At 31.6% G+C, this 144179-nt stretch overlaps 3 protein-coding genes across 6 annotated transcripts; all 3 read left to right on the top strand.

The window, feature by feature from the left end:
- Positions 1-54007: 54007 nt before the first annotated feature.
- Positions 54008-55931, top strand: LOC129237255 (uncharacterized). Of its 4 annotated transcripts, none has more exons than XM_054871853.1 (2): positions 54008-55204; positions 55316-55931. In XM_054871853.1, exons 1-2 carry the CDS (start codon positions 54110-54112, stop codon positions 55376-55378), a joined length of 1158 nt encoding a protein of 385 aa, XP_054727828.1. In that variant the 5' UTR covers positions 54008-54109; the 3' UTR covers positions 55379-55931. The 4 variants fall into 4 exon arrangements, with proteins under 4 accessions (XP_054727828.1, XP_054727827.1, XP_054727825.1 ...); XM_054871852.1 differs by having other exon boundaries at positions 54008-55247; XM_054871850.1 differs by having other exon boundaries at positions 54008-55262.
- Positions 55932-55947: 16 nt separating this feature from the next.
- On the top strand, positions 55948-109491 carry LOC129237254 (hormone receptor 4). Its single transcript, XM_054871848.1, is given in 6 exon segments — positions 55948-56136; positions 99474-102264; positions 102328-102476; positions 103392-105068; positions 105169-105290; positions 107011-109491. Coding segments are annotated over 6 exon segments (6846 nt in total). The 5' UTR covers positions 55948-56114; the 3' UTR covers positions 109096-109491.
- Positions 109492-139331: 29840 nt separating this feature from the next.
- LOC129239325 (uncharacterized) lies at positions 139332-144001 on the top strand. The gene is made up of 3 exons (XM_054874760.1): positions 139332-139526; positions 143260-143383; positions 143519-144001. Exons 1-3 carry the CDS (start codon positions 139424-139426, stop codon positions 143628-143630), a joined length of 339 nt encoding a protein of 112 aa, XP_054730735.1. The 5' UTR covers positions 139332-139423; the 3' UTR covers positions 143631-144001.
- Positions 144002-144179: the final 178 nt, after the last annotated feature.

Here is a 144179-nt window from a genome sequence, read left to right as displayed (position 1 = left end):
TATCAACACTCTGTCGGTTTTCACACGAACTTTCTTAACTCTCAAGGGCATCAGTTCTATTCGGTAGCTATCGCCAGTTATATTTTCACCTAATTTCAGCAGCTCATAATAGTTGGCACCTCCTTGATACCACTAAAGGCAGACCTCAAAGGCCTTCAAATTGTGGGTATTTGGCTTCAGCTTTTATGTAGACGCTGTTGGCGCCGCTTGCTCCGGGTTAGAGTAGTCTCAAAATCCAGTGAAAAAACTCGTTCCTTTCTTGTCGTAAACGCAGAAACCCGCAAACGTTTTGCAACATCTACTCGATTTTATTTCGATTGATTTCGAATGGTTCCCAGTGATCTCCACTGTTCGCAAACTTGGCTTGCAGCATAACTGCCAATGAATTGGCAAGTTCTTTTCGCTCTTGACTTACATTTTTATCAAGTAAGGCCTCCAGCTTCGCATCTTCGAAATTGTACTTTCCTTCTATCTCACACCGAACTCATCAATCGCAGCAGATTTACCACCTTGTACCAATGAGCAGAAGCTGTGGGGATCTTTCACAGAAGGAGACTGTTAAGCAATTTCTCTGTGAGTGTCCAGGTTTAGCAGCTGGACGATTAAGGTCACTGGCTGCTGTTTTCTTCAACAGCATGGGGCTGTGCACCAACCGAAATCCTATCAATCTTCTCCACTACATCAACAGCTCTAGCTGACTGTTGATATCTGCATGTTGGAGGCCTCCTAATGGCATCAAAACGTCGCTTTAGTGTTACTTGGGGAGTGCCAGAGTGGTACTTCAAACATTTCAACTACCACACCTACTCAGTCCAACGCTTTATTGTACGCATTACAAAAAGTAGTCTAAAGTCTAAAGAGTCCTGATCACATAACCTAAGTTGGTTGCCTGATATAAAATTGGCCCCATAAGTTCGTCTCAATACCTATAACAGATGGTTTCGAGGGTTGTACGGCATTTTTACTAGCACCATTTAGTTTGGTGTTGAGAAAGAAAACCTAAAGGTCGCTTCTCTGTTACTTGTTGCCCTCACTATTGACGGTGGCATTGGCTTCATCTTCAGTTTTGAAAATCATAGGTCAGTGATGCCTCTGCCATGCAAATCACGACCAACAGCCGCTCTGGATTGTAATGCGGGCTTTGGAAACCCGTGAAGTTTGTTTGCACTCACATTCCCAGAAAGAGCCTCACCAGCGAAGATGCTTGTTAAACAGTTTTAGAAGAGCCTCTCAGAACAGAAGTACTGAGTCGAGGCACTGAGTGCTGTTTCGCCAGTAGCTCGCAGTTTTGGTAGCATATACCGATTCCAACGGATAAGGTCTTGTGGTCAGAAGTCTTCATCGTTTGGCTCCCACTTAAATAGTGCCAAACTCAATTCAGTTAAACAGTTCACAGGCGCTGGCCAATCTGCTGCCAGTTATTGTCTCTGTATGTATATTTACGTATATGTAAACTCATCTCATTGCATAAGAATATTAGCGTACAGAATGTGAAGAAAAAATCACAGGAACTCAATTTATTAGATTTCGCTATGTGGGAGGAGTCTGATACTTAGGGTGTAACACTGTCAGACCAAATAAATAGAATAAATACAAATACCTCTCCAGATTGCGAGTCACTGTCTGCTATTGCGGTTGCGAAAGCGGAAGCATTGGTTTTTACTAAATAGTTGTTGTTTGGGTTTTATGAACGCCACACACATTCAACGGCGACCGAAGAAATTTGCATTTTTAGCAGTGGGGAAAAAAGGTGATTGAAAATGCGAAACATAAAATGTCGAGTTTTATAATCGCGCCGAGTAAGAAATATAGCAATAAAAAATGCAGCTTAAAACGTGCATACATACATATACAACTTCATACATACACATACATATACATATATACACACACATATGCGAATGAGTAGATTTAATCTGAAATGAAGAAAATTGCTTGGACGGCAAGTCGCATGTAAACAAAGAATAACAACCGATACGCCTGTCTCTGTGTGTGTGTGTGTGTGTGTGAAATGAATAGCCAATAACGGGGTAATAAAACATTGTCGTTTAGTATTAATTAATATTGCGTTTTGCTTTTTTTTTGCTGAAATTGGTTTCAATCAATTGCATGGGCTTAGGTAGCGTAGCTGACACAAACATCTGTACACACACTTTTATGCATGCAGTTACATAACTACAGCATGTCCGCGAGTGTGGATTACTTACGGTTTAACAATAGTCACAAAAAGTCGTGATTGGCACGGCTCAATTTGTAATGACAGGTATAAAAAAAATACTTCAATTAACAAACAATAATTACAAGAACAAAACCAACAACTGCGGCTGAGAAATTTTAGTAGTAAAGTGTATATGTATGTGTACATGTACGGTAAAGCTAACATAAGTTTAAACATAAAATAAGATAGAAAAAATAGAATAAGGGAATTAAAACAAATTAAACAAATAATAATGAAAAAGCTTAAATAAAATAAAAATAAAATAAATAAATAAAAATAAAACTTAAATAAAATAAAATACAGAAGAATAAAAAAATCTTAGAAAAATAAATAAAAAGCAAAAGATAGAATAGTGAAATTAAATGCAACCAAATAAAATAAAGCACAAAAAATAAAATAAGATAGAATAGAATAAGAATCAAAAGTAAAAGTAAAAATAAAAATAAAAAACAATGAAGTAACGTAAAGTAAAATAAAATTATGAAATATATAATAAAAAAAAGTTAAAATAAGATAGAACAGAATAGAATAAAAGAATAAAAAATACATAAGTTAAAACCAAATAAAAAAATATAAAAATAAAGTAAAATAAAATTAAATAATGAAAAAGATAAAGTAAAAAATTAATATAAAACAATGAAAAAACGAAAATAAATAAAAATTAATAAATTAATTCAAATAAAAAACAAAAGAATAAAACACAGAAAAACTAAAGAAAAATAATGAACGCGAAAAAATAAATTAAAATAAAATAAAGTGAAATGAAATAAAATAAAATAAGAAATGAAATATTTAACAAAATAAAACACAAAAAAATTTAAACAAGATTGAGTAAAATATCTTTTATTTTTAAGAGAAATAAAATGAAATAATGAAAAACATGAAATAAAAATGGAAAAACCAAAAAAAAAAAAATAAATAAAGTGAAACAAATCAAAACTAAAATAAGTAGAATAGAAAGAATTAAAAAAAAAGATCATAAAAAGTTAAATAAAATTAAAGGAGTTAAATATAATAATGAAAAAAGAGAAAATAAAAAATGGAAAAAATAAATACAATTAAAATGAAATAAAGTGCATTAAAAAGAAATTTTATAAAATAAAATAAAACAAAACAAAAATATAAAAATGAAACCAAAAAAAAAACATAAGGTAAAGCAGAATAAAATAAAATTACGAAAAATATATCTATACTATAAAGGTGAATGTCTGTACGTTGTCCGCGCATCACTACGAAACGACAACACCAAATGACGTAACAAATTTTTATACATTAATATTTTCACCCAATGAAGGTTATAGGCATGTTTTTGTAATGGAACCCCCACAGCCCCCAGGCCGCGCCACCATCTCATTCGTCACTAATAATCGAATATTTGCTTAAATTTAATCTAAAAAATCTTAGTTTTTCCTATTTCCCACTACTTATAGCACACTCTAGACTTCATAATCCACATAAGCTGTTCAACTATGACCCAAATGCAAAGTTTAAAAACGGTTTGAGATAGAAAATTAATAAAAATAATTTTACTTGATATTTTTCTGATTGGTTGTTTTGATTTTATTCAACGAGGCATAGCAACGGATGCCGGGTATTGTAATATTATGGTTATTAATAAAAAATTATTTTCTATGAAATTATTGTTTGTAATTCTTTTCTATACATATCCTAAATCCTTTAAAACTACTCCTACGCGAGCGTGGCCGCGGGTTAAAGCTAGTGAACGATAAAATAAAAAAAAAAATAAAGAAAGTGAAACAAAATTAATATTAAGAAAAATATACAAAAACTTAAAATAAAATGAAGTAAATAATGAAAAAATAAAAAATAAAACTTCGATCTCTAAAACATATGAAAATAAATAAAATAAAATAAAATAAAATAAAATAAAATACAATAATATAAAATAAAATAAAATAAAATACAATAACATAAAATAAAATAAAATAAAATAAAATAAAATAAAATAAAATAAAATAAAATAAAATAAAATAAAATAAAATAAAATAAAATAAAATAAAATAAAATAAAATAAAATAAAATAAAATAAAATAAAATAAAATAAAATAAAATAAAATAAAATAAAATAAAATAAAATAAAATAAAATAAAATAAAATAAAATAAAATAAAATAAAATAAAATAGAACAAAGTGAAATGAAATAAACAAGATAAATAAAAAATTATTTAATAAACAAACAAAAAAATGTATTAAGCTAATAACAAATAATAATAAAAATAAGAAATAAACCATTAAAAATAAAACGAAGTATAAAAATAGTGAAAAAAATAAAACGAAAAATCAAAAAATTAAATTTATTAAAATAAAAAAAATACTTCTTCTTCTCCAATTTGTGATGGGCGTTTTGATGTTGTTCCGTAAATGAAGCCTTCTACAAGTTTATGTTGCCTACGAACAAGAGATGATTTTTTTTCTGAGGAGCTTTTTAAAGGCAGAAATACACTCGAAGGTTTTCCATTGCCCATCGAGGACCGGCCGGTATTGAAATAAAAGTTTTCTGCAAAATAAAATAAAACAAAATAGTAAATGGAATAAATTAAATTAAACTATAGTCAAATAATAAAAATAAATTTAAAATTGTTCATGATATAACATCGGAAAACCTTTTAAAATAGAAAATTTAAAAAATGTATCTAATTAGTTAAGATATAAAGCACAATAAGATTAAATAAGAACTAAATAAAATAAACAAAACTAAAAACTAAATATGAAATATGAATTAAAGTTAAAATAACACAAAATACTATACTAACTGGTACAACACTAAATATGTAAAGACTATATATTATACAATAATTTATGTTCGAAATAAGTAAGATATTTTTTTGCTGTTGATGGCCTTAAAATGCCTCACGCATTAAAGCCGCCATCGCTACAGTATCAAAAACTGCGCACACTCGAAAACTTTAAAACCGGCGCCCTTAGGTAACCGATTTCATGCGACTCCAGTGCGGCCTGCAAAATTTTTTATTAAAAAACTTTTATTAGTAGCGCTTTAGCAAATCTGTTGATGCACTTTCCTCTTTTCTTATTCATTTTGTCTGTGATATTTTCGAAGGTTATACAGGGTGGGCCATGTAAAATTTGCTTTTTGAATCGGCTATAAAAAAAAACTAATCAATATTTTTTCAAACTTTTTTTTTATTTTGAAGATCGAACATTGTCATTTATGAATGAAAAATTAAATCGTTCAAATGACTGTCACGACTGGCTTTACAGTAGGCCATTCGATCAACCCAATTTTTAAGCACATTTTCGATTGTTTGGGCTCCAATTTCATGAATGGCAACTTCGATTTCCTGTTTTAAAGCATCAATCGTCTCGGGATGGTTGGCATAGCATTTGTCCTTAACGGCTCCCCACAAAAAATAGTCCAACGGGCTTAAATCACAGCTCCGAGGCGGCCAATTGATATCGGAATTTCGGCTGATTATTCGGTTTTCAAAAACCGTAGCCAAAACGTTCGAGTGTAACTTTGGCAGTGTGACAAGTTGCATCGTCCTGTTGAAACCAAATGTCGTCCATGTCATCCTCTTCAATTTTTGGAAACAACTCGTTGAGCATGTCACGGTAACGCTCGCCATTTACTGTAACCGCGGCTCTTCGCTCATTTTCGAAAAAAATGCCCCGATGATACCGCCAGACCAAAAACCGCACCAAACAGTGACTCGTTGTGGATGCATTTGCTTCTCTACAGTAACGTGTGGATTTGCTGAGCGCCAAATCCGACAATTTTGCTTATTGACGTAGCCACCGATGTGAAAATGAGCTTCATCAGAAAAGATGATTTTTCGGTAAAAATGCTCATCTTCGGTCAAACGATTTTCTGCCCATTTTCCCAATTTTGTTCAATCTTATAGCGTCCCATTTCGTAAATGTCAAACCTTTAATTAAATTATGAACACATTTGACATGTCATTTGTGTTACCATTCTGAAAAAAATAGATGGTTCAGAAAGCAAACGCTATATGGCCCACCCTGTATAATCAACGACATCCTTGCAGGACTCGCCGTACATTTTCGCATCACGAGCATTTGAGGAATGTATATTTAACGGCATCGTCGTCTGCATCCCTACTTGGGTTTAGTAAAATTAAATAAAAATCAAATCTAATCATTCTAACTCAAAGCTGGAATGAATAAATTTAAAAAAATGTAATAAAATAATTTGCTGCCTTATATTAAACTAAAAAGCGAAGAAATATAACGCCAGACAACATAGGCGTACATAGGCATAGGGCGCCCGACCGGTCAACCGCAAAAGCCGCCAATTTCCGTTACTTTCGCTCTTTGGTCCACTGATATATGGTGCGCCGCTTCAATTGCTCCAAAAACACCAACTTGCTCTTGACTTGTAAATTACTATTCCCTTTCTTTGCACCAACCTTTGCAGCCTTAAGTCGTATTAGTCAACTAAGCAACTCGCAGTCGAAAGATGCTGCTTTGTTGTTTTTTTTTTTGCTTAAATTTGCACTTTCTTTGCCAACGATAAATAATCTTGTTTTTTTCGCTTACATTTTCTGCTGTGAAAATAATTTGTATCTACAGAAGTGCACAGCACTCATCTTCTTTGCTTTTATTTTGGCCTGCTACGTTCTTCTCGTACGCACTTTTGCGCTCCTTCATTTCTGGGTCAAACTCATACAATGGTCGTTGTACTCGTCGCTGCTGCTGTTGTTGCCGTCGTCGTCGTCGTCGTTGTTGTATTTGCCTCTGCTCACCACCTATCGCACGTACATACATTCAATAGCAGCAAGTTCCTGCATTGCCACGTTATAAGCACCCACAGTAGCGCCAACCCAACAAAACTACTGAATTGCTGCCTACTGAATTGGAATAACAACACGCTTGATAATGTGATTGCGTTCCCCGCTCCACCAATCTAGTCTCACAAGTAATGCATTTCATTTGTTGCTGCAACACTAGTAGACCCAACCCTCACTCTTCATCACCAACTCCTAACTAAATGCATTCGGTTTCGCTCAGTTTTTCGTTCCCACTCATCACTTATTGATTCTCTCTCGCTCGCGCTCTTTCGTCTGCTATTTTTGTTTTTGTTCGCAGCATTACGTTATCGTTGAAAATAAAAGTGCATATGTTGCGCCCCCATTTTCAACCTCTTACTCTTGTCAGCTCTCTGCCTTGCTTAGTTGGCACATCTACTTACTAGCAGCTCATGAGCTTACATGCACAATGCAATCGTCACCATACATACTTGTGTGCATGGCTTTGATGTCGTGGATATGATGTCAAGCAAGCGTTCGTCGTCTATTCGGTAGATTACAGTTGGTTGGCAATGATCAATAGGAGAATAAAAATGTGAATAAGAATATTAGGACATAAAATTAATGTGGTCAGTAGGATTTATAAAAAAAAGAGTAGTTTATACATATCTAATTGGATCTAAACTCACTATTTAAAAGAAAAGAGAAACAAATTATAGCTTTACAGAAATACATTTGATAAGAATAGGGTTGACTTTTATATTTTGCGCCCAATAATGAAGACACAGTAAAATGGTAATAAAAATGGGTTTATTATTTTTCAAAATATTCTCTTTGGTAGTCAATACACTTCTGCATTCGCTTGAACTAATTTTCAAGGCACATTTGTCGTTTATATGGATATGCAAAAAAAATTTCAATCTGAGCCAACATCGAAAAATCAAATTTCAGGAATAAAAATCGGAAAAGTTAGGAACGCCTCCATTGGTAAATCAAAATATTAGTTTGGGGAACAAGAAATCCATTATTTTCTGAGTAGATGGCTGTAGTGATCAATATTTCGTAAAATATCGATCGAACACTTTAAATACACGTTGTCAAGGTGACATTTCACACTAAAAACACTCTTTTGCTGGTTTTTGTTTGTGGCATACAAATGTGAGTTACAGTGAGTTACAGGGTGTTAAGAATGGAAGTCAACAAAGACAAAATTCAGTACATTTTCCAGTTTTTCTTTGATGAAGACGATAATGCAAGTCAGGCGACTGAAATTGTGAATGGTAAATGGTGCCGATACTGTAATAGCTAATTACGTGCAATTTTGGTTTCGTCGATTCCGTTCAGGCATTTTTGATGTTGAAGAAAATGTCAATAAAATCACAAAAATTATCCAAATTTACTGGCATGTTAGTAGTCATAGCATCGTCCAGGAGCTAAAGATTGACTATAAAACATTTTTAAACCATTTGCGCAAAAATAATGTATTTCTTTTTCTCAAAACCATAAAGGTGTAGAGAGCAAAATCAGCAAATATAGAGTTTAGGCATTTCTTAACTTTGCTTTGCTTTCTTATTTCCGCTTAGCGGTATTTAGCACAGAACGAAGCAATTTTTTGAAAATTCGTGCTTTAAAAATTGATTGATAATTGATTAATTTTATTTTTGCATGGTAATATTGAACATTTCAAAGCTTTATATAAAAAAAATGGTACTGATTTTATAAGATTTAGATATTTAAGAGACCAATTTTATGCGTATACAAGAAGCGTTTGGCTTCAGAGTTTTTAGGCGGTCTTCTTCATGGATTTTCTAATAATTGAGGTTTGCTTTATCAATCATCATTGCGATTTGTATCCAAGGGTGCTGTTTGGGATATTCAGGCTTAATCTATAGGTGCGACAAGATAAAGCATTTCTTTAATACAACCACATTTATTTAGACGACTTCAAGTACTTGACAGACTAGATATAGGTGCACAGCTATGTAAGTATAATTTATGGACATCCAACATTGCACTCAACATTTGATAGAAAGTGTGATGAATTTAGTTAAGTGCCATCTCTAATTTCGACATAAATTTATAAATGAATTTATGAATTCAGATCAAAGCGCATATTTTTCCAAATACAAATATAAACCACTTGAATTTGAGTGTGAAGTTAAAGAATTTCCCATCCACAAACTCCAGAATGGAAAATTACTGAACTAATAGTGTTTGTTTCCTCGAAAAAATGCCACCTTGCTATATGTTGATATTACGGAAATACGCAATTTGAAAATGTTTCGTATTTCATATGAGAATAGGTAAAGAAAAATATAAATAGGTCAAAAAAATCTGACACTTCCACAAACTATATATTTAACATAATAAAATATATGTATTGAATCTAATAAAATAGAATACTTTACTTACATATTTTTTGTAGCAATTAAAGTTTTGGCACAACTATTTGGATGCAAATTTGTACACAGATAACCAAAAATGAGGTGAACATCGCTCATTCTCATTTTCGTAGTGAGTAAAAAACTCCACACATTCGCTTGGCCAAAGTATAACAGTTTATGAAAACACGAAAATTTAATAGTTCTGGAGCAAGAATGATCGTATACTCAATTCGCCTTGGTTCTGGAGCAGGGCGGAATGCGAGAAAATTGGTTATATAAAATAAGAGAGAAAGCGCAAAAATGGAGTCAGTTTGCGGCATAAATATAGAAAGTTTTAGAAGGAGACTACACTTCCTTCATTTTACATTGTGTAACTCAAATTCAATTAGAAAGTAATTTTTTCTAACATTTCCAAATAAGAGCCAATAGATTATTTAAATTCTCAAGAAATTTTTGCCACGATTAGTAAACTCATGAACTTATCGAATTCACTTGCGCCTAATATCTCGAACCTATTTTATATAAATTAAGAGTAGCTCAAGAAACGGCCTACAGTGGCCAACCCAAACATGATTCGTTAATTTTCATTCGGTTTCAGTTGTTACCTACACACATACATACATATATATGCTCTTTTAACTTCACTACGCCACTCTCTATAGTTCATATAAAATAATTGCGTACATACATACGTATATATATATTCATATGTGTATTTATATGGGATGTCCAGGCGGTATTATTGCTGTTATCAGTAAGGTTGATTAAGTTGTTGTCGCTACGCAGAGAGGCAACGCTACAAAATATTGACATAGGCAAATGCTGAGTTGTGTTCACTGCCAACTATTTGTTGTTCTTATTAATGCTGAAATTGACATAATTTTCTTTTTACTATTCTTGGTAACTTATATTAAGATTGCTGGCATATTATTTTTTATTTAAGTTTTTTTGTATTAGTTAATTTTTCATTTACTTTTCTGGTTTTATTTATATTTTTTTTGCTTAAATTAAAATAAATTTACTTTATTTATTTTTTATTTTGATTTATCTTATTCAAAATATGTAATATCTCTATTTATTTATTTCTTTATTTATTACTTCATTTATTAATTTTTTTTATATTGCATCGCTTTATTCAAACTATGTTTTTATTTTTTTTAGTGTTTTATTTAAAAAAATGTAGTTTATTTTATTTTGATGTTTTACTTTAGTTTAATGGCTATTAAACTTTTTTGTAATTTATTTTACTTTACCTATTTATTTAACTATCAAGTTCTATTACATTTTATGTTTTTAATTAATTAATATTTTTAATATGAAATAATATATTTTTAATTTTTTTAATGTTTTATCATATAAATTTTGTGCTTTATTTAACTTTACTAAACTTTATTAATTTTACTATTAAACTCCATTTTATTTTATATTTTTTAATTTATTTTGCTGAATTTGTATATATATATATATACATTAAATATTTCTTTACTTTATTATTTTACTAATTTTATTTATTTTTTAATTTATTCTGTTAAATTATGATATTTTATTTTGTTTAGATTTATTTTTTTAGTCTACCTTATTTTATTTAATTTTAATTCACTGTATCTTATTTAATTTTGAGTTATTTATTTTTACTTAAAAAAACTAAATTTAATTTAATTTTGTTTTTATTTATAAATTTAATTTTATTAAATTAATAAAAAATTTTATTAAATTAAATTTACTTCTATTTTATTTTTTTAATTAAATTTTTTTTTAATTTATTTTATTTTGCTGAAATTTTTGTTGCCTTATACTTTGTATTTTTTATTTTTTACTTTCTATTTTTAATTTTTTAATTTACTGTATTTTGGTCGGTTGGTTGGTTGGTTTAAGGGTGACCCCGCATCGGAGTGCCACATAGACCGCAAGTTGGGTCCGTTGTGTTGCCCTAGAGTTCATTATTTTATATGATTTCCCCACCTAACCGAGATTTGTATTGTAGATTTTGGTCAAAGATATTAATTCGTTTCGAGAATTTGATGAGAAATTCGATTTTCAGGTTCGAGAGTACTGAAAGATTGTCAATTGTTGGAGAGCCTAGAAGAGCGAGTCGACTTCTGGCTAGACCGGGACAACTGCACAGCAAATGTCTGCTCGATATTTCCTCATCTTCGTCCTCGCAGTATCTGCACAGGTCGTTTTGAGGAACCCCGAGCCGACGTGCGTAAGTGCCCAAAAGGCAGTGGCCGGTGATAAGAGATATTATATGCCTTAGTTCGTGTTTCGAAAGACTTATAAGGGTTTTTGTCTGTTTCAGATTGTAGGATGGCCAGATTTGTCTGGTCGTAGCGCAAGTAGTTTCCACTCGCCACCTCCGATCAGCAATGCTGTGAAATTCTCGATCGATGAGCATTTTTGGTTGATTTTGGTTAATTTTGGTTTATTTGCATAAACTGGGTTAATTAAAATTAAATTTGATTGTATTTTATTTTGATTTTTTATTTTATTTTAATGTTTCGTTTTATTTTTTTAAGTTTATTTTACCCTAATAAAATTTATTTATTTAACTTTTAAATTCTATTTTAGTTTTTATTTTATTGGTTTATTTTGTTTTATTTTATTTACGGTATTTTATTTTATTAATTTAATTTTATTTATTTCAGTTATTTTGTTTTATTTGTATTTTATTTTTTAATTTACTTTATTTCATTTAAGGTATTTAATTATTTTTTGTATTGTATATTGTTTTACTTTACTTTTATTTAGTTTTGGTTTATTAACTTTAATTTAAATTGATTTAACTAATAAAATTGATTTTTTTAATTTTAATTCTATTTTTTATTTATTTTACTTTAATGTTTTATTTAATTTTCTTTATTTTCTATTCTTTCTATTTTATTTAAATTTATTTTATTAAATTTTTTGATTTTATTTTAGAGAATTTTTTTTTAATTTAATTAAATTTTTTTTATTTTATTCTACTTCATTAAAACTTTTTTATTTTACTGTTAAATTATATTTTTAAATTTATTTTAACTTAAATTCTTTTTTTTTTTTTATTCTACTTTAATGATTTACTTAACTTGTTTTATTTTCTTATCTTCCAATTTTACTCTAACTGATTTAATTCTATTTTATTGCATTTTTTAAATTTTATTTTATAGAATTTTTTAAATTTAATTTAGTTTCTACTTTATTATAATTTATTTATTTTACTATTAAGTTCCATTTATTTTAATTTTTTTATTTCAGTTTCTTATATTTTATTTTGTTTGTTTTTTATATTTTTACTTTTATTCTTCTCCACCCTGCTCTCTATTTTTCTATTTAATGCTATTTCGTTTCCATTTATTGTATTTTTTCTTTTAAGTTTTTTTTTGTTAACTTTCGTCTACCAACTTCTAATTCATTTATTCGTCGCACAGTTTGCTATTATTTAAATTTATTTGTATTTCAAATTTTTTCTGATTCAATTTTGTTTTTGCCATTGCTTTTGCAATTGCACATTGCCTTCAAAAATGCTACTGCACTTTCGTACTAATTGTCATCTTGACATTTTCAACACTACGTTGTTCGACACTCTGTTCAATTCACACTCCCCAACTCACCTCTAACCCATCACCACACACAAACACACACACGCACACATAAACATATATATTCACCAACTCTATCGCCACGTGCATTCTCGCCTGCATTTGGTTGCTTGCGCCTTTGTCCGCCCTCTACTTCTATAGCTAGCACTAGGCACATATGCATGTACATATGTGTGTATGTATGTATGTATGCATGTGTATGCCTACTATGTGTCTATGCATTATTATGTTGCCGTTGTTATTGTTGTTGTTGATATTCTATGTCGTTGCAATTTTTGATATTGTTATTTTTTACCAATTTTTCTATCAACATTCGCCGCCGTCTATCTATCTACATATGTATGTACGTACCTATCTATGAACGACGTGTATGTTTGTATGTATGCGATTTGTACATTTGTACATTTGTTTGTTGTATTCGCTCGCCAGTTCGTTCGTTCGTTAGGTCGTTCGTTGTATTTCAATGAATTTCAAGGATTTGTGGAAAAGTGTTGTTGAACCGAGCTTTGTTGTTGCAGTTTCTATGCAGTTTTCGTGGCTATACATACACACGTACATGTAAATATGTACGAGTAAACATACAAATTCAACCTCGTAGTACAATGTGCAATGTGGTGCAATTGCGACGTGTCAGAGTTGCCAACGCAATCACTTTGACTGGGCATTAGAAAAGGCTTAGATGGTTGTGTGTAAAGGTGTCTGCAAAGCTTGGAGCTGAATTTTCATCGCAGAGCAATGAGTTGCAAGTTAGTAGCGTTAACTGAAACAGGTAAATCTCACGGCATTTTTTATTCCCGTTTTAATATTTAGTAGACAGCCAGAACGCTTGAATTGCGATGCAGACGCTGGTATGGCTCAAGCAACCCTAACCCCCTCTTCGTTCACTGAGTCATGTCTCTCTGTATCTAACTTGTTCTTTTATTGTTGCTTTTCCTTTCGTGGTATCGTAAGAAGAATGCTCTTTCCCTTGCAGCCTCGGTCCGAGCGCTATGATTTTTAAGAGGTTCCAGTCCTCATCAATTTTGAATTTTCGTTTGTAATTCAGTGTTTTAATTATTTCCTCTAATAAAGTAAAATGATGAGTGCAGTATTTCTGATTGCATAAAAAAGATGAAAATGAAGTTTGACGGGTCGCCACTTTCTGAATATGAGCTGTCAGGCAACCCTCTAAACAATAATGCCTCGTCTTATGCTATTCCACCTTGGTTTAGGGTTATTTGTGGTAGAGTACACCAGAGTAAGAACCCTTTCTCAGTTTGTGTCTTAAATTCCTAACACCCTTCCTTTGAATTTCCTTCCCGTCCGTCTACCATCCAACTGGTCTATAGCTAAATAGATGACTATCAAGTATGGAGCTCGGCCAAACAACCAAACCACACAATAATTGGCGCGTACACCCTTTTTGAGAGCTCCTCCTCCTATTTGTGGTGTGCGTCTTGATGTTGTTTCACAAATGGAGGGCCTACAGTTTCTAGCCGACTCCGAACAGCAGATGTTTTTTATAAGGAGCTTTTTCATGGCAGAATTACACTCGGAGATTTGCCATTGCCTGCCGAAGGGCGACCGCTATTAGAAAAATGTTTTTCTTCTTTTTGGCCTTTCACCGAGATTCAAATCTACGTTATTTATGAATTCCGAATGGTAGTCACGCACCAACCTATTCGGCTACGGCGACCGGCCCCCAAATTTCGTTTTCTTATTCACGTCTTCCTTGCCCGACTGCCGTTAGGGCATGCATAAGAAGACGACCTTGAGAGAGTTCAAAGAAACTGGGCGCCAGACGAGGTCTAATATTCAAAGAGGGTAAAATTTTAGGCATCACAGGACCAGAGGGATAGAGTAAAATATTCTTTGTACCTCATTAAAATTAATTAACTCCCAATTACTAATGCACCTAAAGATCTTTAATAGTCGCACTCATAGCAAACATCTGGTGAGCGCTACCTTTTTTAAAAAATACGTGAGAATGTGGATGGAGCCAAGATCGGATGTGAAATATGTTGAGATCTGTCCGTGTTGAGATGTATCGCATTCTTCGGCATTCTGTCTCAGTAAATCAGACCGATCCGGTACAGATGTGAACGCAGTTGACTACGACTGGTGAAATAGCCTGTAACCAATCGATTAAAAGAGAGTTCTAAAAGTGCAATTTATGTTTTGACAATTGGATTTGATAATGTTTTTCGAGCCCATACCTTCCTCTTAATTGGCGCGATAACCAGTTACGTGATTTTGTCCGAGTTTCACAAACCGCGCCAGTCGTTTATTCCTCGTGCTAACCTGCGCCAGTTGGAGACACGAAGTGAAGCCAAGTCCGACTCCACCTGATCTTTCCAACGCTTCCTCTCCTCTGCTACCACCTGGTACCGCATAGAATACTTTGAGGGCCGGAGCTTTTGTATCCATTCGGACTACATGGCCCAGCCAACGAAGCCACTGGATCTTTATTCGCTGCGCTATGTCTATGTCGTCGTAAAGCTTATCCAGCTCATCATTCCATCTCCTGCAATATTCGTCATCGGCATCGTGCAAAAGTCCAAAAATCTTCCGATCAATCTTTCTCTCAAATACTCCGAGCGACACCTCATCGGATATTGTCTTCGTCCACGCTTCTGTGCCATAGGTTAGGACGGGCATGATAAGAGCCTTGTAGAATATTAGTTTTGTTCGTCGAGGGAATTTAGTCCAAAAAAGCACTGGTTGGCAAGAGAATATGGGAATATAAAATCACATTTATATTACATAAGATCATTTCTATAGTTTTTAGTTCTCTAAATTCTATAGTTTTTAGTTCTCTAACTTGATATTGTTGTAGAAATAAATCGCGTATGCTCGCCCTTCAAGAAGGCTTGAGATATGCACTGAAATTGTTGAATTAATTTTTCTAGAATAAGGCCAAGTTTTCCCACCCACTGTTGATGACGCAGAGCTAAACTTCGTAATTAGTTTCTGTAGGGGTTTCGAGAGCTCTGTTTGGACTCGAGATTCTTTAGTCAGCCTGAAAATATTCACGTTAATTCAACTCCTGAGTCTCCTATTATTTCTGATAGATGATTGAGGTATTTTACTTAGATTTGGTTATGTTAGTTTTGGTTATGCTAGACATTCAGTTCTTAAGAAGGGTTTACTCGGTTGTTACAGGCAAAGGATAAATGGCTGCCCTTGCGTGGGCCCCACTTGGCAAAGCCTAGTAAACATTTCTTCCTCAATACTATCTCGTATTGTCCAGCATGGGTAGGGAGGAATCAAGTTTGGCCGTTCCAACAGTACTGGGCTCAAGCCAGCCCTGACCCCCTTCTGCCCAGCTTGCGAAGATGAGGATGAGACCGATAAGAAGTGCTTCTCTTGGAAACCGCAAGCATTTTCTATGCAGTACTGAGTTTTTCTCATCTGTACAATTCCTGCAGTAATCCATTGGCTGTTAGTCCAGATATCTCTTAATTTTCTTGTGTGTGAAGCTGTGTTTTAAATTCTGTGTGGGGTTGTGTTAAAACCTATTTTTATCTTGCCTCGGATATTCACAAACTTGCCTTCCAGTTCGATTGGGTTGTAGCGCAGCTTACAATGGGTGTTTTTTCTTCGGAAATTCTTACTAGGGACTGTAGTTCATCTCCTCTTCGTGTGAAAACAGGAAAGCAAAAAGAGCAGGGCTTGTATACTTGGACCCCTTTCCACAAATCCTTATTCGCATCACCGTTTTATGGTTAGATCAAAATGTAAGAAATTGCCCAACATTTACCTAATGTAACGGAGTCACATTGGAAGTAACTTAAATAGCTTTGAAGAGGTCAAAAGAGGGCATGAGCTCCAATGAGACTCGGTTGTCTACTACAGAAACGACTCAGAACAGAATATGCAGAGAAAAAGGAGCTCTCTCTCTCTTCGCTCAACGCATTCGCTGTGAAGTTTTGCGGTTCGTTTGAAAAGATCAGCAACGGAGCTGATTACAAATTTTGTTCAAGGGCGATTAATGCAGAATTCGATCTTCTGATTTCCAGTTACTGTGAATTGCATTGGCTTTTCTTCAAAAGCGATAACTCTACCGCCTTCTTTACTACGCGTACTATATAAACATCTGATTAACAGAACTTTCCGCGTCATAAACGACATTTCGTCTCTCCCATCAGTGCAGTTGAAATGTGTGTCACCCTTTCTTCGCAATTGCCTGCGCGCGGACTTTCTCAACGTCGCACACTTTCACTGCAAACCAAAGTGATAAACAACAATAAGCCACAACAACAAATACAACAATAATAGTACCAGAAAGAAATGCAATATGAAAGTATGAAAGGCAAGCGAACAGTCGAGCAAACGAGCAAGAATGAAAAACACATTTGTAGCTCAAGGATAAGCGGCCCATATCGTACACCTGACCTTCCAGAGTGCATTCACACACTTTCGACGGCCAGCGGGGTGTGTGTGAGTGGGGCGCCGATAATGGCCTAGCAGCGAATGCAAAAGGGCGGACAGAATCGCAAAGACATGGACGCGCGCAGCGTGAGAGTGAGAGTGACAAACTGGTATGAAAGTGAACGAGAAAAGGGAAGCAGCAAGGAAGCCGTGGCGGCTGCGGCAGCGCTTGGAGATAGCAGCAGGAGTTGGAGGTATGAGTAGTGACCAGAGCAGCATTGGCAGGCGAATTTGGGTAAAAGTGCGAATGATAACGTCAACAGCAACAACTACGTTAACGGTATTGCGGCCGAAATGGCAACACTGCATAGGTCGCAGTAGCAGCAGCAGCAGACGCTGCAACAACTACAACTAGCTGGTGGGCAGGCAGTGACAGCAAGTGAGCAACGGCAAGGGGAGGGGAGGCGAGGCGAGTGGAAGGGAGGTGAGCACATTGTACGGGTCGACTTGTTGGTAGCCGACTGGCCGAGAGCGCCGCAACGCGCGCAAAGAGCACACAGACGACGGCGACGAGCTGAGCCGAATTGAGGTGATTTTGCTGTTGCTGGCGTCGATTGCTGCAACGCTGTACGAAAATTGAGCGCAGCCTACAACAGCAGCAACAACAACAACAAACACGCCCTGCTAGCATAAATGCATACGCTCGCAGTGTGTCAATGCATTTCGCTTTTTGTTGTTTTTTTGTTTTGTTTGTTTTTTGGTGGCAGAATTTCGGCAGCGCACCTGTGGCGGCGACGTGCGGCGGCAGTGACAGCGAAAAAGTAGTGCATAGTAGTAGAATGCATAGTGCAAAGTGAGCAGTAGCGAGCGTGTGTGGCCAAGAAGTTGATTTTGCTGAGACCCGAAAAGCCAGCGCGTTGACCGCAACAGCTGTAAAGTGCAGCGAAACGTGCGAAAAGGTAGCAGAAAAGTAGCACGAAAGGTAGTAGCTGCCAAACGCTGCCACCTACTCGAAACCTACTCACTACAGCTGCACTGTCAGAACTTGCTGTTGCTACTCCTGCTGCTGCCGCTGCTGCTGCTGCTATTGTTAACCAACAACAATCTCTACCTTAGCTAGTGCCCCTGCTGCTGCTGCTGCTTCTTCTTATGCTTCTACTTCTCGTTTAACATCGTTCGCTGCCACTAAACACTACTCATATTTCTTTTGTTTTTGTTGTTGTCGCTTATTGTATGTAGTTCGGCTGCCGCCACTGACTGTAGACGCGCCGCTGCCGTTGCGCTTGTAGTCGAGTTTGTGCTGACTGCGTCAGTTGCAATTTCCGTTTGCAAAAATCTGAACCCGGACCGGAGTGCACCGCATCGCGCCACGGATCGCATCGCAAACGTTGTAGCGAGAATTCATAGTTTCGAAAACGTCGTGTATCGAGGCGTGTTTTTTTCGACAACGCGTAAGCGAAATTTTAAAAACAAAGGAAAATAAATTATTTATTAAACAAATTTGGAAGAACTGAGAGCTCCCAGTGATTTTGAAAATTATAAGTTTTCCAAAAAAATCATATACAACACATGTATGTGTGTATGTATTTGTGCGTGCAGCACTGTCTCATAGCACAGGCTCGCGCGCAAGGGAGACGCGGGAGTCGCGTAGCGGAGTAAGCAGCGGAAAAAGCATGTGGAAAAGCGTAGCGTAGTAAAGAAAAAAGGTTCGCTTTAGTGTTTTTGAATGAAAAGTGTTTTGAAAACGCTTGAAATGCTTAATAATTCGCATGCAACAGCAAATCAAAGATGTTTGGGTAGAAAAAGGGTCGGTTTTTTTTTTTGACAGACTTGAAAAGAGGTGTAGTGGTGGCGAAGAGGAATTAAATATAATTCCAAAAAAAAAAAATGGTGTGTAAATGGCAAAAGAAACTGCAAACAGTAGGAATGAAAACTTAAAAAAAGTGATTTTATATAAATTTCTAATTCATGAAAATCGTAAATAGACGAAGTGGTCATGAAATATATTAACAAAAAAAAAATCGGGTTAATTTTAAATAAACATCAAATTAATAAGAGAAAGCAAAAGAATAAAAAAATAATAATTGAGTGCGGGATATTAAAATAATATTAAATGGCATACTAATAATACGTCATAAGAATAAGCTGCGACGGCAGCTTTGATGAGGCCTTAGGCACATAGGCAAAACAAAAAAAAAACATAATAATAATAACAATAACAATAACAATAATAATGGATTATGTTATCTGATCCGGGACACACTCGTATGTTATCTCCGGTAGTTGCGAACTCTATCCAGATGGAGAAACTCCTATAATTGATTAAAGGGAGTTGGATTTAACAAAAAAAAATTATAAAAAACTGCATAAATGAACTGCATACTGGCAATCTATCTCTGTTAAATGCACTTTGTTGTTTTTATATACGAGTTGTTATTGTTGTTGTTATATACTTAATACGCCACCAAAACTAAATTGATTTAATTTGGTGCAAAGCTGCAAAAAGGAAAGCGATTTCGACTAAGAAAAAACTTATAAAAATAATACAGAGAAAATCCAAAAAATTATGCAAATAAAAATTAAAGCACCTAATAATAATGAGTGTATAGTTTCTCGAACTAAAGTTTTTTTCTTGAAATAAAAAATATTTATATTAAGTTTATTTTCAAAACCTAATAAAAACATAAAGTAAAAATAATAATAATTTTGTTAAAGAAATTTAAAAAATAAACAAATTAGTTTGCTTAAGAAAAAAAATAATAAGAATAAATGTAGTAATAATTTTTACTACAAAAAAGCAACTGTAAAAATAAAATTACAGACAATAGAAATTTTAATTAAGCAGTAACTATGAGCATAAAAATAGAAAAAAAATTAAACAACGAGAAATAGATAAATGAAAATAAAGTAATTACAACAAACAATAATGAGTAAATACATTTTTTATTAACTTATTTATATATTTTTTTAATAGAAAAAAGATTTCTTAAAAAAAAATAATAACAATTTCATTAAAGAAAATGAAAAAATATAATATAGAAAATATCAAATATATATAATAAAATAAGAAAAAAAAAACATGAATAAATACGGTAATAACTTTAACTATAAAAAAACCAACTGTAAAAATAAAATTAATAGCAATAAAAAGTTTAACTAAAAAGCAATTCTGACGATAAAAATTAAAACAATTTAACAAAAACAAAAAGAAATTACTAAAAACAATAATTGGTACATACATTTTTTATTAATTTTTTTTATATATTTTTCTCAAAGAAAACATTTTTTGTATAAAAACAAATTAATATTAATTTTATTTTCAAAACCCTATAACTATAAAACTAATAATAATTTTAACCACAAAAAATTTAAGAAAAAAAAAATAACTTAAAATAAAACAAATATAACAATAAATATGGTTCTAATTTTAACTACAAAAAAAATTGTAAAAGTATAATTAACAAAAATAAAAAATTTCACTAAAAAGTAATTATGAGCATAAAAATAGAAAAAAAATAAACAAAGAAAAAATAAAAAATGTAACTAAGAATAATTCCAGCAAACAATAATGAGTAAATATATTTGTTTTAAATTGCTTTTATATTTTTTTCTCATTGAAAATTTTTTTTTGTATAACAAAAAATTAATATTGATCTTACCTTCAAAACCATATAAGTATAAAAATAATAATAATATAATAATAAATAACCAAATATATAAAAAAATATTTAACAATAAATACGGTAATAACTAAAAAAAAAAACTTCGTTTTCGTGCTTACGTTATTTCTATCTATTAGCTGTGTGTAGTGACTTACTTTGCGTTGAAATAAAGGGTGGTTAAATTTCAAGGGCCGATGTTGAATGTGAACCACACCTAAACGTCAACGACACCGTTGGACTTCTTTCTTTGGGGTTATTTGAAAGAAAAGGTGTACGTCGATAAGCCAGCAACAATTCAAGAGCTGAAGGATGAGATAATTCGGCACATTAACGGCAATTAACCTCATTTATGCCTCAGCGTCATCGAAAATTTGGACCATCGGATGAAGGTGTGCCGTCGAGGCCATTTGGCCGATATTTTGTTTCACACGTTATTGAGCAATACCAGTATTATTATAGTGAATAGAAATGACAATCATTTCTTGAAAAAAATGTATTTTATTCAAAATCAACACCGGCCCTTAAAACTTAACCACCTTTTATTACGATTACAGCTGGATTATAGTTCAAAAATGAAAAAAAAAATATTCAAACAAAAATGTTGACATAAAAAAACATTGTATAAAAAAAGATTTTAAATACAAAAATAATAATAAAATAATAAAAAAAAATAATTTTTAAATAAAAAAATTTAAATTCTTGAAGTCTTTTTTTAGACTTACAAAAAAAAATTAAAAATAAAAAGAGTTAAAAAAAAACTAAAATAATTTTTTTTTAAATACAATATATGCATACATACATATGTAAATAAAAAAATGTACACATACAAAAAACAAAAATTTGCAAATGACAAAATTTAAAAACTAAATCAAAATTAAAAGAGTTCTACAAAGTTTTAAAATAAAAACAAATAAATAAATAAAATATAATTTAAAGTATAAACATATGTATAAAAAATAAAAATTTTGAAACTATAACAAAAAAAAAATTAATTATAAAAAATTCAAAAATTATAAATAAATATTTTTTTTTAATACACTAGTATTAATTTCATCTCAATATAACATTTAATACAAAAAAAAAATTAGTAATAAAAAGTAAAAAAATTTAAAAACTAAGGCAAAAAAAAAGTTTTTTTAAATAAAAAAAGAAATTAAAAGAAATAAATGCTTATGTATGTATGTATATATAAATAAACAAAAAAAAATAACAAAATTAAAATATGAAAATTTAAAAACGAAAGCAAATGTAACAAAGTTAAAGACAGTTTTAAAATTACAAAAGAAATTTAAAAAAGAAACTAAAAACAACTTGTTTAAAATATACATTAGACATACATGTATAAAAAAAATAGAACTTAAAAAAAAAATTAAAAAAGTTTAAAAAAGTATTTTTTTTAATATAAAAATAAGATAATAATAATACCTTTTTCTCAGTTTTTTCTCTATACAATATTTAAGATAAATAAAAAAATTATATATTATATAAAAACTTTCAAAAAAAAAAATTATAAAACTTTTAAAAAAACTATTTTTTTTTTAATATAATAATGATAACTTTTTTTAATTTTTTCTCAATATAAAAATTTAAAAACAAAATTATGAAACATTAAAAAAGTTTAAAAAATATTTTTTTTCTATAAGAATAAGATAATAATAATAATTTTTTCGTAATATAATATTTAATATAAATAAACAAATAAGAAATAAACTTTTCATATTGCAAAAATAAAAAATATATACATAAATAAAAGAAAAATAAAAAAATTATAAAAAAAGTTTGAAATACAAGTAAACTAAAAAAAATAGTATACGTATGCACAAGTATGCATACCATATATAGAAAAATTTAAAAGTTTGAAAACTTAAACAAAATAAAAAATAAAAAAATTATATAAAAAATAAAAAAAAGTTTGAAAAAATATAAAAATAAAGATTTAAAAATTTGAAAACTAAACCAGATATACAGAAATTGTAGGAAGTTTTAAAATTAAAAAAAAAATGAGAAAAGAAACTGAAAAAAACTTGTTATAAAAGAACAAAAAAAAGAAAGTTTGAGAAACAACTAAATTTAAAAAAAAATGTATATACGTATGCACATACATATATAAAAAAATAACAATTTAAAAGTTTGAAAACTTGAACAAAAATAAAAATAAAAAAAAATTCTACAAAATTAAATTAAATTTAAAAAAAATTATATAAGTTTGAAGAAATAAAAAAATAAAGATTTTAAAATCTGAAAACTAAAGCAAACAAAAAAATAAAAACAGTATAAAAAAACAAGAAAAGTTTGAAAAAAATATAAAAAAACGTTTGAAATATGCGCACACATACGCCCGTACATAAGAAATAAAAATATATAAAAAAAACTTTTTTGAAACCTTTTGTAATTTATTTAAATGAAAATTGCTGATGCTTACAGCGAATATTATTTAAAAATACTTCCTAGACTTTTTTCAATAGTTTCTAGTTTTCATAAAATTTAAAAGTCTAACTAAATTCTATGTTCAAACAATAAAAAGATAATTTGAAGTTAAAAAAGTGATTTTCTGAGCAAAAGTGAAGAGTGACTTTTTTTGTTTCAAACCTCAAATATTTGTGTTTTTTTTTATTCTAACAAAAAACCACGCAAACCATTGCAATTGCAACCCAACATAGTTTTTCGTGTATTTGTGTGCCTGCACTTGCATGCATATATATATGTACTTATATGTATGTGTTACAGCGAACTTTTATCTTTGCGTGTGTGCGTCTATGTGTTTTAAAGTTTGTTCAGTGTTTGTGTTTGCGTTTGCAGTCGTCCATTTGTTGTGTCTGGCCGCACGACCGATTTGCTGGCAAAAATGGAAACGACAACAAACAAATAAGAAAATTTAATTACTAGGAAAACAACAACAACTAATTGCATACCCATGCAAAATGGTAAACCACACACACACACACACACTGTTGCAATGCTGTTGTGAGACTGGTTCTAAAACTTACTTTTCTGCAATTTGTTGTATTTGTGGTTATTATATTCGTTTTTGTTTTTGTATTTTCTATACGTCATGCAACACTGTAATTTATCAGAAGAATTTGAATAATCACAAAGTAAATATTAAATCATTCATTGAACTCAAACTCAAAGGTCGTTTGTGTGTTGGTGTCTCCCCGCACACGCTCGCACTCACCCCACACCGCCCGCACGCATCAATCAACTGTCAGCCTTATTTCTTGTATGTATGAAGTGTTTATGAGTTTGCTCGTAAACTCAGGCTTGAATGGATGCTTAATTTGTTAGCGGAGTTTTATAATTTTTTTTAGGTTTTAGCTTTTGATTTTTGGTTTTTCTTTTTTGGTTTTTCTTTTTTGGTTTTTCTTTTTCGTTTTTACTGTTGATATTCAAACGCTTTTTATGAGGTTTGATAATTCATTTACAATCACTTAAATTTCTGAATAAACAGTTATAGTATTTTTGAAAGGAATCGCTAGTGGGGCACTTAGCACGTCAGTAAAATACGAAATTAACTTAATTTTGAAAAAAAAAATTAAATCGTGAACATCAAACTAAGTTTAGTGGCAATTCCGCAACTTATTTTAAGTTCGTGTTATTGTTGTTGTTGTTATTATTGTTTTAACATCCTAAAATGTTCCCATCACATTTTGGGGCGGTGCTAAATCCTATTATTTTTGGCAACATTGGACGGCTACCGTGGGAAGCTTCTCATTTACAGCTTCTCAATAAAATCAAATAGAATCAAATTTAAGATTTTTATAAAAATGTCGCTCCCAGCGCCAAGCAGTGGCTGTAAAGAAACTCTTGAACCTTCCCAGGCATGTCCACAATGACTCAGCAACAACAATTTCAGCACAAACGCATGAATTGTATAAGAAAGTATAGATAACAAATGAAAAAAAATCTAAAATGTATTAAAAATGCTTTGAAATTTCTAAGTAAGAAAAAGATTTGTACATTTTTTTTCAATTTCCGTCACCTTTTTCTACCCAAAAACATGCGCGATTTTAATTAAAAAAATTGTTAACAATTTGGGACGATTTCAAAAAAAAAAATGTTTAATAAAAATTCCTCTTAAAAGCTATAGGAAAATGCGCCAAAGTCCCACCACGAAAAAGTACATAAAAAAATGCGTGGCACATCAAAACACTAAATCAGCAAAAATCTCGGGTAGTAGCTCAAAAAAGTGATGGCTAAGTAAAACTGTGAAAAGATTAATGTGCTGGCCAAGCTAAATCCTCGCAAAAAGGTGTGAAATTCTAAAACAAAAAAGTTTTTGAAAAATACTCCTAAAAAAGCAGCGCTGCAAGTGCTTTTGAACCGAAAAGGAACGAAAATCAAAAACGATCAGCTGGTAGCAGCGCAAGTGTCAAAACAACCAGAAACGGCAGCAAAATTACGTCCAACAAAGTATCCAGAGAAACACAAACTATGCCTGGCCCGGCGGTGTGGTCGGGTAAGTAGAAGGCGCAAGAAAATGGAAAGATTTAAGAAATATTTTGTTTTTTGGTTTTTCAATTTAATTATTCATAGAGGCGTATATATACATATTCTATAAAATATTTACATATTTTCTCCGAGACTTTTTCAACTATTTTTGATACTTCGAAAAAACCTCTTTGCTTCCAACAAAAACAAAAAAAAAAGTATATTAGTTCATGAATTCATTTGCCCTTTCACATGCAAAGCAGCTCAATTAGAAATATTCACGTTTCAGTTGTTGTAGAATTGGCCGTGAAAAAAAATTAAATATGTGGTGGTCAAGTGAAAGTGCGTCTTCAAAAAAAATAAAAGAAAAACAAAAAAGAAAGAGCCATACCGAATTCACTCAATAGGGGCCAGTGAACTGTGAAGATGAAGGCAGAAGAGCGCATAAATAATTTTTGGTGATATTTGATTTTTGTATATTGATATGTATATGTATATGCATGTGTATATGTATATGTATCTGTTAGACACGAACAGTAAACTGATATTCCGATTTGAGCAAATTTTAAGGTTAGACTTGAACATATACCCGAAATATTATATGTAGGCTTGGATTTTTTACAAAGAAGTAGAAGCCATCGAAAATCTGATTGCAAAATAATTTATTTCAAGTCTATTGATATTTCAAAATGATCCATCCAGCGTTTAGCTCTTAACAGAGTTCGGCTAGAAAGACGAGAGTTGCTTTCTATATATTTCTGGCTTTGGGCTAGGCGTCATCTGACATTTCCATGGAAAAGTTTGACATATTTTACCATAAACGCACTCAGCATGTTTTGATGTTGATGGGACATATTTGTGGGCCTTTAAAAATTCATCGCGACAAAAAAAAGCGAAATTAAATAGTGAAGCTTTTCGTGCGATTGTTTTTTGCAGCTTTCGACTACGAGGATTAGCAAGGCAAGAATTCATCGAATTTTTAGTTCGGCTGCACTAAAATTATTACACGGCGAGCAAAGCACCATATTTTTTTGGCACCGTAAAAAGCTGGTATTATGGATTTTCTCATGGCTGCTGTTCGCTCACTGCCGAATTCCGGGAGGGTGGTTCAAAATTAGTTGCTGTGCCAAAAAATAGCTTCATATTGACTGAGCAACGATTCAACCATCAATGTAACTTTTTACTAGGCAGGGAATATAAAGCGCAACCCTCGTAAAATGAGCATGAGTATTTTTCAATAAATATTTTTTTTTTGTCCAAGACTGATCTTGTCATTGAATATGGAGTACAAATTGGTATAAATTACTGCCACGGCTGATTTTATAGTAGAATAAATCTCAAATTTCAAAATTTTTTAATGTTTCCAACAATGTTGAACAATTATATTGCAAAAAAAAAACAAATTTGTGAATAAAAAAACAAACAAAAAATTTTTTTGAATAAAATAAAACCATTTTTTTTTTGAATAAACAAAAAATGAAAAAATTAAAAAAAAAAAAATTAATTCAATAAAACAAAATTAATAAAAAAAAATTTTTTAACAAAAACATTAAAAACAGTCCATCCCAAAAGTTTTAAGAACAATTTTTTTTTTTCGCCAACTAATTTTGAACCAAATATAAATTTAAAGTAAATTTATAGAAATAAGGAATCTTGAACGTAAAAAATTCCATCCCAATGTATCCAACTCCAAATTTATAAATAATTCCAAAACTTGTTTTCAAATTTTCAGAATTTTTTTCACAAAATTTAGAACAAAAAATTTTATTTACCCAACAATGTTGAGCAAAGAAAAGCAAACAATTTTTTTGGAAAAACCGGAGATACTCGACCCTAAAAACTCCATCCCAAAACTTTCAAAAACAAATTGTTTTTAAGAACTAATTTTAACCCAAAAATAAATATAACAGTTCTTAAAAACAATTTGTTTTTGAAAGTTTTGGGATGGAGTTTTTAGGGTCGAGTATCTCCGGTTTTTCCAAAAAAATTATATATATATATATATATAATTGGCGCGTACACCTTTTTTGGGTATTTGGCGGAGCTCCTCCTCGTATATGTGGTCTGCGTCTTGATGTTGTTCCACAAATGGAGGACCTACAGTTTTAAGCCGACTCCGAACTGCAGATATTTTTATGAGGAGCTTTTTCATGGCAAAAATACACTCGGAGGTTTGCCATTGCCTGCCGAGGGGCGACCGCTATTAGAAAAATGTTTTTCTTAATTTTGGTGTTTTCACCGAGATTCGAGCCGACGTTCTCTCTGTGAATTCCGAATGGTAGTCGGGCACCAACCCATGCGGCTACGGCGGCTGCCAACATAACATAAATTTATAGACCTTAAAAATGCCATCCCAATAACCATTCCATCTTTGGAATAACTTCAAAATTTTTTTCAAATTTACAGTAAACAATTTTTTTCATTCAAAAATGTTGAACAAAGAAAAAACAAACATTTTTTGGAAAAATGTACGCCCCATTTGACCTTAAAAACTCGATCCCAAAATTTCCACTTTGAATAAGTCCCAAAATTATCAAAAATAAATTTTTTTCACCAACTAATTTTGAACCAAAAATAAATTTATAGATAATTTTCAAAAATTCCATTTCAATATATTCAACTTTGAATAAGGCCAAAATTTGCAGAAAGTTTTTTTTAAATTTATAATAAAAATGTTAAACAAAGAAAAAAAAATTAAAAAAAGCAAATTGAAATGAACAAAAGAAATATAAAAACTGACCTTAAAAAACTCCATCCCAATATTTTCAACTTTGAATGAATCCAAAAATGTTCAGAAATAAATTTTTTTCAAATTTTCAACAAAATTTTTATAGAAATAACAGATACTTGGTCTGAAAAAGCTCCAGTTCAAATTTTTCAACTTCGAATAAATACCGATATTTTCACTGAACAAATTTTGAAGAAAAAAAATTTATAAAATTGGTCTATAATTGACCTTATAAAAGGACATTCCAAATTTTCAAGTTTGAATAAATCCCAAAATTTAAAAAAAAAAAAAAATTTCACTAACAACTTTTAACAAAAAGAAATTATAAAAATAGGGTGTGCTTTATTAACAAAAACTTTATCTCAATATATTCTACTTGGAATGAATACAACAAATTTTTCAAAATATTTTTCAAAAAATTTTTTTATCTAACAATTCTGAGCCAAAAATAAATTTACGAAAATAATATACAATAGAAAGAAGGGATACCAAAAAACTTCCATCTCAAAACGTGAAAAAATCTCATAATTTTAAAATGTTTTTAAAATTTTCGAAAAAAAAAATTTCACCCAACAATTTTGATAAAAAAAAAAACTGAGAAAATGGCCTTAAGATACTCCATTCTAAAATTTTTAACATTGAATAAATTTTTTGAAAAAAAAAATATTTTAACCAACAATTGTGTGCATTCAAAAAATTATAAAAAGGGGGATACTTGACCTTGAAAAACTCCATCCCAAAGCTTTCAACTTTGCATAAATCCCAAAATTTTCGAAAAAAATATTTCGCCCAACAATTATGAGCCAAAAAAAATCAAAAAAAATTAGAATATCTGACCTTAAAGAACTCCATCCTCAAAATTTTCTACTTTGAATAAGTTGCAAAATTTTAATTTTTTCAAAATTTTGTCGGTTTACACTTAAGAATAAACCAATTTTCAGAGAAATTGAAGACCTTGTCCAAAATACTTCGAACACTTGACATGAAGCTATAGGTACATCATCTATTTGTAGAATAACATAGAATCGCTCAACACAAATTGACGAAGAAGCTCAGCCAAATAGCTAATAAAAGATGTGCGGATGTATCCCAGTAATACGAATCCAACTATGTTAATTTAAGATACCCTCTCCTGCCCTAATGAATGTTAAAAGTTTCCTAATAAACGGATTCCTAGCGCTTACTACAAAGGATTTCTTCAGCCTGGGTAGGAAATTCACTCAAGAATCATCGTTCTGTAGACAAAACCAGCATTCCTTCTCACATCAGATATGAAGCATTAGAAAATACAGCCGCTTTTGACCACCTATGTAACCATTGACCAACTTAACATCAGCGCTACCGAAGATTTGATGCCCTTTGTGCTCATCCCCACAATAGTTGGTTCTACGTAAATAGCACGGTCCGGACTTAGAGATCCGACCAAGATCCGAAATGCATTAGCATTTTCTATTTCACCTAACAATAGCTTCTCTAACCAATAGCTTCTGAGGCCTCCTACTACACTCTATTTCATACTTTTCTCTGAGTTTATCCACTCAGTTATTATACCTATGAAGGCAGTAGCGAATTCTCCTCTTGCCAGCGGCCACATGCCGGCGAAGTACCCGTCTCACTTCACTGTATTCCTAGCTATCAAGAGGTGAATGATGTTGCCGCACTCCTCAAAATACTTTGACGTAATTGTTTGATTGATCCCGCTCCCTTATCCATCTCTTACCTGTCTCTCTGATTCACACACAGGTAAGAGATGGATAAGGTAACGATACGAACATATCAGAAAAAGTTGAAGTTGTGAGAAAACATTTTCCAAAACCTCTCAAGGATGTTAACGGAAGGAAATTTGTCTTCTTATTGCGTCAAAAATCGAGCATTTCCTCCACAAAAGGCTTTAAAATCGAAGTAGAGCCTCTCGGGTGTTTGAGAGCCTACATATGGGTCTCTCCCATATTCAGCCAAATTGGCGCATTGCGTCTCTGTAAGTGCTTTCAAGCCAGAGGAAATGTGTTCGATGCTAATTCCAACGTTCGGGTGTTTCTATTCCAAGCATTCCAGTTTATCCAATTTATAGATTTATTTAATTTATTGTATATTGTGTGTGCTCCCAATTTGTCAAACTTTCAGCCAATTCAAGAAATTTTGTAATAAAGAAAATTATTTAATACATTTTTTTTAACAAAATCAAATAATTTTCCTTACATGAAAAGCAATAAATACTCGTACTTTACTTTGTCAACTATTTTACTTTGCAAACTTTTCAAATAAAAGCGAAACCAACAACAATGGTTTTAAAATGAAAAACTATAAGGAAGGACGGCAAAATGGCAAATTAAACGCCCATCAACCTTAACTTACATTTTTCACTTTTGCTTTCTTTGCTGTCTGCGCAGTTGTTGGTATTGTTGCATTACACGATTGCGCCATCGTGTGACTCTTGATTGTTGTTGCTTTCTTTCTTTGTGTTTTTTCTTTCGGTTTTCTGCCATTGCGGTGGTTTTTCTTGGCTCGCTTATTTTCTTTTGGTGACTTTTGTTGGCCAACAGCAACTTTGCGCTGAAAGAAATTTCGTAATTGGAGTTCAAATCACGACTTGAGGCGGAAATAAAAGTGGCATGGAAATGAAAAATCCAATGAAAAAATAAGTAAACTAAAAAAGGTATTAGAAATGAAACCCAACTGAGAAATGAGAAAAAGTAATAACTACAAAAATAATGAATTGATAATAATAAAAACTAAATAAAAATAAAAGTCGAAGAAAATGGAAGGCATGAAATAAAACTTTTGATTAACGCTGCTCCGAAAATTAATCGGAATGATATGGTAACGTGAAATAGTTAGTTCGAAGAAAAAATCTAGGCTATAATAAACGACGATGTGGAAAAAATTTGATTGGTTCGAACCGATTTTAATACCTTTGGATTGATTCGTCAAAACAGTGTTTTTTTATTTTCGGAGCTTCTCCCAGAGTTTTGTTCGATTCGGTTCCGCGGAATATATAAATATTGTACATTTGTATATTTTATTCAGTAAAGAAACATATATTTTTATTATTTTTATTAATTTTACTATATCATACGCTTTACATACGAAACAAATGTAAACCTGGATTTAATGGAACAACAAAAATATAATAATTTAAGCTAATTCCTATAAAATTCTTCGTTATTCCAAAAGTTCAAAATTTCAACAGCATTTGAAAGTCGCTTTGTACGTCGTCGTAATTTAATTTTGATCTAAAAATATAAATTTGGTAGTTTCGAAACTTTCGAAGTCAATGTTCGAAAATTCGAAGTTTCATAAATCTGGCAATTTATGATAAAGTATCTTATACTTTCACTGTGTTTCAATAGTATCATGAGAAATGCTAAAAAAGTTTAAAGTGGCTTTGTACGTCATAGTAATTTCATTTCATTTGATGCCTTTTGATCTGAAAACATAAATTTTGCATATTCGAAACTTTCGAAGTTAATATTCGAAAATTCGAAGTTTCATAAATTCGCCAATTTATAACAAATGAGCTTATATTTTTTACTGTGCCTTAATAGGACCATAAGAAATGCTCTAACTTCCTTGTACGAAAAATTATAATTCGGTTATAGTAACATTGTTAAATTTAAAAATTGCATTTTAGAAAAAAGTATAATTCATTTATGGTAATATTTTTAAATTTAAAAAATGCATTGTCACAACAATCAAAAGGAATTTATAAAGGAAATTTCAGTTCATCCAAAATTTCTTTATTTCATAACTTCCATTTAGTTTCCCTCCACTTTCTTTCGCTTAATTTAAATTCATTCAACAATTAATTTATTTTCATATTATTTTGCAATCTTTTCAATCTGATTCCGCTCCATTCCATTTCTATTCGTTTCGTTTTATTTAATTTGCCACCATTCTATTCCATTTCATACATTTCATTTCACTTCAGTTGACTCCATTCCACTCCTCTCCTCTTGGCCCCTTAATAACACCACACTTGCCTTGCATTGAATTTCAGTCCATTTCTTGAGTATTTCCATTACTTGTACTTTCCTACAATTCGCTTTGTGCTACTTTATATGCCAAATTTGTTGTAAGCTAAGCGCCAATGCAATAAAAATCAAAGCCAAGTTGAGCTATGTCTTGAAAGCCAAAAGCGTTGGTCATGCCAATTGGCAAACGAAAAGCAAAAACAAAAAACAAAAACAATAAAAAGAAGAAGAGCAATTGAACTCCTTTTTCCCGCACTTGCTATTATTTTTCACTTCCTTATGGCACACAAAGAAAGCGATACTTAAGTACACACACACACTCATGTGCACACTTTTGTGTGAGGTAAAGTTACAAAGCAGGTCACATATAAAATTCACACAGCGAAAATTGAACCTAAGAAATCTGTAAGCTAACTTCAATTGCTTTGCTTTAAAAAACAAGTTTTGCGCACTTGCAGCTGTTTTAACAAAATTCGAATTCGCCTGAAATATAGTATTGGTAGTGTTACCGTTGCTGTTGTTGTTGTTGTAGCGTCGTATTAATCAACCATGCCGCTCACGCTGCACCTCATCCGCTCTATCTGTATTCACCCATTACCGCTATTGCTATTGCACAAGTGAAAGTTCTTTGCGGCCCGTCCATGACACCGTTTGCAATGATTCAACAGCGACGCAATCAGAGAAAATGGCTACTCGAGGGTGTGTACAGAGCAGGGAGATGGCCACCACAATAGCGGTTAATGCACTGATCTTGCCAAAAGCGTGCTCTCAAACCATACATACATTGTAACTGTGTTGCGCTGCTCTAACTTTTGCGTGAGTCGAGCAGAAGATTATAACTGGCTTGATAAACATTTCAATTCGCTCTCATTCCAATGTCGTTTTCGCTCTCCCGCTTTGTGTGTCTTAAGCTGCTGGTGGCATAGCACGCTACCTCATGTGATAACCAATCAATTTATTTCTTTAAACTCTCATGCGCTTACCTGTTGTTCGTGCCAGTTGCTGGAGAGTCCATCGTTTTGTTTTTGCTTGAATTGTGCATTTCCATGTGTGCTGTTAGTCGGCTGTGGTGCGAAAGAGTGCGCATGAGGAAGAGAAATGCGAATGTTGTCGCAACAGCGAAATTAATGACACAGGAAGATATATTGCAGAAAGAAATATTGCGGTATGTCGGGTTGTCTGAGAAGTGCTTAGTCAAGCATTATTGGCTTTGGTTGGGCTTTAGTGTTGGGCTGCGTTTATGTGACAAGCAGCTACTGGATTTGAGTAGTTAGCGAATAAAAAAAATAAGACAAGGTAGATATTTTTGAGTTTTGTATTAATTTTGAAACACATGCAGGGTCTTCCGAGTTCGAGTTTCTGTTTTAAATTTTAATTAAAAATATATTTTGGATGGAGACCTGTTATCGATTTCTTAGTATAAATATATGGTATATGGTCTGAAGTTTATGTACGGCAAATAAAAGACAGTTTCCAATTTTTTCAATGACATTGAGGCATAATTAGAGCACTGTCAGGAGCTTTTTTCTGCGGCGATCTACTTTCTGGCACTCAACGATAACTTTCTAAGGACTTTAAGGTTTACTCACGCAAAATCTTCTAGATTTAATATTAAACTAAATAACTTTTTTGTTAGATTTAGGTGAATCAGTCGGCGGCTGTAAGGTACAGAAGGCGTACAAAAGAAATAGCTATAATATCGTCCACAATTCATTTTGGTTCGAAATTTTGGTGAAGTCAAGTTAAAACAGTACACAAGGTGGCGCAAAATTAATCATCTTATAGGAATTTGCAAATGGCGTTGTACCTCAATTATATTTAACACTTGTAAACTAGACAGTATATTTATGTATATTGCTAGTAGAAAAAGATGATATCTAAATAGAATGAAATTCTATCATGCATACGCTCTAAATTTAAATATAAAAAGCATAAATGCGCGGAAAAATATAAATACGGTTTTTGAAAACAGAATTATTATACCCTACTCTTCGGCACAGGCCAATATTTTAAGAACGAATGCGTCGCTCACAACTAAACTCCGTATATACAAATACCCAGAGCCAACTGACGCGTAAAAGGGCACTTTAAAGTACACTATTTATTTTATTCGTAATCGATTGATTTTAATACAAGTTGATATTTTTTGCTTCAGAATTTTTAGAAATATTTGAAATAATCAAATTTCGAATTCTATAAAATTTACTTAACACACCTAGAATTTTTCATAATACACGTGCTTGTTAGACGCTTAAGTTAATTCTGTGGAGAAAAATAAAATTACTCAACAAGCAAACTTTAAGTAATATCATACATCAACTGGTATTTTGATTACAGCAGTTATACTAAGTTAAGAGTGACTCTCTCGTAATTATTTTTCATTGGAATCTAATTTACAATGAATTGTTTGTTTCATTAGCTGTAGGTATGGTATGTTGCACCGTATTCTTGAACACACATATCGTCATACCATGAACCAGAGCCTAAAAAGAAAATGTTGTCAGCATATTTCGGTATCGGATTCGATTGTAATATAAACCAACGAAAATATTGTTATTGAGAATAAAAATTTTCAAATTAAATTTTTAGTCGATGACATATTTTTAAATATTTTTCTCGGTGCGCCTACCCTGCATTTTGGATAATCGGATCCCGCTGGTATAACATTCCGTTTACGGCAAGCGCATTTGAAGTTACATTTCGGAAAAAATGGACCACTGGCAACAACAAATCACATAATGTATCAAACAGTCAGAACGAAAATGTATAGGTATTCCTAAACCGAGTCCGACATTTTGCGATTAACTTTTTTACTTAGGGTTCTGTTGGCCGTTTATAACGACCGGAAATATCGATTATTTTGCGAAATTTGGAATTTTTTCAGGTCCACAATTTCCCCAGTGAATTTGAACTAATTTTATATGGTTATCGAGCAAAATTTAACTCATTTTGCTTAATTTTAGATTTTCTGCTTACCATCAGCTATAAGAGACTCCAGCGAATTTTTATATTTGCCAAAGTAAAAGACTACTGAAAAAAGACACTTAAACTTGAAAGACCCTGTATTAAGAGCTCAATATTTGTTAAATATTGTGAGCGGTACCATAAGCCAAATACATGGAATAATCCAAATACATGGAATCTATAAAAAAAACTGCTAATTGTATACCCAAAACTGTAAATGTCTTACATGGAATTATTCTATATCACCTTGATAAAAAGTTCCCGGAAATTATTCAGAAAATTTAAAATACAAATTTATTCCGGTGAACTGATATTATCACCTTTAAAGTACTCCGCATCAGCTGCAATTCATTTATGCCAGCATTTTATGCAGCTCTCAAAACATTTCTGGTACACTATTTCCGGTATAGCCATCAGAGCCGTCCTCAATTTTTCCATTATTTTCTTACGGCTGTTGAAACGCGTTCTCCATGGTGGTTTTTTGGCTCGATCAAACAGAAAAAAATCTCAGGGAGCCTTATCAGGTGAATTCTATGGCAGTTGGATGGTATTTGTTTCGTAATTGGGGAAAATTCACGGATAAGAATGGGACTGAGCAACAGTGCGTTATCATGGTGCTAAGTCTATGATTTGCTTTCCCCACAAATCCTTTCTTTATTGTCGAATTACTTCACTCAAGCGTCTCATAACGCCTAAATAATAGTCATTATTAACTGTTTGACCTTCTGACAAAAATTCGTAATCTACCAAAGCATTGCTATGCATAGAACCTGTGAGCATCGCTTTCTTTTTTGACTGAAAACGTCGTGGTTTTTTGGTCTTTGTTCATTCGAAGCTCTCCCACTCACTCGCCTGCTGTCTGAATTACGAGTCATACTCATAAACCCATGCCTCGTCTCCAGTAATGATGCGTTCGGTGAAAGTTGTGTCGGATTCAGCCTCAGTCATGTCTCTGGCGGTATCAAAGCCGACCTTTCTTTGCATGAAATTCAAGTTCTTTGGGACTTTGCAGCAACTTTGAAGGATGCTGAGACCCCGTTCAGCAATTTTCAAGTCCTCTGTCAGCTCTCTTGTGATTATTTTGCGGATATGCGGCTGTTTTCTTTAGAGTATCATTACCGAATTAGCGAATTATGAAATAGTTTCCCAACATTTCTAAGACTACCGCACCATTAAATCCATTTTTAACACAAAATTTAATACAAGCTCGTTGTTGTAAACTTAAATCCATTTTTAAAACTGTAAAAATCGAAAACACATCCAGCGGTATATTTACTCAAGACGACATAACTTTTACAAGTGTCAAGCAGTGGCGCTAAAATTTTGGTAGGAATTAATGTGGAACCAAAAAAAATAAAAATAATTCAAATCAGTTGATTTAGAGCGTCACCTGGCGGTTGTTGATCGGAAGTTTTCGATCTATGTGGTATATCCTGGACTATCCTACTCAACAATTTCATTCCATATTAATGCATTTAACTCTTATTTATTCGTCGTTTTCTGTTATTCCTATTCAAAGTTTGTACATAGTTTTTTTTCGTCCACAGATTTAAGGGGTAACATGGGTTTCGTTGGTTAAAAATATCGATTTATTTTTTTTTTTACTTATTAATTTCTGCAACATCTCAAGAATATTATCCTAAATTTTCAAGTCGATCCGAATAATAAATTCGGAGATACAGCCTTTGGAATGTGTGCGCTCCAAGCCACTTTTATTACTCAAAACTTTAAACGCGTTTTTCTCGGAAACGTGTTTTCAAAGTCGGTTGTAAAATGTTCTCGAAAACTATTCAACCGATCTTGATGAAATTTTACACAGGTGTTCGAAATACAATTTACTCGTACTTGAATGGAGGATTTTGTTTTTTCTTCAATTACAACTATTAAAAAAAAAAAATGTCAAGCAAATTTCACCGAAATTTTCATTTTTTTGCGAAAATTTCTGCCAAAATTCCAATTTTAAATTTTTTTCTTTCCTTCGTTCAAGCTCGAGTTTATGGTCTTAACTAAAACACTTATTTTTGTTTTTTCATTTTTTATGAGCCTGTCACGAGTTATGCTGACAACGCGGACGCATCTTTTTTTCGAGGGGTCACCGGAAATGACGTCACAATGGAGGAGTTTTAATTTTTTTTTGTTGAAAATTTTAGAAATTATTCTTCAAATATATATCTATAAGACAGAAAAAAGTTTGAATTAAATAAATAATTTTTTACATAGAAAAAAAAATATTGAAAATAGGCCGTTTTTTACCCGACGAAACCCATGTAACCCCTTAACTAATTTTTTTACTAAGTCACTTTCCAACAGCTCTACATTTTCCACTTTTAGTTTCCTGTTTTCACTTTTCATTATTGCTTATGAGTCATGCGCCAGCCGCAGGCGCATCAGGAATAGTTGTGGACTTTTTTTCCTAGAATTAGCTGCAGAATCCCAAACTGCTTGAAATGATATCGAAAAACAACTGACCCGCCCTAGTATATCGCATATACAGTGTACTCTCTCTCTTAACCGAGAGTCTCAAGGGACTGGAAAATTGTTCCACTTATGGGAAAAGTCTAAAAAAAGGGGAGTGTTGTCCGCTCAAGGCTAAAAAATTTAGAAAAGTTCTTAGAGATTTCCGTTATGTATTGAGAAAAGAGTCTGCTTATGAGAGATGCCCGTTAATGGCGAGTACACTTTAAATATATATTTAGTAGCTCGCACTTGAAATAAATAAATATTTGATCACATTGTCTAATGCTCTAATCCAGTCCATATGTCAAATTGCATATTCATCTCAAAATACGTCCTACCTTTTCCTACATTGCGACCACTGCATGGGTACTTGAAAAAAAGTTATGAATGCATATAGATATAAATTTCCAAATGCATTCACATGTAATTCAGTCAGCTAAGCAAGCAACCAAGAAAGCAACTAGACAATTAAAAGCAAAGAAACAGTCAAACAGCAGCAATAAAAGTAGCAAAAGCTTGGCAAAAAGTCAGCCAGTCAATCAACTTCGTAAAGTTATTCAATACCAAGAAATGACCATTAATGCCGTCGTAAAAAATGAAAATAAGAAGCTATGTTGCATGTTTAGTTAGAAATAAGAAGAAAAAAAGGTAAAAAACAGTTGTACATGTAAAAAGTAAGAGCAAGAAACACAAAATTGTTAGGTGCGGAGTAAATGGCGAAGCAAAAAGTATTTGCAATGCAATTCACGAATGCAAAAGCAACTGAAAACCAACAACAGTAACACGAACTTAAAAAATAGTCACGCATGCACACATCACTACATAACTACATAGCAACATACATAAAAGCAGCAAAAGTAGCCAACATCCATAATTATCGCACAGCAGTGCACTGGGGCACTGTAGCAAACAAAGACAACTAAACACAGAACACGCACACAAACGCATGCCTTGATTTGGAACAAAAAGTCACAATTTTATTTAAAAGTGCAGCGTGCATCATTTGCTGCAATGCGCTAACAGCGACAGAGAGCGACAGATAATAACTTTTGCGAGCGCCAACAAATGTCGCTTTTTTACATCTTTGCAGTTTTCTCTAGTTGTTGTTCTCACACACACACACAGATTCCTCCATGCTGAGTTAGGCGCTCAAAAAAGTGCACAATTTCAATTTCACTTTCCTCCATTTGAAGGCGAAAACTGTTCAATAGCAGCGCATCGTTGCCGTAAATAACATTAGTAGAAGAAGAACTCGTTGACTCGCTGCTGTTAAAGGTCATTGCTGTTGAACGCATTTACATACGTATGTTAAGTTGCTGCTGAGAGAGTACGAAAGTGAGAGAGAGAGAGAGAGTGTGTGTAGTAACAAATGAGTTGGAGACGGGATGAGAGCGCGCCACCGAAAGCTTTGGCTATGCAACTTGAGATATAATGGAGAGGGGTTGATTACATTGCAGCCAGCAATGTTGTTGTTTGCAAACGAGTATTTAGCCATATTTAGCGATAATAAATTGGACTATAAAGTAATAAATGCGTGCATTGGAAAAAAACTGAATAAAAAAAATTTTTTAAATTAACTAATTAAAAAAACGAAAATTTAAACGGAATAAAGAAAAATAAAATAAAGCAAAATGAATCTAAATAAAATTAGAAACAAAAAAATTTATTTAATCAAATCAAATAAAATTAAAAATAATGTAATAATTATGTAAAATTAATATAACTGCATTAATGTAAAATAATGTAAAATAATAAATAGAATAAAAAAAAATGCAATATTTTTTATTATAAAATTAAATTAAAAAAGTTTCTAAAACAAAATTCAATAAAAAATTAATAAAAAAATAAAATAGAATCAAGAACAAATAAATTTAAATATGTAAAAATAAATGAATTAGGTTACAGGTGTCTTTAAAATAAAATTTAATAAAATAAAAATTCAGTGAAATTGAATTTAACTAAATATATAAAAATTAATAAAACGCAATTAAATTAAAAAAGTAAAAGTAAGCAAAATAAATGAAATAGAAATATAAAATAAAATAGTTTACAAATGTTTCTAAAACAAAATTGAATAAAATAATAAATTTAATTTATTGAAAATAAAAATTAAATTAAAAAAGTAAATATAATAAATTTTATGTTATTAAAATTGAATCAAATAAATTATAAATGTTTCTAAAACAAAATGGAAGAAAATGAAGAATAAAATTGAATTAAAAATGTAAAAATAAGTAAAATTATATTACAAATCTTTCTAAAATAAAATACAATAAAACAGAAAAATAAATAATATTAAATTAAACATTTAAAAGTAAATAAAATAAAATTTAATAAAATAAAAAAATAAATTGAATTTAATTAAACTAAAAATTTTAAAATAAATCAAATATATACAAATTTATAAATAGGTAAATAAAATAAAAAAATTTAAATATAAATTGAATTAGAAATGTTTCTAAAATTATCAAATTTAATCAAATAAAAAATTAAATTGATTTAAATTAAAAATGCAAAAATAAATAAAATTAAATTAAATTAGAAATATTTTTAAAATAAATTAAAAATGTAAAAGTAAATTAAGTAAAATAAAATTAAATTACAAATGTTTCTAACATAAAACTGAATGAAATAGGTCAATAAAGTAAAATTTTAATTAATTAAAAAACTAAAACTGAATTAAATTTCAAATGCTGCTGAAATAAATTTTATTTTATAGACGCATATACATATGTACATATACATGTAAAATTACTCCACATTTACTATATCTAAAACACATACATACATGTATAAGTAGGCGAAACTATACAAACTGTAACTCACTTAGGCTCATCAAAAGACCTGCTGTGATACCAAGAATTTAGTCATTCTCTTGAACCAATGAAGTATCTTGAATAAACTTTATCAAACAATAATCTTAGGGACCTATACTGAGTGAAGTATTCTAAAAACTTTATTCCCCAACCGAAATGCCTGACTTTACACTGGGTGACTATCATTCAGAAATACACAGATTAAAAATACAGGGCAAGAAACACCAAATAACGGTCGCCTCTCGGCAATGCAATGACAAGCCTCCGAGTGTTTATTTGCCGTGAAAAAGCTCCTCATGAGAAAACTATATGCCCTTCGGAGGCGGCATTAAACCGTAGGTTCCTCCACTTGTGGAAAAATCAAGACGTACACAACAAACAGAAGGATGAGCTTATCTTAACACCCAAACACTCAAATGTCCTCCTTTTTTGTGCAGCAAATAGTCAAAATTTAATTTTTTTTTGCTATTTGCCTATTTTAAAGTTTGACTAGCTTCTCCTTGCGAATCTGAAATAAATTTAATTCTACATCTCAATGACACCGTTGCAAATTCATCTAGATAGAGCATCATCGCTCTCTCATTCAGTCTATGCTCTTATAAGCCAAGAAAACAAGAATAATCACTGACTTCCAAGCTGGATATTTTTTTTTCGTTTCGAAAAGTATACTTTTCGGCTATGTTTTACATCTGTTTCCTATTAGTAAGCCTAGTAATCTTCACTTTAAATTCATCTAACATCGAATCAGTATCAATTTTTAAACAAAACTTGGCATGCGAATGTGCTCGTTCCTGAAAAGAAGCAGCTTGGTCATGCCTCAATTTATCGATCGTATAGTTCCCCATAGTCTGAGGCGCATAAATCTACGAATTCTACGGTGGACGGAAGAAAATAATATAATATAAAACTTGGTATTTTTCCTTTTTGTTGGAAATTTTCAATGCTGCATCAAATTCTTGAAACCCTTTCAGGAAACCCTTGATGTTCTTTTTCTTAAATACCTGCCTGGGAAGTTGGCATGTAAAGGAATCATTTATAAAGCAACAGCTCCAAGCTGTATTTTCTGTGACTCTCCCGGACGAAAGATCATTTCTTCCATGTATACCATTTATTTAATTTTGCGAGTATTTTACAGGCAAAAGCCTGTGGTACTACCGAAGACTGATGCTTTTTCGAGCTCAGTAACACATGATTCCTTTGAAATGAACATCTAGCCATTTCTAATGACAGTCGTGCTGATTTTAGTCAAGGCTTATTTCACAAATAAATCTGGAATAACATTTTTTTTAAAATAAATCAGTTTGATTTCAGAGGGATATGGAAAACTTAAAAAAAAAATTAATTGTATCCGCCTATTACTTTATACAGGTTTACTTTACAGGAGTAAACTTGTCAATCTCGAAAATCCCTAAAATTTGTTAACATTCATTCTCGTACTTAATCTTCACAAATTTCTTAAGAGAGCTTACTTATATTGGTTGGCAATTGCAACGGCATTGGCATCAAAGTTCTACAACAAACTCTGCCCGAAGAGTTACTTTTAGCTTTTTTGCCTTACTGGCATTTTTCACTCTTTTCCTTCTCTACTCTCTGGCTGCCTTTTGCTGTCATTGCACGCTTTCTCATTTCACTCCCACTTTGGCTGCACTGCAGCAGCGAAAGAATATAAATTACCAATGCTGTGCGCTTCCTGCTTTTCAATTCAAAAGCTTTTAGTTTGCCACCAAATATGCCTAGCTATGCACAGGCAAAAAAACAAAAACAAAGCCAAAGAAAAAGAAAAATAATTGCTACATACACGCATTTATACATATTTATTCCCATATTTGTTTTTGTAGCATAATAATGTATGCATACTGCTCCAGCTGACTGCAACATGTTTTTTATTGTTGCAGCACAACAACAATGCTTTCGACGCTTTTCTCCCACTCAACTTCAGAAAGCCACCGCCGCTGCTGCCTTCGCCTGCATAACATTACTTTTACTGCTACTGCTGTTGTTGCTATTGTTGCTGTTGCTGTAGCGCGCGCATAATTTGAATCGTTGACTTGATGTTGTATTTATTGCATGCGGTGCGGCATTAGTTTTTCCGGTTACTGCTGTTACACTCGCGCCTGCTCAGCAAGCTAAAAACAATAACAACGCCAACGACAACAACAACAATAAGAGTCACAACATTAGCACACGAAGTCACATAGCGGTAGTTGACGAATGCCTGCCTGCCTGCTTGCTCGTATGCGCCATTTATTCGTGTGCGCGCTAGTTCGGTTCGTTGGCTCGTTTATATCGGCTGGTGCATTCGTTTGTATGGTCATGTGTGTTTGTGTGTCAGTTACTCGGCAAAAATTTTTATTGCTCTGCATGCCTGCTATCTACCTACATACCTAAGACTGTTGTTAGTTTGCTCGTTAGTTTATATGCTCACATGCTGTTTTTGTTTTTGTGTTTTTTGTTTCTTTTTGTAATTTGTGTTTTTGCTTTTTCTTTTTATTTGCTCCTCACTCGCTCGCGTCTGTGTGCCCCACTGTGCTTTGGTGTTGGTGAGCTTTCATGCTTCTTTCGTTTCTGGTTGTTGGCTTTGTTGTTGCCGCCTATGAGTGACTATTATGTGTGTTTGACTAGTGCGCTAGCGATGTTGTCGTCGTCGCTAACAACAGCAATAGCAACAACACCAGCAGCAGTGGCAGCAGCAGCGGTTGTTGGCGGCAGCGTTCGTTAGAGTTTTTGGCGCTTGTTGGCCGCTTTCTTCCATCTACTCCTTTCATTTCACTTTATTCCGTTCGTATGTACGCACGTTGGGCGCGGAGTAGCCAGCCAGCCAGACAGCTAGTTAGTCAATCAAACGAACAAACATTCGAACAATCGAGCGACCGTGCAACGGACAATCAGTCGCTCGGTCGGTCGGTCGTTTCTTGTACGCGATCCCCCTGCAGCTGGCCGCGCAACATTAGAATTATAATATTGAAGTGGCGCGCGCGCTCTCGCTCCCGCAGAGCGTCCCAATCACTTGCTTGTGACTTTGTTGGTAAAAGTTTTTCTCCGCGCTGAAAAAGCTAGATGAAAGTTCACCTTCTCCGTCGTATGCTGCTCTAACGGTCATATGTAAACTGCAATTACATACAACTCGAAATTTGAAAACATATTTCGAACTCTTCAGCTCCGTGTTGATGGTATGACCAATCGTGGCAATAGTGACGTTGTGAACGCGGACGAGTTTTCATCGAAGCGGTATGCATTCGGTTTCATTTTGCCGCCAACACATTAACGTTTCGCGTCGCGGCAAATGTGGTTCGTCGTAGCCAAATACCGTTAGTCGTTAGCGCCATCGGAGCCAACAAGAGCAGCTAGCCAGCTAGCTTAGCCAACAGTGACGAGTCAAGAACGTCAGGTGGCCCCGCCAAAGAACTCGAGAACTTGAAAAGTAAAAGTCAAAGATTTCATCGTTATTGTTTTTTTTGTTTTGTTTTTGTTTTTGTTGGTGGTTTGATTGTTGCGACACTAAAGTGATTGAAGGAAAATTTAATTAATGAATGATGCAATGGAAATAAATGGGCGAATAAGCGGAAGTGAATTATGGAAATGGAATTGCATGAAATGGATTGAAGTGAAGTGAAGTGGAGTTTTAATAAAATAAATGGAGTAAAATAAAATGAAATAAAATGGAATAAAATAAAATCAGTGAAATAGAAAATTAAATAAAATAACTTTAAATAAAATACAGCAAAAAAAATATAAAAAAATTAGAAGTAAATAAATAAAATAAATGCAAATAAAATAATTATAAATAAAATAAAATAAAATAGTTTTAAGAGAAAAATAAAATAAATATAAAATAAAATAAAATAAAATAAAATAAAATAAAATAAAATAAAATAAAATAAAATAAAATAAAATAAAATAAAATAAAATAAAATAAAATAAAATAAAATAAAATAAAATAAAATAAAATAAAATAAAATAAAATAAAATAAAATAAAATAAAATAAAATAAAATAAAATAAAATAAAATAAAATAAAATAAAATAAAATAAAATAAAATAAAATAAAATAAAATAAAATAAAATAAAATAAAATAAAATAAAATAAGATAAAATAAAACGAAATAAAACAATTATAAAAAAAAAATAAAATAATTATAAAAAAATAAAATAACTTTAAATGAAATAAAGTAAAATAAAATAAAATAAAATGAAATAAAACAATTATAAAAAAATAAAATTAAATAATTATAAAAAAATAAAATAACTTTAAATGAAATAAAGTAAAATAAATAAGTAAGACCGAATAAAACAAAATCAATAAAATAAAATGCAAATGCAATTAAATAAAAAATAAAGTTAAATAATTTAGAATGAGATAAAATAAACAAATAAGATAAATATAAATAAATATAAAAAAAAATTCAAATGAAATAAAATTTAAAAAATATGAAAAAAATAAAGAATAAATAAATAAATATGAATAGCGATACCAAAAAATAAGATGCTAAAATAAATTGAACTTTAATTTAATGGAATAAAGTAAAATATAATTAAAAAATAAATAAATAGGATAAAAAGAAATTAAAGAGAATAGCAAAATGTAAAAATAAAGTAAAGCAAATTAAAATAAAGCGAAACAAAATGAAATAATATCAAATATAGTAAAATAACATCGTCTACCTAACATAACTCGACATGACTTATCATAGCAAAATATAAAATAACCCAATACAATGAGCAGCTACTCGCCAACCGGAATTTTTTACGAATTGCTTGTCTTCGTGCGTGTGGCTATCGAATACCGGAACTACGGAAGCTGTCATTTACCTGATATTTTGACAACAGCAATTAATATTTAAATTTTGCGCGTTTTTCTTGCTTTATATTTTATTTTGGAGTAGAAAAAAAAAATTTATCTAACCAAAAACTGAGTTATTTTTCGAAAAAATTAACCTTTTTTAATATTTTTTTGGTTTTTGAAAATTCAATTCGTCCATGAAATATGTATTTCTAATACAAACGAATAATAAATTCCCAAAAAAAGGAATCGAATTTCTGTTTAAAGTGCGAAATAAATCGAATATGAAATTAAAAAATGAGCGAAACGTTTCTAAGTTTTACAAAATTATTTTTTTTTCTAGGAAATTTTTGTTTTCTTTTATAGCAGGCGATCGAGAGATCGAACTAAGCATTTGTTTTTCATGTTCATTTTGTTGGCTTGAAAGTCGCAGGTCTAATGAAAAGTCAAGAATAATACTGAAAAATTGCTATCAGTGGCGAGAAAAAAATAAACATTTAAACATAATTGAAAAATTAAAAAAATAGTAAAAAATTAAAATAATATATAAAATATTTATAATGAGTTATTACTATGTGTATTTGACTAGTGCGCTAGTGATATTTATAATTAAAAATAAATAAAATCTAAGCATTCTCACTTAATTAAAAAAATAATAAAAAATTAAAATAATATATAAAATATTTATAGATATAAATAAATAAAATCTAAGCATTCCCACATAATTGAAAAATTAAAAAAATAGTAAAAAATTATAAAACATTTTTCATTATAAATAAATAAAATCTAAACATTCTTACATAATAAAAAAATTAAAAAAATAATAAAAAACGAAAATAAAATATAAAATATTTATAATTAAAAATAAATTAAATCTAAGCATTCCCACTTAACTTAAAAAACAATAGTAAAGAATTGAAATAAAATATAAAATATTTATAATTATAAATAAATAAAATCTAAGCATTCCCACTTAATTAAAAATAATAATAAAAAATTAAAATAAAATATAAAATATTTATAGTTATAAATTAATAAAATCTAAGCATTCCCACATAATTGAAAAATTAAAAAAATAGTAAAAAATTAAAATAAATATAAAAAATATTTATAATTAAAAATAAATAAAATCTAAGGATTCCCACATGATTCAAAACTAGGCCATAAAAAATTCTAATATAACAAATTGATTAACAAAATATTTAATAAATGTAAAGGTACCAAATGAATCATGAATCAAATAATAAGTGAAAAATCTATGCATAACTAATCAGCTGTCACAAGTGAAAATAACGATTTGAAAAATTTTATATGATTTTTTTGCTTTCAAATCAGTGCCTATTAATTTTTGAACGAACCTCAAACTGTAATGAACAAATAAAAGTGCCAAATAAACTAAGTATATTGTGAAAATTTTAACAAAAACATAATTCATATGCGAAAAAATTCTACAAATCAGCAGCGCAGTGTTGTTATGTCGTTGTTGTTGGCGCTACAGTTAGTAATAGAGGTTGTTGGCATTTTGCGCTACGCAGTGGCACTGAGCGCATTGTGAAATGAAGAAAAACGGAAATTTAATTACGAAACATAAGAGAAAAATCTCTAGAAGAAAACCAAAAACAAAATAAACAATTAAGAAATTCCTAAAAAAGGAAGAAAATTGATAAGCTAAGCTAAGTTAAGAAAATATGAAACTAAAAACAAAAGTGCCGATGAAAGTTTCTATAAAACATAGAAGAAAAAAATAGTTGGAGTTCACAAAAGTAGTGTTGGCGAAACAATTACAAAAACCAAAAAAAAAAAAAACAATAAAAAATACAAAATAATTTGCTAGAAAAGAGTGTTTTCTTTCTGGAAATATAGAGATACAAAAACTAACAAATGTCAAAAAAAGTTTCATTGTGACGACTTTGATTCTTTGTCCAAGTGTGCACTCGCTTTGGCAGCCATTTATCCTGTAAAAAAGTTCAAAGATTCAAAAAAATGTTAACTGAAATTGTATTAAAAAAGTTAGTGCTTTGACACAGGACGCCTCCCTTGAGTGCAACAATTTTTCCATAAAAATGCGCAAAGTACAATATTTACTTGTATACATACATACAAAGCACATATGCTCGTAGGTGTGAGTGTGGAAACATGTTTTCACGGCGCTTCTACGATATTCTATGCGGTCAACGACAATCGACAATCGACAATTTTCTTGCCATCGACACTTGGTTGCATCAGATTTTTTGTTGTTGTGCTTCTAATGCAATGTTATAACACATGCAATGTACCGCTGCGCGGTGGTGTGGTGGTGCTGCAATGGCAATTGCTGCTGAATCAAATGTTTGGCCACAAATTGTTCATACGTTTGGAATTTTGAAGTTGCATAATTTTTTGTTTGACGACTTTTGCAATATTCGTTGCAATATTTTTATTTATTTTTTTTTAGTTTTTTCTTGTTGATTTGGTTCTTATGAATCATTGAACTCAGGCGGGGACAACAACCGGAATTTTGAGTTTGTGTTAATTATGAAATTTTTCTTTGAAAACAGGCAAATTAGTTTTGTTGTAGCGGTGATAGTTTAGATTAGGTTGACTTAGATTCTATTGGCTGAATAGCAGTGATCTTACAAAGAACAGCACTTGTCTCTAGCGCTGCAGAGGATTTTTTACAATTTAGAAATTTTTATTAAATTAATTTTTGGCAAATAAATTTTTGGTAAATAAAATAATATATATTATCAAAAAATTTTAAATAATGGTTCAAAATGTTATTTGATTTTTCTTCGGCACTGTAATTCATTATAAAATTCAATATATGTATATGTATTTTTGTATATCCCATTCATAGGAAGAACAAAGGTCTTCAAAGCTTCTCAATAAAATCCAATAAAACGTTTTAAATTTTGATTTCTTTTTTAACGCGTTTGGCTTTGTTGCCTAATTTCTGCGAAAAATTTTAATTTATATTTTTAAATTAATTTTTTTTTCTGTTATAGTCTGTTAACTATTTCTGTTTTATTTCATTGAAATACCTCGACTTGTCTCGAAGATTTAAAAAAATTTTTTTTTTTTAAATTTCGGAAAAAATTTCAGAATCTTTGAAAATTAGTAGCTCAAATATTTCGTGCGCTTAAGGAATTTGTAAAAAGTCTTTTTTAATTTTCGGAAAAAAAATTTCAGAATTTTTTAAACTAGTAGGTTAAATATTTAACACGCCTAAAAAATTTCGTAAAAAAAAATCAGTCTAAAAGTTATTGCAATTTTTCGAAATTTTTTGTAGAATTTTTTTTTTTATTTTGAATTTCTGAAAAAAAATTCATAAATTTTTTTTTAATGATTAAAATACGTCGACTTTTCTCAAAAATTTTTTAGAATTTTTTTATTTTAAATTTCGGAAAAAATTTCAATTTAGTAGCTTACATATTTGGAGCGCTTAAAAGTTTCTGAATTTTTAAAAGCTCGTATCTCAAATATTTCGAAATGATTGAAATAACTCGCCTTTTCTCGAATTTTTTTTTAATTTCAAATTTCGGAAAAACATTTCAGAATTGTTAAAAAAAGTAGCTTACAAATTTTGTAGCCAAAAAAAAAGTTCATAAAAAATCTTTATAAAAATGATTAAAATAACTCGACTTTTCTCGAAATTTTTTTAGAATTTTTTTATTTTAAATTTCGGAAAAAATTTCAAATTAGTAGCTTACATATTTGGAGCCCTTAAAAGTTTCATAAGAAATCTTTCTAAAACTGATTGAAATATTTCGAATTTTCTCGAAGTTCTTTTCAGAATTTTTCTTTTTATTTCGGAAAAAAATTTCAGAATTTTTGAAAATTGGTAGCTCAAATATTTAGTGAGCCTAAACACTTTCGTAAAAAGTCTTTCCTAAACTGATTTCAAAATTATATTAAAAATTTTATAAAAAAAGCCACAATAATTCGATAACTGTTTACTTTTTTTAACTGCTTTCTCGTAGTAAGAATCATTTCTTAAAACGTTTTCGGAAAAAAAAATTTTAGTTTTAAATTAATAGCTTAAAAATTCAATGTGCCTTTGAAAAATTATCAAAGAATGCGAAAAAATTGGTCGAAAATTTTTTATAAAAAAATTCGAATTCTTGTACAAAAATTCTAAAAAATATAAATGCTAAGAATTCTGTGCTTGCTAATAAAAAATTTTGATTGCTTCGAAATTTCTTTAGTTTATTTATTTAATTTTAATTATTTTTTTTTTTATAAACTTCAACACTTCAAACATATTATAGAAAGGCCAAATTAGTGGAAGCCTCTATGTAGTGGGAGCAAAAACAGAAGAAAAAAACAAATTATAAATAAAAAATATAAAAGCCTCCCCAGAAGAGCAGGATGGATTTTGCTTTAGTGGCCACACCACACGATGCAGTAGACGATGGTCGCTGTAGGGGCGAAAGCATTTCAAACCCTACATCACCCACCAGAACAAAAAAAAATTTAAATATTAATAAATTAAATTTTTCTACTCCAGCGAGGAAACCAACTACTTTTAATCAAATAAAAAAAATTATATTTTCACCAGTGACAACTGCATTGGATACGAATTTGAAAAGGAAGTGAGATAAAATTGAAATAAATTTCTTTAACAAAACAATATAATTTGAAGTGAAAGTTTTCTTAAAACAGCGCCAGAATTTAACTGAGCACGCAAAAGTGTCTGATAAAAATATTTAAATAAATTAAAATTTACATTGAGCAAAAGTTCAAAGTTTGTAGCGAAAGCACCCAATCTGACTTGAATCCGTCCTATGCCCCTTTGTAGAAAGTAATTTACACACCAAACGAGGGAAGCTAAAAGACTGTATTTTTACAAAGCATTTTGCGTGAAAAAGCGTAAAAAAACGAAGTGCGTGAGAAAGGACAATGAGTGCAACAATAACTGCGCATAAAAATTTCCTGGAAACTTCATGGAAATAGTAAAGCGCGAGTTGGAATATTCGAGAAAGAGCCGATACTCAATTGAGTGCACCAGAGAGAGTGGGCAGAGTTTAGTGAGAGAAATTAAGCAAATGCGCGAAGAGTGCAAATTTGAGTGCATTTGACAGGGGAGAAATATTAATTGAGCAGCATTTATGAAGGAGAAAAACAAAACTGAGTAACAATTTTGCATTTTTATACGTATTTCAAATAAAAATTAAGAAGATCTTTTTATGAAAAGCAAAAGACTGAAAATTCGCAAAGAAAAGTTTAACAAAGAAGTGCATTTTGCAAAAAAAAAAAATTAAGTGCAATTTTCGCTCAAAGAAAAAAATTAAATAACGTAAAAGCAAATAAGTAAATAAATAAAATAAGAAAATAAGAAAAAAAATCGGTGGCGTTAAAAACAACTTTTGTGCTGTAGTGAAGTTTACTACGCATTTTGAAGACATTTTTGTGTAAAAGAAAACTTGCTGATGAGAAGAAATTGTTTTTAATGAAAATAAAGAGCAAAATAAACAAGCATCAAATATTTGCAAAACCAAAACCAAAACATTTTATAGAAAAAGAGATACCTCTAAAGTGGAAAGGAGAAAATTCCAGTGTATTGTCGCCTTAAAAATAACACACATGAACTTTATAAATAAAAAATGCTAAAAAGTCTAACGTCGCATCCTACTCAGCGGTGAGCGTAAAAGCTGTGAATGCATAAAACAGGCGAAAGCTCAAGCTACGCATTGTTATTGCAACTAAAACAACAAGTGAGAGTGAGAGATAACGAGACACTGCGTCAAAGAGTGTTCGAGAAGGCGCTAAAAGAGTGTCAGAGAAGGAGGTAAAAGAGTGTTCGAGAAAGAGTTAAAATAGTGACAGAGAAGGCGCTAAAAGAGTGACAGAGAAGGAGGTAAAAGAGTGACAGAGAAGTAGCTAAAAGAGTGACAGAGAAGGGGCTAAAATAGTGGCAGAGAAAGAACAAAAAAGTGAAAAGGGAAGGTCGGATTTAGAGGCGCCCGGCATGCAAATGAGTGAATATACGACCACTGGGCTCACTTAAGTTAAAACCTAAAAGTGTTTTCAAAAAACAAATATATTGGATACAGGGATTTAAGCCGAAAGGCTGAGGGCGCGCTTAAACGCAAATTTTTTTTTATAAAGTGGCAGTACTCAAAAATAATGTATTGATAAAGCTAAAAATTGCTTTTCAAAACTAAAATTATTTCACAACTACACTTGGATTAAACACTGGCAATTCTGCAACAAATAATATACACCGAAAGTATTTATCAATTTTTTTTTGAAAAATATATCGAAGACGGTTAAAAAGTAAAACTAAAAATTTGAAATATTTTTCAAATACTATTAAAAAGTAAAACTGAAAATGGTTGCGCTACAAAATTGAAAAAAATGTGTACACAAATATTTTACGTGGACAACTTAAATTTGGAAGATTTGAGCGAAATATATAACCCTGAGTTAAAGTGGAAGTAAGGCATGAATATTGTGAGTTTCTAAAATCACTTGAAGAAATGCTAGAAATTTAAACATGCAGACAAATTCTGTGTATTTTTTTATCTTTTGAACATGAAGGTAAATCAACAAGCACATTTTATAGTTTTCTGGTTCAACTATGTGCGAAAAAATGGTTAGTAAAAATTCGATGGTAATTACTAATGAGAAAAGCAAATTGTTTGAGAAACTTTAATTCCAAATTTTTACTTTATATTTGGTAGTTCAGGTTGTTTGATCGAAATTAAGCGGTTTAAAATAAACAAAAAAAAATATTTTTAAAATTAAATTAAAATTTCCTTAAATTAAAAAAAAATTTGACTTGCTCCTTTTATCCTTCAAAAGTTACCATTTAAATTTTTTTAAATTAAAATTTCCTGAAATTAAAAAGTTCTTTTCTTTTAAAAATTATCCTTTTATCCTTAAAAAGTTACCATTTAAATTGAAATTCTAATTAAAAAGTTTTTTTTCCAACCTTCAAAAACTACCATTAAATTAATTAATTAAATAAATATTTAGGTAACATTTTTTGAAGAATTTTTTTTAATGAAATTTGTAAAACTTTTAATCATTTTAATAAATAATAAAAAAAATACAAATACAGAAATACAGAAAATTTCCGGAAAGTACTCAGCAATTGCAGCAGATTTGGCACAAAAAATCAAAAATTAAAAGTCGAAAGCCAAAAAACGAATACCAAATCAAGGTGAATTCGTTAAAAGTGGTGGCATTAGATCAACAGGAATGTTTTGTACGTCAAAACAAAGTATTGGCAAAGAATGAATTCGCCTTATTCCATTCTGGGCTCACAGCCACATAAACATGGCGAAAGAAAAAAACAAATCAGCTGATTTACCGAAACCACCTTTAATAGATTCGTCTTATATCGAATTAAAGGAGAAATTTCGAAATCGAAATAATTAAAAAAAATATCGAATCATAAAAATGTTAAAATAATTTTTTCACTCGATTAGTTTTTGCGTTGGCGTCTTTAAAAAAACGGGGAAATATAAAAACAAATTACGTATCCTAAAAACGGAATTTTTTCGCTCAACTACTTTTTTGGTTATCGGCTTCATAAAAAAAAAGAATTAAAAAAAATTTATCCTTATCGTATCAACATCAGCAACGCCTCGGATGCCATTTTTGAATCCAACTCGTTCTCTTCGATCAATCGAAGATGACTTTGAAAACAAGCCTCAACGGTCAATGCCGACAATATTTGTGTATATAAAATATCCAACCTTCTTCATTTTCGCCTTTTTCTGGCATTTCTTTTTTTCGCCCAGAAATGTTTTCGATATTATAAAACTTTTGAAGTTTTGACATTTTAAGATTCTGACCCAAGGCAATGCAAATATTGCAGCTACGGATTCAAAATAAAACCAAAATTAATCAATATTTTTAAATATAACTACAATTTATTTCGTTTTTAGCAATTCAGTTCTTGCTTTTGAATTATTAAAAACCTTAGAAATGAGGTTTCAGTTAATTTGAAAATACTGTTTTTTTTGGATCTAGAATATTTGAAATCTGACTTTCGACCTTTAAGAAGTTTTAAAAATATTGAATTTAAATATAACTGCTTTCTTTCTTTCGAACTTTTAAAACCCAGCTTTTGAAACCTTACTTTAGACTTTAAAGACATTTTGAAACTCGTTACAAATTTACAAAAATGTCCGTATACAAATATATACAAAAATGACCGTTTTTATTTAAAAAAAATTTCAAATAAATTTCCAAACAAATTTTCCAAAAAAAAAATTCAAAAATTTCAAAACCTCTTCAAAATTTCAAAATTTTTCAAAACTTAATATTCCTTCCAAAATTTAATAAAATCTTCAGTTTTTTAATAAAAAAATGATTTCAAGCATTTTAAAAAAGTACTTACACTTTCCGAAAATTTTTTACTACCTGTTTGAAAATATATACATAGAATAAGGAAATAAAAATTTCTATCATTTAAAAAGACTCACGTTAAAAAAAACATATTTTGTTAATAAGTTCAGCTGCATGTGAACCAGTGATCGAAGTTTTAGCCTTCAAAAAATTTACAAAAATTCGCTACCGATTTCGAGATTTACAAGTAAAATTCTCATCTCTGTAAGCTCACATTAGCCGATTACTTCATCGAATTAAACAAATAAAATTTCAAAACTGCTAAGTTAAAAAATGCGTCATAGTTACGTAAAAACTTAAAAATTCAACAAATATAAGTTTAAATAAATTAAAGACTGACCAAACTGCCTTAAAAATAATGCATTGCTGCTTTACCCATAAGAAACGCATATAAATACGAAAAACAAAAAATTACACACCCTAAAACTAAGAAAGTCAAAAGGCCGAGGTTTTTAAAAAATCCCTCAAATAAATTTCAAAACTACGAAAAAGCTCAGCATTTTCGTCACCAAAGGTAAAACTATCAAAATGTTCTCAACGTTACTTTGTTATCCCACTTAAAAATGGCGTGGCGCACGTCATGCAATCATTAGCACCATGTTGCGCAACATTCATCAACGCGCAACTTTTTTATCAAACTCATCTCAGTAAGTAAAGACAAAGTAAACCAACAATAAAAGCAACCAACTCCAATGAATGCCAACCAGTTGGCGTCGGATGTGACAGCGAGAACAGCGATCACAACTGGCAACACTAACAACAACAACAATAGTAGCAGCAGCAGCACGACCAATGACACCAGCAACATCGATGTTGCTAGCGAATCCATGAATCTGAGCATATTGGGGAAACATGAAAAAATTGCGAAGCATTTAAAAAATGTAGCTGCTAGTAAAACGGATACAAATGATGACAGCAACAGCGGTGGCAACAGCAATAACAATAAAAGTAGTGGTGGAGGAATCTATGAACCGAAACAAAATGGGCAATATCGTGAATTCGATGAGCATTTGGATGGTAGGGAGACGCCAACGAATAGCTGGCAGCAACAGCATCACCGCATAAATGGCGAAAAGTCAACCACAACAACAATACACGGCCACAATAGCAACAGCAATAATAGCAGCAGCAGCAGCAGTAGTAGTAGTGGCGCAGGTGGCGGCGGCAACAAGCGAGAAAGTGGCGGACAATCGTCAGCGAACAAGGATGTGGATGAGCGGAATGAAGGGAGAGAGACAGAAAATGAAAGGGGCAGAGAGTGTGAGGGCGCCGCTGTTGATGAAGCCGATTTTGGACGGCTGCACACAGCTACAATCATAAAAACCCCACTCACCAAGACGTTGCTGAAGCGTTGCAGTAGCTACAGTGCGTTGAGCGGCAGCAGCAGTGGAAGCGGAAACGGAAACGGTAGCAATGGCAGTGGAAATGGGCACGGGCATGGAAGTGCCACCACTGCGGCTACCTCAGTAGCCACAACTGCATGCTGCGCACAACCCGCCACCATCGCCGCCAATGAGTGTTTGCTCAATTGCAGCGCCAGGGAAGAGCGAGAGTGTGAGCAGCAGCAGCAGCAACATGAACGATCACCATCGACACTGTCTGAGCAGGCATCGTTCAATGGTGGTGATGAAGGCTCATCTCCGCCACCCCCACCGCCGCCTACCTCGTCGCCGTCGGCACACAGTTTCCTGCATAAAATGCCAACAACCATAACGCCAACAACAGCAACAACAACTGCTGCTGGTAGCGATGGGGCGAAATGTAGCAAATGCAACAACAACAACAACGTACATTACAACAATTACAATTGTTACTATCGCAAAAAGTCGCGTATGCCGATTTGCCGTTAGTATAACAACAACTATTTTTATTAATATTTATTTTCGTATTTTTTGCAGCGCAATTTACCTACACAAACAATACTGAAAATACCTAAGAATTGGCAAATAATAAGTTTTTGAAAATTGGCAAAATGGACAGAAAATTTTAGTTTTGAAAATTTCAAAATTCAAAATACAAAAATCATCAAAAATTGAATTTTTTTTTTTATTAATTTCCCACTACTCGTATTATGAAAAGTGCCGCAAAATTTTTTTAACACAAAACCACCAACAAAAATTGGCCTCCAAAATTGGACACAATTGGTAAAGGGGCTTTGAAAAATTATTTATCAAAATTTTTAATAGCAAAAATTGGCTGTTCAGAAATCAATTTAATTTTATATTAAAAATGAAAAAAAAAAAACATAAGTGAAGTAAAGAAAATTGGCTGCACAAATTCAAAAAATTATTAAGATTGGAGCTGGAAAAAAACTAAAAAAATTGATTAAACCCAAATTTTTTTAAACTTAAACCACCGACGAAATTTGACGTTTTTTTATTTAAAAATGAAAAGCGTTTTTGGAAGAAATCTTTAATAGTGAAAAAGCAACTGCAAAAATTGGCTATTAAGAAAGTTTTGCAAAAATAAAAAAATTCTAAATTTTTATGTAAAACTTTTTAGCTAAAATTTTACAGTACAACAAATGAAAAAAAAAAAAACATTTATAAAAATCGACACTGTATACCAAGACATTGCACACCCCTGAATTGGCATTGAAAAATTTTCGACAAAACCACAAAAACACAAAATGCAACAAAATTGAAGAGCGTCCCGAATTTTTCCGAAATTCATGTTTTGGCAAAGTAGTCGAAATTTATGAAAATCATGACGTCCATAGGTAAATTGCAAACATATTTTATTTTTAAATATTATTTTCTTTAAATTACAGTATTTTCATCCTACTTAGTTTTAAAATAAACTCTTTATAATATTAACGATTTTTTTGTATGCAATGCATTTTACAGATTTTAAAAACATTTCGCTAAATGAATGTCTATAGCAAAAGTGAAAACAGTTACCTACATGTAAGCGCTATAAGCTCCATGAAAGTCTCATGGTTGAAATAAAGCTTTGAAGAAAGCAGATGAAAGCTCAAGAGTAAGTCATGGGTTTATCTGGCGCCGACTTGCATGTAGTTATGACTGAAGTTTGTAAGTATACATACGTACAGCTCGTTTTCTTTATTCTAATGGCCAGTAAGCTTTTTTGAGTTTTAATTAAGCTTTGTTTAACTGAGCTTTAACATATGAGTTAAACAAAGCTGAATGAAAGCTCAAAAAATCTACTCGAGGCGTTTATAATAAAGAAATTTCAGGGGTTTTGTATGAGCTGTTTGTTTTGATGCAACTCTTTGAAGTAAAATGTGAATAATTTTGAGCTTTTCTAAATAAAAGTTCGTACACAAATGACTTTTTAATTTTTGTCTCTGTTTTCGAGAGCCTAACGATTTGAATCAGCCGCTGTAGCCGCATAGGTTGCTGTGTAACTACGATTTGGTAGTACGCTGTTTCAAAACAGTTGAAAAGAAAGTTTTGCGGACCAACTTAAAGCTGAGATTTCTTGAATTTTCTTGAGGCACTTCCGCGTGTGTAGAATAAATTTTTTTTTTTGTACTTTTTTCCTCATTTCTCGTACTGTAGCTTTATTTTGATTATTCGCGATTGCTTTGCTTCATACTTCGATTTGCTATTTGTTGCAAAGGGCAGTGGTATTGCTGGATTTGAGCTTCTTTTAATAAAAGTCTGAGAAATCCTTTGAAGTCGGACTTTAATGACTTAAACGTTCCACGAAAATATTTGTCAAAAAAGCCACAATTTAAGCTTTCATCAGTGAAAGTGAAAAGAATTTAAGCTTTTATCTGAAGTGAGCAACTCTCGAAGCTGGGAACCAACTTGAGAACTTAAGTGCTTATAAAAGAGTTTATTGCGAGGGGACAGCTAATTTTTCTCTTTCAAAGCATGCAATTCTAGAACTAAGTGCCGAAGGAATTTGAATAGATTTAAAAAAATATATCCTTTTTTTTTTTGAATAAAAGTTAAGAGAAACCAGGTAGTGAAATTTTCGCTCGATTCAAAAGCAGCTCGAAAGCTTAGTGCCTTATGAATCTAAAATCTAAATGAATAGTTTAATTTTTGCTCTCTTGAAATGTTTCCTCTTTTCAAATTTCATACACTTGTGCTTACATAAATAAGTCACTTAAACTTTTTACGATATTCGTAATAATGTTCATGCAAAATTTTTTTTGGTAAAATTTTTATAAAAATACAGTTCATTGTATAACAAAAACCTTATAACTCACTAATAATCGTAATAACTTTCATCATTACTTTTTTTCATAAAATTTGTATAAAAATATAGTTCATTCTATGGCAAACACCTCACAAATCAAAGTCGCACACTTAGTACGAAGTTCACAAAAATTAAAAAAAAATTCATAAAAACGTACAGCTTAATAATTAGAATCTCTAGAAGACTTCTGTGTATGCAGTTTTATAGCGCATTCAGTTTTATTCAAATTAATCATCCAATTTAGTTTTTGAATAACTTTTTATCTATATTAAATAAAAAAATTAGTTTGTGTGAGTGGTGGAAATCCTTATTTTCACCCTTACGTGTTCCACTGCTTGTTTGTTTTTGTACTGCAGCTGTTTAGCTCATAAGTGTCAAATATGACTAACGTACGACAACAATTAATCTGGATCAATTATAAATCTTCCGGTAAGGGTGATTAATTTTGCGCCGCCTGTTGTAACGAATAGTAGTTATGAAGCTGCTCAAAATTTGCGTTCATTTTTCCCAATTTTTTTTGAGAATTTTCTTCCATATAAAAGTCCTCAAAATGTGAAAAATTTACCATGAAAAATGTTACGGACATTGTAAAAAGATAAAGTAATTTAATTATGTAAACAAAAGTGTGCTTCTTGACCAAATCCACTACCCATGCATTCAGAGTTTTTACCCTAGATATTTAGATATGTATGTATGTATGTATGTATGTATATATGCTGAACTATGTTATTTAACCTTACATTGGGAATATTTATCTGCTGAAGTATGTAAATATTATAATGTGTGGTTTTATCTGCACAGATCCATGTCTATGTATGCACGATTTTATATGAAAAGATTCTATATATGAAAAAAGTACTTTTTGTTGTAAAAATACCTAAGTACATAGGCACATTTGTAACCAAACGCATGCTTCTTCGCTCGCAATGGTTTGTAGTAAATTTATTCTTAATGTAGATATGCATGTATGTATGAATGTGGCTGTTATTTAAACAGTCGCTGACATCGTGTTTTGTTGTTGCGCGCTAAAGTATTTTTAAAATTTGACCTATTTTCATTATCAAGCGCAAGATTATTCTAAACAATAAAAGCAACAAATGACTTATAACGCACAAACTTACGTATCCACATACATACATATATAGACACACACGCATATGCGCAGAGCAGTTAGGGCATACGTATGTAAATACATACAAAGAATAAGCAGCGCGACCAGCATTGACAGAGCGAGAGAATGTGTAAAGAGCAGTGCTGAGGCATACACAATGAATGATAGAGTAGAAAAAAAACAATAAATAAATACTAAACATTTTAAATGTTGTTGTAAAAATGCGCTACAGTGTTGTTGAAAATTGTTGTTTTTTTTTGTGTTTTCTGTTTTTGGACGCATACGAGAGCAGCGCGCAAAGTACGTAACGCATACGCACAGTTGCCCAAATTAGCACCAGCGCGCAATTGGCAGAGCTTTAAACTCTCATATGAGTGGGAGAGTGAAAGAGCACCACACATGCATATATGCATGTGAATGATTATTGAGAAAATTAGATAGCAAGCAATGAGCTCACAAACTAACCACCGCGCAATACCCAACCACCATCATCCGGTCTGCTACCGCCTTCGCTTGCGCACTTCTGCTCAGCTCTTCTCACCCCAAACGCATTCCAATGCAAGCTGAGGAAATTCAAATACACATACACATAAATATTTATTTCTCTATGCATGCGTTGCGTATATGAGCCATTAGTTATTATTGCTCTTGTGCGTTGCAAAGGGCACCTGGTACAATGACAATAAATGCAACAATAACAACATTTACATATCACAAGAATAGCAACCAAACTCACGAGGCCTATGTGCGTGTGTAGACAGTCTGCTCGGCTAATTTAAAGATATTAGAAAAAATTTGATTTTGATTTATGCACCAAAGTATGTGTGAATGTGTGTACACATATTTGTACATACTTATATATATAATACATATGTACGACCCAACTTCTATGCGCACATCATAATGTGTGTATGCTCGATTAGTTGCTTCATACATATAACTTTTAGTTTTTAGTGTCTCTTGTTGTTGTTTCTGCTGCCTCACACAGACTAATTTTGGACTTTTGTGTGTTTGTTTGTTCTTTTGCTCCAGAAAAGTGTGTCAGCGTTAAATTAACATTTCTTTTTCATAGTTTTTTTTATTTGTTATTTGCCTTTGCCATATACACACATACGTACACAATACATTTGCACACTTCTATTCACACATTGCGCTTTTTTTCTGATTATTTTTTGTACTTCTGGAGCTGCTGTGAGTTGCTGTGCCATTCATGCAAACCATTTGAAACTAATAAAGGGTTTTAGAGAAAAGTTGTGGAAGCGTGCTAGGGAATTGGCTGATAAAATGGGTGTTTGTTTTTTAACATATAAAACTTTCAATCGTAGTGCCTGCCAAATGAGCTCTCCAAGTACAAAGCATCTGCCATAGCAGAATGGGTTGTGTGTGACTGGCATTTAATTGGTCAGGGGTTCAATGCCCAACTAAGACAAGTGAACGTGAGATGATGGAAAAAAATGTGCAATAGTGTTGGCCGCTCTGCAGGCTACGACATATATATGTCTCTTCTAGGGTATTTCTGCCATGAAAAAGTTCGAAACAGAAGCTCTCATCTACAGGGTTGCCAATATTCGACGGACCCATCTGGCAACCCTGTATCTTTTGACAGAGACGTCAGATCGCTTAATGACATCCCGCGTTGGAAGCGTCAGTCCAAGCAGATTTTTAACATGGAACAGTATACGCCACGCGAGCGCTCCCAAATTGTTGAAATTTACATTCAAAAAAAGAAGTCAATTGTGAAAACTCAACGTGCTTATGAAAAATTAAATAATGTGAAAAGTGAAAGGTTTTTGACTGGTGATACTCTTTCTAATCTAAAGAGGCCAAATCAAAACCGACCAAGGCGTTGCCAAGGAGATCCCAAAATCGCCGTTCTCAGCAGTTGGTCATTGCTCGGACCACTTTACAATGAATTATCCGCATTGATTTGCGTTTATTCCCGTCAACCCTTTATTTAGAGGCTACATAAACTTATAGCTTACTTACTTTTGAAACCTAAGCATTTAAGAAAAATGAAGTAAATTAAAATAAACACTTTTTAAATAAATATTTTCTGCAATAAAAACTGATTTTCTTCCATTTTGTTTGAAATCTTACGATATGTTTTTAAATATGGATAAAAAAAAGTTAAATAAATATTTACTCGGTTCTTATAAAACATTTTCGTTTGAAAGCTATTAATTAAAGAAAAATATAAAATAAATACTTGTGGAATAATTTGTTTTCAACTATTTAGAAACATTTTTTTTTCTATTTTCAAAATATTAATATAATTAGTTTTTGGCATATAATAAAGTGTTTTAGTTAACAATGAATTGAGAAAAAAATGGATTTTTTTTTAAACAAATAAAAATAAATTATTTTATAATAAATAAACAAAAATAATTAATTTTTCAATAAATAAATAAAAATAATTTTGTTTTTTACCTGTTCTGGGTTACTTGCTTTTGAAAGCCAATTATTTAGCAAACATTTGAAATCAATACTTTCTGAATAAATATTTGTTTTGTTCCTAAAAAAAAAATTAATAACACTAATATTAAAAAAAAAAATTAAGTAAAAGTAAATACATTTTTTTATAAAATTCTTGTGTTGTTCTAATTTAAATTTTTTGAAAACTAATATTTGAAAACTACATGAAGTCTACGTAAATAATTTTTAAGTAATTTTTTTTTTGTAAATAGAAACGTTTTTTTTAATAATAAAATATTTTTCAAAATATTATAATATTTGTTTTTTGACATATAATCAAGAAGGAACTTGAATTTGGAAGCTAATAATCGTAACAAATTAAAAAACTGGTTTTTAAATAAATATTAAAAAAAATATAATAAGTAGTAATAAATATTTATTTATTTTGTGTAGGCTTTTGGCTTTTAAAAGCTTATATTTAGAAAAAATATATAAAGTAAATGCTTTTTATATAAATTTTTTTTTTTTTAAATGGAAGTAGTTTTTTGTTCTATTTAAAAAAAATATATAAAATTTTAAAAATTTGAAAACTAATATTTCAAAAAAAGTATGAAGTACCAAAATAATTTTTAAATAAATTGTTTTCTAAATAGAATTTTTTTTAGTATCAAAATGTATTTCAAAATATTATAATATTTGTTTTTTGACATAGTATCAAGACTTTTTCATTTGTTATGAATAAAAAAATTATTATTAAATTAGTGGTTAAAAAAATCATTAATTAGAAATAAATATTTATTTAATTTGTATTGGCTTTTGGCGTTTGAATGCTCATAATTTAAAAAAAAAATGAATTAAATGCTTTTAAAAAATATCTTTTTTTGAATGGAAGTCGTTTTTTGTTCTATTTTAAAATATCTAAAATTATTGGTTTTTAGAAACCTCATCTTTGAAAAAATTAAAAACAAAATCTCATTCCTCAAACCCAAAAACTTCCCCTTTCCATCCTTACTCCCACACATTAGTCAGCGCATTATTTGCATTGTGGCTGCTAAAACAAGCAAAAACAAACCGTTATGTACACATTGCACCAGAGGTGCCAGCAAGAGGAAGCGGGTAACCGCGGTAATAGCGCAGACACACCAAATTTAGCGAAGTCCTGAACCATCTGTGCGATCCTTCTATCAGAAAAATGTGAAACACAGATAGCGCTCCAAGAAGTAAGAAGACATTGTTCCTAAGCAACGACAGATGGACATTTCCACCACACCAGGTAGCGGCAGGCTAATCACCTATTCACCAGAAATCAAATGGATTAACGAAATCAACGCAAGACAAGTCTTGTCGGAGCCCCATGCTCCCGAGAGGAGTGAACAAGTGAAAATATGAAGTAAATACTTTTTAAATAAATCTTTTTTTAAAGATTTTTTCTTGCTTAGAGTAAACATATAAAATTCTATGTTTATTGAAAACTAATAGTAAAAAAAAATAGGAAGTACCTAAATGCTTTTTAAATAAATACTTTTTAAGAGAATTAATTTTTTAACATATAATAGAATAATTTTTTAATGTTGAATTGTTTTCTAAAAAATACTGAAGCAGTTATTTGTAGCGCAAGAAAACTACACATTTTTAATGAAATTTTTATATCTTTCTATTCAATTAGAAAATGTATGAAGTAAAAGCTTTTTAAATTAATATTTATTGAATAGAATTAATTTACTGTTTTACTATTGTAAATTATTAAAAAAAGTTTACTTTTTGAAAGCTTATAATTTAAAAAAATTTATAAAATATGAAGTACCTAAATGATGTTTAAATGAAGTTTTTATTTTTAAATAAAAAATTTTTTTGTTCTTGTTTAAAAAATATTAAATTTTTTAAAGCTAATATTTTAAGAAAGTATGAAATAAGGCTTTTAAAATATATATTTTTCCTTTCTTGAATCAATTTTTGTTTACTCAAAACTCTAAAACCAGCCTAACTGAAACTTTTTTCATGCATTAAATTTATAAATTAAATATTATATTTAAATAAATATTTATAAATTAAATATAACGCATTTCTAAATATGACAAACATAGCTACTTTTATCTAAGCTTATAACTTTTTCTCTGAAACGAATTTTTAACACTTACAAATATTTCCAAAAAATTAAAATATTTCCCAAGCATCAGCTTAGTACACCCCTCTGTGTCATAAAATAACAAACTAAATAATATTTTGCGCACGACGCGGCAACTCACGGCATCAACTTAGTACCAGGTACTATTTTATGTGTATGTTTGTCTGTTGTATGTATGTAAATGCTCCACTTCTCTTCTCTGTGAATCGTTATTGGATTTCCTAAAAGTAGCAACATATTTTTATATAACATTTTCTAGATCGTTAAAATTTTCGATCATCAGTTTTTAAGTAGCCAAAAGTCTAATTTACACTTCATATAACTGTGTACGTACGTATGTATGTATATGCGTGTATGAATAGATACATATGAATAAGCCAAGCCCAGTTTTTGCCTAGCAAAGCGAAGTGAGTTGAATGAACTTTTTGGAAAATCGAAAAAGAAGCCAGAAATGATCGGCAAATAATTGAATTTTTATCGAAAGAAACTTTCTCAATGCATTTCGAAAGGACAGAATTACAAACAAAGCAAACAAGCAAGTAAATATATGAAAAAGGTATGCATACGTGCATATGCACACACACATAAGTATATGTAGGTATGTTGGTATGCAAATGCACACAGAAACGAATAAAAAATAAGTAAAAATTGAAAAATGTTTGTTTTCGCCGCACGAATTGTTACAAACCAACAAACAATTGACAGTTGTAAAAACAATTAATATGGCTTTAGTGTTTGTGTGTGTATGTGCTTGTGTGTCTACGCATTTGACAGCAACAAATGCTGATTAAATAGATTCAAATTTGATGAATGAGTAGACATTTTTGGAGAAAATTGTGCAGCAGAGCAAATTCAAATATTTCTACTCTAATCTACGTGACATCCAACGAGGTTTATTTAGGTGGTATTTTATAGATTAAAACCTATAAAAAGATCAAATAGATATTATTTTATTTACTGAAAAATTTAATGTACTTCAATATTAGCGCAAATTTTACGCATTTCGTAAGTATTCTGTTTTTACTATAAAAAAAGTGAAGAAAGTGGACTAACATTTTTTGTATTTCAAATTTTATTTATTTATGAAGTAGAAGACGCTTCGTGAAAAATCACAATTTCAAACTGCCGAAGGCCCTAGTAGCTAGCGCTTATCTTTAGTGGATTAATTATTTATAATTAGTTCTCGTGTAAATAATAATAATAAAAAAATAAATTCAAAATTTTATTAAGGCCCTCGTCCCATTTGTTTGATTCTTTAATAGCGTGTAGAACGCGGAAACAGGAAAAAAGAGTTCTTATTTTCGTTTGCAGTATTTTATTTTTTGATTTATTGTTAAAAGATAAACAATTTTTTTGCCCATACGAGGTTCGTTGAAAAAGTTGTTAGCCTTCAAAAAATGGCATCCTTTAACAATGGATCAAAATATAAAAGATTGAAAACAACAATAAAAAATCGTTTTCCTTTTCCGTTTTACATGATTTCAAAAAAACACCCAAAAAACGCCATTTCAAATGAGGCGAGGGCCTTAAACAGCTCAAGGTGGCGCAAAATTAATCACCCTATTGGCAGATTTATTATTTTTGTAAATGGCGTTCATCAATCATATTTAACACCATAAAAAAGTTATTCAAAAACAAAATGGGATGATTAAATTTGTGCCACCCTGTATTTTTAACTATATACAAGGACGTGAATAAAAATTGTTTAATGGCGTTAATTAATTCACATACTCTTGACCAACAAACCAGAAAAGAATCGGATCCTAGAACTAACATTAAACATTTTTTTACAAAAGTTATGAAAAAAATATTAAGAAAAAAAATTATTAAAAACAAAAATTTTTCAAAAAACTTAAAAAAAAAATTTTTTATTTAAATAAAAAAAAATTGTATTTAAATATTCTCAAAAAATTAAAAAATTTTGTTTTTTTATATCGAATATCTCGAAAATGGTTAAGTTTTGGGCAACGTATCGGAGTCAAATTAACCAGAAATCACATAAATGATAATATGGCTAAGTATCGAGGACGACTTTCTGGGTAGGCCTATATTCAAGTGCTGGATTTCATACTACCTCAACTTCTGTAATAAAAAATACAATTTTACAATAACAACTTGTTGGCTTTTTTGTCATGGGTGGGGCTGCTCATTTTTTTACACTATAAATAAAGCACTTACACAATTTTATATATAATCATCATCATTTTTTTTATCTCCCATTGGTGCATAGAGCCTCAATAACGCATTTTCACCTGGCTCTATTTTTGGCTCACAATTTTAGTGCGTTCTACGATTTTCCGACTTCATCGACTTCTTTTTGTAGCGATATTCTCAATGTAGTCTTAGATCGACCCTTCTTGCAGCTTTCATGGGAGTGCCAATAAAAAGCTTGTCGACAGACTTCCGTTGCAGTGTTTGGCCACGAACTTCCACTTTCGTAATTTTTATGGTTGTCCTTTAGCTCTAAGTTCCACTTTTTTATATAACTCATCGTTGCTAATGGCGTTTGGCCATTACACCTTGAGAATGCGCCGCTGGCATCTGCTTACAAAACTTTGAATTTTTCTGGTTAATTTGATATATAATTCGCGCATTATTTGCATTGTGTGGCTGCTAAAACAAGCAAAAACAAAACAAAAGGAAAACACACAGTTACACATTGCATCAATGGCGCCAGCAAGAGGAAGCGGGCGATCACGGTAATAGCGCTGAAACACGAAATTTAGCGAAGTTCTCAACCATCTGTGCGATACTTCTGTCAGGAAAATGTGAAACACAGATAGCGCTCCAAGCAGTACAGAAGACGTTGTTCCTAAGCAACGACAGGTGGGCATTCCTACTACTTTGGACAGTTAGCGGCAGGCTAATCACCTACCCTGTCAGAAATCAAAAATCGTCGAGACCCTATGCTCCCGAGAGGAGTGAACAAGGAAAAAAAAACAGTCTGCTACTTGTTTTTCTTATAAAACTCTTGAATAGTAAATTATTTTACAGTACTTTAAAAAACAACCTACTTCATCCTCGTTCAAAAAATTTATTTGCCTGGAACTTGATTTTCAAAAGTAGCCAAAAGTTAATAAAAATGCATTTAAAGCTTTAATTTTCTTTTTATTTATTTTTAGTCTGACTCAAAAGTTTAACAAATACTTTATCCACTCGTTTGTTAGTTTTATAAAATCAAAACAATTTTTGCGCTAAGGTTCAGTTTCTCGTTCAGTGTTCCCAAAGCTATAAAAAATTTTGGTTTTAAGTGAAATTATTCCGAAAGAAAAGGTTTAAAAATGCAGTAGTATGAAAGAATAAATGCAGTGCAAATGGAAGAATAAAAACAATTTTAAAATAAATAATATGGAAAAATACTATATTGGTTATATGAAAAAAATTATTTTCGTACTAAAATTCAATTTCTCATGGCTAGGAACGTGATTGTAATTTTTTTTAAGTTAAGGATTCAGAAAGAAAAAAATAAAAAACTTTATAAAATTAAAAAATAGTGCAAAAGTAAAAAATGTTATAAAGAAATATGTTATTAAAATATATTTTATTAGAAAAGTAAAAATATTATAACAAAAAAGTAATTAATAATTAGCGCATACATTGCGGTTAGGATTTTGGCCGAGCTAGTCTTCCTATTTGTGGTACGCGTCTTGATGCTGTTCCACAAAATATCATAAAGAAATAAATAAAAAAATGAAACGTAAATCATATGAGAATTAAAATTAAACACTTACAACAGAGAACTGAACATTTTAATATAAAATTTCGGAATATAAACAGCAGAAAAAGTAAGCATTATTTTTATGAAAAAAATACAATAGCATAACTAAATAAACATTAATCGCTATTCCTTTTTTAAGAAAAATTAATTCCAATACACGCAACCATTTAAATAGTGCCCTATTTTGCTTTTTTCATTTTTTGTTTACCCCTCGCTACTGTTATTGACAATGACTAGAGGAAAATATGTGACCGACAGTCATTGTCCACTTTTTCAATGCATCAGATCATAAGCACTGGATGCCCTAAGCTAATAGAGCACAGCAATTTGTGTTTATGTTTGTTGTTGTTGTTGTAGTTAAGTAGCTAAATGAAGTTGACACATATTTTTCAATAGCTGCATAACTTGTTTAGCTATGATTCTATTTTGTGTGCTAACATTTGTATAAATAAAAAAAGAGGAGCGAAGTTGAAGTGGGTGTTTAGCCGAAAAAAGTGGGAAAGGGTTTGGACATTTTTATTATTTAATTTCTGTTATTATATTGTAAAATTGGAAATAATTGAAAAAGTATGAAACAAATTAAAATTCATTAATTTTTATTTAGAATTTTTTTTTAAGAAGAAAGTACTTATAAATATTTCATCTTCAAAAACATCAGAAAAGCTATTATATTAAAGCCACTCAGTGACTCACTCAGTAATAACCTTAAGCTTTAACTAACTGTTAGGATATATCAGAAATTTTGTGGTATTTATACTAAATTTACGAAAAGGACTGAATTGCTGAGACCACTTTTTTGCCTAATGAACGCTAGATTAATTCTGTGTCAATTGATTTTTCTGTGATGAATTATCCTGACCGAATTTTTTTGAAGCAGTCGACCAGAACTACAAATTCTTGTCTTTATAAGCTCTTTGGTAGAACCCAACTATCGTCTAGTTAATTAATAAGTAATCTAATACAAGTTCAAAATAAAAATGTTCGAAACCTTTCAATTTTTAACTCAAATGCAACCAAAAATGTAGTAATTAACATTTTTTCTGTTTGTTTTTTTCTAACAGAATCTGTAAGTCTCTTCCACTGTAGTCGCTTTTGATTGTTCTCAGCCAAGTATTCGCAGTATTTATTATTGCTTTTGCTGCCTTTTGTTGTTCTAAGTGCGTCTGTACGCTCGCCAAGCGCACACGACCTACCGCAACTTTAGTTGAATTGAGCTATGCTCCTCGTAAACAGGGATGTTTTTGGCAAACACATAAACAAGGCATACATACAAATGTATGGATATATTGAATAAAAGCCAAGCGCACTCAACATGAAGTGAGTACTTGGCGCTCTGAGTACGCGCTGGTATAGCAAGTACGTACACATATACATAAATGCTCGTATACTTACATGTACATATGGACTTTTGTGAGTTAGTATATGCTCTGTAGGCGGCCAGAGTGTAGAGAAGCTTCATTTTGTGCATTTTATTTTTCATGCAGCTTAACATTTGCCGCTATTGCACTCTAGATGGCTGATAAAAGTAATTTTTTTTAAATTTTACTTGAAGTCTTCAGCGCAATTTTTTCTTTACCTGTTAAAAGAAATGTTGCTGGGCGTTAGCTGAAAATGCAGTAAGGGACAACAGAGCGTATGAGTGATTAATGATTAATGTAAGAAAAATTCCAATTGTGTTTTATTTGTTTATTGCACAGGGTGACGATCATTTTGGGAGTGCAGTAATTCCAACTCAGTGTCACTTTCTGACATTAATATACCTACATAGTAACACCTACATCACCAATCCTTTTTTGCTATTCTAGGTAAATTTTTTATGCTCAAAAACTTAAGAATTATGTACCTAAACGTTTAATGAAAAATTGAAGAAAAAAACGGTTGAAATGTTTTTTTTTTGCTTATTTAGGTAATTTTTTATGATTTAACAAGCTGTAAATTATTTACGAAAATGTTTACTGAAAAATTGCAAAAAACGATTGAAATAATATACATATCTGAGCGAAATAAATAGTTGGGAAACTTGTAATAAAATTTGGGGGTAATATTTCCATAGAACTTTTAACCCATTTAACATTTTATACAGGAAATGGTAACTTTTGTAGACTTATCTAAAAAAAAATTTATTTTAATTTTTTTAATGTAATTTAAAAAAAAAATTTTAAATTTAAATTTATATTAAATTTTTTAATTTAATTGAAATAAATTTTTTTTAATGGAACCCTTTTTTTAATGGATTTTTTTTGCGTAGGATACTATTGAAATAAATGCGCGATATTGTCTCTAATGCATGCCGGTTGTAGATATTAGTTGTGCTCGTCAGGTTATCACACCTCCAGGCATTTCTCTACAAGTTTTTTAGTTATATATTCTTTCTGAGTATTTTTGCTTTTTTTTACAATAAGTTTTCCAGGACTCGCTCTGCCTAACAAATGTCAAAGAAACTTCAAGTACTTTTAACTTTTCATCAACTGGAAGCAAAACGTGGGTACACATATGTATGTGCATCCCATGTGTAGACCAGCAGAATAATGATCAGCAGAAAAGTTACCCAGCTGGGAAATCTATTGGTATGAAACTGATTTGTTTTAGTGAACTTAGAACCATGACTAATTCCAGCTTCTGTTAGTTTCTTTTCACAAAATTTTGAATTTTGCAAAATGATGTCTTAATAAGCGTACATTCATACCCATTATACTTCAGTTTAATGCATTTCATTTTAATGAAAGTAAATCTTCAGTTGCATAAAATTTTTTTTTTTTTTTTTGATATTTCAGTTTAATGGTTTTTAATTTAATGAAAGTAATTCTTTAGTTCTATTAATTTTTATTATTATTATTTTTTTTTTTTTGATACTCCAGTTTAATGATTTTTAATTAAATGAAAGCAAATTTTCAATTTTAGTAAAATCTTTATTTTTAATACTTCAGTTAATGATTTTTAATTTAAATCTTCAGTTTTATTAATTTTTTTGTTTTAGTTTGATTAAATTTTTTTTTTTTGTTTTTTGATACTTTAGTTCAATGATTTTTAATTTAACGAAAGCAAATCTTCAGTTTTATTAAATTTTTTTGTTTTTTTTTGCTTCTTCTGTTTAATGATTTTTAATTTAACGAGAGTACATCTTCACAATTTTTTTAATACTTTAGTTTAATTATTTTTGGTTTAACGAGAGTAAATAATTTTTTTATCTAATTATTTTTATTGATACTTCAGTTTAATGAATTTTAATTTAACGTAAGTGAATCTTCAGTTTTATAAAAAGGTTTTTTTGGTACTTCAGTTTAATGATTTTTCATTTAGCGAAAGTAAATTTTAAGTTAAATGATTTGCATTTAACGAAAGTAAATTTTAAGTTAAACTATTTTTCATTTAACGAAAGTAAAACTTTTTTATCTTCCTTTTTTATTGATAATTCAGTTTACTGATTTTTAATTTAACAACAGCAACTTTTCAATTTAATTAAAATTTTTTCTTTTTTGTTTTGAAGTATCAAAAGCTGAATATGAATTTAACGAAACCAACTTTTCAGTTTTAAAAAAATTTTTTTGATACCTAATTTTATTTTGAATTTTATCACAGCTCATTGGGAGACGTTTCGGTGCATTAAATTACCATGAAATTTCTTTTCTTGAGTTTAATTTTGCGTAAGTGTAAGTTATAAAACTTTTATTTGTCTTTTTTTTTTAATATAAAACTTTTACACTCCTTTTAAAAAAGCCACTACACGCTTCTATTTTCTTGTTTTATCTCTCTCACACTCTTGAGACAGTGGTCCCTATCTACAGCATAGCCACCTAATCAGTTTGCAATTGGCGAAATTCGTACTAGTCCTGAACTAGAAATATTCACGTTTTCCTTACAGAGTAAAAACAGGCGGCTCATAGAAAAGGTTGCGTACATACATAAATCTGTAGTGGAAAATACATATATTTTTTTCATTTCTATAAAGGAGTAGAGTTGAAGTGGAAGAAGCGTGTTGAGAGAAAAGCTTTAAGAATAAAAACAAATAATGAAATAGGAAATAAAAAATGCCAGAGAATGAAAAAATACAAAAATAAAGTCTGGTAAAAGTGCTGGGAAAAAATTGTTGGCCTACTTTTAGGACATGACATTAATGCTTCCGCATTCAAATGCTCTTTGGTCTACTCTTACATATTCACACACGTGTGCATGTATGCGTGTGCACAGTCAGCTATAGTTATTTGAATTGACCTGTGTATGCGTGCATGTATGTAAATACATAAGCATTTGAATATGTAGGCGCGTTTGCAGAAAGGTGTTGAAGCAAGCGGTTAAACGTAGCTTTGCCACAGGGGCAATTCCAGGCTGGACACAATAGAATACTTCCAAGAGTAATGTAAAGGAACTGTCGAACTTTCTTCTAAAACTTGGTAGAAAACACATTTGGTTTATGATCGGTGATTTTAATACAGGACACATCCCCATGGCGTCAGCCAGTGAAATCATTGAGCACCCGTTTTTCCCGCTTTGCTTAGAGAAGATGAATAGCACTGAACATTTTCTCTGTGAGTGTCCTGCATTTGCTAGAGCAAGGCTGCGGATTTTGGGTTCCAATGTTATGAGAACGAGTAAAATTCGTTCTCTCAAACTGGTGGATATTTTCAGATTTACCACAGTAAATGGAAAAGTTTCACAGGTCTAACTACTTTTATTTCTCTATTCTATCCTACATTTTTCCTTCTGTTACTTATCTCCTTTCCTTCTTCACTATCTACCCTTTCACTTTCCAGAGCTTCAAATGCAATAAGCGTTTTTAGCCTGCGTCTTTTAGGAGTTACCAAATATTTCGGTACTTCTCGGCTCGACTTTTCAAATTTCAAAAAAATTTCAATGTGAAGAAAATAAAATTATAATTTTAGCTTAGCTGGAAGTTTCTATTACCTAATGGGAATTTATTTAATCAAAATTTCTTAAAGTGATATGTGCTGATTTTGGCTTGTGTTAGCGCTTATACAATTTACAGGGTCTGACTACCTTTGGTGCTAGAATTATTAATGTTAACCCCCGCCTTTACGAGTTTTTAAAGATTTGGAACTGTGGGCGTTTTACAGCATCGTATTCGTATTCAACTCTATTACTTTTTCAACCTTAAACAACTAAAGAATTTAAAGGGAATATATTTGAAAAATTTCCCAAACAAATTTTTCTTAAAAGTTTGAATAAAAAATTAAACTTTTTTTACATAATATTTTTTAAGTGAATTTTATGCCAAAACAATTAAAAAAATATATAAATTTTTTTAAAAGAACCTATGATATAATATTTCACTTTGAGAAGCTCCAATTTAAAATTTCAACGAAGCCGTTTTCTCAAGTTTTCCAAATTGTTGTTGTAATAGCATTAAGTAAATTGTATGCCAAAAAAAGCAAAAAATTTTTTTTTTTAATTTTTAAAAAAGAACCCATCACCATTCACTTTAAAAAGCTCTACTTTATAATTTTCAACGAAGCCGTTTTCTCAAGTTTTCGAAATTGTTGTTGTAATAGAATTATTTTCTATGATTGACATTGCTCGTAATAAATTTTAACAAATTTGGCACCCTTAAACACTACCATTATATGGAAAGTAGACGTAGTTGTTGGCTTACAACCATCCATTTCGGACTCAGTGACCAATTTCACATAGAAATTGGACGGTCAGGTAATTGGGTAAAAAAAAAAAATCATTAATTGTTTGTAAACCTGCGCAATAGTTAGGAGAACAAAGTTATCACACCTTAGTGCAAAGTGGGAAAATGACGCTGGAATCCCTCAAATATTTTTACATCCGTATGTACACGAACACTTTAATATGCAACATACTTATATGTATATATGAATTATGAATTTCATATTAGAAAGAGATAAACGAGCACTTTTTGCTGGCTCTTTTACTTTTGGTATATTTTTTCCTCAGTAAAAATTAAAAAAAATATATTAAAAACCTACGCGAAACTACTTGTATGCAACTTTTCTCCTCACACGTATATACACACACACACACACTCGCATGGTTACATGTCACCCTTCCTTCCTCTTCATGTGTATTTACCTGTCATTTGAAGTGCCAACAACTTGCGACTACCGTCAAAGGCGTCGAAAAGCCAAGCACATACACGTGCTTAAAATGTCCATATGTAAATACCTGAGCACACAACAAACAGTAATGCAAATAACTGTGCATAACTATGTACGCAAGCATATGTATATGTGTGTGTGTCTGCTTAGCACTCACAGCGCCATTAAGCCAAGCGTTTTAAATATAAATGCCACAAATAAGTGGAGTAAAGTTTCCTTCACCTTTTTGCCGAACATTGAACTATGTGCATTTAACCGCCCTTATCGCGCACCTACCCCTGCTAGTCGCACTACGATTTGTGCTTATGCAAACAGCAATGCATACTTTCGAGCGCACTTCACCAACAGCAGCAACAGCAGCAGCGGTAGCGGCAGCGCGCTTTTATAACCCTTCCATTGCAACTACTCTAACTACTGACTCCACACTGCCTTTGCGTTTCACCTCAAGTGCCAGTCAACCACCCAGTCAGTCAGCCAGTCAGTCGTGTAGGTAGACAGTCAATCAACCAACCTGTCTGTGCCACATTTAACTCTGCAGTCATGCAACAAAACCCTCAACATCGCCCTTTTTACCCTTTTGAACTCTCTACATTTTGTTTGAACTTTGCAGTAAGTTGTGCACACGGGCACGGACCACCCTCAGATTGCGGCATGTTTTAGTTGAAGTGAAAACCCACAGCCGAAACTCAGAAGCGCGTATAATGGGATGATTGAGAAGCACAACAACAAAAAAGTGCTAGAGGATTAAAACATGCAGAGCTGTGCGCCAACACTGGGTTGGTTGGCCCCTAGTGCTCTATCCCTTGATAGTGTGTATGTATGTATGTCTGGGCTGCACTCTTTTATTGCATATGCAACCCTGGCAGTGCATTCGAGTGCAAAGCCGCCGCCGAAGTTTGCAAAGTGCAGTGTCCCACTGCCTGACTGACGACGGCAGCAATTGTGCATATTCGATACGAATGTGCGGCCGAGGAATGTAAAGCACAAAAAAAAACACTGAAAACAAAAAAAAAACAAAAGTTGACTTTTGCGAGCGTTTAACTCGAACGAGTGCAGTGTGCACAGTCGGCGCATTTGAGTTGTTGTAGCATTTTTTATTCAGTGTTTCTTTTTTTTTGTTGTAGCAAACTTTGTTGTTGTAGCAAGCTTTGTTGTTTTTGTTGTGTATATTTTTATTGTATTTCTTTTTGTAGACTATATTTTTTGTTCTCGTCTCTTCCATGCCACCGCCTCGTTATGCTTTCTTTCCTGGCGCCAACAATGCTTAGCTGCCTGGGTATACGGATATTTTCTTCGTATGAAAAAATTATAAAATACAAAATGAATGAACGTTGCTTGAATCAAACTTTTAGTACCCAGTTTATGCGTTCTTAGAGAAATATTTTTTGAGTTCCCTATAGGAGAAATAGAGATTTACTAGATAATGAATTGACTGAGGTCGATTTGGATGAACTCCGAGTTGTAGACGGTGTACGTTTGAAACTGCGCTTTATTATGTTTATGTTCAAGTTTTCAAAACTCGAATTTACACCTTAATACTGCCACTGAAACAACAGAATGGAAGAGAATTATATGTATTTGATGGAACCAAAGTTTACGAAATTTATACCATAAAATAATTTTCCATATAAAAATAAAAATTCTTCTCATACGTAAATATTTTATGTAACATAAAAATTGTATCTCAGGATAATGCTATTTTTCTAATAAAAATAATAAAGTGATCTTTTTTTCGTTAAAGTTGTATCAAAACTTAGTTCATTGAATAAGAAAAACTAGACAAATCCTAGTTTCAATCCCTGCACAACACTCACAAATATATTCAAATCTAAAAAGTTCTGAGTAACCAGCTTGCTGAGTCACAGCATTGCTGATCGGAGGTGGCGAGTGGAAACTACTTGCGTTACGACCAGACAAATCTGGCCATCCTACAATCTGAAACAGACAAAACCCTTATAAGTCTTTCGAAACACGAGCTAAGGCATATAATATCTCTTATCACCGGCCACTGCCTTTTGGGCACTCACGCACGTCGGCTCGGGGTTCCTCAGAACGACCTGTGCAGATACTGCGAGGACGAAGATGAGGAAGTATCGAGCAGACATTTGCTGTGCAGTTGTCCGGGTCTAGCCAGAAGTCGACTCGCTCTTCTAGGCTCTCCAACAATTGACAATCTTTCAGTACTCTCGGACCTGAAAATCGAATCTCTCATCAAATTTTCGAAACGAATTAATATCTTTGATCAAAATCCACAATAAAAATCTCGGTTAGGTGGGGAAATCATTTAAAATAATGTGCTCTAGGGCAACACAACGGACCCAACTTGCGGTCTATGTGGTACTCCGATGCGGGGTCACCCTTAAACCAACCAACCAACCAACCAGCTTTACACTCTATTCAATTTTAGTACGAAAAACTCTACAGTCTCTACGAACACACAATAAACCTTATCATTGAAAACGATTTTGCATGCTATTATTCCATAAATTTTAAAAGACTTCGAAGACTGAGAAATTTGTCTTATTTTATTTAATTTTTATTATAAAATCTGAAGGGTGTTACAATATGTTTGAATGTTTTAAAACTTATATTCGTATTTTCGTTATCGCTTTAATCGTCACTGCTTTAATCGTCATTAAAAGTTTTCAATTTTTTTTTGATAGTTGAACATTCTCAAATATCAGATACATAAGAAATTCAGAGATAAATCCAAAAAAAAGTCCCATTTGTCATTATTTTGAAGCAAGTAAAATTTATAACTTCTTTTCATTTACTTTCAACCGATCTTTTGATGATTATACATGTTTTTGTTCATTCGACGCTAAACACCATCTTTCCTATGCTTTTATTTAATTTCTCGTGATATATTTTACTTCAATTAGTAGTGGGTGACGTACTATCAGTTTGAGGGGTATTAATTGCAACAGTTTCATGATATTTTTTTACTTCGAGTATAAGTAGATGATTCTTTATTACTGTTTCATTCTTTTCTACAGTTTCACGATATTTTATATATCGCTCGGCATTTGATAATTTTTGGTTCTAGTACCTTCTCAGCGGCATTTTCAACTTCTCCTCTGTATAAAAAATTAAAAGTAAAGTCAAATAAAGACTATTTCTTAATGGAAATTTTAATCGACCACACTATTGAAATCACTGATATACATATCTGCTTTCGTGAGTTACATAGTAAGTCTAGTTATGCTGGAAATGGTTTCTAAGATAAACTTTTTCATGGTTGGAGGATAGCTTCTGCTTCACGAGAGGTATTTAGTAGTAGAAAAAATCTGTTCTCTCATTACTGTTTCTTAGCCAGAGTGGAAATCGAACTGGGCACCAGCCGAATAATAAAAAGCCATAAAAAATAAACAAACGCACCCCTAATATGAATTTCAAACCAGTGTTGCCAGATTTAAATTATTTTGTTTGTCGAAAATTGTGAATTGCAAAACAAACTGTATTTTTGACGAATGAGCTGTTACCTTTAAAATGAAAAAAAAAAAATTATTATAAAATTTACATTTTCTAATAAAAAAAAATTTATTTTAATTTTTGTTATTTGTATTTGTGAGGTAAATGTTTCAGTTTATAAAAACTGTTTGGTTTACAACTTAAGCTGTTGTTTTTATTTTATTTTAAATAAATAAATTTTAAATAAATTTTTTTTTAAATTTTAAAACTTTAAATAAAAAAAATAAATGTTTAAACTAAATTAAATTTTTTTATTAGAATAATTTTAATTTTTTATTTAAAATTTTTAAATTTAAATTTTTTAATAAAAAAAAAATAATAATAATTTTTTAATAAAATTTTTTAATAAAAAATTTAAATTTAAAAATTTTAAATAAAAAATTCAAATTATTCTAATAAAAAATTTAAATTTAAAAATTTTAAATAAAAAATTTAAATTATTCTAATAAAAAAAAATTAATAAAAAATTTAAATTTAAAAATTTCAAATAAAAAATTTAAATTATTCTAATAAAAAAAATTAATAAAAAATTTAAATTTAAAAATTTCAAATAAAAAATTTAAATTATTCTAATAAAAAAAATTTAATTTAGTTTAAACATTTATTTTTTTTATTTAAAATTTTAAATTTTAAATTTTTTAATAAAAAAAAATTATTTAAAATAGAATAAAAACAACAGCTTAAGTTGTAAACCAAACAGTTTTTATAAACTGAAACATTTACCTCACATTCTCTTTTAATAAAATTCAGTTTCGTTATTTTTTCTAAATTGCGTTGTTAATTTTTTCATACGTTTAAGTCGCTACCTCAAATTAAGTGTAATTTCAAGCATAATTTTAAGGATATTTTTTTTGTGTGGTAAAATCTACATTATCTAACTTATCCGTTTTTTCTGAAGATTGCCACGCAGAATGGCTTCCAGAATGGTTTCCAAAACTGAGACGGATTTATCTAAAGCCTTTGATAAAATCTCCCAAACGATTTTAGTAACTAAATTGGCTTGTCTCGGGTTTCATTCAACTTTTCTTGATTGAATTCGATCCTACTTAATAAAGAGATGCAGTACTGTAGTTATCGATGGAGTTTATTTGAAACAGTTCATCGTTACCTCTGGTGTATCTCAGGGTAGTATTTTAGGACCTTTGTTATTTGTTTTGTTTATTAATGATATTTGTTCGTGTTTTTACTTTGCTAATTTTCTTCTCTATGCTGATGACCTAAAAGTGTATGCTGAAATAAAAAATTCTCGTTATTCAGCCGTCCTACAGTCCGCGTTGAATAATTTATTTTCCTGTTGCCTTATAAATCATCATTTCTTAATAGTGAAAAATGTCATAAAATCACTTTTTCTAAGCTTCAAAACCCCCTTAACACCTCTTATCATATTAATTATACATATCTTGTATCGTCCGATGTGATAAAAGACTTAGGGGTTTTCTTTGATACAAAGCCTAATTTTATCACGCATTTAAATTATGCCGTTTTCAATTTACTTGCTATGCTCGCTTCGTCACTCAGCGCACTTCCCTGGCCCACATATACTCTTAAGATTATATATTCTGCGTTTGTTCGGTCCAATTAAGATTATGCTGCTTTTATTTGGAGACCTATTCATGCAGTCCGCAAAAACCGAGTGGAGAGGGTTACAAAATTTGTGTGCGTTTCGCACTATATTCACTCAATTTCTCAGACCCGAAATCATCATACGAATCCCGCTGTCGTTTCATTAGTCTCTTTCCATTAAGTGACAGAGAAGCTTTTCAGGCAGTATCATTTATCTTTGATCTCATTAACGGCAAAATTGACTGCCCGGTCCTCTACAGTTTAATGTTCCTTGCAGAAATTTTCGCCGTTGCAAGATTTTTCGCGTTGGCTTTGGTAGGACATTATATAGTGCCAATGCGCCACTCGTTTGAACGTTGTCTGACCTTAATTGTTTCTCAACCTTTTTGGATTTGGACCTTTCTAGGTCAAACAAGTATTCCAAATGCAATTAAAAAATTATTTTCTGTGTAAGAAATCAAAATAGTACCTCCTTATTTTAGTTTTATAATTATTAATTTCGTTAAAATTCAATTATAACTTGTATATATTTTTAGCAATTTAATGGTTTCTTATGTTGATAATCTAATTTTACTACACTCTTTAATATTAAATATTGGAAATTTGTATTTATACTGAATTTATATCTTAAATGTCTATTCTGAATTTTGTTAGACACTAATAAATAAATAAGTAAATAAAATTGATTTGAAAAAAAAATTTCTCGCCACAATTGCTATGGCAACTGAATCCACAGCATAGCTGAAACCATTCGGCTTCGAAAGAGTGAAAGAGCGAAAACGAAAATTTACTCTAAAAATATCTGAATGTCAATATCAGAAGTTAACTCTACTTTAGCAAATTTCAATTGACTTAATTCGTGTGATACATTATCAACTGCCTGCAATTTTTTTTGTTGAATGAATTTGTTAAACGTCTATCGGTGAAAGATATTTTCATTTATTCCATCAAATCTGATATTTACCGAAAATGTAATTTGGGCTATGAGGTAATTGAAGAAAATTGTAAATTTGTCGAAAAACTGTAATTCATAGTTAAAACAGTGAATCTGGCAACATTGGTTACAACCCAATTAAGCACTCTTTCTCGATTTGTCAGTTCCTCTGCGAAAAGCGAGAGCAACGAGTGCGGGTACTTAACTATTTGTAGCAACGCCTTTAATTTGTGCAGATACCAGAGATAATTGGGGTAAAAGTTGGGAGAAAATTTTCTATTTCATCTATACTTAGGATAGTAAATGGTGAATTATAGATCAGGCCGATGTGCCTCCTTCTGAGACTCACACATCCTATCCTGTCCTCTCACAATCAGCAATCAATTAATCAGCGTGAGAATATGGGCTTTCCCATTTACGCTACCTCAACCTTAAATGCTTAGTCTAACTAAAACTCCACCTCACTATTTATTTTAATTAGTTTTTATTTTTATTTTTCACAAACTTCTTTTAAATTTATTTCGTCAAAGGCCTAACTAACCGACGCACATCACGTCAGCGTGCACCTTGAAAAAAACAAATACTAATTCATTTATTTCCTTTATTTACTTCAGCTTAGAAAAAGAACAAAACACAAGAAGTATAACCAAAAACAAAATTTACCTTCAAAATCAGTAACGTCTTCCGCAACGTGCAAATTCGTCAAAGACGCGTGCGCCGCTGATTGGGGCAAGCGTGCAAATGTCTAAGAGTATAAATCTAATAAACAGCAGAAAAACAAAAAATAAAAATAAAAATAGCGAAATAAATTAAAATAATCAAAACCCTCGCTATAAAAGTAACAGCTGTTTTACTATATTGTTTGCAAAAACACACAAAACAACAACAACAAAAAATAGCACAACACCAAACAAAGTCAATTGGCGCACAACAAAAGACTCAAACAACAAACTCGTTTTGCGCGCATTTTTTCATGCCCATTTGCATTTAACATTAATGATTAGTCAAAATTGAATTGCAAAACGAAAAAAAATCAGCTAGTAAACTGTCGAAATTTTTTCGAATTTTTTTTAAAGCTATTTGCAGCAACAAAGTGCTTGAAATATGCAAAAGTGGCCAGCAAAACCTTGACAATGAGCAAATTCGTCAACTGCCAACGGCACAAAAATCATAAACAAAAAAAATATAAACAAAAACAACGCAAACTATAGATACTAACTTCAAAGTTGCCAAATAAGTCAGACAAAATATGTTTAACTCAAACGGTATGCAAAGGAAATATTTGCGTAGTTAGTGGGAGTGAGATGGCAGATGTGGGTAGTGTGGAGTGGAGTTGCGTGGTTCTGCGAAGTTCATACAACAAACGGTTTAAAATATTCAAAAATTTTAGTTAGTCGGTATTTTCAGAAATATGTGTGTGTAGTATATGTAAATGCCATTCATTTTTTACTGTTATTATTAATGAATTAATAAGCACGCGTTGACGCGTGAGTCAGTAATTTGCGGAGTGCCTTCTGCAAAGACAACAAGACTGCAATCGAGCAATTTCTGCCAGATCTGCAACAACTAGAAAATTCACAGAATTGATTATGATTCACAAAACTAATTTTTATGTTACAAATGTCGAGGAGTGGCGAAAATAATGAAAAAATATAATAAAAACATTATTTTGAAAAAATGAAGACGTTGAAGAAAATATAAAAAAAATAAATAAAAGAAAATATAGAAAAAAATAAGTGGAGTAAAATAAAGTGAAAAAAATTAATTAAATAAAAAACTATCAAACAAATAATATATAATGTAATAAAATAAAATAAAATAAAATAAAATAAAATAAAATAAAATAAAATAAAATAAAATAAAATAAAATAAAATAAAATAAAATAAAATAAAATAAAATAAAATAAAATAAAATAAAATAAAATAAAATAAAATAAAATAAAATAAAATAAAATAAAATAAAATAAAATAAAATAAAATAAAATAAAATAAAATAAAATAAAATAAAATAAAATAAAATAAAATAAAATAAAATAAAATAAAATAAAATAAAATAAAATAAAATAAAATAAAATAAAATAAAATAAAATAAAATAAAATAAAATAAAATAAAATAAAATAAGGTAAAATAAAGTATTGTAAAATAAAGTAAAGTAAAATAAAATTAAAAAAAAATATAAAAAAATAAAATAAAATAACATAAAACAAAATAAAATAAAATAAATAAAAATAAAAATAAAAATAATGTATTAGTTTCAAAAACCTTTTTGAAAAAATGTACTTCAAAGAATAATTTGCAAAACCGGTTTAGGAAACTTAATAAATAGGAACTTAAAATAAAATAATTTAAAATACATTTTTCAAAACACTTTTATCACTTCTCTTTTTCACAAGAAATAAAAAAATAAAACAAAATAAATTTAAATAAAATAAAAAAATAAAAATCAGCTCTGTTTTTTAAACAAATGCACCTTAAAGAATAATTTGAAAAACCGTTTTGGAAATTTTTTTTCGATTTGTTTTTCACCAAATAAGAAACTAAAATAAAATTAAATAAATTTCTTTTAAAAATTACCTATTTGTTTTAAAACAGAATATGCTTTGAAAACACAGCTTGTAGGAAAAATATAAAAACCAAATAAAGTAAAAACAAACTAAATAACAAATTTATTTGAAAAATTACCAACTTGTCCCTAAAAACATGATTTAGATTTTTTTTTTTTTTGGATAATAAAATAAAATTGAAATACAGCAAAATGAAATAATTTTTTATTTTATAAATGAAATATTTTCCTTCATAGAATATTGTTTTCAAAAATTTATTTTAAAAGACACTTTATCAATTTTTTTGGTTTTTTCGATTCATTTCATATTGCACGAGAAATTTCATAGAATCCCTAGTAAACCCATCCAAAAGCAGGAGCGTAGTCTCATATAAAAAAAACACCATCTATGCTATATGAAGTCTGTCATTCATTATTTTTGACTAGCAGGTAGATTAAATAAAAAATTCTGAAGGCTAAATAATACAGAAATGAAATCAATGGCATGAAGTTAATTAAGGAAATGCCTACACTCTGCATGGTGTCACGGATCATTTTTTGGAGGATTTATTACATATTTTTCTGGATATACAATTTTCGAAGGTTTTCTTTTTTTTTAATATTAATATTTTTTTAATTTGAACCTTCCTTATTTTTCAATTTTGGACTTTTTTTCTGAAAATAGTGAGTATTTTGTTTTTGAAAACCCTTTGGTTTACTGAAAAAATTTTTTTTTTTGAAAATTTTGGACTCTTAATTTTAAACTTGTTTTTTAATTACCAAATTTGTTTTTAATTTTTTTGTAAATATTCAACTTTTTGGTTTTAGAAATTTTTTTTTATTGTGTTTTTTTTTTTTGGAAATTTTAAACTTTTTTAATTTTAAACTTGTTTTTTAATTTCCAAACTTATTTTTTACTTTCTAAAGTTTTTTTTAATTGGGAACTTTTTGTTTTTGAAAACTTTTTTTTAATTTGAACTTTGTTTCAGTTCCAAATTTTTTTTAATTTCGAAACTTTGTTTTGTAAATTGGGAACTTTTCGTTTTTGAAAACTTTTTTGTTTAATTTTGAATTTTTTTTTAAAACCTGAACGTTTTTAATTTCCAAAAATTTTTTTTTGAACATTTTTTGTTAATTTTAAATTTTTTTAATGTCAAACTCTTAAATTAAATTTATTTTTTAATTACCAAATCTGTTTTATAATTTTTTTTTTTGAAACTTTGAACTTTTTCAATTTTAAACTTGTTTTTTAATTTCCAAACTTATTTTTTAATTTCTAAAGTTTTTTTATAGGGAACTTTTTGTTTTTGAAAACTTGTTTTTAATTTGAACTTTGTTTCAGTTGCAAACTTTTTTTAATTTCGAAACTTTGTTTTGTAAATTAGGAACTTTTCGTTTTTGAAAACTTTTTTGTTTAATTTAGATTTTTTTTAACATGAATGTTTTTAATTTCCAAAAATTTTTTTTTTTTAATTTTAAATTTTTTTAATGTTAAATTCTTAATTTTAAACTTGTTTTTTTAATTACCAAATTTGTTTTATAATTTCCCAACTTTTTCTTGTAAATATGGAACTTTTTGATTTTTAAATTTGGGTTTTTGTTTCGGGAATTTCGAACTTTTTTAATTTCCAAACTTGACTAATTTTGATCTTCTTTTTTGATGTCCAAACTTGTTTTTTTAATTTCCAAACTTTTTTTTGTAAATTGGGAACTCTTTTGTTTAATTTTGAATTTTTTCGAAATTTTGAGCTTGTTTTTTACTTTCGAAACTTGTTTTTTTTTTTTCTAAACTTTTTTTTGTAAATTTGGAACTTTTTGTTTTTGAAAAATTTTTTTTTATTTTTTTTTTTAATTTTATAATTTATTTTAAAATAAAATGGAATTTTTTTTGTTTTCAAAACATTTTGTTTAGGTTTTTTAATTTTAACTGTTTTAATTTAATTTTAAAGTTTTTTAATTGTGTTTTTATTTTAATTTTCACCTTGCTTTTTGCAAAAACCGATGTACCAAAAAATATACTGTGCCCTTATTTTCTTTTATATTATTTTGAAGAAAATTGCAAATAATTTACATTCAAGAAAAATTTATTTGTAACACTTTTATTATATTTCTATTAAATAAAATAGATAACATTGCATTTTTATTTAAAACTTTACTCTCGGTGCTCTACTCTACGCTAGTTACTTTAGGTGCAATTGCACTCTTAAGAAAGTCCATAAATCGTTAATAAAAAATAATAAAATTAAAACTCTAACGCGCGGCAGAAAAAAAGGGGTTTTCTTGCTCTCACTCCAAATCATCAGTTAACTGAAATTCTTGCAAATGCTGAAAGCAACTTAGAGCCTTTAAAGCATTTCTGCATATTAAAAAAAAATTCGTAATTCAGATAAGAACTAAATACGATAAATATCCTCATACTTATATGTGCGTATACGCAACTTGTTTTCATGTATGAAATAAGAAGAATAACTACTTTTGCTTCTCGTTTTATGTCTGTCTCTTTATATTTCGTTAATTAATCGATGGCATATTGCAAATACGTTTATTATGTGTTCATTCATTGAAAAATTATAGCTAGTTATGGCATCACAGTTTAAACAGACACTTCCGACTCATTCAATTCATTATAGTCGCGTACACACATACCCAACTGCTGACTTTTGACAAAACAACTTATCTGACTTTAGCAGGGTTTGATTTTAGGTTAATAAATCACGACCTTTAATAGAAAAATATAATATTTGTATTCAAGTTCTAACTAAAGTGGGTTCCTGAGCTAAGACAATGAATGACTAATGGTTTCAATATTGCCTTAGAACTCAGCAATTCAGTGCTTAACAGGTAGAAAGTGCTAAGTCGACATGCACATGCGAGCATAACTGGGTGCATGGAGATTTTGTTTTTTAAATATTAAGTTAATAAATTAATATTTTTCGAGTTAAATTTTTATTTTGCAATTTTTGTAAATTTATTTTAATTTTTCAATAATATTCATGCTTCAACCAAATTCTTATAAAACTAACCTTCACACTCTATAGAGGGTGACGTAGAATGAATAATATTAATCAACCCATCGAAAGATTTATAATTTTTGCCAATGGTATTGTGCTCAGATTGACATTTGACATTTGTGAACTAGACAGCTGCAGTATACAAATAGACAAGTAATGAAGCGCGTAAATGTTAAAATATAGATTTTCATCACTGAAAATCACGTTTTTTTTGTTTGGTAAAAAATTATTCAAAATTAAAATTCATGATTAATTTTGCGCCACCTTGTTCATAATTTTGAAAAATTCAAAACTTTTCACCTAAATATTAAAATTGTCATACTAGAAAAATACTAGAATTTTTAGAAAGTTTTTGGGTATTAGATTCCCGGTGCATGAGATTCTAGTAAGACAAGTGGAAAATGAAAAGAAATCGCGTTATTTTTTTAATAGTTTTCTGAATTTTTTTACTTGCTGGCTACGTGAAAGAAAATGCACAATACTCTTTGCAAAAAAAAATTCAAAAAAAATCTAAACCAGTTTTTATAAATTGCACTTCTTATATGAAAAACTAGCTGTACCCGGCGCGCGTTGCTACGCCAACAACTAAAATAAAAAAAAAATATAACTTTAAAGAAAAATCAGTACACAAATATTCAATTCATTCTAAACCATTTCATTGATTTTGTTTATTTCGAAAAAATCGGTTGAAAGGGGCAGAAGTTGCTACTCTTCAGCGCCACCTGGTGGCTAGTAAGAATATTCTACAAACCTTCTCCGTGGAAAAATACATACATATATAATATATACCAATTTTTATAATAGCTTTTTGAGTTCATCGAGGATATACAGACAAACATTATATATAAAGATAAACGATCCACCTCAACTTCTCACAAATTCAAATTCAGAAATTATAGCAAAATTTGCCGTTCAACTGAAATAGGGCAAGCCGCTTGCCGAGTGCAAATAGCTATGAGTTTCTCAATGTAATGAACTTCTACCAAAAAAAAAAAATTTAATTCAAATTTTCTTCCGTTTAAAACCTCTTAAGGCATTATTTTTATAATTTCTGTTTTTACAACTCAAGCCAGTTAAATCGTGCGTTAATTTTCTCTCCACTTTATCTACGCTTTGTCTTTTCTTTTATGAATAAAATTTGTTAATTTATCTTTCTTTTTTTCTTTCTTTTCTACGAAAACTTACGAGTGAAAGTCTTTCTCTAAATTAGGAATGTACAAAGTGTTTTGTTTTTTTTGTTGTTTTCATTTTTTATTACATTTATATTGTTGTTGTGCTATTGTCTTTATACTGTTTTCTTACAACGCATTTCTTCCGTGTTGCTCACTTCGCGGAACTTGGAAATTATTTGTATTTCATTAGGTGATGGAGAAAATGATAAAAATATGTAATTTTATGATAATAATGAAACAAAATAATAATGTAAAGCTTAAAAATAAAAATGTATAAAAAAGACGTTCAAGTACTTAATAAAATAAATTAACAAAAATTTACTGCAGAAATGCAAAAATTAAATGAGTGAAAATGAAATAAGTATTTAATTGATGACGAATGAAATATTCACTGAAAAACTGCTTGAGTTCCTTTAATGAAATAAGTCTGCCATAAAAAACGAGATAAATAGAAATTAGTGACAAATTAAAAACCAATTAAGTTTTTTACATCTTCGTTTGCCATCAACTGCTATCAAACTGAATAAAATAATAAAATAAGCAATCGAAGAGTACCAAATTTAGCATTTCATAAAAAGATTGAAAGCAAAAAAAAAAAAACTTTTTACTTATTTTATTGAGCTAAATATAAATACCGCATGCCGCCTTGACTTGGAATCCGCAAGGAACGAGAAGAGGAGGCAGACTATTGATGACTTGGCGAAGGACTACCGGCAATGAAACTGGAAAATCATTTAATGATCTGAGATTTATGTCTAGAAATAGAAATGTTTGGAAAACTTTTTTTCAATCCTTAAGCTCCTAAAGGAGTATGGAATAAAAAAAAAATATAAATATTTGGGAAGCAATATACCACACGCATATTCAAAAGCACGGAATTTTTTAATAAAAAATATAATTTATTATTAACCTTCCTTTGCGCACCCAGGTCTGACCAGAGCTTCTTCGACTTTGGACGTGGGTTTAACATATTTGCCTTATAGCTAACGACTTGATCTTCCAAGTAGCTTTCTAAAATTTATTTTTCTATTGATTTATGGATATTTTGTTTTTTTTTATTCCTTGATATCTCTTATCAAATTAACAATAAATAGTTTGTACATGAAATTATTTATATAGTTATATGAGGAAATACCGCTCTTAATCAGAGAATAGGGCGGAAACAAACTCAGACCAACGTGAGCGATCTTGTGCAATTTTTCGAATTTCATGCCAGGAACATCTTGATTGGTATTCCGCGTGTGTTTATCGCATCCAAGTTGTTCGTGGTCGTCCTCTTCTTCTGGAGCCTTGTGGATTCCATTCTAGGGCCATCTTTGCGATGTCGTTGCCTTCTTTGCGCAAGGTGTGCCCAATCCAACGCCATTTCCTTTCTTTGAACCTTACGAACACTTGTTAATGCACCTTGGTTTATCACAAACGAAGCCACACACATACACATAGTTTTGCACCAGTGTAAATACTATGCTGTCATTAGGTAATAAGATCTCTTTTGCTGAATATCTGTATTCTAAGATAGATTGCAAATAAAGTACTTCCATTTAAAAAAAAAACTTTTAGAAAGGATCGTCGAATAGGACGAAAAAATGCCAGACTTGGGTGCACAAGCCAAGGTTTTAAAAGAGGTTAAAAAATTGCAAAAGAATGTTTTCTCCAAAGTAAGATTTAAAGGAGAAGCAAACGTGCAGTACACAAAAGCGATAGAAAATTTAGCTATGCTTTAAAACAGATATATACCTATGAAACCGACTCAAAAACTGTAGCTGTCCAACTAAAGAAACTTTTCAGAATTAGGTAACAATCACAACAGATGTAGGTATACCTATGAAACCGGAACTTTTTTTTAGAAGGCGTAATACTCTACTCTTGTAAGAAAATGGGTGAAAATATTCTACTTAATCGTTTTATTAATAAAAAAAGGCACATTATTATACAAAAACTGGTGGTTTTCACGATTGTTCCTAAATCGTAGAAAACTCAGCAGGAATGATATATCAAGCAGAGCCGTCGTATACCTATGAAACCGGAATTGTTTCTAATGGAAAAATATGCGGCTATTATTTTAGAAAATGGTTGAAAATAATTCATTCAATAATTTATTAAAAAAAGTAGGTTCATTATAATTCGAAAATGCAAAAAAAAAACATTTCGAAAAATCTTTTTAAACGCGCGACTATTATATGAAAATGGGTGAACATATTTTAAAAGTAATTTTCTAATATATTGTAAAAAATATACTACTATTCGAATATGGCTAAAAATATTTTATTCAAAATATTATTTTAAAATAAAAATGCCCTTTCAATGCTCAAAATTGGTAAAAGCGTCAAATGAAACCACTCGAGATGAGATAACAAGCACAACAGTCCTATACCTATGAAACCGGATTTTTTCGCTATGAAGAGAAATATGGGTGAAAATATTTTTTTTCAGCAATTTCCTAATAGAAATATATTAGTATTAAAAAATACCAAAATATTTTTTTGACGTGATAACGTCTTATAATTCGATTTGACAGGCTGCACGCACGAAAAAATGTGTCGTTACCTTGCTCATTAGTGTTACCTTGCTCATTAGTCGTTACCTTGCTCATTGCCGTTACCTTGAATGAACTGCAAGCGAAAGCGCGGAACGAACAAAGCAAACGAACGGCAACGTTCGACATCTTGCTCTCCCCTACTTAAGTGAGCGTATATATGTATGTATATGCGCATATGTACATATATAAATTCACGTATTTGTACTTGCATATGCCTTCTTATTGATTATTATTAATTTGATTTACTTGAAGAATTTAAAATAAAACCAAGTTTGTTAATAATACCTGTTGTTTTAATGTTATTATTATTAATTCTTTTATTATATATGAAGGAAAAAATGTATGGTAATATTTACCATATACCTTATAAGATATGTTGTATACTAATATATGTATATAAACATGCATATACATATACAATTTCGCGCAATTTTCAAAAAGAACAAATCTATATGTAAAGATGCATACAAGTCATATGGACATATCAAATATACGAATCTATTCCGTACGCAAGCAAATGTAAGCTAATGTGCTTGAACTGCAAGCGAGAGCGCGGAACGAACGACAAAGAGCACAATTGGCCCCCGCGTTCGCCAACGTTCGACATCTGGCTCTGTCCTACTTGAGTGTATATGTATGTATGTATATACGCATATGTAAGTATATAAATTCACATACTTGTATTTGCATATGCCTTCTTCCTGTGTCCATGGTAATGAACCATTTCTCTGTTGAGAATAGGACGATGATAGAAAAAGTAGGAAATGAAAGGGAGTGTTTCGAGTGTAAAGTGTCTTGAAAAAGGCAAATTGATGATGGTGCCTCTTAGTGTTGTTGACTTATTAACGTCTGATGCACAATCGAAATTGAAGATATCTTTCAAGAATTTGATAAATGTTTCGTCATTTTTCACGTTTGTATAAATGTAACTTGACCTATTCCATTGCAATTCCATTTACCTCCTCCTCTATATCCATACAAAATATCTATCAAACAAATAAAATTAAAATTTTGTTTTGAAAATTGCAACCATTCCATCAATATTTTCTTATGATGTTGTCACGTTAAACTATCGTCAGTAAACCGACTTTACAGACAACCTCTTTTTTAACAAAATTTTGAAATAAAAACTTTCACTTCTCAAAATAGGCACAAAACACCCAAACTTTCTCGAACCTCATTTTTCTATAGCTAAATTTTTTCTTATACCTAAATTTTCGTCAAATAAAACCAAAAATGGGTGAATATAATTCATTCAGCCAGTTTTTAATAAAAAATATCCATTATTTCTCGAAAAGTCAGAAGAAAATCTTTCCAAAAATGTTCGAAATGGTAGAAAATTAAGATTTGCGTAAAAAAAAACTTATTGAATTCAGTTCAAAGATACGTAGTATGTGAATAACAAGTATATACCCATGAAACCGGAATTTTTCAATAAATTAATACCAGCTTACTACTTGAAAATGGTAGCCAGCGTTGTATTCAAAATATATTTTTAATAGAAAATTAACATTTTTTCTTGGGAGAATCGAAGAATACAGTCATTTCATGTACATACCATATATTATATAATTTGCACGTACACCCTTTTTTGGGTGTTTGGCCGAGCTCTTCTTCCTATTTGTGGTGTGCGTCTTGATGTTGTTCCACAAATGGAGGGAGCTACAGTTTCAAGCCGACTCCGCACGGCAGATATTTTTTATGAGGAGCTTTTTCATGGCAGAAATACACTCGGAGGTTTGCCATTGCCTGCTGAGGGGCGACCGCTATTAGAAAAATGTTTTTCTTAATTTTGGTTTCACCGAGACTCGAACCGACGTTCTCTCTGTGAATTCCGAATGGTAACCACGCACCAACCCATTCGGCTACGGCAGCCGCCATACATGTGCATATATACAAAATAAAATTTCAGGCAAATTTATTTTATCTCCTTCAAAATATGACCCGTCTGAAGTAACACACATGTGCCAACGTTTAATCCAGTCCTCGATGCACCCCTTGTAAGCCGACGAGGGGATGGCCTTCAGCTCCTTCGTCGCATTCTTTTTGATCTCCTCTATCGACTGAAATCTCCTTCCACGAAGTGGTAACTTCAACTTGGGAAATAAAAAGAAGTCGCACGGTGCTTGTACGATGGTATTTACTTGGTGTTTGGTCAAATAATCCAGCACAATTTGGACTCGGTGCGATGGCGCGTTATCATCATGCAAAATTCAAGAATTGTTTGCCCACATTTCCGGCCGTTTACGACATACAGCATCTCTCAAACGCTTCAAAACTGATAAATAATATTCTTTATTGACTGTCTGGCCCGATGGAAGCTACTCATGGTGCACTACGCCTTGGCAATCGAAAAAAGAAACAGTCAACATCACCTTCCCGGTACTTTTTGGTCATAGGGTACATGCGCAGCTTGCCAAGCCTCAGACTCTTTCTTTTGAGCTAAATCTCTCAGAGAGCAAGATTTCCCTCCCTTTTTATAAGAAATAAAGTACTGTTCTGTAGAAGTAATCAATTGGCGCTAAGCTTGGTGAGTTTATCATAGTCAGCATTTCGTTTTCAGAACAAAGTGGGTTAAATTCGGTTAACTGCTCTCGTTAAAATATACTTTCAACAACTTCACTTGGCTTTAGAATTTTAAATAAAAACAGAAAAATAAAACATAGTATAATACACAAACCCCGAATTAAATTAAATTTAATATGAAACTGTGAAAGAGCTCTTAGAACTCTTAGAAATTTTTTTTATTTTTTTTATAAATTTACCTATATAATAGTAAAAAAATATACATACATATCAATACACACAATGCGCATAATTTTTATTTCCTGCATATTTCGTTAAAATTTTTGGTCGTTTTTAGTTCCATTAATTTTTGCAAACAAAGCACTAAATTAATGTTACAGGCTTTCAAATATAGTTCTATATAGGCACAGACGTACGAATATGCATACATTTATTTATATACGGCACACCTGTATATTTTTAAGTACGCATGTGTGCGTGTGTGCGAAATGTATGCATAGAAATCAAATATGCTACCAGATAATGCAAATAGTAAGAATAATTAAAAGCAAAAATCATACAAATTTTTATTCTCTAAATATGCGGCTATATAAATGAACTTGCCTGTATAAGAACATGCATATACATATATACCCATAAATATTTATACATATACGCATACATATACACAAATTTATGCTGTATTTCAATGGGCAATAATATTATTTTATTTTTAAGGTCAACAGGAAAACTGTAGAACTTGTCTAATGAGTTTAACTAAATTTGCGCGAATGTCTAGAAGCTTCATACCAAACGTACACACACATACACACACGCGCACCCACTGCTAGTTTTGTTATAGTCGTCTTTACTGTTGTTGCTAGGCTGTTTTGTGTCTCTCTTAGCTAATTTGTATCTCTCTTAGCTAATTTGTTGTTTTCTTATTGTTGTTGCACAAATTTTCTATGCAGCATTACAAATTTTGCGAATTACGCACAACGATTTTTGGTTGTTACTCAGCATATCTCTATGGAGTTTTGAGAAAACGACTTAAGTTGACTTACCACTTTCTGCCTGTGAAGTATTAAATTGCTGAATTTTAATGAAAAATATGAACTAACTGAATGCTGCAAGCTCTAACTTAAGAGTTTCTTTAATAGAAGTAGAACTCAAATATTTGATTGTTTTATGAGAGGACGGACACCGTAGTCGAATGGGTTGATGCGTGACTACCATTCGGGCGTGCATAGAATCGAATTTCCGTGCATGATACAGCAAGAAAATTATAGAAAAAAAGTGTTTTCCAATAGCGATCGTCTGCCGGCAAGCAATGGTAAACCTCTGAGTGTATTTGTGTCATGAAAAAGCCCCTCATAAAAAAAAAATTTGCTGTTCGGAGTCGGCACGAAACTGTGGATCCTTCCATTTGTGAAACATCAAGATGCACGCCGCAAATAGGAGAAGCAGATCAGTCAAATACCTAAAAGAAGAGTACGCGCCAATTAAATATTTATTTTTTATGTTTTTTATGAAAGTTAAAAATTTTTAAGCTAAAAGCAATAGCAATTAAAGACATATACGTTTTTTTGTCAAAAGTCCATCGATGGTTTGAAATACAATATAGCTTACAAACATATATTTTGCACAATTTTTTGTGATCTTGTCTCAAACGATTTCAAATTTCTCCTGCTTTATTTTGAAATTTCTCTTTTGATATTTTCTCATCGGAACCCACAAAATTCTTTGAACACTATTTTTGTTTGATGAAATAGTAAAAAATAATTATCATAATTAGTAACCATTTTCACTAACTATCATGTCCGACCGACTGACGCAAATCCTCCTGTCATTAAGCAGAAGGGACTGTTGGCAGCTGGTTGGACTGATGACGGGCCGCTTTCAATGGGCGAAGCACATGGAAAAGGTAGGCATCTCAGACAGTGCACTCTGCCCAGCTGCGCGGAGAGGAGGATGAGACGACGGACCACTTTCTGTGCTTTTGACCAGCCTTCACTCGAATCAAGCTTAAGCTCTTTGGCACTGAAGCGACAATTTTGACTCCTTGCCGCCACAAGTTCTACTAAGATTTCTTCGGAGGTCGAGTAGATTTAAAGAAAATTGAAAAGGGAACCATAGTGCAACACAATGAACTTAATATTATATATATTATTTATATATATTTTATAAATATATTTATTTATATATAAATTAAATACACTTTAGGCTATTTTTCCTGAGCTTTTTCTTGTGGTTGCTAATTTGTAGCGAGAAATAACACTGCCTACTTTTTGGCGCTTGTTTGTTGGTGCAAACTTGTAGGAAATATATTTTTGGTGCCTATTTTTGGCGTTATATTTCCTTGGTGCCTACTGGTTGGGGCGTTTTTTGGTTCCAGTTTTTTGGCGTTTTTTTTTTTTTTGGTGCCTGCTTTTTGGCGCTTATTTCCGTTTCCTTGGTAGTGCTTGTGCGTACTGTAAAGTGCTATCCATTCCGGCGTCGGATTTATTGGTATTGCCTTGCGGTAATTTGTGCCGTTGCTGTGGTCCTGGAATCGTTGCGCTCGGAGTAGTGCGCGTTGTTGCTACGGTTTGTGTCCGGGTTTTACCTACACCGGACGACCCTTTTCCTTTCCTGTAAATTTTGTCTATTTGTATTCTCTGCAAATGTTGTAAATTTATTTAGATATATATTCTTTCTCTCTCTCTCTCTCTCTCTCATGCTCTCTCAGGTCGCTACACGCAGTAGTACACATAACAGAAGTGAAACTTTCTTTCTTTGTCTGCCTTGAAAGTTTCACTTCTGTTATGTGTACTACTGCGTGTAGCGTCTTTTTTTCTTTGTTTATGCAGACGTAATACCAAAAAATTCTTTAATAAAACTCGCTCGAAATTTTCTTAAAGTTAGCGCAAGAATTCGTTGAGGTTTTTATAATATCTAACTTATACCGTTATAGGTTGGAAGGAATTTTTCTTAAATTTTCAATAATTTATGTCCAGCATTCTTTATATGGAGCAAATGCACAGGACCATCAGTAAAAAAAATTCTAAAAAATTAACGCGAGCTACTTCGAAATTGCGATTTTTTATATTGAAATTCAATGGGCTTTAACTCTGCGTACTCGACATTTTTCTAAACAATTCTATGTAAAAAATGAAAAATTTTGATGCAGATTTGTTGATTTTTGTTTTAACTTCACGAATTCTAATTAAGTTATTAAACATTTTGATGAGAAGTTGTAACTTCTTTTTTAATTTGAGCAAAACGTGAAATTTTGATGAGTTATAACTCTGCGTATGCCACATTTTTCTAAAAATTCTGATTAAAAAATATGAAATTTTGCTGAAATTTTTTTTTTTTTTTTGAGTAAACACCAAGCGCGAAAATTTAATTTATGTAGATTTTGTAGTGAAATGAATTATATTTTCTTAAAACAAAAAAAGACCAAAATAAATAAAAATTAAAAAAAAATTAAAAATTAAAAATTAAAAATTAAAACAACAAAATAAGAAACAAATAAATTGTCAAAACTGGTCATGAAACTCACTTTATATTATATGTAAACTCACCATTCCATTCCATGCAAATCTACGCATATTGCAATGCTTATGTTTCACAGAAATGCCCACTAAGAATGTGACAAATAAGTTAATAAACTTTTAAGTATTCATTAAGGAAATATAAGCACATAAATGCATACAATGACTTACATTCACACGAAGTACATATTTGTTTATGCCTATGCAAATACCTGAGTAAAATTTATGCATTTTCCTATATTAAATATCAGGTTCAAGTTGAACATTTTAGTGGGTGTCGGTGATTACTTTTAGGTATGTGAGAAATATGATGTGTAAATATGTATGTATGTTTGTGTATTTATGTATATACTGCATGCATGTATGTATGTATTTATATACTTTATGTACTTCATGTACTTCATGTATGCATTTATGCACTGTGAGTGTGTATGTTGCTATTCATTTAAAATGCAAGTATTTGCAGTTGTCTTAGAAGAATTATGCTTTGGGATGTGCTCACTCAATTAGTAGCAACATAAAAATATTTATTGTGGCGCGATTTTCAGCTGTACATTCGAACTTTTTGCAAGTAGAAGCAACTTGTGTATATTTTTTTATTAATCAATATAAATATTTGCCTTCTGCGTATTACACAATTTCGCACGCTTTTTCAAAGCATCACAAGAGCTGTCTACTTTACATTTACCCATTCCATAAATTTTGCTTAGGTTATTTTTCACAGTGACTTGGCTGTGCTCAACTCATTCTTGTGTTTTTTCCTTTCAACGCCAAGTGACATTTCGGCAATGAAAAATAGTGGCGAGCTGCCCAATCAGGTGCAACAAAATACATGTTTTGCCTTTTTGTCTGAAGTTCACGCACAACTCTTGACCGATGAGATGGTATACCCTATGATCTGAAAGTACCGGAAATGTTTAAATAAAACAAAACAGAGTTAAATTTCAGGCAAATTTATTTTATCTCCTACAAAATAATATATAACCCGTCTGAAGCAACACACATGTGCCAACTTTTAACTTAGTCCTCCATGCACCTCTGGTAGGCCGACGAAGGGATGGCCTTCAGCTCCTTCGTCGCATTCTTTTTGATCTCCTCTATCGACTGAAATTTCCTTCCACGAAATGGTAACCTCAACTTGGTAAACAAAAAGAAGCCGCACGGGCCATATTAGGTGAATACGGTGCTTGCACGATGGTATTTACTTGGTGTTTGGTCAAATAATCCGGCAGAATTTGGGCTCGCTGCGAGGGCCGGTTGTAATCATGTAAAATCCAAGAATTTCTGCCCACATTTCCGGCCGGCCAGGTAGACACTAATGATCCGATGGCGCTAAAAAGTGACAGATGTATGTGTTACCAACATAAGAGAAAAATATGGACCGGCTCCCACGTGCGCAGTTCGTTTAAATTAAACATTCCTGGTACTTTCTGGTCATAGGGTATTGCGCGCAAAGGATCTGTTAATTTCTCGTTGCTTTTGTTTTTTATTTATTTATTTAGTCAATAAGCAACAAAAAAGTATGAGGCTACAGTTCTGCTAAATTCTTTATGAATATTTTCTTTAAATAAAAATAAATAATTCGCGGGTATATTTTTGTTAGCTCTTTGGTCGAGCTCTTCCTCCTATTTGTGGCGTGGATTGATGCTGCCCCACATATTTTCTTTCGTATTAGTTAAAAAAAATTCGCATTATCTTTGGCTTTTTCAAACGACTTTTCTTGGCTTCTATAGGGCCCGCCATCTATCGTTACGGATTTGAGCTAGGTATTATTTGAAGAATGGTAACACTTAGCTGTCATCTGATTTGACAGAAAATTAGTTTCATTCTTCCGCTGAACGAAAATGGTTGTGTATACGCTCAAAGAACGCTGGGAAATATTGCGACATTACTTTGAAAATCATGGTAATGTTGCAGAATGTGTACGAAAATTACGTACGGCAATGGGAAGAAGAAAAGCACCGAATGAAGCGTATGTGCGTTACTTTGCGAAAAAAGTAAGAGAAACTGGGTTGCTTATTGACAAACCAACGCGACAGACCAAAAACCGTGCGTACACCCAAAAATATTGCTGCTGTGGCCGAGAGTGTTCGTGAATCACCAGAAACATCAGTTCACCGTCGTTCTCAACAATTGGACATTTCGGAGACATCATTGAGATGAATTTTGCGTAAAGACCTTGGTATGACGCCGTACAAAGTCCAATTGCTAGCCGAGGCAGCCATATGAATGAAGTTGTGTTCCATCATTAACCGGAAGGATTGTACTTCAAAATAAAAAAACAGTTTGGAAAAATATTGAGTAGTTTCTTTTTTATAGCATTTTTAATTCCGTAAAGTTATATGGCGGACCCTGTATCTGGTGGTCTTCATTAAGGGGTTAGATGTAGTCAGAATTTTCAAAAAATTGGTTTTTTTTCGCATTTTCTTAAAATATGATATTATATCTTGAAAATATTGTGTGAAAATTTGAAGTGAATCCGACAAATACTTTTCGAGTTATTCAACAACTAACAAAGGGCGCTCGAAGCAAAACTTCAAATGCGTTTTTCTCAAAACTATGTTTTTTGAACTGCTGATCATTGTAACTTAAAAATCGCTTGGTAGATTTCAATAAAATGTATACTGCTTTTGAAAAATATAAAAAAACTCTTGCCTGATCGGAGAATTTTTTTTTTAATTTCTATTTTTTTAAACAATGAATTTTCAGTTTTTTTCTTGAAAATCTGAAAAATATTTACTGAGGCCGCCACATTGTTATTGTAAAAAATTGAAGGGACTTTATTTTGTGCGCACAAGTGTACGCGTATACATATACGATGGACGGACTAAGGAGCTTCCACTCTATAAATCATTCTTTTTTTTTTTTTGTAAAGAAATTCATTACCACAAAATAAGGTGTTAAACATATTGGACGGACGCCTCGTAATTTGATACCACCAACATAATGGTGTAACAGTTGGCGCCAGTTATTACATATTACAACAACAACAAAGGGAATTATGTATGTATAGTATGTATGTATGCAGCTGCATGCATGAACGAAGCAAAGTATATATGAAAGGAAACTAAATAGTGAAAGAATTGCGCTAAAAAAGGACACATGAAAAAAATGTATTTTAGCCTCTCATGCATCTGTATATATGTATGTTTGGACAACAGTTGTCAATGTCAAGTAGCTAAAATTTCATTTGCTGCACAAAACCACTTGGGCGGTGTGAAGACGGCGTTGCCTACCTTGCAATACTTTCTTATGCATGAAATGATAGCTGTGCGCTTTTTAGGCTTGATTTTTAGCACTTTTTGAAAAATTAAGTATTGTTTTTTTTGTTTAGTTTTTGCGATTCTTCAATTGCGCTAAAAGCGCAGGGTAAAGAAGTGTTTTAAGTGCAGCGGTGCCTTCAGAGAATACTCAACCAGTCATCTTTCTTGTTTTCTTCAGGTCTTAAAGGTTCAAGTGCATTGCGAAAATTGAGCTGTGCCTGCCAAAGTATCCTTGAAGAAAGTTTATGCTGCCGGTTAGCTTCTACTAGAGCGTGGGGCAATAAACAAGTATTTTTTTATTTACAAATATCAGGCTGCGACTTCTTTTGTGCACAAGTTGAGCGCGTTTGAGTCTGGAGCGCACTTAGCAACATGTTGCAGAAGTCGATTGTGAAGAGAGGTTTCTTATTTTTTATCAGTTACACTTGCCGACAGAAATTTCGAGTCAAAAATCAGATTAAGCTTTTCCAAAGGCTTTTGAAGAGAGGTTTCTTATTTGATATCAGTTACACTTGCCGACAGAAATTTCGAGTCAAAAATCAGATTAAGCTTTTCCAAAGGCTTTTCACGTACTGAAGACGTATCTGAGGTTTTGTTTTCGTTTTCGTTGGGGCGGATTTTTACGCGGCTGGTCCCAAACCCAACGCATAAGCAGATATCCTGTCTCGCTTTGTTACATTAGCTCGCTCTTGAACGGATGTTCGAAAGTTACCCCAAATCGTGTAAATGGTTATGGCACCAATCAAAAAGACAAGAATACGTATCTGAACTCAGAATTCAGAAATCAGCGTGTCAGGTAAATTCAACAGAGTATCAAGTAAAGATCTTTTTACGCATGAAAATGTGTTTTAAAGCGAAAGTTCGAGATTTTGTTGCGAATTAACAAAAAAAGAAAAAACAAAATCGTAATGTTACATAACCTCAAATATAACAAAAATTAACAAAAGAAGAAAAAACAAAATCGTAATGTTACATAACCTCAAATATAACAAAAATTAACAAAAGAAGAAAAAACAAAATCGTAATGTTACATAACCTCAAATATAACCAAAAATCGTGCATTTGCACTTTTAAGCCAAAACATTTATATTAGAAAACTTATCTCGTACTTTCTCCAAATCGTGTTTTCACCAAATAATAAAATGAATTCCATTCGACATGACCCATGCAATGTAGCCGCTGAATTTTTATCTGAGGCTTCGTTTTTATTGGGCGGAATTTTTCATGGCGGGTCCCAAATCCAGTGCACAACCAGCTATCCTGGGTTGTTTCGCCTCCTCACATTAGCTCGCTTTGGAACGGTTGTTTGCGAGCTACCCATAGGGTGCTTGAGCTAAGCCCGGAATTTTGGAGTTGCTTGGACCATATGCAGAAGAATCGGCCTGGCCACTAGCCATTTTACCCACTTACGTGGACTTCTATATATGGAACCGTTTTTCTATGAACTGTATGAGCTTTATGACGACATAGCGAATAGAGATCCAGCGGCTCCATTGGCTGGGCCATGTCGTACGAACCTAAAAAAACGCTCCGGCTCTGAAAATATTCAATGCGGTACCAACTGGTTGTGGTGGAGAAAAAGGAAGTCCGCCTCTGCGTTGGAAAGATCAGGTGGAGAAGGTCTTGGCTTCACTTGGTGTGCCCAACTGGCACCGCTTAACACGAGAAAGAAACGGATGGCGCACTTTGTTAAACTAAAATCGCCTAAGCCGTTGTCGCACCAATCAAGAAGAAGAGAAGAATAAAATTAATCTATTAATCTAAACACAAGGATTTTATATTTTAATAATTCCACTATCTTTAAGCTCTACTTGTAATTAACTATGAACATTTCAAATATACTTCAATAAACTTCAACTAATTCGCTCTTCTCTCCTTCCCTTCCCCTCTCTCTCTCTCTCTACAGGAATTATGACACTGAGCCGTGGCCCGTACAGCGAGCTCGATAAAATGAGCCTTTTTCAGGATCTAAAACTGAAACGACGAAAAATCGATTCAAGATGCAGCAGTGATGGCGAATCAGTAGCCGACACCTCCACCTCCTCGCCCGATCTACTCGCACCGATGTCGCCGAAAATGTGCGATACGGGCGGTGCTGGTGCAGGCGGCGGCCATGGGGGCGGCGGTGCGCTCTCCTCGTTGCCGTTGCCCACCGCCGTCGTCACTTTGACGGCCACCTCCACCATTGCACCCGTCTCAGCTTGCTCAAGCAGCAGCAGCAGCGTGTCAACTGGCACCAGCAGCACTGTCGGTCACAATGTATGCGCGCCAATGCCACCAAGCGCCACCACTACGGTGGTTGTGTCCGCCGGCAAAGCAGCAGCAGCTGTGAAAGCTGAGCAAAAGCATATTCAGCAGCAGCAGCAGCAGCAGCAACAACAACAGACTGAAATTCACTCGTCCAGCGGCACTGTTAGCGCAGCGGCCGCCTCGTCTGTGATGTCACCACCTCCAACCACAACTGTGCGCATGTCACCTGCACCGGCGACTGATCTAAGCTTACCAGCAGGGCGGCGCACGCCCAGCAATGTCACACCTACACGCGCCACACCAACACCGCCACATAATAATGGCAATGCGAGCAGCAGTTGTGGCACGAGTAATGGTGGCGGTAGTAGTCGCGCGTCGCCGGATTCAATGGATGAACGTCCGTCTACAACTACTACAACAGCGGGTGGCACACAGATGTCCACAAATGGTGTGCATGGAGCAGGCGCCGTTATCGGTCATGCGACGAACAGCGCTGGTGGTGAGTGTATGCCAGGTTCAGTGAGTGCCGAATGTGGTGTTAGCAATTTAAGTGTCATACGCTCAGTGAAAGAAGAGCGCATCGCTGCCTCGCCCACAAAAATGCTATCCTATCAGCAACATCAACAACAGCAGCAGCAACAACAAATGCAATATCAGCAACACGCGCAGTCTGCGCCCCCACCAACACAGTCCAAAGGTCTTACGCAGTCGCAACAGCATGTCACAGTGCTGGTGACGCCGTCGCGCATAAAGTCTGAATTGTCGCCTCAACAGCAACAGCAGCAGCAACAAATGCCGCCGACGTCGCTGCAACATTTCACACACCACCCAGCCTACTCTACATCTGTCTCTACTGCGACCGCCTCAGCTATATCATCCTCCGCCACGGTGACCACAACAAGCAGCGCGAGCACGTCATCACTGCACGCCAGCTCACCTTCGCCTACGCCATTACCCACATCCGCGGCTGCCGCAGCAGCGGCGCATCATCAACATTTACATCACCCGCCACCGCCCATTGTGCAGACGCATCACTTGCATCAGCAGCTCACACAACCGCAATTGCGCAAGAGTAGTCCGCCGTCAGGGCTAGGGCTGCCGCAGCAACATTTACTCAACCAATCTATGCAGCATTTGACGCAACAGCAACAACTGCAGTTGCTCCAGCAGGCTGCGGCAATGTCGCAACGTCCGACCCAAATGTCGCCTAATGCAATTAGTTCGTCGCCGAGCGCGCGACATCAGTCTAGCGCCACATCACCACATCAGCATCTCCTGCAGCAACAACAACAGCAACATTTACGGATCAAGAAAGAGCCCGCGCAGTTACTTTCTGCCGCCGCTGGCAGCTTGTTGGGTAGCACTGGTGCTGCGCAAAGGCATCTACACTCGCCACTTCACCACCACCCGTCATCGCCGCAACAACAACAACAGCAGCCACCGCAACTGCCACCACAAGCGCTGGGTAATATTGCACAGCTCATACATCCGGCGTCACTGCAGTCGTTGCGCCATCCCAATCGCGATGCAGCCATACTATTTCGCGTGAAGAACGAAGTACATCAGCAGGTGGCGGCAGCGCAGCTTATGCAGCCTGGTGCAGCTGCAGCAGCCGCCGCGGCCGCACAACGCATGGTTTGGGTGTCGAATGCGCGCATTAACGGTGTCAAGCCGGAGGTAATAGGCGGTCCTTTGGGTAATTTGCGACCAGGCGGTCCGCCGCAATCACCTTCGCCACATCACTCTTCATCCTCCTCTTCGTCACAGCTATCGCCGCAGACACCTTCGCAAACGCCGCCGCGTGGTACGCCTACCGTCATCATGGGCGAAAGTTGTGGCGTGCGCACAATGGTCTGGGGCTATGAGCCAGCGCCGCCTACTGCAGGGCCATCACCTACGCATGGTGGTGGCAACAGTAGCGGCAGTGGTGGTCTACACCAGACGCCACCCTCAACGCCACAGCATCACCATATGCATCAGCAATTGCAGCACCAACCACCCTCCTCTATGTCATCGCTGTCGCAACAGTCGCATCACTCATCACAGTCATCACTGCAGTCGGCCTCTTCGCCTTCGGCGGGTTCAATTACGCCTACACACACACCTGGTCCGTCGCCGCAGAACAACGAGGAGGCGGCACAACTGTTGCTCTCACTTGGCCAGACGCGCATACAGGATGTGCGACCACGACCACACCAATTTCGTACACCCCACGCGCTCAACATGGCACGTCTCTGGGAAGGCGATTTGTCGCAGTTGCCGCCCGGCCAGATTCATGCGCTGAACTTGAGTGCACAACAGCAATGGGGTAGCTCGAATGCGACGGGTCTGAATCGTGGATTGGATGTACCGCATGAGCCCACTGACGAGGATGATCAGCCGCTTGTTTGTATGATCTGCGAGGATAAAGCCACTGGATTGCATTACGGAATCATCACGTGCGAAGGGTAAGAGGAGTAGGTTTTCAAATGAAAGATTATGTTATTAAATGCATTTCCTTTTTGTTACAGTTGCAAGGGATTCTTTAAGCGAACCGTGCAGAACCGGCGCGTCTACACCTGTGTGGCCGATGGCACTTGTGAAATAACCAAAGCACAGCGGAACCGGTGTCAGTATTGTCGATTTAAGAAGTGTATCGAGCAGGGCATGGTGCTGCAAGGTGAGTTGAAGGACTGATTAGATTAGTTAGTGTCATGTATAGGAGGAAGAGGTAAGCTCAGAACGAGTAGGAGTTGGAAGCTGATGACTCGGATCAAAACTTAAAAATGTTAAGAGACAATCTTAGATAGAAGACACGTGGTACTGAAGGTCGGTTTAAAGTATGAAGAAGCACCTAATTAGGTGATAGTTGCCTTTTTAGGAGTAGGACTCCGAACTGGGCAGCGACTTGCTTCAAGCGCACGAAGTCAAAATTGATAAAAATGTTGATATGGTATCTTTTTTCACAGACTATAGAGGTTCGTCCTTCATAAAATGTAGGTAGGAAGATGTGAGGACTGACTTTGATTCGGAGAGCATCAAATGGCCTCTTAGACAGGGATAGATTTAATACGAATTATAGACGAAATAGGGTTTGGGGACCAATTTCAGCCAGGGACTATACAGCTTTCACTGACAATACATTTGGATTTTTATTTGGAGACTAGCAGCGAAGCACAAGCGCAAGCACTAAGACGTTTCTCCGTTGAATAGTACAACTCGAGTTCTTCATTTTCAGTTTTTTTATTTTATTTTATTTTATTTTATTTTATTTTATTTTATTTTATTTTATTTTATTTTATTTTATTTTATTTTATTTTATTTTATTTTATTTTATTTTATTTTATTTTATTTTATTTTATTTTATTTTATTTTATTTTATTTTATTTTATTTTATTTTATTTTATTTTATTTTATTTTATTTTATTTTATTTTATTTTATTTTATTTTATTTTATTTTATTTTATTTTATTTTATTTTATTTTATTTTATTTTATTTTATTTTATTTTATTTTATTTTATTTTATTTTATTTTATTTTATTTTATTTTATTTTATTTTATTAATTAATTTTGTCTCATCATCCGTCTTGCCAGCCGTTCGAGAGGATCGCATGCCGGGCGGTCGCAACAGTGGCGCCGTCTACAATCTCTACAAGGTCAAGTATAAGAAACACAAAAAGTCAAAGCAACAGCAGCAGCAACAACAACAACAACAATCGCAGCAACAACACATGCATTCACCACACCATCAGTCGCCACTCTCCCCGCATCATCAGCAGCATCTGCTCTCGCCACAACAGCATCTGCATCAACATCAACAACAATTAGCGGCAGCAGCTGCTGTCGCTGCAGCGGCGCAACATCAGCATTCAAAGTTGTTGAGCGCCACGTTGGCGCAGAGTGAAGTGAAGCCAATGTTCTTCGGTCCCTCCATCAAGCAAGAGCATCTGCAACAGCAGCAGCAGCAGCAGCAACACCAGCAACATCAGCAACAGCAACAACAGGCAGCGCAACTGCATTCGCCTCACCAGCAGCAGCTACTCTCACCTCACCACACGCTACACGGCTCGCCGCATGGCGCGCTACCGCCACATTCATCAGCTGGTACGTTGCATAGTCCGCTCTCACATGGACCACCCTCAATGCCGGCACACACTTCCTCCTCATCCTCGTCCTCATCGTCGGCGTCTTCGGGTGGCAGTAGTGCCTCTCAACAGCCATCGTCACATCATGCGCTCCACTCGCCGCATCATACGCTCACGCATACGCATCATTTGCAATCGAATGCGCCACATCCGCCGCATACAACACAACAATTGCATCAACAACAGCAGCAGCAGCAGCAACAGCATCAACAGCCGACGCAGCTGCAGGAAACTGCCATCAAACTGCCCTCGCATTTGGTTAACGGTACAATACTTAAGACTGCACTCACGAATCCCAGCGAAATCGTGCATTTACGTAATCGGCTCGATTCGGCTGTCAGCTCGTCGAAGGATCGGCAGATCTCGTATGAGCATGCGCTCGCCATGATCCAAACGTTAATCGACTGTGACGCCATGGAAGACATTGCCACATTGCCACATTTCTCCGAATTTCTCGAAGACAAATCGGAGATCAGCGAAAAGCTCTGCAATATTGGCGACTCCATTGTGCATAAACTGGTGTCGTGGACAAAGAAGCTGCCCTTCTACTTGGAGATACCCGTCGAGATACATACGAAGCTGCTGACGGATAAATGGCATGAGATACTCATACTGACGACAGCTGCGTACCAGGCGTTGCACGGCAAACGCACCACGCCCCGTACCGCGACACCAGGCAGTGGTGGTGCCACAACGGCGCATGCTTCGTCCACCACCAGCTCCAGTGGGCGCTCCAGCGTTGGTGCGTCACCACATTCGCCTGCCTCTGCGAATCATCATCACAATCACCATCATACGCATCATATGAGTAGTTCACCACATGCGGCGAGCAGCAGTCTGAGTTTGCCACACCAGCATCATCACCATCATCAAATGCACTCAGCCGCCACACCACCGCCACTACAAAAGGACGATCCCGAGTTTGTGGACGAGGTGAATGCTCACCTTAATACGTTGCAAACGTGCCTCACCACGCTGATGGGTCAGCCCATTGCCATGGAACAGCTGAAGTTGGACGTAGGTCATATGGTGGATAAGATGACGCAAATAACAATCATGTTTCGACGCATCAAACTCAAAATGGAGGAATACGTTTGTTTGAAGGTGTATATTTTGTTGAACAAAGGTGAGTAGTATAAGAGCAAGAAGTGACGAGTTTACTCCACTACAATAACAACTAATCTCATTTGTTTCTTTTGCTTGCATTGGATATTTTCCATTTTTAGCAGAAGTGGAACTGGAGAGCATACAGGAGCGATATGTGCAGGTGTTACGTACCTATTTGCAACACTCCTCGCCGCAGAATCCGCAAGCGCGACTAACTGAATTGCTGTCACACATACCGGAGGTAGGTTGCGTCATAAAGCGTTGGATAAATATGATTTTCGGGAGCTCTCGCCTTGAGAAGATTAAGTCGATAATATTGTAGACATCTCTGCCGGCACACCTAGTGATACGGTTGGGCGGTTTATGAAGCCGTAGATATCTACTTCCTCCACTAAAGCGGAGGGCTTAAAAGATATAGTTATTGGCTCTTTTTTTAGCAAAGTTTCGGTAAAGTACTTTAGGATGAACCCTCAGATGTTTCGTGAGACTTTCAGTAACTATGTAAAGTTATAATTTCTGGCTCTGCCTTGTTCTTACTGATTATAAAAAGATATTTGTGAGTAAATCTCTTAACATTACTATTATTATTAGGTCATTGTTAACTGATACCTCTATTGTAGTCCATTGCCCTTAACTGCGAGCCTCCTGGGTTTGCGAGTCTTCGTCTTATGAGAGCGATACGCCACATATTTTTATCATACTGTGGGCTTTCAAGATCTGACAATTTTTCGCCCCTAAATTTTTCGGAGCGTTTCTGGTTCTGTTTAGTTTCTATAGATCCTACAAAGTTGTTATGAAGAAGACCAAGCCATTTTAATCCATTCTTTCTCTCACTCACAATCCAGTTTAATAGTTTTTGGTCCTCCTACGATCGAAATCAGCTACAAAATTTTTTTGTGAAAAGCACTGCGTGTCTTCCGATCAGATTGATTTTAATAATTATTGAATCTCCTTCTTGTTCATAAAACGCCTAGAGAAGAGTTCTGCACTATTTCCCTCGTCCTTCGATTGCACTGAAGAAGGTCTACCAAAGGGAAGGAACTGAGTTGTTCCGCGTGTTCCTCGATCGTATTGTGACTTAATAGTTTCTGGTTCTGCGTGGTTGTTACAGTTTCTATGGTGGTATTTGTAGAGAACTATGAGATGTTCTAAGCACCTTTCAATCAAACTGTGGTCTAATAGTTTTTGACCTTTCTTCGCTCGAATGCTAATCACAAAAGTGGTTGTGAGGGGCCCTGGGTTACTTCGAACACCTGCCTTCTACTAAGTGTCCCATTCTGATTAGAAGAGCTGTGCTGTGTTTTAGTACTAAACTGTATCCATCTTTGTACTACCTTAAGAAATAACTCCAAATCATGAGCTTCTAGCAAGGTTTCAGTCAAAAGAGGTCAAAATGTTGATTTGCTATCATTTGTCGCAGGCTGTACTCGTAGTTTCTCTACAGACAAAGAGTAGATGCGCGGATGCATCTACAATCCATTCCGCGGGTCTTCTTATAACCCTGCGGCCAAATAGTTTGTGCCTCTATTTAATTTTTAAAGCTTCTATCAAGGGCTTTGTGAGGCGCTCGGAGTCACCCCGCATGCAATTCCATTACACTGTTACCTGATTATTTCTATATTGCTTTCAAAGACTCTACAAAGAGTGTTGGGGGACATTCGGAACAAACTCTAACTTGATAATTTTGTCTTGTTTTTTAATGCTCCTCCAAGAAAACTTGTTAAGGACCCTAAAACATTCCACGTGTTTTTCTATCGCAGAGGAGCGCTGAGTGTCTTCTAAAAGAGAAGCTGTTAAGGACACGGATCAGCTCTGCGAGTACTTTAATCACGCTGTTAATTGCGAGTTTTTGGCCCTTCCTTGATAACTAAGGTCGACTTTTGAAAATGGAATGGGACTGGTGTTCAACTCTGCGTTTGGTATTGAAACAATTTTAAAATATTTTCTCTCTACCCCATCAGATCCAAGCTGCTGCTAGTCTATTGCTCGAAAGTAAAATGTTCTACGTTCCCTTCGTTTTGAATTCGGCCAGCATAAGGTAGCAAATGCTTGAACGTGGACTACTGCCGATCGATGATGATCCACCCAAGGGGTGTATGATGATAAAGCAGATGCAGCAGCAACAGCAACCACAGCAGCAGCAGCCGAAACATGACGATGAAGATGAGCAAGAGCAAGAGGTAGAGCAACAACAACAAAGCAATCTAATGAAAGCACGACGACGTACAGCCACGGAAATGGCAGAACGCCTGCAGCGGCAAAGAGAGGCAACAGAAAAGCAGCAAAAGCAGCAGCAACAGCAAAACCAGCCACAACAACATGAACCCCAACAGCAGCAGCAACAGGCAAGATTTAGTTTACCAATGCTGGAGCTGCCGAGAATCAAAGTGGAAACCGAGCAGCAACATCAGCGCTACTCAATGGATGAGGACGACGATGACGAAGAGGAAGAAGAGTTGCGAAACATTGAGGAAAACCAAAAACAGCAGCAGCAGGAGCACAAATCCGTGGAGGAGTCGACTACGCGATCGATGGTACGCCTTATAGAACCGACCACTTCGATATTGAAGACTTCATTGCTGGCCGGCGCTGCAGCAACATTGGCGACGCTGACAGCAGCTGCGGAACAGGTCAGCCGAACGTCGCTGTCACCACAAGCGCAAAGCGACCGATCAGCAGCGGGTGCGGGCGCGATTTCCGGGCACCGTTCGCCAACGGCGGGCAATAGTCTGATAGAGAGTAAAAGACTGCAAACAAATCAACAACAAACACAACAGCAAGACCCCCGTGAACATTCCGCGCCCGCAATGACATACAAATCGATATTGCAGACAGCGCTTATGGGCGAGCGACCGTCGAGACCACAAACTCCACCATTATCGCCGGCTGCTTCGGCGCCAATTATTGTGCGAGCTACCGGTGTGCAACCAACACCCACGCCGCCACCGCCTCACGTGCTGAAAACGGCTGTGACACTGGCGAGTTTGAGTGAAATTGCTGCCGCGCGGCAGCAACAGGAGGAGGAAGAGCGCCTTTTGCGCGAGCAACAGCAACAGCAACAACAACAGCATTTATTATTACAACAAACACTGCCATTGAAGAAGAAGAAAAGTTTTCTGCAGCAAAAGTTAACAGCAACATGCAACATGCTGACAACAGCAGCAACGATATTGCAGCAACAGCAGCTGCCCCCACATGCAGCACTGCCACAACAGCAACAAAATACCATTACCATACTGCCAATTGGAGCCAACAACAAAACCAACACTGCCATGTCGGCTGCAACAACCATCCCGACAACAAAAATCGTGTTCAATAATGTGATAGCGAACGCGGGTGGAGCCAGCGTATTGCGCTGCGGTGCGACGACAACAGCGTCTACTGCCGCAACGTCAACAACAACAACTACAAGCGCTCGCACAACAGTCTCGTGCCTCAGCAACCTACGCTCAACCACAGCGGCGGTAAGCGGCAGCAAGGTGGCCAGCATTAGAGGCTCATCCACTGCTGAGCACAACAGTGCCAGAAATTTTGCTAGCACTTCAAAAAATGTTGCCTGCAATATCAGCGCGGCGAATAGCTGTCAAGCGATAGCCACGCAAACAATTAAAATACCAACGGTGCGCACCGCCACAGTAACGACGCAAACGCAAACGGATGAAATGCAATCAACAGCGGCAACAGCAACTTCAAGTGGCGAACAGCACGCGCAACAACAACAGAGACCGTACGCGGCCATATCTGCTAGTAGCCATGTAATTGCGCGTAAGCTCAGCACCGCCTTGCAACAGCAGCGCCAACATGCTGCCACTGCGGCCACCAATACGTCCGCAACATTACTTTCGCTGCCGCTCCAACAGTCCAATATGGCACGCCGTCCCTCGCCTCAACGCCAAACCACTGCCACATTAGTCACTGCCACAACGAATGCGGCCACTGCGAGTGTCGCTCCGCCCACAACCACTGTCACAGCCACAGCCACCGCTGCCCCGACCTCCACAGCTGTTACTGTTGTTGTTTTTAAAACATTGTTACCTGATGACTGAATTAAATAATTTTTAATTGTTAACAAAGCAAGAAATGCTAACAAAAATATGAGCTTTGGCAGAAAGCTTACTACGGTGTGAGTCTACAAGAGAAGTTTCCACTCGAAACTCCATGTTAGCTGTTTTGTTTTATACAATTATAGGCATTCGTTTTTGTTGTAGCATTTAAGTGTCGCACCTTTACTAAACTATGCACTTGTCCTGGTGTGAAAGCCCTTTTCTTCTGCTTGGCTAACACAAATCAAAAAAGTTTTCTCAATTGATAGCGTTTTTTGAGCGATTATTTATTTTTTGGCCTTTCAAGTGAAATTATGGGCCCGTGAATGATGCGTTTTAGCTATGCAACATAATAAGGTGGCTTGAGGAAAGCTTAGCCGAAAGCTCTGTGAATGACAATCTGGCGATTTTACATAAACTTTTTTTATTATTTGTTCAGTTTTGTTTAAGTATTTTTATTTTATTTTATAATATAATATTTTTTTCGTTACAAGATTCAGTAAACTTGTTTTTTTACCACAAGAGCACTTACTTAATTTTTAATGTTATTTTAAGCTTTTTTTATTTTTTTTTTTATTTTTTGAAAGTTTTTTTCTTAATTTAGAATTTTTTTTATATATTTTTTTAAATGTTTATATATATTTTTTGCATAATTCTTATCTTTTTTCAATTTCTCGTTTTGTATCTAATTATTTAAAATTTCAATATAAACCTAAGCTCGCCCGCAGATGCCCGATTATACTAATCAATTTGACATTTACCAGACTGTAAGAATTTCAAATGCAAAGCTTCAGAAAAGATTTTACTGCATTTAGCGTTAAGCTCTAATTTATACATAAAAATATTATATTAATACAAATTTTTAGTTTAAAATTTAATTTTTCTCCCACGCTTTAAATAAAATAACTGAAAATTTTAGTATTGAAGTGGCTTCAGTAATGAGTTGAGAATTTAAATGTTTTCTATGTATTCTATGTATTTACATACGTTCCAAAACACCAAACATTTAAATTTTAAAAATTTTAATATAAAATAAAATATTTTTTTTTTTTAATTCACTTTTTTTTATTTAAATTTTTGTGTCTTGCTTTATGCTCTGAACCGTCAAAATTTTAATTTTAAAATTTAAGATACAGTCTTTTGTTAATTATTAAAAATGTCATTAAAACTCTTGTTCAAAATTTTAAAAATTTCCTCTGTATTTACGTTCCAAAAGAATTTTAAAAATATAAAATAAATTTTTTTTTTTAATTTTTTTTAATTAACTAAAATTTTATTTAAATTTTTATGTCTTCCTTTTATGCTCTAAAAAAAATTTTTAAATTTTTAAATCTGAAATAATTTTTTTTAATTTTTTTTCAATTATTGAAAATGTCACTAAAATTTTCAAGACGCCAAAAATTTTAATATTAAAATTTAAAATAAAATCTTTTATTAATATTTTATTAAAGATATCATTAAAACTCTTATTGTTCAAAATATTGAAAATTTTCTCTGTATTTACGTTCCAAAACACCAAAAATTTAAATTTTTAAAATTTTTATTAAAATATTTTTTCAAAATTTTTTAATTGACCAATATTCCATATAAAGTTTTATGTTTTGCTTTCATGCTCTAAACCGTGAAAACTTTTATTTTTAAAAATTTAAAACAATTTTTTTTTTTTCATTATTAAAATTGGTACTCAAATCATGTGGGTTAAAGATTAAAATCTTAAATCGTGAATTTGTTTTTTTTTAATTTTTTTTTTTTTGTAAATAAGTAAAATTGTCATTCATATTTTCATGAGTCGAAATTTTTTCATTTGCAAATTTTATAAGCCACTTAAGTCGCCAAAAATTAGGGATTTAGGCTTTCTAGTAACTCGACTACCAGCTTTCAAAATAAGTTTCCGAACGCCATCGAAATTTCCTCAAAATTTCGTCCGCAGATTTCATAAGCAACCTAAGCCGTTAAAAATAAGGGAACTTTCGAGATTTTTTATTTATTCAAAATTTCAAAACTAGTTTCCGAACTCCATTGAAATTAGCTCAAAGCTTAAAATGCCAAAAGAGATCTTCTTAAACTTTTCCACACGCATTTCCCGCATGTCTTCACCTAAGCCTGTGCTGTTGTATCAAGCAAAAAATAAAAATAATAATAAGAGGGCAGTTCATGTGTGCCTGTGTTTAGGTATTTTTCAAGAACAAAAAAAAAATATTTTTTTATTAAAAAAATTTGAATTAAATTAAAAAGAAAAACAGTTAAATTTAACCATTTTTTTTAAATTAAAAATTTTTAAATATAATTTTTTTTTATTTTAAATGTTGCAATTTTTATTTGTTTTTGAAAATTACTTACGCATAATCCTTTACGCCAGCAGGCACGTTAACGCAATTTCAGACTTTTTTTAGTAAATATAATAATGCTTTTTTTTACAAAACTTACAATGTATGGACTTTTCAGTGTAACTTCTATTTTACTTGTATTTAATATTTAAGTATAAAACAAAAAGCCGCAAAGTCATGGCAGCCGCCAGCCTCAATGCAGCGGCCAAGCTGCCTAAAAGGCTTTGTGGTGTTGGACAGATGGACTTTTTAATGTTAAATAAAAAAATAAATTAGCGCGTAATTTTTATACTAAATAACAAATATAGTTATATATACATACAGATATATATGTAATTCTAGAAGTATTTGAGCAAATAAGTGGAGATGCATGAAGGAGTAGTGGAAATCGTAGAAGAAAATTATTCAGAAAAATTTGAGAAATTTTAAAATGTAAAAAATTCTATAAAAATTTGACGCAGGTTATGACAATTTTTAAACGATTTCCACTTGGATTAGTTGAAAATTAGAAATATTAAAGAAATATACAATATAATAGAAATTAAGAAAGCAAACAAAGCGTCGTAAGTGTAGCAAGCAAATTATGCGAATTTAGTTTTAAAAGTTATAAAATAAGTTAAAAATGTTGTTAAGTACTATAAAGTAAAAAATTAATTAAGAAATTTTGTTGCAAAAGCGGAGTTAGAGTATAAGAAAAAAAATTTTAGAAAAAATGCAAATATTTAAATGTAGTAGCAAACTAGAAGAACGCGTAAGAAACGTTCTTGAAATATGTGAAACAAGTAATTATATAAATACATGCATGCATACAGCTATGTGGAAAAAATGTGCATTGGAAATTAAGCAAAATTTTAAGAAAAATATTGTAAGTGAAAGTTATAAGAAAAAAAATTATAATTAAAATATAATTAGCTTAAAAATTGTTAGGTAAAAATTGTAAGTAAAAAATTGTGTATTAAGAGTTATGAGTAAAAAAATGTAAATTAAAAATTATGCGTAAAAAATAAAAATAAAAAATATTCTAATACTGAAAATTTGTGAGTGAAAGAAATTAAGAAAAAAATTGAGAAAAAAATTGTAAGAAAAAAATTGTAAGAAAATATTGTAAGTAAAAAAGTGTAATTAAAAAAAGTTAAATTAAGCAACAAAAAATTTGCAAATAAACAAATAAAAATATTTAAAAATCATAAACAAAAAATTGTATGTATGATAATGTTTTATGCTTAAAAGTCGCAAGAAAAACAAATTATTACAAAAATTTATTATAAGTAAAAAAACAAAAACAATTATAAACTGCAAGCAAAGTGTATGCAATTAAGTACTGTACATGTTATGTTTTACATATGTATATGTTATTTGTATGTATGTGAGGAGCAAGCGTAGATCTTAGCCAGTAAGCATTACACCCATATATGCATACCCACATACACAGACTAAATACTATAATAAATATATATGCAAAAAAAACAAAAATTATGAAGAGGAAAATAAATTACTAAGCAAAGTTGTAGTTGTAAACTAAGCATTTGTACAATACTTATGGAGCGTTTTTTCTTTTTGTTTTATTTTTTTGTTTTGTTTTCTCTATCATTAAGGGGAGTAGAAGGAGCAGCGCAGTAAGCGAAAACCAGCTAAACCACGCCCACATGCCTATAACGTATACATACACATGCCATTCGTTGCATGCACATACATGCATAGATACATATATATATATATATGTATGTATGTGTACATAAGTGTGTGTATACAAAAGCATATATATGCTATATTTACCGCTATACAAATGTATGTATGTAGCTGTATATATGCCAATTGTAACTGTATAGCTAATACACACACAAACACACACATGCATACGCATACATACACATACTTGATTACTCGTAATTGATCATGGAATTTAGTTTAAGCGCGTTTGATCCTATTTACTAAATGTACACACACACACACATACATGCATATACTTATACACCAACACGCATATATTTGTGTGTGTGTGCATTCATATACACATATACTTACGCATTTAGTGTAAATAGCTGACACACATACATAGATACATATATATATATATATATACATATACAAGTACATGTAAGCACCCATGCAATGAGCGCATATACCGTTAAGTGAACCTGCATACCTAATTACATACATACATACATACATACTGACTAGCTTATAACAGAAATTAGTTTGTAGAGAAAAACAAAAGCAAAAACACCTACAATTGCATGTGTGTTAGTGCACACTAGCAAGCATAATTTGCTAAGAAGTGAGTTAATGAGTAAATAAATTAATATCTATAAATGTGAAATAAATTATGTGCATACATACATATGCATACTATACATATGCACGCATAGAAAGTGCGCATAGTACATTTACATACACACTTCGATTTTTTTGTTTTTTTTTTTTTGTAATATTAGTTTTACATATTTACACTAGCGCGTAATTGTGAATGTTAGCATACATACATACATACATACATATGAACATGTTATACTATAAACAAACACACATATACATGTATACATAGATATATATATACCTATATATATAAGTATAATTACCATTTACCTTCGATTAAGTGTAAGCGTAACAAATTTAAGCTGATGAAATGCCGCCTATGTTGTATTCTGTGTAAAGTGTTGTAGTCTGTTAAGTGTTTGCTTTAGTTTGTGTTTTTATGTAATAATTAATTATTAATATTATAGGCTTTTTTTCGATTCCTCAATTGTTTAAATGTCTGTCATTACTTACATACATATATACATGCAAGCATACTAAATACACACATACATACATTTATTAAAAAACAAAATTGCATACTAGCGTTTTTGTGTCACTATCAGTTTCCTATACGCACACACAAGTATAACTGCTTACTCCTCACACCCTTAGTCTGTATGTGCTTACATATGTACATATCTACAGTAGGCGAATGTCCTATATAAATGTCCTAAGTGTCTTTTTTCTGTTTATCCCCTTGAAGCGTGCATTTCTAGCAACCAAACTTTCCTATCTATCGCAGCAAGTGTATAACTGCCCCTGTGTGCTCTTAGGTTCCACCCTCAAATTCCTATAAACGAGGGCGCTTTTGGCGCTCATGTGGTACTTTTGAAGACTTAGCGCTTTAAGCTGATTTAAACTGTACTGCTTGTAAATGCCTATAAACTAGCGAGCTTTTAGCGCTTTCACACGAATAGTATAATACTATTAGAGTCTTCGAGCTTTCACTAGACTTTCGGGTGCTTTGGAACTTTTCATATTTAATGTAATCCAATTTAACATAATTCAGTCTGTACTGCCCTTAAACACCTATCACCTAGCGAGCTGTTAATAAATTTATTTATATTTTACTTTAAGCTTTTGAGCTTTCATAGATGTTCATGTGCTTTCAAGACTTTGAGCTTTCAATTAACCCAAATTGGTACTGCTTTTAAATACCAAGAAATTAGCGAGCTGTTAATAAATTTATTTATATTTCACTTTAAGTCTTTGAGCTTTCATAGACTTTCATGTGCTTTCGAGATTTTGAGTTTTATTTTTTTTAATTATTTTATTGAGTTTTCAAGGTGACTGGTTACTAGTTTACATAAAACAAATTATTGTAGTATTCGGATATACTACTTAAATATTATGGAAACAAATAAACAATTTTTTTTTTTAATTTTTTTTATTATTATTATTTTTTTTTTTAAATTGACCAGATCTTCTGGCTTTTTGCACTTAAGCCTTCTTCTCCATTGTGTTATAAAATAACTGAAATCTGTGCCAAGAAACTAGCGAGCTGTTTTACCTTGCATTTGATACTTGTGAGCTGTAAAGTACCAAAAAAATACCGATACTTGCAGCTTTTCTTTACCTTTCAACGGCCTTTTTTGGCCTCTTTCCGCACTGCAGATTAAACAAAAAATCGTTTACTTTAATTTTGATTGCAGAAATTTCTTCATTTCAGCCTCTTGGGGAACTTTTCATGTTGTAGAGTTCTCACTGCTTTCCGGAAGCTTTTGAACCCATAATTTCCTATAATTGATTTACTTTAAGCCACGTTTAATCTCATGAAAGTCTAAATATGCAGATGTTAAAGCTAACATTTTTTTAATTTTAAAAACCAATAAGTATAGCGGCAGTTTTACCACATCTGAAAGCTCAAAGCAAGAAATACCAGGCACTTGGAAGCGTTTCTAAAGTTTCAGCGGAAGCTTTGCCAACTTGCGAAGACCTACTATTTTCTTTTACTTTCACTCTAAAACTAGAAAATATTTTTCAACTTTTCTATACAAACCTTAAATGTTCTAAATATTTAATTGCTATGAATTTTCACTCTAGCACCCGAACTTTTTGGAATTAAATGTTGAGTTTTCTAACATTTCCTATAAATTATTCCAATTTTCAGTTTAAAATCTCTTGAGTTTTTGACGAAAAAAATGTTTAACCCATTATCAATATTCAAAAACTTATTTACACTCCAAACCCCAATATATTTTTTAATTTCCTTGAAAATAGTAGTAATTTCTTAGAATTTATTTTCTGTCATAAATACAAATAGTGTATTTTCTTCACTTTTCTATAAAAAAATTTTCATTTTCTGGCAAATTTTAAAAATTTATTATCACTCTAAATCTAAATATTTCTTTCACTTCCTTGAAAAGAATAGTTAATCGAAATATTTTCTATAAATTTATTTTCACTCTAAAATCCAAATAATTTCCTCACTTTTCCATATACAAATTTTCATTTTGCTAGCAAATTCTAAAAAATTTATTTTCACACTAAAGTTCGAAATATGTAAATTTTTAATTAAAATATTTTCTTCTTAACAAAAACAAAAAAAAAATAATTTCTTTGCATTCTAAAATTCGAAATATGCCTCTTTTCTATAAAAGTTTCTTTAAACTTCTTAAAAGTTTCTAAAAATTTATTTTAACTCAAATTTCGATAAAAAAAATATTCATCTTCTTGAGAAATTCTAAAAATTTATTTACACTCTGAAACTCAAAATTAAGTCACTATTCTATGAAAAAAATTTACACTTTTCGACAACTTCTAAAAATTTATTTTCGCTCTAAAATTGAAAAATATTTTTGATTTTTTCTTTAAAAAAAATTTCATCTCAACAAATTCCAAAAATTTTGTTCCACTCCGAAACCCAATATATTTTTCTATTTCTTGAAATTAATAGCAAAAAATTTATTTTCATTCTAGAATTGAAAAATATTTTTGACTTTTCTTAAAAAAAATCTTAACCAAAATTTCAAAAATTGTTTTCCTTTACGAATCCCAATATATTTTTCTATTTCTTGAAATGAATAGTAAAAATTTATTGTTGCTCTAAAATTCAAAAATATTTTTGACTTTTCTTTTCACAAAAATTTCATCTTAACAAATTCCAAACTTTTTTTCCACTCCGAACCCCAATATATTTTTCTATTTCTTCAAATTAATAGTAAATCTAAATATCTGCTGTACATTTCCATAAAAAAAATTTCGTTTTAACAAATTCAAAAATTTATTTTCACTCCAAAATTCAAAATTACGACGGTTTTGTATAAAGAAAAAAATGTAAACTTCTAAACTTCTTCAAAATTACGTCGCTTTTCTATAAAGAAAAAAATGTAAACTTCCTAACGGCTTCTAAAAATTTATTTTGACTTAAGCCTCAACAAATTCATTCATTTCCTCAGCACGAATTTTAAATATAAATATTTGCTATACATATTTCTTCACTCTAAAATCAAAAAATATTCTTTACTTTTCCATAAAAAAAATTAATTTTCTTAACAAGTTCTTAAAATTTATTTTCACTCTAAAATACAAAATAAGTCACTTTTCTCTCAAAATTAGTCCACTTTTCTGTAAATACAATATTTTTTTTCTTTTTTTCAAATTAAGTAGCATTAACAATTTTTTTTTTCACTTTAAAATCCAAATTAACTTCACTTTTTATAAAAAAAAACATTTCGTATTTCTTAACAATTTCCAAAGATTTTCTTTTCTCTGTGAAGCTCATAAAATGGCTTAATTCATCTTTTGCTACATTTTCGAACTATAAACTCTTACTATCCATTCATCAAAGTCTGTCTATCAAACTATGCCTCGCGCACGCTACTTTCCTACTCTACTCGCTAGTTTTCTTCTTGTTGCTTTTGTTATTGTATATTTTCGAAAACTATCTTCAATTCCATTTATATATTTTATTTATTCCACTTAAAAAATAAATTAGTCTACTTGCTAAACTCTTCTCAACTTTCCATACACTCAGCGCTCAAATACTCTCAATTATTCAATGTCACAACCTTTGAACTGCTGGCCATATCCACCACTCCGGTGATATTTGCTAATTTAAGAAACAAATCATTCTCTTCTCTCTTCTATGGGAGCTCATTTTCTAACCACAACAAAGTTCATCTCCACTCTCCATACTAGTCCGTAGAGAACAGTTAGAGTCTTCATCATCACCTTCACCTTTACCCATTACCACCCAGCGCACCAAAGCAAACGGCACTTATCTACTATTAAACTATTTTACTTTAACACAAAAAACTGAACTAGATTTTTTGGCATTACAAACTAAGTATATTAATTAACTATCGTTGTAGTTGTACGTGTTTATATTTGAAAAAAAGGAAATAAATGAATAAATAAATATAAAAAATTATGTTTAAAAGGAAATGCAGTTTATTAGGAGTGTTTTTGCTGATAATGATTTGTAGTAATTTGTTGAGTTTGTTTTCTCCTTTTACCATTTAGTTTTTTTTTTTTATTCTTATTTCATTGTAATGCAGGATGGGAGAAGTATCCGTAATTTTGTATTGTAACTTATGTTTCGGCATTCCTTTTTGTCGCTTATTTTTTGATTTTACTACATTTTTTAATGTTAATCTAATTATTATTAAATATCATTATTATGTTTCCTCAACTTCTTGTGTGTATGTATTTTATTTTCCATAATTTTTACAATTTTACAAAACAACAAAAACAACCACAACAAAAAATGAAATGAAAAAATAATAAATGTACTTTTTACAAAGTTTATTTGCTGTGTGTTTTTATTTTTGAAATTGACGACTGAACTGATTGGCCTATTTTTTGGGATCCTTAGCTGTATGTACAGCGGAATAGTTTTAATTTAGGAGAATTTGTGTTTCTTAATATTTGAATATAAAAAAAGAAAAAAAAATGTTCGATTATTTCGCTGGTGACTAAATTAAAAGGTACTAATGACACCAAAAGACATAAATGAAAACCAATATTATATTATAAAAAAAATGTTTACATTTTTCGCCATCTTTTAAATCTGTAAAAGTAAGCAACTCTCTTCGAAATTTGCGCTTGAAGCAATTAAAAATGTGTGAGTGCCTACAACACCATTATTTCAATTTATTTGATCGCGAGTCTAATAACCCGACACTAGAATTGCACGCTGGCAAATATCTGTTAGTAGCACTGAATAACAATGATAGAAATAGCAAAAAAATATTGAAACATTTCAATTGCTTTAAGTTGGAATTTAAAATTAAAAAAAAACTGAAATATACAAAATATTCCAAAAATGATTTGCGTTGCATATCAGTAGCACTACTTGAATACGGCGCCTGAATATAGGCAGCGATTTGTGTCTAAGTATCTTGCAAGCACGTAATTACAAGCAGTAGGAAGAGATCGACATATGTACATATACATATATACATATTGGCATTGTTGTTCAACTCTCTCAATTTCACTTGCGCTACAGAGAGCTTTGACAGATCTTTTATATCCACCTGCAGCATTATTTGTCGAATACTTGAAACCAGCAATTTCGTCCCGCAACATATTGCTACGCAGTATTTGAGTCTGAAGTCAGAATTCAAAAGACGCGATGCTGTTAGCGCGATGTTGCCAACATTGTTCTTCAACATGTTGCTATTGATATTGTATTGAGATATATTGTGAGCAGCATTATTCTGCAATATGTTGGTATTGTCATTGTTAGTGACATGTTGACAGCAAATTTTTATTGGGACATATCCCGTATGAATATGCTTTACTTAGGAAATATTTTCAGTTTTCTGATATGAAAGACGAACAAATTTGAAGGAATTCAGTGTTTTCATTTAACTAATAAACTAGAAAGGGAATTCAGTAGCGTGCATTTCTATTGCCATATTTTGTATTTTAGTGCCCCCATCGATAGAATTACTGAGTGGAAAAACTGAATAGCCTATGTTATTACAAAAATGTTAATAAATATAAATTAGATTTTTATAAAGTATTTTAATAAATTAATTTTTGGGAAAAAAAATTTTTATGAAAAATGTTAAAAAAATTTTTTATTTTAATAAAAAATGTTAATAAAAGTTTTCATGTTTACATTTTTTATAAACTTTTTTTTCGTTTTTTTTTTAATTTAAATGAAGTATAAAGGAAAGAAATATTTGAAATAAACAACTGTCATCGCTCTTGCCATCTATTATGGTTAAAACTACAAAAAAGTATAAAATACTTATTTTTGCCAATTGTAATTTTAAATGATATTTTTATTTAATTTTAAATAATATTTTTATTTTATTTTAAATAAAACATTTTTATTTTAAATAATGCTTTCTTTTTTGTTTTCCTTCAAATGAAACATTTTCCTTTACATAGTAATATTTTTTTACTATATTATTATTATTCTTTCAAAAAAGTATAGAAACATTTTTTTTGCTAATTGTAATTTTAAATAAAATATCTTTATTTTAAATAATAAATTTTTCTTTTGTTTCAAGAGTACATTTTTTCTTTAGAAATTTTAATATATGTTTTATTACTATTATTATTACAACAAATTACAAAATATTTATTTTTACCAATTGCAATTTTAAATAACATTTTTTTGATTTTAAAAAATTTTTTTTGGTTTTCCTTCAAAACTAATTTTTTTCTTTAGAAACTTTAATTAATTATTTCAATCTTTAAATACTGCTTTTTATTATTTATATTTTAAAAATTTAGTGCCAGGGCTACAAATTTCCTGTTTCCTCGCCGCCATTATATTTTTTGCACGAATGTAAGTTTTAGCCACACAAAACAAACTTTTGTTTTATAAATTTTTTTTACTAATTTTCTTCAGAATTGTATGCTTTTTATTGGAATCGAAATAATAGGAAATGATTTCCAAATTTATTTAGAAGGTACATCAATTCTAAATTTTTTTATGAAATGATTACCAAAAACAACATTATTAAAAAGTTCATTAATATTTTATTTTTTAAGAAATGATTTCCACTGAAAATTATATTAAAAGGTCCATTAGTATTATATTTTTTATTAAATGATTTCCAAAAAAACTTTTATAAAATAGTCCATTAATTCTATATTTTTGATGATATGAGTTTCAAACAAAAAGTTTTATAAAAACGGGATTAATATTATTATTTTTTTTTTATTAAACGGCCCATTATATAACATTTTTTATTAAATGATTTAAAAATTTAAAGTATTTTATGAAAAAGTCCATTAATATTATTATTATAAGTTTTATGAAATGATTTCGAAAAAAAAAAATTTATTAAAAACTTCATTACAATTATATTTTTTATGAAATTTTTATCAAAAGGTTCATTAATATTATATTTTTTATGAAATGATTTCCAAAGAAAAATTTACTAAAAAGTTCATTAATATTATGTACATTTCTTGTTATGAGTTTAAAAAGCACCCAGACTATAAATATTGTCGTAATAATTTTAAAAAATTTAAGTGAAATAAAATTAGTCTTAACAAAGCTTTTTTACTGGCGCCGAAATCTATAAATTTTTATTTTAAACCACACTCGAAAACTGAATTAATATTTTATTTTTTTATTTCTTACATTTTACAAAATCAATAGTTTATAAGCTGTACAGAAAAGTTCTATCCATTGAAAGTTCTATTAAATTCGGTTCATTCGTTTCGTTTTTTTCCTCTATTCCGTGTTTTTTTTCATGTTTTAATTGAAAAGTGGCTTCGTCATTACTTTAAATGTTATTTTCAATATTTCTCATCAGCATTTTTTGCTCATACTTCATTATCAACATTGAGACACTAGCGCAAAACTTTTCTCTCTCATTTCTCTTTCACTCTCCTCATGTTACACAAGTCTACACTAATTTAGCACAGACAGCCACCCATAGTAAATGCATTAGACACAAAATCACAATAGTTACCACCGCCTTACATTGAATATTTAATTTATATATATTTTTTTTTTTTTTCAAAGGTGAATGCAAGCACGTAATTAGCAAATAATAGAATGAAATAAAATGAAAATAAAATAAAATTTTATTATTAGTCAGAATTTAGAGCTTAAGGTAGGAAGTTAAGCCAGATCTATGTCAGTAAATATAACATAAAATATATGGTTTATGTAGGTATAAGAACACAGTAAAAGCAAGAGTCTGATATATAAATGCCTTGACAAGTTTTTAAATACAAGCACCAAACAAAACAAAAGCAAGAAAAAAAGAAATAAAAAATTTCAATACTCTAAGAATTATAATAAAATACACTGAGAATAAGTCATGATGAAAAAGTTGAATTTAATAAAGTAATTCGACATATTTACTGAATATGAATTACGAATGAAGAAAAAACGAGGCACTAATGAAAAGTGTCAGACAAATTTGTATATAAATAAGAATTTATAAATATATTTGTACATAAAATATTGTATGAGAGTAGTTATAAACGCAGTTGAAGAACAAAAATTTGCAATAAAATAATAAAAAATTTGCGTTAAAATAATAATAAAAAATTTAGCATAATTCAGAGGTTAATAAAATCAAGTATTGTAAGTAAGTCAATAGTATACTTTTCTGTCTAGATAATTACTAAATTTAAGCTATTCGTTAAGTGTTAACTCTGTTTTTGTTTTTACTTGTAAAATTTTAAGTTCCTTGCAGGTTAGGAAATGGTAGTTGACAAGATTTGGTTTAAAAATGCGGCAAACAAATTTTATCAAACTCTCAACTTCTCTTCTTACTACTCCAACACTCTCTCACGCTCTGAAAAATAAAACAAAAAACGTTTAAGTTCCTGTTTCACGTATTAGCATAGACAAGAACCCACTAAAGGCGCTTGAGCGCTAAGTACATTGAAAAAAATTACTGTAGTAAAGGATGCTATAATATAAGATTTATGTTTAGCTTAAGTAAGAAGTCATTTTTGAAGTAACAGCAAATTTAAAGTTTCTTGAACTTAATAAGTGATTTTTAAATATATTTTTTTTCTGTTTTGGGTTTTGTATTATATACATTTTCTTACTATAAAAGTACTGCAGAACCACCAAAAAGTGCGTCAAATGTTATTGAAGTTAATAATAAAATGTATAAAAAATGCTATAAGAATATATTCTTTATTTTAACTGGAAATAAAAATATTTGCATGTATGTAAAAAAGTTGTGGAAAATTAATATAAGATTAAAAAAACAATTACGAAAATATGCAAGCAAAGAAATTGGCCATCAACAAGGCTAATTTTAGTTGTTTTAAATATTTAATATTGAGCAAAAACACAAGTAAAAAAAAATAATAAAAATTCAAAAAAAAAAAACTTCAATAAAATAATAAAATAAATAAAAAATAAGTAAATAAATAAATAAATCATTTAAATTAAAACAAATTAGCTAGCAAAATTTTAACATAACAATTTTGTTAATAAAAGGTATGAAATAAATAATAAAATAGAAAAAAAAAATAAAAAAATAAAATTAAATTTAAGCCTGTAAAAATAAGTTAACACCAAAAAACAAAAAAAAAATAAAAAAATAAGTAGCAAATAAATGCATTCAAAAAAGCTCGGTTATAAGTTTACTTGTAGGTTTAAATGAATAAACAAATTGGTGCTTGAATATTAGAACAAAAAGAAATATCTAGAGTAAAACTAAAAGAATATATATAAATATTTATAATCAGCTAAATACTAAGCACTCTGCATAGGACTGAAGCAAATACACACACACACATAGATTTTTATATAATATAATATAAAAAAGTCTTAGCCAATTAGTTAAAATCAAACTAACACCCATTAAAAGAGACCCAAAAAAAGTCATATGAGTACCAGAAAAATATTTCCATACCCATTAAAACAAACCCAAACAAAGAAAAAGCAAAAGATTTCCCTATAAAATTATTTACTGATTTATACGCATAGCAGATTTTATTTTCTATTTATTAGATTTTTATTGGCACACCCTTTTTTGGGTGTTTGGCCGAGCTCCTCCTTCTATGTGTGGTGTGCATCTTGATGTTGTTCCACAAATGTTCCAGTTTCAAGCCGACTCCGAACGGCAGATATTTTTTATGAGGAGCCTTTTCATGGCAGAAATACACTCTGAGGTTTGCCATTGCCTGCCGAGGGGCGACCGCTATTAGAAAAAACATGTATGCATTTTGATCTTTCACCGAGATTCGCACCTGTGAGATACTGCGAAAATTATCATTATAGCATTGACATCAAGCGCTGCATCCTTGGCACTACTTTTCGGAGTTACTAAGCCCAGACACTAACTAACTAACTGTGCGTTTAAACATTCAAATTGTCTATGAATTTTCACACTTGAACTTACAACTGTGGCGCAGGCTGCAGGCAATGTAATAGGTAATAAAAGGTTATTTTATAAATGCCATAGTCGATAAAATAAGCTAATTCTTGCTGCCCTCAAAGTTTTGCTTTTCAAAACTGTACGCAGCTGCTTCAATTTAACGAAAAAATTAACTATCGTCTTTTCAGAAAAATTTTATACAAACTTGTGGGCAATTTGCAAAAACTTGAGTGCGCTGGTAAAAAATGTGTTGGAATGTGCTGGATATGGAAGGAAACATTGCTTGAAAATTTGAGCGTATGAAGCACAAATAAAGTAGAAAATGGTCCTGCTCGGGCCACTGCGCGTTTTTTTCTCTCACACCCATTTATTTGGCCTGAGGAAGGTGTAAAGTGTGAAAATCTTTTCTTAACTGAATTTAAAATACGTGAGGAACCTTAATAGATCTCGGCTGAGCTTCTCCTCCACTCTTCCTGTGTCTTAATTTTTTCTCTAAATAATTGAAACTAAACTTTCTGCCGCATTTTACTATTTTTTCGTTTGAGGCACGTCTCAAACCCTCTAACACTGAAAATAGGTATAATATTTCATGCTGCTGCTGGTGGCAGCACAAAGAGGTGCTTTGCTGATTTGAGACGGCCCACTGACCTCAAACTTATCCAACCAAACGCAGTTGTAATTATTGAAGCTGAAGCTCGAAACACCGAATCGCTTTAAAGTGCTTTTAGTAGGTACTTTCCAGTGTCCAGAGAGGCCTTTTCAATGTAAATAGGGAGCAGACACACGAAAAAAATTAGATAAATACGTTGGTAGTAGTTCCACATATATAAACAAGATTAGTCATCCAATTGTGTTTTTGAATAATTTTTTTACTTACAAAAATAAAACTATTTTGAGTGATGAAAATCTTCATTAAGACCTTCAGGCGTTCGTTTGCGCCTGTGTTTGTGTATACTACAGCTGCCTCGTTTTCAAATGTCAAATATGATTGAGGTACGGGTGTCTCCCGGAAAAAGGGAGGAGGGGGTGGTTTTATTGGCCGCAATACTCAACGCAGTAGACGACGGTCACTGTAAGTGCGAAGACATTTTGAACCCTAAGCACCAAAACAAAAAAAAAAGGACGCCATTTGCAAAAATTATAAATATTCCGATGAGTCACATGCAATTAATGCATTTTAAGACGGTGTCTTATCGCGATGCACAAATGAAAAGCTATTTTGCCACAAATATTCCTTTTTATAGCGTGTGACCTCACGTTAAATTTTTCTTAATGGATAAGCTGCGAAGTTTAAATTTAGAAGCCACTCATCACCTGATCAGTTTACGCAGACACACAAAAAAGTTTCCGGCCTGAGGGTCTGACTATGTATGTTGCATGATTTTGTAGTCGCTGGGTAAAAATCTGTGGTCAGTTTAATCCCACCACTACTCACCAAAACACCTTAAACCATAATCCCGCATGATCAAATTTCTCTTTTTACTATGATCATTACCATCATAAATTCCTAGAATTCCAGTGTGGAACATAGGGCCACAACGAATTTCTTCCATTCGGGTCTGGTTTCCGCAAATCTCTTAACTTCATTCCAACTAAGCTGCATGGCGCGGGTTTCTGACTCCAGTAGTAATATTCGGGTACTCGCTGGTCCTCCACGCCAGCGGCTTCTTTGGGGGTTTCAGTAAATGGTGGCCTTTGTTAAGTCATCATTTCCTTTGCGTAGAACATGGCCAATCCAGACCCACTTTCTTTTCGGATCTTTAATAGTATTGACTTCTGCTGGGTTGTGGCCCATAAATCAGCATTCGAGATGATACTTGACCAGAATATTTTGTACATTTTTCTATGATAATGATGGTTAATTCCATCAATTAGAAGAAAATGTGTGTAATATTTACCAGCACAATGAATAAACGCGAATTCATTAAAGGTGGTAGTAGTAGACCAGCAGATGTTTTTTTTTTTGGTTTCTTTCACCGGAAATCAGCACAAAATTAAATTACGAAACCTTTCGGATTGCCTCTACGGACGCAAAACGTTTTCCTTTCATGGCCAAATGCAATATTAAGATTACGTAGAAGTCACAGGGAGCCATATCAGGCGAATACGGTGAGTGATTGATGGTTAAAATGTGATTTTTAGTGAAAAAATCAGTCACAAAAGCAGATCGATAAGATGGTGCATTATCATGCAATAAGCGCCAGCTTGCTCCTTCCCGCTTCCTTCAGGGCAAGTTCAACGAATGCGATGCAACAAACGCTTCAAAGCGTCAAGATAGAAAATTGCATTGACGGTTTGGCCCGTTGGCATAAACCCCTGGTGGACAATTCCCTTGGAATCGTAAAAACAAATGAGCATCGACTTGATTTTTGACTTCTCCAAACAAAATCTTTTAGGTGGTGACTCGTCTGGGGCCTTCCCTTCGGCACTGTGATTCAGGTTCATATTGGAAACGCCACGTTTCATCACCAGTTACAATGTTGTAAAGGAAGTTCTCGTCTTTCTCTCCTCTTTAATGAGGTCTTTCGAATGTTGAATTCTGAGTAATTTTTGGCACTCAGTTACCTTGTGCGGAATGAAACGTGCACAGATCTTTCGTAAGCCGAAATGATTAGTTAAAATGAGATAAATCGATGTTTTGGAGATATTCAACTCCCATTCCATGAATTTAAATAATGATTTCGGTTCATTTTTGATAAATTTAGGAACAATTTTAGTGGAGTTTTCGGTAATTACTGATTTTGGGCGGTTCACTGTCATTTATGTCCTCACAACCACCTTTCAAACGGATACACCACTCATGAACTCTGGCACGAGATAGACAATCATCGCTATAAACTTTTTTCTTCAATTCAAATGTTTCGGTAAATGTTTTACCGATTTTAAAATAAAATTTGATATTAGATCTTTGTTCAACACTCATTTTTGTACCGATGGCACAAACATACTTACACTTTAGACGCAATAACTTCGCTTCCAGTGAACCGAATGTCATCAAGCTTTCACTGGAAGTCAGCTAGCGATGTAACTTCCAACGCACTAACTCATTAAAAAGATGGCGCCATCAAAAATATTTTTATTTTAGACTTCACCTTGTGTGTTCAGTGAAGCCCACTCTCACTCACCTTAGCGCAATTAGCATAGACACACACCCACCAGACTGCAGGCTGAGGTTAAAAAGTGCATAGAAATATATAATTAATGTTTTTTGTTTTTTAATTAGTCCTTTTTCCAGAAATAGTTCACGAAGGCTATTTTAAAATAAAAAAAGAAATTCTGTAAATATTCATATACTCAGTTAACATTTACTCAAAATCAATAGAAAATGTATTAAGTGTAGAATTTATTGTAACAAACTAAAAAAGGGAACAAAAAACAACATCGTTTACAAAATAAAAAGCAGTAAGAAAATTAATTATATAATTTATAATTTAAATATTATGCAACTATCGCATTTTATTGTAGCTACTCAAAGTACATGGAAATAAAGGAAATCACTCATATGGCTGATACATTGGCGATATGTACGCTGCATATACATAGTTTATAGTCTACATATGGAACACGAGTATAAGCTACACACATAAAAAACATATAAGGCAAGTTCTGTAAAAAGTGCACTACACTGAAGAAAAAGAGTTCACGCAATTGTTCGCATCACTTGACACTACCACGAAGCATTTAAATATTGTATTAAATTTCTAAGTACGACTATTAATGGAGTAATTAAAAAAATGGAATGGTACGAGCACCTACGTATGTGTATGTATTTAATAATATTCAGTAAACAAACGACTTGTAAATAAATGCGGAAAACTGAATTTTATGAAAAAAAGTACTTACTTGAAACACGTAACAGGTGAAAAATTTGCGAAAACGAAAAGAATAGTCGAAATATTTATGAAATTTAAGTAAATTCATTTTGGATTTTGAAATACTTAAATAACTGCAAAAATAAAAAATGAATAAGAATCTACATAAGCAGTGCATTTACTTACAGTTGATATAAAATATACACAAACTTATTTACAAGAATTAAATAAATTCGAAACTTGAAGTACTTGTGAATTTGTTGAAATAATTTTTAATTGTTGGAGCATCAGATTTTTTATATATTGAGAATAAATTCGTGTGTATTCGAAACCCTTTTAGTGCAAAGAAAAAATTGAGTATCTGCAAAATTTACTTTACAAGTACTCTCTAGAAGCAACATTTTTTATTGGAAGTTGGTAAAAATATATTAGGATGAGTGTGCCCGTTTTATTTACAATTTGAAAATTTCAATTAAGAAAAAGGGGGAATAAAAGTGTAAAATAAAATATAATAACGCATAAAAAACATAACTCAATAAAATTTAAATAAAAGAAAATAAAATCAAAGAATATAAAAGAATACAATAGCGCATAACAAACATAGCTTGACATAACAAACATGACAGATCATAACAGAACATAATAAAATGAAATAAATCAAAAAAAAAAAGAAAATAAAATCACAGAATATACAGAATAGCTATAGGGCATAGCAAACATAGTTTGGCATAGGACACATAACAAACATAATACAACATAATAGAGTGAAATAAAATTAAAAAAAAATAAATCAAAGAAAAACGGTAGCACATAACAAACATAGCCTGACATAACAAACATAACAGAACATAATAAAATGAAATAAAACTAAAAAAAAGAAACACATTAAAGAATACAAAGGAAAACTGTAGCACATAACAAACATAACTTTACATAGCAAATATAACACAATACAACACAATAAAATGAAGTAAAATTAAAAAACAGGAGAATAAGATCAAAACAATAGCACATAATAAACATAGCAAACATAACACAATATAATACAATTAAATAAAATTAAAAAACGAAAACAAAATCAAAGAATATAAAAAACATAACAAACATAGCTTGACATAGCAAACATAACACAACAAATGAAATTAAATGAATTAAACTGAATTAAAAATAAAATAAAAATTAAATAAAGTCAAATTCATGACTAACATAACTTAGCAAAATTAAATAAAATTTGAACAAAACAAGTTAAATTGGATTAAAATAAAAAATTAAATAAAATGAAATAAAAAATAAAAAAATGCTTGACATAGCAAACATGACGCAACAAATGAATTGAATTGAATTAAAAATAAAATAAAAATTAAATAAAATCAAATTCATGACTAACAAAACTTAGCATAACATGGCATAACATAACATAGCCCAACCTAATAAAATTAAATAAAATTTGAACAAAACAAGTTAAATTGGATTAAAATAAAAAATTAAATAAAAGAAACTAAAAAAAGTATAAAAATAAATAAGTAAAATAAAAATTAAGTTAAACAGAACAAACTAAACCAAAATAAGCACATAACTAACATAAATTGACATGAAGTGACAAAACGTAACATAGCACAACGTAATGCCATAAAACTTAAATAAAATGAAATAATATATAAAAATAGCACATAACAAACATAGCTTGACGAAGCAAACATAATAAAAGGAAATAAATTAAATTAAGTTGAATTAAAATAAGCAAAATAAAAATTAAATAAAAACAAATTCATAACTCAACATAACATAGCATAGCATAACACAACATAACAAAATAATATAAAATAAATTAATTTGAATTAAAGTATAAAATAAATAACAATAAAATAAAATGAAAAACTCAAATAAAAGAAAAGAAAATATAAGAACACAAAATAAAAATTAAATAAAAGCAAATACATAACACAACATAACATAGCATAGCATAACGCAAGATAATAAAATGAAATAAAACTTAAACAAAATAAGTTAAATTCGATTAAAATAAATAAAATAAAGTAGAACAAACTAAACCAAAATAAACAAAAGACCAACATAGCTTGACATAACACGGTATAGCATAACATAATAAAATTCAAAACATTTAAATTAAATTGAATTAAAACAAAAACAAAAAACTGAAATCAAAACTCAAATAAAAGAAAATAAAAATAGGAAAAATAAAATAAAAATTAATGAAGTAGAACAAACTAAATCAGAATAAACACATAACTAACATAAATTGACATAACGAGACATAACATAACACAGCAGAACATAACAAAATGAAATAATATTTAAATAAACGAAAATTAAATGAAAGAATTTAAAAAACGCAAGGGCGCATGACAAACATAGCTTGACATAACGAACTTAATACAACATAATAAAATGAATATAACACTATTGCAACTTTTCCGGTGTTACCTTTACTGTAGAACCACCTATAAACACAATGGGGAGAAATTGGGACTATCGACGGTGTGTAGCCTTCATATGCCTGCAGAAGAGGAACAAAGACGCAGATACCTGTTCTGTTTTCGGACATAAACGCGGCTCTACCCAGATGTTATACTTTTGGGGCTCCAGGGTAGAATTAGCCAAGGTGGGAGGATTGTTAGAGCGTGCCGAAATACCATTGGTGTGGCGGCACCTTTGAGATGTTTCTGACATTTTGATTTAAACCTCCGTCAAAATAAAAAAAAAACATAATAAACTAAAATAAATAAAATTGAATTAAAATAAAATAAAACCAAAAATTCATATAAAAGAAAATAAAACAGGAAAAAAATACAAATGAAATATAAAAAGAACACATGACTAGAAAAGCTTAACATAACATGACATAACATAACATACCACATGGCTAGCATAGCTCGTCTTAACATAGCATGACATAGCATAACACAATATAACATAACATAATGAAATTAAATTGAAATAAAATGAAACGAAGTGCAATAAAATAAAAATAAATTAATTTTATAATTCAAATGAAATAAAATAAAATAAATTAAAATAATCTAACTTAAAAAATGTAGTATAACTAACAGAACATAACATTAAACAGTAAAGTAAAATAAAATTTAAATAAAATGATATAAGATAACCGACTACAACATAATACGACATAGCAAAACGTAACATAACTTAACACAACATAACAAATTTATTATAAAATGAAATCCCCCCCCCAAAAAAAAAACATAAAAAACGTAAAAATAACTCTTAAACATTTATGGAGGAATTGTAAATTGTAATTTTATTTTTAAAGTATGAACCAAAAAATGTTCAAATTTTCCAAAAAGTAGACATTAAATCAGATTTTAGTAAACTTATTTATTATGCTTATTTAAGAATTCAAATTTATTAAGTGTAAAATGCATACAAGATTTTAATCAAGTAAACACGAAATATTTATAATGATATTAAAATTTATATCAGCAATTATAAAATCTCAAACAAAGAAATATGATTAAATGTTGAATATCAATAAAAATACAAAACACAAAAAAATACATAAATAAATAAATACATGCATAAAAAATAAACACACAGACACATTTATAAGAAAAAAAGGAAATAAGTAAAAAAAAAAAACAATTAATTTTTAACGAAAATATTTATATATTATATTATGGTGGGCATAAGGCGCATAAGGTTTACACACATAAAAAAATATTTAAAAAATATGTAGCAGAAAATAATAAAAGTTGTAATGCATTACTGGCACATTAAGATTGTAAGTTATAAGCAAATAAGAAATGATTGCAAAGGAAATAAAAAATAAATAAAGTTAATAAAAAAGCAAAGCATAGCATTTAGAATAATTAATTAAGATGAAAATTGTATTTACGCAAGAGAATGGTATAATTAAAATTATTATTGAATTATATTAATATAAAAATTATGACATTTATTATTATTACAATGAGAAAAAAGGTGAAATAAATAAAGATTTAATAAAAAAGAGAAAACAAAAGCTTTTTACTCATGCGCAGAGGACCTAATGAAAATTTGGTAAGATGTAATGGAAAAAATAGTTTTCTTTATTTTATTTCATTTTATTTTTATTACATTTTTTGTTTTCTTTCTAATTCATTATTTTTAAGCTCGAGGGCTTTACGGAAATTTTGGAAAGTAGTAATGGAAAAAATAGTTTTCTTTATTTGATTTCATTTTATTCTTATTATATTTTTTATTTTTTTTTTCTAATTGTTTATTTCTAAGCGAGAATGCTTAACGAAAATTTGGTAAGTTGTAAAAGAAAAAATTGTTTTCTTTATTTTATTTCATTTTATTTTTATTATATTTTTTATTTTCTTTCTAATTCATTATTTTCAAGCTAGAGGGCTTCAAGAAAATTTGGTAAGTTGTAAAAGAAAAAATGTTTTTCTTTATTTTATTTCTAATTATATTTATATTTTTCTTATTTATTATTTTTAAGCTAGAGGGCTACGAAAATTTGGTAAGTTATATAGTATATTAATTTTATAATAGTTTTTTTTATTTCATTTTACTTTATTTAATTTTCTAAAATTTTATCTTTTTATTATTTTTTTTTATAATTTAATATTTTAATTAAATAATTTTTGAATTTTATTTAATTTTTTATGTTATGTTTAGCTGTTTTCTGATTTTTAATTTTATTTTCATTACTGAATTTAAAAAAATAATTGTTATTACTTATATATTATATTATGTTATGTCATGTCAAGTTACGTTAGTTACGTATTGTAATGCTATTTTATTATTTATTTTTTATTTCCATTTTATGTTAGTTATGTGTTACACCATTTTATTTTATTTACTGCACTTAGGGTGCTATGTTACGTTATGTTAGCTATGTATTTCTGTTTATTTAATTCAATTTTATTTAAACTATTTTATTTAATTTTTTTTATTATGTTAAGCTAAGTCATGTCAGTTATGTGTTCTTATACCTTTTTATTTTATTCAATTTCGCTTTATTTTTTAAATTTAATTTATTATGTTATTTAATGTTATGTTAGCTATGCTTTGTTATGTTATGTTAGTATGCACTTTATTTTAATTTAGTTTAGTTTATTTTATTGAATTTAACTCAATTTAATTTATGTTTTTATGTTATATTATGCCATGTTATGTTATGCTAGCTATGTGTTATTATTTTAATTTAATTTATTTTTATTTTATTTTATTTCAAATATTTAATTTAATTTATTTTGTTATGTTCTATTATGTTATGTCAAGTTATGTTAGTTATGTGTTCTTATACCATTTTATTTTACTCAATTATGATTTCTTTTTTATTTTAATTTAATTTGTTAACCTATGTTATGTTAGTTATGTGTTGCTATGTTATGTTTGTATGCATTTTATTTTAATTCAATTCACTTTCTTGTATTTCATTTCATTGAATTTAACTTAATTTATATTTTTATGTTATGTTATGTTAGCTATGTGTTGTTATTTTATTTTAATTTATGTTATTTCATTTTATTTCAACAATTTAATTTAATTCATTTTATTATGCTATGCCACGTTATGTTAGTTATGTATTCTTATGCCAATTTCGTTTATTCAATTTTGCTTTATCTGTTTAATTTCAGTTATTATGTTATGTTATGTTAGCTATGCGTTGTTATGTTATGTTAGTATGCATTTTATTTTAATTCACTTTCTTTTATTTCATTTTATTTAATTTAAGTCAATTTAATTTATATTTTTAAGTTATGTAAAGTTATGTTAGCTATGTATTGTTATTTTATTTAAATTTATTTTATTACATTTTATAATCTGAAGCCCCATGAGCAAAGCTGCCTTTACGCATTATTAGCCGCATACGGAACGAGGTCCTGCATGAGCATTAGAACGAGTGCCCCAGGAATAGAATCGTCTCCTTTGCATTGAAAATACCAAGCGCAGAAAGACTTTATTTCTCTCGGTGCTTCCATTAGGCGTAACTCACCCGAGGTGGTAACTGATCATATCTTCGTGGCATCAGAATGGACCTTCCGTATTGCCCTAAGAATATATTTGTTTTTGTTGTTGAAAAGGTTCAAGTTTATTTCAAAAAGTTGTTTACAGGAGGAAGTAGATTCCAAATTTTATTTACTTTAAAAATAAAAATTAAAAATATGAAGTCGAATTTATCACTTCACTAACTCATTAAATTTCTTGCTGTACACCGTAAATTAGTTTAATTAAAGATAATATTTCATAATTCAATATTTCACAGCTTACTTCCGATCTTGCACTCCCTCTATCTCTCTGATTTGACTACCACCGGTATATTAGTCAGCCAACGGCAGAATCGAGCAGTAAAACAAAACAGGCATTTCCCAAGCGCTAATTTTCACAGTCAACGCAAAAGAAATTTGTCATCCATTCGGAAGCAGCAAAGTCGCCGCAATTATTTATGAAAAAAAAGAGAATCAGCAAAAAAATACAAACGCAGTCGAGCTTCCACAATTAATTAGCGATTTGTACATTCCATAACAAACATTGCACCCTTGCCGGCGTGGGCTGGCGCAGCAGTGACCTTTCCCCCCGCTTTCCCCTAATTACATATTCAGTTGCATTCAGCCGGTTAGCTGTCATCGACACTGAAGTGTGTCATGTCAACTGCCGCTCAGAGTGTTAAAAAAAAAATAATAATAACAAAACGCAACGAAAAACTAGTTCTGCATTGTACAACAATAACAACAAGCACAGTTTTAAAATGATAATTAGTTAATCAGTGAACCTTATTCCGGTATTTAGAACCGCACATAATTTCTGGGAATTTTTTGCTCGATCGTTTCATGTAAAAATGAGTAATGCACACGTTTTTAACAAAAACCAAAAAAAATAATAATAATTATACGTGGTCAATAACTTTTTGATGATAACAATATGACATTTCACCTGCATATAAATGTGGATAAAATTTATTTTATTGTATTGTTTCAGGCCTGCGACAACTGTTTCTCATGACGCGTGGGTTCACAGAGCAATAGTCGAATCGTCGCAATTTTTTAATTTATTCTGGTTCTCCCGTGAGCTGAAAAGCCTGATGGGTATAATTTTCATTCAGAAACAAAAACAAAATTTTTTAAATTTTTACAAAAAAAAAAAATAAATAAATAAAAAAAGAAGAGAAATAGAAATTGAAATAAGGTTAATAAATTCAGAAAATCGAATCCAATCACAGTTCGCCGCAGCTATAAAACAAACATTTCATAAAGCTTGCCTAGATTATAATAATGGCTAAAGTCCAAAAAGCAAGTAAATGCAAGTAAAATTGCCGATGAATTAGCCAACTGTGGATTAGCGATTATCCCACAGGGACCAGAGCCAATAGTCGGAATCAGTCCTACAGGAATCATGAATTGGACCAGATATGTATTATACATACAATTCAGATAAAGAGCGATGTTTCAGTCTAGAACGCTGTAGAAATGCAAAGTGTTTTGTGACAAGCCCGAACAAAAAACTGTCGAACTTTGTAGATTCCTAATCCTACTCCCATCCCAAGGGAGACTTAATTATTTTTGCTCTATTAAAGAGCCGTCTTTAACAAGCCCTAATTTCAGAGAGCTTTGTTGTCCACCAAGGCGGCTTTTTCTTTTTTAGGGGTAGTCTTAGTGAACAAGAGCTCCCGAGGGCCATTCCAAAACTTAGTAGAAAAGACGTTCGGTTGATGATCGGTACTATTACCCATGGGGTCAGCATATGACCACCATTGAAATCATTGAGGACCCGATTTACCTGTCTTGCTTAGAGGGGACTGATAGCTCAGCATTTCCTCTGTGAGAGCTTCGTCTTAGCCAGAGCAAGGCTTTGAATTTTGGGTTCCGATGTAATGAAAATGAGTAATATTCGTTCTCTCAAACTAGTGGATATTTTAAGATTTGCCAAAGAATGGGGAAAGTTCTCACAGGACTAGCTATCTCTCTCTCTCTCTCACTCTATTCTATCCTATCTCTTGCTGTCTGTTACTCTCCTCCTTTCTTTCTTGACTATCTATCCTTTAATTTTCCAGTGCTTTAATACAATGGCCCTTTTAGCCTGAGTGTTTTAGGAATCACTAAACTTTCTGTGCTTCTTAGCGCGCCTTTTCCAAATAATATTAATAATAAAGTAAATGCTGTTGTCATACAATTTCTAGTGAGATTTTCAATTGAAAGTTCCTAAAGTGGAATTCGGCTGTCTTACAAATGCAGATTATCTACACGCAAAGCAATCAATAGTCTATGAGTATAAAATTTTGAACCAAGGCTCTACACCTTTTCGAATATTATTAATGTACTGAATGCGAATCTGAGCTAAGAATATCTCCAGCACATCAATTTCGGAATATCTCCCGACATAGAAATGACTTAAACATACAGCGAAAACTGTTTTAAGCTCGTATTTGAGTTGTCAGGAGCCTTCGAAGATGGGTAATCTAGTTCTTGAGTTCTGAAAGTCCATGATTTTCAATAAACACTCTAAACGGATTCCCGGCCTTCTTTCGCGGATGTCAACAGTCCAGTGCTTTCCAGGAATGAAGGTTATCCTCATAACTTCATGTGGTGCCTAACTAATTCATCATAGACCAGATAGTTTACTCAGTTCATATTCTTACCAAGTTCACCATTTTGAAAGCAGAGGAAGGATTCGATTCCTGAACATAATAAAGAGAAATGCTCCTGTTTTATGATATAAAGTGGAGTAAAATGAAGTCTCTCACTTGTTCATGGCTTTGAAGGATACATTTTACTTAGCATGTTTAGAATGATCAGACATAAGTCATATTTCACTTCATCACTCCATTCTTAGGCTCGTTGCTAGTATGTCTCTCTTAAAGCAACTCTCGGTCCTTTCTTAGTAGCAAATCAGAGACTATCGAGTTTCAAGCGAATTTTTCACCCGCAGTTGGTAATGACTTCGTACCAGTTCTGGAACTATCCATTATAGAACTATCAAACGAGAAAAATGGAATACAAGATTACGCAGATAATTATGACGTGACGACTTTTTAGATGAGCTGATAAAGAAAGCTAAAGGAAAAGGCACAAAATAGCGAACTAAGAACGAACTAACGGTACCGTGACATGCGCACCTTCCTTTTATTTCCTCAAACATATGCGACCTCAGCGCGTTTCCGGTTCCTTGCATTCTCAACTTAAAACAAACCCCTGTGGTAAGACTTTTCTTCTTCTCTTTTGGCCTATAATTTTCGTATTTATTGTGAATATTTTTTCTTTGAATTAGATATGCCTCCCTTAGTTATAACTTTTTCTACTTTAACTGCCGTCAAGGAAAACTTTTCCTACTCTGTAGAAGCGCGGAACTTCACTATTAGAGAATTTGAGTGTGTCCGCGTACTTGTTTGAGCATGAGAATTCCCTCGGAGAGAAAGTGAGCCAAGTAGAGCATTTCGCGATTTACAGCTTTCCAGCTGCTGCTGAGGTAATGTATAAGAGGTGGCTACACAAGATTAGTACATTTGATGTAAAATTGATTCCAGGCCAAATGAACCCTCTTATTCTTAGAAGCACCCATCTAACCTAACTTAAGATGAGTCCATAGAGGTTCACGGATTCATATACAATTCCAATGTGATTCATGAACTTCTGTTCAAAACTACCAGCAGGTGCATTGCTCTTTTTTATGTGAGCCCTGGTGTAACTAATTACCCCAGTACAAATTTGATCACCTCCAAATTTACAGCGCTTATTTTTCTGTCAATTGATACTTTTGACCTGACATTCCGCCGGTAAGCAGGGTCCCAATGTCGTGCAGCGATTTTCTTCGCTCAGTAGTGGGAGGTTAAATAATTTCACTTTAACCCACCAGAGTAACTAAGTTGTTGAAATGAGCGCCTTACGCTCCATTGCCTCTACTCAATTTATCGGCGTAGGATAGTGCAATTTTTAAGAGACTGCTGACCTGATTACGCTCGAGATTGACAATCTTTGAATCTAATGAAAAGTCTGTTGTTCTGTATGGGTGTGAGGAATGAAACAAAACGATGCGTGATAAACAAGGACTCCAAGTATTTATCAATCGCAGTCTTCGCAAAATTGTACGCATTTTTTTGCCTGATATCATCACTAACACCGACCTCTGGGCATTGACGAAGCAAATAACCGTCCATCTTTAAATTCGACGGCGAAGGTGGAAATATTATAGATTGGTCACACACTGCGAAAACCGTGTGAAGATATCATAAAAGCAGCCCTAGACTGGAACTCCCAGGCAGTCGGAGGTGCGGTAGGCGACCTCCGGCAAAATCACTACAAGCTGGTGGGACTTGGCGATAAATCAAATTCTTAGCTTTAAATAAATCGAGTTTTGACTTGTTTATTGAGGTCATTTACTGCTCCTAGAAACTACGGAAAAAATATGTACATGTAAAACACACTTTATAAATCCCTCATCTTGGTAGACTTTTGTACGACGCAGTACCGTGGACGCTGATAACATCCGATAAAGCAACCCTTGAAATGCTCGAAAGAAAGGTTCTGCGGAAGATTTATAGAGCTGCGTACTTTAATAGCGACAAATATAGCAGATTCAAGAACGGTGAGCTATATGAGACTTACAGCGAACAAAGATTTAGCGACTGCGAGGAATAAGCCCTGTCGTAGGAAAAGATACAAAACTCCAGGGCTAAAAGCAGATGCGGCACCTTTGATGTTAGAGAAAGAAGGCTTTCCTTCCTTTGCTGATACCAAGTAAAGAAGCACTTGGCTTCATTTGGTGCGCTTATCATTTCCACTTAGCACGAGAAAGAAGAAACGTCTGACGGCTTTCGTTAAGCTTGGACAAAATCACTCACTAACCTACTGCGCCAATTAAGCAGAAGAAGATGAATGTGAGTGGTAAGGTAGTAAGCTCTTAACGCAAATTACTTAAAGTAAATATACCATTTACATATCTGTAGAGTTTTTCTTCTGAATTCTGATGCTGACCTTTCAGTTCAAAATTAAACAGCGAATAACAAATTTAGCGCATAGATTAAGCACATAATATAGAATCTCCCCGCATGCGATAAGCTTTTTTTAGCCTATGAATTTGGCTATTAACGCTGGTCTGCCAATCCCTCGCCTCCCTCAAATGAAAGTGAAATCATTGTCAATGACCGATTACCAGCAAACAATAAGCAAAAAGTCAACAGCATCCAAAACGTCGTTTACTGATTGACTAAAAAATCGAAGCTTCGAAAAACACAAAAAAAACATGAAACAAAACAGCAAGTAAATGCCCGCAGCGAACCTTACGGCCGAACAGCGCCGAAGCCGATCAGTTCGACAACGTGAAATGCGATCAGTGAAGATTGAATTAAAGCAAATTTATTGCCAAAGGCAAGAGCGGTATAGTGTAAGTGTGAGGGGTGAGGGGTGAGGGAGTGCTGTAAGAATCAGAACCTACAGCAGCAGCAACAACAACAATAACCAATAAGCCTAAGAACAACCGGATGAGTGACGCTTCCGATGCGCTGTCGCTTTGTATAAAAAGTGCTGATCGATGCTGAATTCAACATCAGTCCAACACTTCTCGTTGTGCGTACACAATCGCAATTAAAGTAAATTAAAATTAAATAAGAACTGCACTACATTTTGCTATACAGCTAAGTTAATTTAAAACAAAACTAACCGAAAAAATGAAATTCTACGTGTGCGTTGTTGCTGTTTTTGCTGCTGCTTTCGCCAGCCTGTGCTTTGTGAGTGAAGCAGTGGTGGCACGCGCCCAATACAAAAACTCAGGTGAGTGAGCCAAGTGCGACTATGGGAGTCATACAAATGTAAGGACTTAAGTGGGGGTATACGTTTTAAGTATGTGCGATTGGAATTGAAGGAATATTGGGAGAAAATTGCTTATTTAAAAATACTGCAAAGCTTACTCTTATTCACGAGCAGAAAATTTCTTTTAAAGTTTCTTTTTAACTATAATTACTGAAATATAAAATTGTAAAAACGGTAAATATTTTTTCAAAGTAAAATAATTTGTTTTTTTTTTTTTTTGTTTTTTGAAGTGTTTATTTTTTTATTTTATAAATAATTGTGCAATAATAAATTTTTTAACTTAGCACTTGCAACAAAAACCTTCGGCTGAATTTTTGCAAATAAACTTTAAAAATACTGCAAAGCTTACTCTTATTCACGAGCAGAAAATTTCTTTTAAAGTTTCTTTTTAACTATAATTACTGAAATATAAAATTGTAAAAACGGTAAATATTTTTTCAAAGTAAAATAATTTGTTTTTTTTTTTTGTTTTTTGAAGTGTTTATTTTTTTATTTTATAAATAATTGTGCAATAATAAATTTTTTAACTTAGCACTTGCAACAAAAACCTTCGGCTGAATTTTTGCAAATAAACTTTAAAATTTTATTTAAATTTGGGAGCAAAAATTAAATTTAAATATTTCTTAATGTAATTCAATTTAATTCTAATTTAACTGAAAAAAATGTGTTTGCAAAATGAAACTTTTTTATTGCAATTAAAATACAATTGGAAATATTATTTTTTTATTTATTTTCCCGAAATATTACAAATAATATTTTTAACACAAAAAAAATTAGGCACATAGATTTTTTTGTTTTATTAAATCTGAAATTTCATTTGGCTTGAATAACGAAATTTTCGACAATATTTTTTTATAGTTTATTCAAGAAAACCATGATAATTTTCATTAATATTTATTCTGCCTCATTCAAAGAGAAAACGTGGTTTCCTGCAATTTCTATTAAAAACCAAAAATTAATATAATTAAATTAAAATAATTAATTAATAATTAAAATTTTAACACACAAAAAATTTATTAAAAATGCATTGAAACTAAAATTTAGACTGAAAAAATAGCATGAAATTTAATATTTAAAATAAATAAACAAAAATTTTAATATGAAGTTTTTTACTTTAAATAAAGAAATAAATAATTAAACATGTAGAAATAGAATTTAAAATTTTAGAAACCAAATTAAATAAAATTAATTAAATAAAAAATAAAATAAATATAAAATAGGTTAGTGAAAAATAAAAAATATTTTCTTTTACTTTATTTAAACTTTTTCTTAAATATTTTTATAATATAAAAAATGCGTCACAAAAAGTTTTTATTGAATCTGAAATTTCACTTAACTGAATAAAATAAATTCAAATAAAATTTACTAAGCTTTATTTGAGGAAAAAAATTATTTTTTCTATCTTTATTCTAAATCAAAAATTTTTATAACAAAACTTAATTAAAATAAAGAATAAATAAATAAAAAATAGGTTAGTAAAAAATATTTTCTTTTACTTTATAAAATTTTTTCTTTAATTTTTTTCTTTATAATACAAAAAATGCGTCACAAAAAATGCGTCACAAAAAATGCGTCACAAAAAATTTTTATTGAATCTGAAATTTCATTTAACTGATTTAAATAAATTCCAACAATATTTACTTAGCTTTATTTGAGAAAAAACATTTTTTTTTCTATCTTTATTCCAAATCAAAAATTTTTAAAATTATTAAAAAAAAGAGTAAAATTTATATTGAAAGTAAAATTTAGTTCGAGAAAATATTGAACATGAAATTTCTTTTAAAAATTTTTATTTTTTTTCAAATAATTTTTTTAATTTAAAAATAGTGAATTTAATTTAAAAAGTTTAATTTTATGTGAAAAATTTTTTTAATTTAAAAATAATTAATAATAATTTTTAATTAATTAATTCAAAAATAGAATTTATATTTTATTTAAAAAAAATTTGTATATTAAAAATTTTAATTTTATTTGAAAAAAAAAATTTTAATTTAAAAGTAATTAGTAATAATTTTTAAATAATTAATTTCAAAATAGAATTTTAATTTTATTTCAAATAATTTTTTAATTTAAAAATATTGAATCTTTAAGAAGAATTCGGAAATTATTTTGTCGAATCTTAAATAATAATAAAAGATATATTATATATTTTAAAAGTCTTTCTTAAAAGTCCTATATTTAAAAGTTTTTTAATATCAAAATTAATATAAAATGGAATTTAAATTTGTATTCAAGAAAATCTAGCTTTCAATATTTGTAACCTAAAAGCCTTGAAACTAGATTTGTATTTACATAAAATTTGATAAAATATTACAATATGTTTTATTGAAAAGTTTATCGAAAACAAAACAACCGAAAAGTCAACAAACAATTTTTTTAAGGTTAGGTTAGGTTTGGTTACTCAGGTTGCTTGTCTAAGACAAGACACTCGATGGCTCTAAAGCCGCTTGTGATACTTGCATTTGATTTTCATCCCCTAACTAATTTGCTTAAATCCCTTAGATATTTTTAAGAAGATATTTTTATTGAAACTTGCACGAAATTTATTTAAAAAATATTATTTTATTTTAATACTTTAAGACAAAAAAAGCCACAAAAGAAACAGAAAATTTTTTATTCAAACTGAATTTGAATTTTTATTTTAACTTGAAGAAACACATTTTTTTAGTATTAAAAGTATTGAAAGTAAATTTTAATTAACATTTTTTATACCCTAGAGTTGATACTAAAATTTTTTACTTCAAAGATTTTTTTTCCAAAAAGTATTTTGTATTCCTATAAAAAAGCTGGTTTAATATTTTTTAATATTGAAAGTAAATTTTCATCAAAATTTTTTAAACTTTGATATTAAAATTTTTTAACTCTAAGATAAATATTTTTTGCAAAAAGTATTTTATATTCCTATGCTAGTGCAATCATTTTTTTAATAATTTTTTTTTAATATTATATTTTAATCTGTACCCATTTTTTTAGTATTGAAAGCAATTTTAATTAAAATTTTTCCAACTCTAGAGTTGATATTAAAATTTTTTAATTCGAAGATTTTTCAGTTTTGCAAAAAATTGTTTTTATTCCTATGCTAGGCAATAATTTTTTAATATATATATTTTTTTTTAATATTTTTGTTTTAATATTTTTGTTTATTTGTATGAGTTTTTTATAACGCCACATTTTTTAGTATTGAAAGTAAGTTTTATTTAAATTTTTTAAACTCTTGATACAAAAATTTGATACTTAAAATTTATACTAACATTTTTTAATTCAACGATTTTTTTTTTCAAAAAATATTTTTTTCCGTATGCAAAAACGCAGTGCAAAAGTGTGGTGGAATATTTTTTTTGATATTTTTTTTTATTTCAACTTTTTTTAATCTTAATTTTAATTTAATTAATTTATAGCAATGGTATTAACCAGCTAGTGAAATATATATATTTTTTAATTCATTTTTTGTTATTTAAATGTTTCTTTTTTTAATTTTAGTTTTAATTTTTTAATAGCTATGGTAGTAAGCAAGCTAATGCAAAGTTTATATAAAGTTTTGTTTACAATTAGTAATATGTATATATTAATATTTTATTAAAGAGAGAGAATTTACCTTAAAGAAAGTTAAAAACTTCTTTAATTAAAAGACAACCACAAATTTGTTCATCTATAGAAATCCAAAATAAATTTATTTCACTTTCTCACCCACCAGCTTACCCCGGCAAATGTGTCATCTCCGAAGATTTGATTCTGTCGCCTGGTCAAACCGGTAAGGCACCCAACAATCCCTGCGCCAGCATCAAGTGCCTGGACGATGGAAATGTCGAGTTCAGAACGTGAGTAACATTTTGCGGAAATAATAAAAAAATATATGTGAAACAAAAAGTAAAAAATCATGACTAAAGTTAAGCTGACAAATATTTATGCCAATATATTAATGAATTCGAAAATCTTCCATTTCATGGCAATAGCTGTCCTGCTGTGGCGCCACCCAAAGGCTGCAAGCAACGCGACTTCGTCAACGCCAAACGTCCCTACCCGGATTGCTGTGAACGCACCTACGATTGCACGCGTAGCTTTTAAGTGAATAATACGTCGTGTGCGTAAGCGAACGACAAAGCGGAGAAAAAGGGAGAAACGAAGCGATATAACAACTCAGAAATACCCATCAGTAACCACATAGATACGTCGCCGCCATTAAGCCCATCCACACCAGCATTAACCACTTTGTCAGCATTATAGCCAATAAAAGCGTCACGATCATTCGACACCACCGTCATTACCACCATCATCCTCAGCATCTCGGCATCTCAGCGGTATCATTTTAATCATCGGCAATTACATAGTGCCATCATAGCCATTTGCTTCCTCATTGCCGTTGTGAGGTGTGAGTCAAGCCACAAACACGCCCCGCATTGTTCGGCGCCAGCACACTTGACATATGCGCACACGCTCACCCGCACACACCCATACAGCCATACACCCATATATACATACTCGTATATGCATACAGCACATTTAAGCTCATCTCAAAGTACAACGCATACTAAGACGGCTGCTGGCTTCAACTGATCTGCACTGATCTTGTCGGCCTGCAGCCCAGCCTAGTTCAGCACCGGCTGGCTAGCGAAC

The sequence above is a fragment of the Anastrepha obliqua genome, chromosome 2 (genome assembly GCF_027943255.1).
Source record: "Anastrepha obliqua isolate idAnaObli1 chromosome 2, idAnaObli1_1.0, whole genome shotgun sequence".
Taxonomy (NCBI): Eukaryota; Metazoa; Arthropoda; class Insecta; order Diptera; family Tephritidae; genus Anastrepha; species Anastrepha obliqua.
This window is presented reverse-complemented; position numbering and strand designations above follow the sequence as displayed.

What these genes read in the sequence shown, in the direction of transcription:
- LOC129237255 (XM_054871850.1), top strand. Translation starts at nt 54,110, where the DNA reads ATGAATGCCAACCAGTTGGCGTCGGATGTGACAGCGAGAACAGCGATC. An exon ending in GTCGCGTATGCCGATTTGCC is followed by an intron (nt 55,263 to 55,315) that starts GTTAGTATAACA and finishes TATTTTTTGCAG; the next exon opens with CGCAATTTACCTACACAAAC.
- LOC129239325 (XM_054874760.1), top strand. Translation starts at nt 139,424, where the DNA reads ATGAAATTCTACGTGTGCGTTGTTGCTGTTTTTGCTGCTGCTTTCGCC. An exon ending in CGCCCAATACAAAAACTCAG is followed by an intron (nt 139,527 to 143,259) that starts GTGAGTGAGCCA and finishes CTCACCCACCAG; the next exon opens with CTTACCCCGGCAAATGTGTC. An exon ending in GGAAATGTCGAGTTCAGAAC is followed by an intron (nt 143,384 to 143,518) that starts GTGAGTAACATT and finishes TCATGGCAATAG; the next exon opens with CTGTCCTGCTGTGGCGCCAC.